The 144,179-nt window shown below is 41.3% G+C and overlaps 2 protein-coding genes and 1 pseudogene across 14 annotated transcripts in view; 2 read left to right on the plus strand and 1 right to left on the minus strand.

Annotated features, from left to right (window-relative positions):
* Positions 1–17,540, plus strand: part of Dgkh (diacylglycerol kinase eta) — a 208,161-nt gene extending 190,621 nt beyond the window's left edge. For 4 of the 8 annotated variants that reach the window (XM_052190878.1, XM_052190880.1, XM_052190879.1 and 1 more), the window contains 3 exons: positions 1–49; positions 1,518–1,648; positions 7,306–17,540. The exon at positions 1–49 is cut by the window's left edge and continues 60 nt beyond it. In XM_052190878.1, the coding sequence (XP_052046838.1) occupies positions 1–49; positions 1,518–1,648; positions 7,306–7,392 (267 nt within the window). In that variant the 3' untranslated portion in view covers positions 7,393–17,540. Of the gene's footprint in view, positions 50–1,517; positions 1,649–7,305 lie in introns of those variants that run through there. The other 4 variants (XM_052190882.1, XM_052190883.1, XM_052190885.1 and 1 more) reach the window with 2 other exon arrangements.
* Positions 17,541–40,838: 23,298 nt separating this feature from the next.
* On the plus strand, positions 40,839–87,980 carry Akap11 (A-kinase anchoring protein 11). Of its 6 annotated transcripts, none has more exons than XM_052190886.1 (12): positions 40,839–40,959; positions 54,785–54,896; positions 59,782–59,898; positions 62,008–62,055; positions 63,754–63,888; positions 65,429–65,693; positions 66,447–70,887; positions 72,971–73,126; positions 77,292–77,378; positions 78,075–78,121; positions 81,320–81,477; positions 84,305–87,980. In XM_052190886.1, the coding sequence occupies exons 2-12, from the start codon at positions 54,837–54,839 to the stop codon at positions 84,443–84,445; spliced, it is 5,655 nt and encodes a 1,884-aa protein (XP_052046846.1). In that variant the 5' UTR covers positions 40,839–40,959; positions 54,785–54,836; the 3' UTR covers positions 84,446–87,980. The 6 variants fall into 6 exon arrangements, with proteins under 6 accessions (XP_052046846.1, XP_052046850.1, XP_052046851.1 ...); XM_052190890.1 differs by having other exon boundaries at positions 77,295–77,378; XM_052190887.1 differs by lacking the exon at positions 40,839–40,959 and adding an exon at positions 41,020–41,363.
* A 36,738-nt stretch (positions 87,981–124,718) lies between these two features.
* LOC127691768 (uncharacterized) lies at positions 124,719–124,842 on the minus strand (annotated as a pseudogene).
* Between the last annotated feature and the right edge of the window lie 19,337 nt (positions 124,843–144,179).

The following is a 144,179-nucleotide window of genomic DNA, read 5'->3' on the forward strand; positions in this document are numbered from 1 at the left end:
AAGTTTAAAAAGGAAAAGGCTCAGAAACAGAAAACAAGTTCACAGCCTGGTAGGTAGGCCCACAGTGCAGGGGGGGAAAATAACCTGCTGAAAAGTCATTGGTGAGGATAGGGGAATACTCTAGAACTAGGTAGTGGTAACACTTCCCAGCATTGTAAATATACTGAATATCATTGAATTGTATACTTTAAAATGATTAAGATGGCGCATTGAACCAAGCAAGTCATGTCAGACTGGAAATGTCGGGTTACTGGCGAGAATCTGTGGTTATAAATGGAAGGCGAAGAGGAGGCCGTCACTAAGTTGTTTCTGTTCTGTCCAGTTGAGTCAATGTGTCCATTCAAAGTGGCCGTCATCTTCTCAACAGCTGCTTCAGACATCAGTGAATAACTTCATGTTCTTCTCAGAGTTAAAAAAAAAAAAAAACCCAGATGGCTTTGATAAGGGGAACATAGACTTTTTTTTTTACTCAGCTTGCTAAATATATGTTTTCACTGAAGCTCCAGATCGCCTTTGTTCCTGTTTTAAGGACACAGTTCTACCCTTTTATAATAAATACCAAAGCGTGTACTACTTACATTCTCAGCAAAGACGAGGTCTTCTGTACCCTGCTGCTTTCCCTAGCCCCATCCCTTAGAGGTTAACTGTACGCTGTCTGTCCTCGTGCCTTGGGAGTTCTATGTCTAGATCTGCCTTTCGTAATGAAATCACTTTACAAATTCTTAGAGGAATTTCTTACATTCTTAGGAGAATTTTATAAATTCTTCTGAGTTAGTCTTGTGTTTTTTTTTTTTATGAACAGTGATACAAAATCTTACATCTACAGGAATAGTTATTAAGGCATGTTTAAAAAACAAACACAGTGGGAAAAAAAAGGTAGGTTTTTGGATGAAAGATTTGAAAGAACAGTCAGTTATTCATACCGAAAAGTAGCGTAATCCCAGATCAGGTTCTGATTTAGCATTTGTAGATTTTTTGTTTGTTTGTTGGTTTTTTTGTTTGTTTGTTTGCTTTTGAGACAGGGTTTCTCTGTGTAACCCTGGCTGTCCTGGAACTCACTCTGTAGACCAGGCTGGCCCTGAACTCAGAAATCCACCTGCCTCTGCCTTCCAAGTGCTGGGATTAAAGGTGTGTGCCACCACTGCCCGGCTGAAGTTAGTTTCTTATGAAACACACCTGCAGTCTTAAGGAAAGACACCGGAGCTCATTCTGATTTTTGCTTCATGGAACCTCGTGGTGCAAAATTAATTGCCCACACATTTGTGTGGTTTTGCTGAGTAGCTGGACTATGGCTGAAGGCGACAGAGGTGAGGGTGCAGGTGGCACCCATCTTTGATTAGTCATAATTGTATCATTTGCAGTCTGTAGCCTGCATGGGGAGGGGCGAGGAGCCCCGTCGAAGCATCCGCGTTCACCGTCCCTTTGCTGGCGCCCCCTGCTGTCTGTCTCGGGTTTTCTGGCTGACCTTTGCTTCGCGCATGTAGACATTAAGGGGGTTTTGCTTTTAACTTTGGTAGTTCAGAATTGGGGCACAGAGGAAGTTGCTGCTTGGCTGGATCTGCTCAATTTGGGAGAGTACAAAGAAATCTTCATCCGTCATGACGTCAGAGGGGCTGAACTTTTGCATCTGGAAAGACGAGATCTTAAGGTATTTTTTATTTTGCGCTTCACTTTGGCTTTTGGCATTTTTTTTCTTGCAATGTAGAATCTTTTTCTCCCGAGAGACCTCTGTCATGTGCTCTCGGCTTGTGTTATGCAACTGTGGGCTCATCTCTCACATTTGTTTGTAGTCTGAAGTCCCTGCGGGCTTCTGCAGTGAGAATGTCAGCAGTGTTTTCCTGTCACGACCACTCTCTGGCTCTCACAGCAGAAGTGCGGCATGCACCTCATAAGTTGCCTCTGAATCCACTGGCATGGCTGTTACTGTCTTCATGTTTTCAAGTGGGTCACACTTCTACCACCTCATTGTGTTGCAGCTGCATGGATGGCAATGACTGTTGTTGGAAAAGACTAAAAATGAATGGAATATAAGGTTAACTAAAAAGTAATGTAAAATACAATATGAGATTATAGATGAAACAGCACTGATAATTTAGAGTCCTCTGATTTTGCTGTGTTTCTAAGCTGTACTTGAAAGATCACATGAATAACTAATAACTAGGCAGTATATTAAAACTTCCTTTCCCATGGCACATTGCTGGTGTCTTATTAGTCTCAAAAGGAAATGCTTTATTTTCTTAGTAAATGGAGCTAAAAATATGCCTAGCTGCTTTCTCTGTCATATGCCAGAGCAGGAAAACCTTCATTGGTGACGAGCAGCAATTCCAGTTTAGTCTTTGTGTACAGACTCAGCAATAGGATAGCGTAAGCGGGATTATTCTGTCCAGAATTTGACGAGATTGATGGGGAACTAGAGAGATGGCTCAGTCACTAAAGCCCCACTGCACAAGCCTGGGAACTCAGGTCAGTCACAGCACTCATGCAAACAGCAGCAGCAGCAGCAGCAGCATGGTAGTGTGCGTCTTAAACCTCAGAACTGGGAGTGAGTAGAGACAGGAGGATTCCCAAGAGTTCTTTGGCCAGCCCATCTAGCCAATGATCTCTAAACTTAATGAGAAACCCTGTCTCAAAACAAGGTCAGGAGCGCTGGAGGAAAACATACATCAGCGTCTGGTTTCTACCAAATATACATGCAGAAAACCATGCCTAGTGGGAGTTTGCTATATTTTCTCACAACATGCTCTACAACTCCACTAAATAACATTGTGACACAATCCTTTTCCAATAGACAATGTTCCAGAATACATAGCTCGTCGGTAACTCTTGTGCTTTTGTCTGTGTAGTTTAGTAGAGATCTTGGCCCAAGTAATGGATAGTGTAAAGTTCATATCTTTATTACAGAGTTGTACAGTGCTTTAGTAGGTCAAAAGGAGACTACTACTAAACGTTGTTAGCTATGATAATAATAAAATAATAGATGGTTTATTCTGTTAGTCCTAACTGATGTAGTTCAGGAAACACAGTGTTAGAGCTTACAAAGCAAAGACGGACTTCAAGACTTGAAATGAACACATACCCATGTGCACACACATGACACATGCCCAGAACTGTGGTACCTCATTATAGCTGGTGTTTGTGCAGCTTCTAATGACCTTGGCAGGTTGCACTACTTATTGAAGAGCCAGTTGCTGGTTAATAGATTTTGCTAGATTCTCTCAGTGTCATCTCTCTGGAGGCTCACATCATACATGTTCTGAACTTGTGTATCTTAAAGTACACATAGATACATACATGTTCATGTAGTGTGAACACATATACAGATATATACTCAACACAGATGTGTATGTATGCATGAACACATATTCAGTGTAGCAAGTATTTGCCATAGACTCAGAAGCCAAATTAGTTAGAGTGACCTGTGGGGGGAGGGGCACGAGGAGGAAGGAGATGGCGGAGGATTACTTTACTGAATGTCCTCATTAGCTTTTCATGGCTTGGTTTTATTTTCTTTGTGTTTTTCATGCCAGTTATATTCTCTCCTTTGACACTAGAAATAAGCGTTGATACTTAACACTTTTGGTTCTGAGATAGGGTCTGGGTGATGGGAAGAGGCCATTTTTACAGAAGGAGCCTCCTGGAGCACAAAACCATAGAACTGGAGAACTGCTTCCCTCTTCCCTGTGTGTGAGCTTCAGAAGCGGCAGACCCATAGACTAGTTCCTACATGCTGGGAAAGGATTACCTACCTACACACAAACACACACACACACACACACACACACACACACGCTTCTCCCACACACATCCTGCCTCAGCTCCTGTTAATGAATATGTCAGGGATTCACAGTCTTCTCTAACCTTGACCTCATTAGTGAACGTTAGGATTCTGTTACCAACTAGCTGCTGATACTTGGGCATCACAAAGGGCATAGATCTTATCGTATCCCAAGAGGGTCTCTCATCTTCTGATTCTCCCCTGCTCTGTTTCCTCACCAGCTCTGCATTTTGCTAAACCATGTCCCTAGCCCTTCAGGTGCTGGAGGCAGAGAAACCCAGAGTCAGCTTTAGAGTCTTCCCCTTCCTGATCCATCTTGCCATTCTAGCCAAACTCCCACATTGTAGACTCTGCTCCATTGTTGCCCTTCAGTTCTTCCCAGGAACTTCCTTCACACTGCACCCCACATCCCACATTTCCTTCACACTGCACCCCGCATCCCACCCTTCCGTGGAAGATCATCTCACTGTTCCTGTCTCTCCAGTCTATAATCCATATTGAACCACTATATGTTGTCATCTTCGACGAACTACATGACTTGTCTACTTAGGGCCTTCCAGAAGCTTCCCCTTCTTATGAGAATGGTGGCACCCATCTCTGTGGAGGCCCGGAGGGCCTGCCTGTTTACTCGCCCTCTTGTCCCTGGCCCCTTACTTGCCCATGGCCCATCCACTCTGCACTCTGCTTCTGACCATGAAGACGTGTGCTCATGACTTACGTCTCACTACCCCTCACCCAGTTAACTCCTTCCCACAGTTCAGCCTAAGCATCTCTTCCTTAGCGTGGGAGATTACTGAACAACCAAAGATAACAACCTGACAGCCTAACTTACCTAAGAGGAACATTTCTACCATGCTTTAGCAGAGGAAGAGGCAGGGCAGTGATCTTTCCCCTGTTGGAATCCAGTAGGAATACTGGAGAAGATGGTAAAGGCATAGTGAGTTCTGCTCTCCCCTACACACACACACACACACACACACACACACACACACATACACACACACTCAGAAAGTTGCATATGGGTGGCTGGAAGGATAACCCAAAATCTACAAAGGAATTGTTGGCAAAATTATGTCTATTCATCCAGAGAAACAAAGTCAGTAATAAGGAATATGATAACTACCATAAGGTCTGGAGAGATGAAGACTGGGCAGGAGTCTAGCTAAGTCAATGATCCCTAGGCTCAGAGAGACCCTGTCTCAAAACTAAGGAGGAAGCAACTTAAAAAGACACTCCATGTTGATCTTTGGCCTCTACATGCATGAATAAATCACATATCTGTCTATATACATACATCCCCAAACATAAACACATACACATCAAAAATAAGTATACAGTGATACAAGTATATGATACCCACTGAAATGAAAGCCCTGTCAAATGTCAAAGCAAATCTTTTATCATAACTAGAAGTCATGAAGATACTGGATTTGGTCAGAGTAAAGAGACTGTCACTACAAACCCAGCATAACTGTGGTACCCTTTAGAAAACATTCCTTTCATTGTACCAAAGCAGTAATTCTGAGAAGAGTATCAAAGGCAAAGTTTGTGTTCTGGAGAAGGCAGTATTTGTATGGCCTAAAATAAGATAGTTAATATCTAAATATATTTTATAAGCAGAGTATTATTGCAAAGTCCACAGAATAAATCTTCTGTTCAAATGGGAAGTCTGAAAAGTAGCATTTATGTTCTTTTTGCAAAAAAAAAAAAAAAAGAAGTTCTGTTTATGTGTATGTCTCTGTAAGTGTATGCTATGTGTCCAGGTGCCCAGGAGGCCCTCAGAAGTCCTAGGGTCCCTGGAGCTGCAGTGACAGGTAGATGTAAGCCGCTGGGAACTGAACTTGTGTCTCTGGCAAAGTGGCAAGCCCTCAGTCACTGAGTCAACTCTCTAGTCCATCAAAACACTCATTTGCATTGTAAATTTATGCAACAGACTTGAAGTTGGGCTTGCCCTTAGGTTTGCTATTTATCACGTATCCAAGAAGTGTGGAAATAGCCTTAGGACTAATGTTGTTTACCTAGATAGCATATGAGAACATTTGTTTTTCTGGGTCAGTTAAGTTTAATAAAACTGTTACCCTAAAATTATCTCAGGCTTGAATTGCACTGGCTATAGAAAAATGGTTTTCTAGAAGGGTTTAGAATGGTTATTACTACTGCTCTGAAGTGCAAGAGGGAGTGAGTGTGTGTGTGTGTGTGTGTGTGTGTGTGTGTGTGTGTGTGTGCTGCGTCCATGTGTGTGATTCAAATCAGTCTCATCCACTTCCCTTATAACTTCAAAAATAAATCCGGGCCTACACTGTAGAACTGGGTGAGCTTTCTTAGGACATTTCCCTTTAGTCATCCTGTAGTTAACTTCTTGGGGGAGTGTCTAGACAGGAGAGAAAAATAAGAGAATCAGAAGCACCGAGGGTTGAGGCCAGCTGGCCTAGGACCTCTGCAAAGTAACTTAAGCAGCAAGAGAGACAGAGCCTCAAACAGTGGGAGGAGAGAACCAGCTCCAAAGTTGGCCTCTGGGCTCCACGTGGTCACCGTGGCATGTGCACGCCCAGCTCACTCGTGTACAGACAGACAGACAAACACACACACTCACACACACACACACACACACATACTACTCAATAAGATAGTCTCATCAAATCAGGACTCATGATGCAAATACAAATAAATTTACAATTTAAATTATAGGCAGTGGGCACTGGTATCTTCCTCTATGATTAAACCTCACTTTTTTTCCTCCCCAAATCCTGGGTCTCATATAGCCCAAGCTGGTCCCAAACTTGCTATGTAGCCAAAGATGACCTTGAAATTGTTATCCCCAACCCCTGACTAATAAATCCTGGGGCTTCAGGCATGTGCTACCATGCCTAGCTAGCCTCAACCTTAAGTTTAATATGCACAAGATTAAATAAAGCTCAAGAACTGGGTGTGGTAGCACATAATTCCAAAGGTTGGGAAGCTGAGGCAGGGGGATCACTAAGTCCAAGAGTAAGCTGGACAAGATAGCAGAGCCTTGTCTACAAAAGGAAAAGAAAGAAAGAAGAATCTGTGTGTGTGTGTGTGTGTGTGTGTGTGTGTGCATGCATGTTTACACAGGATAAAAACCTGTGCCATAAAAGTCCAGTTGTCTTCCATCGGCTGCTCAGATCACAAGAGAGCCAGTCTTTCTTTAAAAAAAGAGAGAGGAAGAAACCATATTAGTTTTGACTCTGGAACACTGTTCCTAGCTGTACATAATTCCTGAAAATATCACATTTAAGAGAGATTTGCATGGGGTATGGTATCATTTTATTGACTGATCATTTTTCTGTATCATGCTATTTTTGTTTTATTAACTTAGTTTTCTAGCTGTCACTTCCAGAGCCGATCAATATGAACTGTTAATAAAACGAAGTAGATGCTAATTATGCAAATTACTAGTTGAAATGCTTATTGGTAAATTTGTCTCTTTTCTCCCTGTCTTCCTATTACTTTTGTTTTTCTTTCTATCTTTCCTTTTTTATTAATTTTTTCTCTTGTTTTTTTTTCAGGACCTGGGGATTCCGAAAGTGGGTCATATGAAGCGAATTCTCCAGGGAATTAAAGAGCTTGAAAGGAACCCCCCCAGCTTGATCTGAGGTGTGACCACACTGGTGCTATTTCTGAGAAGAGAAGTCCTCGCCGCTCAATACAGAGTCCTTGGAAGGCACTGGCTGTTCTTGTGATTTACTGCACAGATAAGCACCTCTGGAGCACCTCTCTCCATTGATATTTTGCTGCGGGTGAAAGTTTTGATTTGAGGTATCAGGAAATAATTTTTGTGCCAAAAAAAGACCATTCCACTAAGCCACATTCTCATTGTGCAAACCTGACATGCTAAAAAAAAAAAATGCTCACAGTAGTGGAAGAAGGAGCAGACATGATTGCCTTGTCTAAAAAGAGGACTTGCTTGCCCATTGTCCATTGTCTTTAGATCTGGGCCTACAGGAGGTTCCTATGTGCACCTGCAGCTGTGTTAACAGAGTGCAGCTGAAACTCCGCAAGCTTCATAGTGAAGGCGTCGGCTCCTCCCTAGAAGCCACTGGTTAGGAGATAAAGATAGGAGTTGTACTTTTTTTTCACTCTAAGTTTCCCAGTATCCACTGGTCAAAAAAATACGGTGAGACCAACCCGTCACACCTGTGGCTGATGCAAATCTGATGCACGATGATCCTTGCCTGAGTTGTCTTTCTTTTTCTTGCATGTCATATATATTATTGTAATATTTCAAATAGCTTTAACGTCTATTATAATGAAATTTAATTTATTACCACCCAACTACCCAAGCACTTTTTGGTTGGTTAAGGGCACTTTTGAGTAAATGTTCCGTACCTAAGACTCTGTGAATGTTCGTCTGTGCCATGATCAACAAATGATATGCATCTTGTGCAAACCAAATCATTTGCCTGTGCCAAACCACGGGTGTGCACATAAGGAGAATTATTGGGCGTTTTCAGAAGCTTACATGTTCTGTTGCCTAATGAAACTTACTCCCACTTTCCAAACCCAAATTCCCACCGTTTGTTCCAATTTTTTTTTCATTTCATTTTAATAACCATTCTGAGTTTCTGCTTGCACTTGTAAGACTTCACATCTAGGAACTTTCCAAGGTCTAGGCTGAGATTCCTACACCGAGTTCTGGGGACTAGCTGAGGTGAGTGTTGACAGGAACTCAGCAATAGGAGGGATTTCATTTTGTTTCTTAAGGGCTTTTTGTATTATTCTCTCACATTTTGATAGTCTATCTGGTAGATATTATTTCCCTTTTTCTAAATCATTATGTGTCAGTGTCTCTCAATAGAATTATCAAGTATTTGAAAGCCAAAGGTGTACATGTTAAAAAAGTAAAAAAAAAAAATTGTTTTCTGGTCATTATATGCCAAAAATTAATTGTAATATCTGAAAGTTCTATATATAAGAGAAGCAAGCAGGGTTGCTGACCCAGTGGAGATGGCTTTGATAGAGTAACATGCTAGGTGCTCAATAGATCCATACATGTGTACACACTTGCCATGTACCTTAACTGCATGTGTGCACTTACTGACATATATTGTCTTGACATATAGTATCCATGGTACTTTCTAGACAATCATTTGCCCAATGCTTAGTTTTCTATTTTTACTTCTAACTTGGATATTCACTAGGAAAAAAATACCCAAATTTAAATACTTTTCCCATGAAAAATCATCCCAGAGCTCTCCCAAGATTATTGTTCAAGAGAAAGGGGTGGGGGTGGGGAGAGGACTCCAGTATATAAAGGGTGTATTAACACGTTACTGAGTTTTCATCTTCTCCCAAATACATCATTGTCAATAGAAAAGACATTCTAATGGCTGCCGCCCTAGGGGTGCACAATGATTGGCTGTTTTTGTTGGTAATCTTTTCAGTTCCTGCTAGCTAACACCTTTTATGAATTCTGTAAAATCCTGACTCATGAAAGCTTTAAGTGGAATGGCTTTGGGATGATGGAAATTCTTTAAGATGACACTTTAGATGAACGATTTTGTCCATTGTGAACATTTCTCTCTCTAATCCATGCCTTGGTGGGTCAGACTCCAGTGAGTTCTGACACTGGCTTACCAGCAGTGTACTTCCCGAGACTCCCTCATCTCTGCTAGTGTCGCCGAGAAGCTCTAATCCTACTTGAGGTGTCAGAATGAGGATCCTTATGAGGATCTAGCCACATCCGGGAGTGCAGAGGGCTGGCTTTGATCAGGTGTGCACCCGGCTATAGCTCTCTGAAGCATCTCATCTGCACCCCCTCCACCCAGGAAGCAAGAGAGCTGAGTGTTCTCCAGGTGACTAGGCAGTTCCCATTCGTGCCCATGCACATCCTTACTGTCTCCTGCTCATGTCTCTCCATCAGCTGCCCCATGACGAATGTGGGGGTGGGGATTAAATACACTTTCAGCTTGCTAGACAGTTGAAATGAATTGGTAGGTTAGACCGTTTGAAGATACTGCTGTAGTTGAGAAGATGGAAACAGTGGACGTCCAGATCAGACCTGTGCTGTCTGGCATTTTAGCCACTGGACATCTGTGGCTGTTAAATTTAAGTTTATTCCTGCTAAAAGTTCTGTTTATCAGTCGCACTACCTACATTTTGAGTGCCCTGTAACCACAAATGCTGAACATTTCGACCATTACAAAAATATTTCATTTGACAGCAGTGAACCAGCATCACTGCTACCCAATCTGTGGCCCATGGGCATCGGCCAGCGTTCATGTTATCTGGAAACTTACAACAGTGCAGGCCGTCGGAGCTGACAAGATGGTTCAGCAGGTCTGGCAACAGCTTTGATACCAGATGCCATATGCAGGTGGAAAGAGAAACACCTACAATCTTGTCCTCTGACCTCCATCTTCCCACCACGGTGTCCTTACCCACATACACACAACAGTAGGTACTCAGAACTTCAGATTCACTCCAGGCCTGCTTCTGGAGTCTTCCTCTTAATGAGATTTCTGGGGCCTCTCCAGCCCTTGGGGACATTAAGCTTCCTGGGTCCCACAATTGGCTTAGGTCGTTCTTGCTCATGACTTAATTCACACTGACCATTCCAGAAGAGCGTGGACTGAGATAAAGATTAGGCCTCCTCCTTCATCTTGCACACTTTCATTTTCTTGTATCAGAAGAGTCTCCTGTGGACTTACTTCATGCTCGAAGGGACACAGCAGCCCAGGCCTGTTAAGTGAGTCCTTAGGTATGCAAAAAAGTGGGGGAAGAACCAGAAAGATTGTTAAGAAAAGTGAGTGTGCCGTTTGAACTCTGAAAGCAGGCATATTTTTGCTTGATTTGGATCTCGTTATCTTATAACATATCTTGATTTTCACATGGTTCAAAAATCCCTTAAATATAGTTGCTTTAAGGTAGTATGTTTTGACCTCCAAATTCAAATTATTCTATACTGAGATTTTTTTTTCCCAGTGATTTATTGTCAGGAATCTGTCCCTTAATTATTTTTATATTTTAATATAAATGACCCAAACATAACTTCCTGGCTTCTTTGATATATAATCTGTCTATTTTTACATGAATTGACAGGCTATTAATTGAAAAAAATGAAAAAAATATACATCACGTCTAACGTCATTTACACGGGCAGGTGAACTAGAGTACCTTGCCAACTTTCATTTCCCAGGACGAATTCTTTAGGGATATCAATTTTAACTTAGCTGTAAAAATCAATCCCTTTTTAAATTCTAACATCTGGAGTCTCTCTTGCCCACCCAACCCCAACCTCAATAGGAACATTCTCTGTCTGTCAGCTATAAGATTATTAGATATGGGGTTTATAATTGCTTAGAAGAGATGTCAGTTTTCAAACCCTATCCAGTACAGGTGGGAATAAAGGAATCAGAAATGAAGCATCCTCAGAGGGACTGCAGACCACTGGGACTGCTTTGCTAGTGGCCTCCTGGTCTCCCTTTCTCTCACTGCCCACCCAAGGGAAGCAAGCCCTTCCTCTCCCTTGTTTCTGCTGTGGCATCCCTCAGGTGACTTCTGTGTCACAGTCTCTGTCCCATAGGTAATGATACCTTAGCAATAGGATTCCTTCACAACGAAGCAACTAGAACCTGTAAAGGGTGGTAATTGTTTTTCTTCTATATATAATAAGCCAAACATTGTTTTTCTTTATATTGTTTTCCAAGTTTTGTTTAGAGATATTTATGTTAGAAGAAAATATATAAAGGATTGTTGATACAGAGAACAGAGAGCTGAAGACAGCTGGACTGTATCTACCGTTTTGTATAGTACTCTCTGTCATTTTCAGGTAAAGAAATTAAACCAAGGCTGCATTAACTCAATAACACTGCTTAAGATAGACTCCACATTACATATTATATACTATAGGTGAGCAGCTTATTTCCATTTATGTAATCTAAGATATAATATTTATATTATTTAATATGCTTCTGTTTCTTTTTGCACTTCCAAGTTTTAGTTGGAAAAGAAAAAAAACCAAACCATGGCCTAAAATTTATTTAAAAATCCACATAAAAATATTTCCTATTAGCTACCCATGCATAAGACTTTGTAAATAGTCTGGACATTTCATATTATCTACATTTCAAGAGTAAATTAATCAAACCCAAGAGAACACAGGGTTACTTATAAAATGCATTAAAATAAAGACATTTCACACTCAACTGATGCTATCAAAGTAGAATAATGCAGTTCAATACATAAGCAAACCAGAAGAAGGGGCTTTTGTGACCCTTCCCTTTGGATGGTAGCATTGTTCACACGGCTCAGCCATTTCCGTGTCTACAGTCTGAGCAGTGACTGTGGAAGCAGCTGAGGCTTTCTCACAGTGCTGGAGGCTGATAGCTCATCCTGTGACAGGCTTGGGGATTATAACACTCACCGTTCTGTGAGTTATATATTATATACTGAAGATGACTAATACATTGGAGTGATATATTTATCTAGAGCTGGTAAATATGAAAATTATTTTCAAACTGTCAAGCTTAAATGAGATTGACTTTTCTTTAGGAGACATAAAAGTCACTTGTATGTTTAACTCTCTATTTGTACAACAGCTTTCTCCTACTGGTGTTGTTAATTTTCATACTAAAGCTTTTCTTACCTTTTTATACCAAAAAAGAATTATCATGTTGGTTATTCAAACTTGCCAAGATGTATTTGAGTTTGCAAGACTTTTGGCAGATAAAAATACTTAATAACAAGCAGATACAAAAGCTTTGTATATTTTGTGGCTTTAGAGGCAAGAACTGTATCTTTCATTTTCTCTCTGCGGGACAGTGCTGATGTGAGCATTGTCCCTTGACAGTATTACTTAGAACGGTTGTATAAATCAGTCCCTTATTTATTATGTTGTGAAATGTACTCTTTATACAGAACACATAGTCAAGCTCCTTTCATTTGTACTGCTGTTGCCTGGAGTGTAATAGCTCTGTTAATGGTTGACTTATATACTTGAAATGCTCATTTCTGTGAAACAGACGCCCAGTGTATTCCTTCTTTAAAAAAAAAAAAAAGAAAAAGAAAAAGAAAAATGAAAAAAAAATTTCTCTCCTGTCTTAGGTAACTGAGTTAGAGTTACCAGTCATAGGAACTTTTCTACAAGATTATTTTTATTTCTAAAAAGGCACAAAGCAGAAAGAAAGGCTAAAATGGGTAATGTGGTCAAGAGCTCCATTAGGAAATATTTTGCCCAGAATATGTTATGTCTTCAATCTGTAAGTTTTTTCCTTGTATTGGGGGATTTTTAATTCTTGAGGTGGGGACGTGTCTGTGATTTCACTAGCCAATGTGGTATTCCGATTAACGTTGAATCTTAAATCCTACCACAAATGTCTTACCTCTAATATCTAACCCTGGCTCCAGAGTCAGCATTGGAAACCCATTTCCTGGCTTTGGGCTACACTGGGAACGGAAGCCATGTGGATAACCTTTGCTTATTACCATCAAGTAGCCAGGAAGTTTAGCTGACTTTTTCATTATTTCCTTTGGATGCATTCTTGACTCAAATGTAAAAGCCTAGACATTTAAAATACAGTTGCCCAACACACCACACAGAATCACTTGTTTTTCAAAAGAGGACCAAAATTCCTACTGAATGTTGCAGAGCAAATAAATCACTTTAATTCCTAAATCCAACTGTTTTCCTTCTGTTTTATAATGTAAACAGCAGGTGAATTGTGAGTCATATAAACCCATTGGGAGATCAAGAATTGATTTGCTTTTAATAACAGACAGCTTTATATTTCCCTGCCATAGATGCATTAATTGAGGATAGAAAAAAAAGTGAGAATGTCTTAGAAACATAGATATTGCAGGAACTTGAGGCAGTTTGGCAAGTCCCAGGAACAAAGAGTTTGAACACGTCTTTCTCTTTGTACTACAGAAGGACTGAACACACATAAAATGTGTAGTGTGGTGAGTGCTGCACCTCAGAAAGCACCCCACTGCTCAAGTCTGAAGTCCTAGCTAGAAGTTAGCTAATTAACTCTCTGGGGAGCCCATTTTACTGCAGAAATTGAAGCCATCGGGGTGGGTGAGCTAACCTCTTATACATTTAGAACAGTTCCTGCCAATGTTTATTCCCAGGGCAGAGCTGTCTGTACTTTCTCAATGAAGAATAGACACAGGCATGGGGGGCTCGGATGGTTCCTTTAAAGGGCGTGGCAAAGGCGACTCAGTCCCTAGGATGAACAGGAGACATGTTCATGAGCTAGCTGAGCCGTGAAGTGTGTTAGCTGTGAGATGTTTCCCTTTGAGACAGTGCTTGTTTTCCCCTCACCTCTTGGATCATTTGGTCACACCTTGTCGCCAGTCCACTGTGTCCTCTATATACTAATATATTGTGGTGTCTTGGGTCCTCAGTTCTAAGGGTTGTCCAACACTGCCAGTTACAAGTAGTCAAATTGCCTTCTACAACAAGAAAGGACAGATATCATCCACACTACCTAAATTTACTGTGTCTTTTCCAGTGACATTTTAATTATAAAGAAAGACATTCCAGTTATGACACGAAAAGGAAATGATCCTATCTGGTTACCCTTGGCATTTCACATGGAAATAAAAGTGGAAGGCAAGTCTCAGTGGCAGAGTGTTTATACTGCAAGTGTGAAAGCCTGGTTTACTCCCAACAGTGCAGTAGTACAAACAACCACAACAAAATGGAAGCGAAGCTGAATGAGTGGGTCATGGGTCTCTTAGTCCGCATATTAGGTTTTCTGTATTCATGTTAAATGGCTAGCTTATTGAGATGAGCATAGCTTTCAGTGAAGGCCCTGACTATTTCCTTAGAGTAACTGCCCCAAGAAGAGACATCACATTCAATCTCCTACTGGCATTCTTACATCCCAGAGTACAGGGACACCAATTTGCCTTGTGTTGTCTTTGCTCAAAGTCATCAAGTAGACTTTCCTGTCCCGTGAATCAGTCTCTAGAACTTTGCCTCAAGAATGGCTGATGGAGCACAGTGCAGGGGAACAAAGGGCAGGTCAGGAAGCCCAGTGCTGCCTGCCCTGCCACCGTTAGCCCTGCTTCTCCCTTCTGTCAGCCTTTCTATCTCAGGAATGCAGAGCAGCTCCAGCATGGGGGGTTATACCTTGGCAGAATGACACGGCACAAGTCAGCTCGTCCAAGAAACAGTGCAAATTCAACCTACTATGAAGCATTGCTGGACGGCCTCCAAATTGTAATGGCTTTGCTTCAGCTGCCTACAGCATGTTTTTTGTAGAGTTTTTGTTGATGGTGGTGGTTGTTTAACCCATCTCAATGATAACTGTCAGGCCAATATTTCACCCACGTCTCATGTATATTCAAAGTTTTTCTGTTAATGTCATATTCCGCTTTACACACACACACACACACACTTCCCACTGAAATTTTTTAATTTTATTTTCATACTGTCGCAAATTACCAAAATACCTTCAAAGTCTTGATCTTGCAAGGACGCATGCCTTTGGTGCAAACAGAATATTATTAGGCAAAAGCAATTGTTTTGTCAAGGAGCCTCATATAATAATCACATTTCTTTACATCAGAAATTTGTCAGATGTGAATTCTTGTTTCTGAAAGTGAGACATAATTTTCACCATTTCTGCCAAAATCTTGCTTGTAAGTCATACACCTGCCCTGCAGACTGCTTTTCTGTTCTATACACTGACTATACCTCTTCATAGACAAATATATATTGATTATGAACTTGGAAAAGAATAAAAAAACAGTTAATAACAGTGAATTTTTTAGACAGTGTTTGCCTAAGAAGGCACAGATGAAATTTGTAAGATTTTGGGCCATTTACTGTTAATGATTATTGTATTACAAATATAGGAAGATCTGTGTCTATCATTACCCTTATAAAACATAGTGACTAAAAATTTGGTATTACCCACAGGCCCCTTTTCCTGTATGACTCTCTGAAGCCATCCTACCATGTCCCCAAGTAATGATAACAGTTATCACAGTGCTAAGTTAAATTACTTGAATGAACACTAGTCAATTAAATGATTAAATGATTAACCAATGCCTCTTCGAGGCGCTTGGTTAACTTTTCCAACTTCTTTGTAACCTTGGCACTCGCTTAGATGCTGAGGATACAGGTAGAATAGTTCAGGACGCTTGTCTGTAGACTTTAAATTTGTTCTCAAATTGACCTTTCAAAAGTCTATTTAAAAATTAGGAGGGCTTTAAAACAAAAGCATCTCTTGGGTTATTTTGGCCATGTCTCCTTCCACACCAAACCCCTCCACAACTAACTGAATCGGCGTCACCACAAAGCAATCCCAGTTTTATTTCCACTACTATTCTATTTTCATGTCAGCCACGGTTCTGGCCATTGCTGATCAAGAGTGCCCCTCACTAACCCCACGCTCTGCTGCTTCTGCTGCTAGAGTGACTGCGCTGAACACAAGTTTGTAGAACAGGAATAAATCTCAGGTTTATTTGGGGAAAGCACAAATTCATGACATTTTTAGCAAATTCCATGAGGCGACAGGAGAGGATGGAGGTCACACAGTGATGCTTTGAAGGAGATCAGAAGGCGCCATTTGAAGTTGGTTGAAGTGGGTTGGTGTTACCTTAGGTATCCTTGATGGAGGCAGGAAGTCATAGCATTTAACAGGGAGCAAGCCCGTTATCTCAGCATTGGTAATATGCGAGTCTATGAATCCCACAAGGCTCTGATAAATAGATGAACCACAGCAAACACTTGTGTTATGATACTGACTTCTGAATATTTATTGACAGGCTATAGGTTTCCTTTATTAAGAATGAAGAAATAAACTGTCTTCATCTTTCCTGCTAGTAAGGTTGGAGGCTTTTACTGGTTTGTATTTTCACATTTCAATAAGCATATTTTGAAATCACTATTTCCCATCATATAAAATATCATATAAAATAAGGAACACAGTTTTGTACCCCTTAGCAAAAGAAAGGTCTCAACTTGATAACTTTTATGCTTAGTTCAACTTTGTAAATGTTCTACAAAAGAAGGGGGCAGGGAGGGCTGGGCGCCGTGCCCTTCTACCCAGCATGTCCATTTTGCTTTTCAATAAAAATAGAACTTATTTCCCACCTGTCACCATCACAGTAAAAACCTAACAGCGTAGTTCCTTCTCTTCCTTATATTGCAAAAGATAGTTTTAATTTAGTTTTGCCATATTTATATAGCTAAGAATTTACTACGTTTTCGTAGTCTGTTTTGAAACTAAATACTTATATCTGAAAGATGCAGATAAAGTCTGCCTATTTCTTACACAGTGGGCTCTGTTTGCTACAGAAAAGAGTGAAACTTTTCCCAGCTTAGCACACTTGCCATTGAAACGGACCTGACAGAGCAGAGGTTCTAACTTTGGCTCTAATTACTTTTAATAATGATAAGACGTGAGTTTTGTTTGTTTACATGCTGTTTACAATGGCATAATTTTTAAAAATCTATATGAGAACTGAGATATTTATTGCATACTATTTTAAAGATGTTTTAATGTGTTTTCACCTTTGGAATATATTGTTACATTTCCTTGTACAGATAATTTGGGTGGCTTTGTTAATGTAGCTAATAATTTTTATGACTACTAAGTGACCAGTTTCGGTGCCTTCTCTCGTGGGATGCATGACTCTGTATTTATTGTAAGGAAGTCACTGATGTGTGTATTTTTGTACTTTGCTGAGAGTAATGGTTGATGTCCATGATGATGAGAGATGTCTTTCCCAAAGGGCACTGCCTCCAGATTGACCTTCTCAAATAAAAAGACTGCATTGGAAGGTGTAAGGTCTGCGCTCTTTCTGGGGGTGGGGGGGGAGTCATTGAGATGGTTGTAAGAAAAATACAAAGTACCTTAAACCACACTCCCCCTCATACACACACATACATACCCTTCTTGAAAACCGACAGTAGTCTAGATGGTCTCAGAGCCAGGATGCTGATACTGATAAAAGTCGAGTTACTCAACAGTTGAGTCATCCACAAGACTCCCCTCATTGCCCATTTATGACTGAAGCTACTTCCCGTTGTGCTTTTAACTGCTTCTCACCTCCAGACACCTGATGATCTGTCTCCACTGCAAAACTTTCATTATTTCAAGAATGTGTAGGAACAGTACATATTTATTAGTGGACAAATTGGAAATGATAATGTCAAATCAAAGGACCAGATAATGTTAGGTCACATTCATTTTTAACAGTTGTCCATATATAAATACAAAATATGCATCCTAACTGTATTTGGAAATAGACAAACCAGAACTTAGACTCCAAAAGAGTAGTCTAGTGTCCCTCTAAAAATAAACCATTCTTAGCCAGTGTTTCTGTGCGTCTATGTGAGGATCCCAAGACGTTGTCTGACTCTGATGAACTTTCAGAGTCGTTACATCAGATCACTTCCAAATGCAAATTGTATTGTCCTACAGACTAATTCAATCTGTGTGTGCAGCTAAGTCTCAGATAATCACCAGACCCAGTTTCTGCTTTCAGAAGCTAATGGCTTCCAAGGCCAGCATTTTAGGATTTTCGCCAGGAATTCTAACTAGTGCTGACGGGAACACTACGAGCCACTCAGATGCCCTAGGATCGTTCCTTGCTCTTGATCTGGTGTTCTGTCACCTGCTTCTGCGATGGGTAAATTCACAAAATCTGACAATATCTGCATGGTGTCATGGCCGCAAGGGTGGGGCCAGACACAAGGATAAGAGGCTATGACAAAAATAAAGCAAAACCCAGTAGCCTCCTAACAGAGTGCAGTGACTTTTAGTTTATGCCATTATGTCTACAGTGAGTGTGCAAAACACCATGAGTTTAGTATTAACCCATTTGAATATCCTTACACCATGGCTTTGATACTTCTTTAGCAATGATATTTTTAATAAAAGAATGGGCATTGGACATTGTCAATGAGAGATGGACACCACAGGTAAAAGCAGCTCTAAGAACTACAGTCCAGTGTTCTTTGCACCCTATACTGCTCCATCCTGATGCAGTTCACTGTCCTACTTAAATCCCTGCTGCCTCATAACATGGTGTCATTGATCGAGGCCGCATGCGAGAGAGATCATGTATCAAGTGTCACATGAGCCCTAACCGTGTAATTTTTGATGGTTTGTTATTTTGATTATTGGTATGAGCAAAAGAAAAATATTTTTGAGCTAGAGAGATGCCTCAGTCGGTAAGGTACATCAATACCTGGGTTTAATCCTCAGAACCTCACATTAAGTCAGGTGTAGGGGTTCTTCCTTGTGATCCAGCACTGGGAGGTAGAGACAGGAGGATCCCTGGGGGTCGGGGGGGCCCCGTCTGGCCAGCCCGTCTAACCTACTTGTGAAGGCATACTTCAAATGAGAGGCCCTGTCTCAAAAAACAAGGTGGGCAGCAGAGGAACAGAACTTACTGTTGACCTTTGACCTCCATATAGACATGCACACATGCATGAGTGTCTGTATTCACATGCACACACACCATACATACAGAAGAATGGAAATGGGGCACATTATAAGTGCTGTTTTGTTGAATGTTAATATTAAGCATAATGTACACATTGCTTATATGTATGGTATATAAATGACTTGGGAGGCGGAGGCCAGAGAGTCACAAATTTGAGGACTGATTTGGCTGCAGAGTGAGTTCAAAACCAGCAAGGGTAGCTAAGACCTTATCTCAAAGAGTAATCTAAAGTGAAAAGATGGATGGGAATATAAGTCAATAGTAGAGTGCTTGCCTAGAATCTACAAAATGAAGGTATACTCCTCAGTTGCATGACAAGAAAAGAATATTAAGAATCTGGGACAAAAGGACGGGGAGGGAGATTCAGCACACCGTGCAGCCACACGAGCAACATTCACAAGAAATCTGAAAGTGAATGTAGTTTGTCTCATAAATTGTTCCTAACTGATTGAAGGGGAGAAGCCAACACCCCTTACTGACAATAAGAATAGTAAGCATTTCAAGGCTGAAATGTATAAAGGCTCGTTACTCCAGAATGACAGATCTTCAACTGACAAAACCCCACTAATATGTAACGCGCTCATTAGCTTAATTATGATTAGATGAATTGTGCAATTCCAACTGGAAATTAAATTGTTAAGGCCTATCTGCTGATTTGAAAGTGATTACAGTGGCTGACAAATGTTCCTAACATTTTTTGGTGGGGGGGGGAGTTCTTGGAGCATTCTTTAATTTTAAAAGTACAAGTTGGCTCTATTATAGCCACGATAGAGATTATGTTGAGACAGGCTTTACATACAGATATCAGTCTATTGAGATAAAATGGATGAAAAAGGCTCAAAGTCAGGTAAAAGCCAAATCCAATATCATTTTTTAATTTTTTATTTCTACTCATATTTATTCTTCAACTTCAAGAGCTTTAATTACAGAGTTTTAAATACTGATTTTATTGCTTTTTCCTTTGTGTGAGAATTAGAAAGGAAACATCAAGGCATCTTCCTCTTTATTCTCCACTACACACAGATACACACACGTGTGGACACAGCACTATATAAATCACACCCCTGCTTTCCCATGGGTAGACTGTGCTGTTCTGAACAACCCAGTGTAAAATAGTATTTATATGGGGTCTTAAACACATAACTAAACATGGAAGTCAAGATAAAGGTGACATCAGGGAAAGGTGTCTGAGACTGCAGCAGCCTCAGAATTAGTTCAGAATTAAGCACTCCATGTTCCTTCTGGCAGAGCTTGCCCACGTTGTGTCTCACAACATCACTTCAGGGTTGGTTTTATACACTCGGTATCCATGCTGCCTGTGAGAATGCCTTCCCACCTCACGGTGCTCATGGGAGCTTCCTGAAACAGCCCAGCTCAAATTCCAGACAAGAGTGTGTTCTGCATTGCAGTGTTTTCACTGTACCTATAGTTCACTAAAAATGGGATTTAACTACAGAAAACAAAGCTTGAACTATTTCCCTACTTCCCACAGCATGTAAGTATGTACTTGGTTTATATTTGGAGTCTATTGTGATAGACTGCTTGATTTTTAAAGTGTTTGAGAGGCTGGAGAGAATGCCCTGCAGTTAGGAACAGTTAGAGGACCCAAGTTATGTTTTCAGAACCCACATGACAGCTCACAACTGCTGGCTCCTCCAGTTCCAGGGGATCTAGTGCCCTCTTCTGGCTGCTACAGGCACTTCATGCATGTGGGGTACACATACACATGCAGGAGCACACAGACATATACAGTAAAATGGGAAAAATAGTTTGGGTTCCTGACTTAACATGTTTTAACATAAATAGTTTGAAGCTGTATGTGATGGCAAATAGCTATAATTCTCTCACTCGAGAGGGAGCAGGAGAGCAGGTCAGGAGTTCAAAGCTAAACTGGACTACATGGCAAGTATGAAGCCAGCCTGGGATACATGATACCTTGTCTCAAAATATCTATTTAAATATAAAAATAAATAATACATATGTAAACAAACAAATTTACTACTAGTGAATGTTTTATTAGAATACCTGTTTTACATATACAAATATATAGGTAAAATTTCCTCTTGCAAAAAGGGATCAGAGGTGGAAAGGGTCTCAGAAGCCTTGATTTAGGATAAAATGCAGTCATTTATAAGCGTGATACTAGATTAATCTTTTGTGGACAATCTGCTCAATATCCATGACAGGATATTTAGCAGATAGGTTATAGTTCGTGAACATAAATGGAGAGCTATTTTCTAGAACACAGGATTCACGCTTACGAATGTTTAGTTATGTGTTTAAGATGCTGTATAAATACTATTTTACACTGGATTGTTCAGAACGGCACAGTCTAACCATGGGATAGAACAGAGTAGGGGTGTGATTTATACAGTGCTGTGTCATACGTGTATATCTGTGTGCAGTGGAGAGTGAAGAGGAGGAGGCCTTGATGTTACCTTTCTGGCTCGGTACAGAAAGGGAAGCAATAAAATCAGTATTTAAAACACGGTAACTAAAGCTCCTGAATTTAAAAATAAATATGAGTGGAAATAAAAGAAGTTTAAAAATGATTAAAGGGGGCTGGTGAGATTGCTCAGTGGTTAAGAGCACTGACTGCTCTTCCAGCGGTCCTGAGTTCAACTCCCAGCAACCACATGGTGGCTCACAACCATCTGTAATGGGATCTGATGCCCTCTTCTTGGGTGTCTGAAGACAGCTAAAGAGTACTTACATGTAATAAATAAATAAATATTTTTAAAAAATGATTAGATTGCTTGCATTTATGAGTGTGAATTATGGACACACACTATCACATCCAGCAAATTTTTATTTTATTGATGAATGAGAATTAAAAAAAAAAAAAAAAGAACTGGGAAAGGGACAGCATGCATTCTAGATATGTAATGTTTGTTCTAAATAAAACACAGCATATGCACTCCCAGGAAGTTAATTCCATCATTTCTCTCAATCGGGCCAGTGAACACTATAGAAATATGTGGGGACACTTTAATTGTTAAATGTCACTGTGTTGCTTTGGACAGTGTCGTGAGGATGGAGTCTAGAAACATTACTCAGCGGCTAAGAGGACCTGAGTTCAGCGCTCAGCACCCACGTGGGATGTTCATGGTAGCCTGTCTCTCCGGCTCCAGGAGTCTGGCACGCTTTCTGTCACTTCACACACGTGGCACTCACACCCAGAGACAGACAGACAGACGTATAATTAAAAACAAAAATAAATCTCTTGTAAAGTAAGAGGACAGATGAATTAGGACTAGGACAAACATGTTCCTTAGCTTCAAAAAAGTTGATGCTTTACAATTAAAGAGCTGGGTGGGCCCGGTGATTCCCTCCCATACTCTCAGCACTTAGCAATGCTGTGAGCTTGAGGCCAGCCTGGGCTGTATTGTGCCTTCCAGGTTAGCCTGGGTTTCATAGGAAAACGTGTTTGTGTTTTTTAAAGTAATGAAAAGACAAAATTATAACTCAAAATATGAATTCATGATAAAGAAAAGACATGTAAAATTCAGAACTTTGGGTCTCTATGTGAGTCTCCATTGATTGCAAATAAAAGCTTCTCCAAGAAAAGTTAAGGAGTCCATTCATCTATGAGTCAGTAGCAATCAGTTCAGGACTATGTCCGTTCACAGAATAACAGTCGAAGGTTTCCCCCTAAAGCCTATGGCCTATCTGGCCCTAGGCTCCTGGTCTGGTAATGGTACGAGGTCTGATTTCATCTTATGGAGTAGAACTTAAGCCAATTAGAAAGTGGTTGGTTATTCTCTGCTGGGGATGGTTGGTGATTACTTTTGTCCTATGACGTTGGGCACGGCACCTTCCAGCACTGTGAAAGCTAGACAGCAGACATGAAGCTCCCCGGGCAGTACCAATACCAGCTCTGTTTCTTTGTGTTCTATAACTCAGATAGGCAGTGTCTTGGACAGCAGGATCTTACCACAATTACCATTTCATCTGTTATCCTATGACATATTGTAGGATCTTGTTTCCCTGTTATAAGGTAAGGTAACTCCATTCTCTCTCTCTCTCTCTCTCTCTCTCTCTCTCTCTCTCTCTCTGTCTCTCTCTGTGTGTGTGTGTGTGTGCATATAAGTGTGTTGAAAAGCCTTTGTTTTCAGTAGATAGTGATTATCTAGCCAAGGCGGTAAGAGTAAGAGACTCCAGAATGCTCAGTCCTAACTGGAGCATGTATACCACACCCACCTCCTTCCCACACTCAAGGATCTTAGTGGACGAGGATACAGAAAGTGTAAGAGCCTCAGGCAGTGGATGTCTCAAAGGAAACAATGTCTTCCGGACACAGCCGAGCAGCTGCACATGTGAACTTACAGCAGTTGTAACAGCATTCATAAGACCTGTGCAGACCAAAGTCAGGCCAAATCCCAACATGCATATGAGCTGGACAAGAGCTAGCCACTAGCTGTGGGGCTGGTGTGATTGTTAGCTGCTGGGAACAGGAAAGACATTTTTTTTCCTAAGCGTATTGAGCCTGGTAAATGAAGCATGGTCCAATGGAAGACCATACATCCAAGACTGTTTGGACAGACAAATTGGTTTTGAAGAAAAAAAAAGACAAAGTTGAGTGGGAATTGGGTTAATCTAGGAAAAGTTTGGGAGATAAATTTGATTTATCTACGAAACTCTCAAAGAACTAATAATTTTAAAACCAAATTGAAAAGTTTTAAAAATAAGATAAGAAAATATATAGCTATATACACACATGTATTTTATATAGTTGAACTCAAGTAGTTTTTTAATCAATCAGATTTAAAATCAATAAATTCTCAATTTACAAGATGCCCACACAATGACTTCAGAGCCAATTCATGGTAATATAAGCAGCCCACCTAGATTAGACAAGTTAATCCAATTATTCTATCCCTATATGATATTATAGCTACCCGAGGCTATTTAAAGCCATGCGGAATCTGAACCGTCCTGTTCATCCTCCATCTTTCTCTTTCTCCTCTTGGTTCACTCCCTGTCTCTGCACTGCCTCTCTTTTCCCTGTCCAGTCACAGGCTTCTTGTATTAATATTTAAATTAATTGGACATGGAAAATTCTGCTACATATCACCCTTTCTGCTCAAATTAAAAAGACAAAAACAAAAAACAAAAGCAAAAAACTTCCCTCACATATAAATGGAGCACAAATATTACCATCCTCTCAAATCTGTTCTCTCAATGTAAATCGCCTAGGTTGGCAGAATTAACTGAAAATATATAGGAAGCCTAACACAGTTTCCAGAACTGAGAAAACCTGTAGAGACAGCTGCCTACCTATGCAGCCCCAGTAAGTCAGGAAGTTGGAGCATCAGTCTTCAGCCTTCTGTCCCAGGATCATCTGACAGGCCTTTGATAAACAGGAATTATTAAGGACTAGCCTATTCTGTCTTGGCAGAACTAAGCTGTCCTAACCTGTAAATTGTCTCCTTTCAAGAACAGTGCAGGTCTTCAGGATCAATTGGCAATTTCTGCCCAGTGGCCACCTGGTCACAATGCACAGCCTCACCTGGGAGTGAGATGCCCAGCTGCTTCTCTGAATCCATGAGTGGGGAGCTGGTAGGAGCAGCTATGTCTCAACAACAAGGGAATTAGTAACATTAAATGTCACATCCTGTAGCTTTCAGACATTTTTGAAAACCAGCTATGTAAAGTAATCTGGGACTGTTCTCCATTAACTACTCTCAACTATTTCTAATTAAAATCATGAAAACACCCTAACAATAAACTCATAGTCATGAATTTGTTATCTGGACCTTAACTCACAGGCTTAATCATCTCTGATCAGTTTATAATAACAGTTATAGAAGGACTGGATTTAAGCCCTGTACTTTTAAAATTTTTGTATCAATAATAGAAATTTATACCAATGAAAACCTTGATTTTGTATCAAAATAAATTCTGTACCAAAATAAGGAATTATGGCTTCAACTTAGTAACAATTAGAAGATTTCTACCAAAAGAGATTATGGCTATACAATCAATTCTAGCTATGTCCTCCCTGTTCAAATTATGACCATTTCTAAATTCCCTAGAAAGGCAACTTTAGAATAACCACCTCTAGCCCCAAAGCCCAGGGAACTGGGATGACGATTCTTCGACTCTTCATAACTTCTTCAAGCTCAATATGGGCATTGAGATATTTTTTGAGGGGGTGGGAAAGGGTAAGGAAAATGGGTGAGTTAGTTGGCCTTAAGAAGGCCACACCAACGATTGATTTAGTCTGATGCCTGTGTCCTGACTGGATCCGGCTGAAAGTCTGAGACATCAGGAGCTCAAGCAGGTCAGGTCAGCATGTCTGACAAGGAGACTCACCAAGGCTGGATATTCTGTAATATACAAATCTCAAAACAAAATTTTAGTATCATCAAGATAATATCTTTGATTCTCTGGAATCTAGTTCTCTGGGGGTCTCCCTCTATCAATTCTGATCCATATTACTCTAGAAGGTGTATAGACACTGTAGTGAGCCACCCTTTGTTCTTCTCTGTTACAAGATGGCGCTGGCCACATGCAGCTCCCTGGTAGTAAATCATTTGAGTACATGCTCAGTGTGATGTATTCCTTATCACACTTACATGCTAATGAAGTACTCACTTAGTCGACCTATGAGGAAACGGCTGGCTATCTCCCTGGGCAGATGGAGCTGAGTAGGCTTTATAAGGTCAGGTTGGGAGAGTCCGGGGCCGCCAAAAGAAGAAATAAGCTTAATTCAAGATTTCCCGAATAAACCATTAAAGGAAGAAACTCCCTGGTGTTGCGTCCTCTTTGCTGGCGAGGGTGGACGGGACAAGACACTAATCACCTTTTCTAAAAATGCAAAGACAAAACCTTTCTCCAAAATCAGCATATCTTTGAGCCAGTAACCAGAAAAACCTTTATATTGATCTCTCTCCCAGAGGAATAATATAACCACAAAATTCAAAAATCACACCCATTTTGAAAATTAAAACAATCCAAAACAAATGAAGTAAACTAAAATACTGCATGTGCCTATTCTTCAGCCTTTTCTATTTTGCCATGCAGGATAATAACCCAGAGTTCCCTTGGAGCCCACGTTAGACCGAATTTGTGTATCCTGTAAGGCGTATTGCAGCAATATATCTTTATACCATCTTTAAAGCAATTAATTCAAACTTTCACTAACATCTATATATAGGAAGCAGGTAATATTTTCTTGTTAAGTTCTCTGCCTAGAGCAGCCATCCTGTTATACCGTCTATCTGTTCAGCTCTCTGCCTGGAGCCACAGACATTTATTTTACTAATACTTGTCATAATATCTATCTGTTGAGCTCTCTACCTGGAGCCACAGACATTATTATTTATTACCTAATCATAGCAGGTAATTATCACTGCTCTCTCTACTTGGAGTTAGTGACAAATCTTCCCTAGCCTAGTTCCAAACTGCAGGTGAAATTCCCTACGTGATTTGGACAAAATCTGTATATAAATCTTTCCTAAAAGCAAATAATCCCAATTTTATAAATTTACAGTACAATCAATGTCTGCCCCGAGAAGCAGGCAGCTCCCATGCTCCTTCTCCTGACCCAGAGCAGCTTGCAGTCCCCACAGCAGGGGACCTTAGAGCTGCCTGCAGTCCCCACAGCAGGGGACCTCAGAGCCTGCTTTGTTTCCAGGTTCCCATGGTTGAGTCCAAGTGACTTGTCTCAGCGCTACCTAGCTACTCAAAAAATAAAACTCTAGCGCTCAGGCTTATAATCTTACATTTTTAGTGGATTCTTGTCCAACACGTTGGTTCGCCGCCTGTTGTGCGAAATATTAAATAAGAATGGCACGTTCCCACGCTATGCCCTGCTACCCTCTGCCTGCTGTCCTGCTGCCTATAGGCTAGCCTCTGTGTGCATGTTTGAATGGGCATGAGTAAGCTGCCCAAAAATGATGTCAGGGACTTTCTTCAATCCCTCTCCCATCTTATTTACTGAGGCCTGGGCTCTCAGCTTAATCCACAGCTTGCTATGGCTAGTCTAGCTAGCCAGCCAGTTTACCCCAGGAATTGCCTTTCTCTGCCTTCAAAGCACTGGAATTACAGACCGGCCATCGTGCCTACATGACATTTGTGGGGTGCTAGAGATTTAGACTCTGTTCCTCATGTTTGTTGGTTGTACAGCAAACGCTTTAACTGCTAAGCCATCTCCCCTTCCCCTCTGATTTCTTAATAGTCACTTAGAGCTAGGAACTTCCCTCTTCAGACCGCTTTCACTGTGACCCAATGGGTTTTAATGTGTTGTATTTGCAGTTCCATTCATTTCTAGGAAGTTGATTTCCTTCTCGATTTCTTCATTGGCTCATTCATGACTCAATAGTGCTGTTTAATGCCCACAAGTTTATAAATATTCTTTAGTTTCTCTTGCTGTTGATTTGTGCTTTTAGTCCATTGTGACCAAATAAAATACAAGGAATTATATTTTACTTTTTCTGTGTTTTATTTTTCCTCAAGATTTGTGTTATATCCTAATGTAGGATATACTTTAGAAAAAGTTCATGGGCTGCTGAGAAAAATGTGTATTTTTCAGTGTTCAGATAGAATGTTCTGTAGATTTCTCTTAAATCTACTTGGCTATGATGCCATTGGGTTGGACTGTCTTTTCCCTGGGCTGTCAGGTAATGACCGTAAGATACTAACATTTCCCACTATTGCTTATGATCGATGAGTTTATGTCTAGGCTAGAGGCACACTATGCTTCTTGAGATTATGGACGGGGCTGGTGCCCTCTGTGTACCCTGTGCTCTTGAACCCACTGGGTGGGGCTGAAGTCTCCCGGGGGATCAGTCCTCTCTGGGATTATGGGCTGAGCTGGAACCTCTGGGTATGCCATGACCAGTGGAGTGAAGGTGGGCACTGGAGCCTCCCAGCTGCCTGTGCTTACCGGGGGATGGGTATGACAGGAGCCTTCTGGGCACAGTGTGCTCACCCCTGGGTTGCAGCTTCCCAGGCATGCAGTCTTTTCTAGGATTCCTGACAGGAATGGAGCCTCTAGGTACTTAGGCAGGGTTCCCATTTGCATTTCACAAGAAGTGTCTGTTTAGTTCACTTGTCCGCTTACTGGTTGGCTCATTCATTCTTTGGATATTTATATTCTTGAATTCTTTATCTGGATATTAATTCTTTGTTGAACTAACAGCTGATAAAAATCTCTCCCACTCTTCGGATTATCTCTTCTGGGTTGTTTCTTTTGCTGTGCAACTTTTTAAATTTGACAACCCATTTGTCATTTCTGTTGTTTCTCTCTTTTTTCCTTTCTTTTCTCTCTCTCTCTCTCTCTCTCTCTCTCTCTCTCTCTTTCTCTCGTGTGTGTGTGTGTGTGTGTGTGTGTGTGTGTGCGCATTTACAGGCACCAAGGATTAAATCTCAAGACTTGTGCATGAAAGGCCAGCACTGTCCTTCAGAGCCACATCCTCACACACCTGTGCCTACACCTTGGAGAGTTCCCCCTCGTGCTTGTCCTAGGACTCTCCAAGTGTCAGGTCTCCTGTCAATGCTTTTTATCCAGTTTTGCAGACAGAGAGGTGGTGATCTTGTTTCATTCTTCTTAGCTTTCCAATGCTGTTTGTTAAAGACACATCTTTTCTGGCCTTTTCATAACATGTGCTTTTGATCCTTTTGTCAAAAGTCAAATTGTCCTGAATTTTTTGAGTGTCTTGAGCCTAGATTCCCTGATGCTCCATTTGGTCTGCATGTTGGGTCACCTCTCATAGTTTGGTCTCATGTTGGTTCAACCTCTCGGGCTTGAAGTGCTTGGCACCTGCTGCATTTGCATGCTATCTTTGGGACGTGGAACCCTGAGCTCCAGCCTGGATTTTCACTTAGTTCTGTTGCCTGAAACCTATCCCAACTTAGTGCAGGGTGCAATAGAGCCCCAGATGAGAGTGACGGAAAAGCTCTCACCACTTGTACGGCTCTCAACACTTGCTAAGCTTCCTGACTTCCTCCTAGCCTGTGTCAGACTGATCATATGAGGCACTCTGGAGAGCCAGGCTCCTAAAATAAAACATTTTATTAGGACACAGCTGTCCCTCAGTGGCTCTTAAATGCCTCAGACCTAGAGATTAAGTCCTTTCGGAAGTGAAACCCTTTGCCTTGAATGATGGGGACAGATGTATCCTTTAAGTTGCATTCAAGAAGGCTTACCTGAAAGCCACTTGCTTAGGGAGACACGGCATCCTTTTGGCTTCAGCGCTGCATTTGATCGACTTGGCCCTTCGGCTCTCTGAAGATTTTGCTTCTGTTGTTCCCTGTGTTGACTTCTTGCTTTGTTTCTGTTTACTCCACCACAGACAGCTCATTCTGACCTAACTTAGCGTTCTTAGCAACTGAACAGCATCAGCATCATACCTGGGGGCGCTGTTTTCTCCAGGGTACCAACATTGAATTCCTTGTCTGCTCTTGACTTGGTTGCCATTTCTCAGGCCAAGACCCCAGAAAGCATATGAAAAGAGTGAATTAGAAGATACTGTGGATCAGCAGAGATACACTTGGACTCCAGCTAATGCTTCAATTCTGTGACAGATCCTTGGGAGTCAGTAATAAAATAAGGCTTGGTTTCTGACTGCATTTAAGTGGCATCGTGATCAAACAGGCTTTGTAGAAGCAAAGCTAATGAGTAAAACAGAAGGTTAACTGGCTAGGGGAATCTATCTCACATGGAGTTCCTGACAAATGGTTTCTTAGAAATTCTTGAGGAGAGTCAAATCCTTGGGAGTAGAAAGTGAAAGTTAAAGAACTGTATAGGAACAAGAAGTTGTGGAAATTTCAGCATTCTGGGTCTCTGGTTGTATTACTTTGCTTTCCGTTGCTGTGATAAAACACAATAACCAATGCAACTTATAGAAGGAAGAGTTATTTGGACTTATTCTTCCCGAGAGATGAGTCCATCAGTGGTTGGAGGCGTGGCAGGAAGCTGAGAGATCACCTGTTTATCAGCATGCACAAAGCAGAAAGACTGAACTGGAAGAGGGCTGGGACTATGTACTCTCAAAGCCCGCCTCCTGTGACACACTTCCTCTAGAATGACCAGTTAAATCTTTCCAAACAGTGCCACCAGCTTTGGCAGTGTTCAAATGCTTGAGCCTGAGCGGGACATTTCTTTTTCCATACAAACCACCACATTGAGTCTTTCTTGTAAGTGCTTGAAAGAGTCCAGATGGCTCACGGAGATGACGTGTCAGCCTCTTGGCATCCTGTTTGGAGGGTATTTGCTGAAGTATGTCTGATTCTGGGGGGTTCCAGATTCTGATATGATAGGAACTGCTTCTTCTTGATGGACATTGTGTGTTCTGAGATAAAAATGGATGACATTTACATACGCGAGTTAGGGAGGGAAGGAAGAGGATTGGTTGCTTATCTCACTGGAAGGAAGAGAGGCACTGACAAGACATCTTTAGGGTTTGGCTGATATTCTCCTGCCTAGCAGATTAGCAGTAGTATCCTAAGGCACTTGGACAGACAAACCAAAACTAGGTTCTTCCTAAGAGTATGTATATCTTTATTCTTTGTATATCTATAGAGTATCTGTATATCTTTCTTCTTCATAATGACACAATTTTGAGAAAGAAAAGAAGAGCTGGCAGTGAATGTCTGTGATTGTAGAGGTCAAAGACAGTGCAAAGTCTCCTTGACCGTAAGTACAGAGACCTCCTTCGGAAATGCAATGAACAATAGCAGACACACCTTGGTCATTAAAGAAGGACCACGTGACTGTTTCTCTGGCCGGAGGGGAAGTGAGCCCTGTGTTACTGGAAAGAGCTACAAAGGTGCTGTGGTAGTTCTTGGAATCAGCTCAGTGATGAATCCATTACAAAAGAGGCTCAGTGAAATGCAATGTACATCATGGGTCAGAGCCTGCTTGGAGATTTTATCAGCAGCCTTCTGTTCTTGTGTATATCTTGTATAACCTAACAGTCATTACTTTAAGATCTGGGATTATTAACTATAAGGCAAAAGTAAAAGCTTAAATTGGCAAAAGTGAACAGATGAGGAGAAGGCGGGATTTGGGACCCTCTTCTATGATGGGTAAGCTGAGAGGAACTTCTCACTAAGTGCAAGCAAAGAATTCATTTGTTAATGTATTATTGCCATGACTGTGAAACAAACTGGGCCAGCTGAGGGTGGTGGTGTACACCTTTAATCTCAGTGCTCAGAAGGTGAAGGCAGGTGAATCTCTGTGAGTTCGATGCCAGCCTGGTACAGAGTGAGTTCCAGGAAAGCCAGAACGACCTAGTGAGACCCTGACTCAACACAAAAGGAAACAAAACCTCAAGATCACCAGTACCAGCTGAGACTGAGTATCACTGAACGTTGTGCCTAATGGAAGAGGACTCAGATCATCCCAGATGGGAGGAGAACACATTCACAGAAATGGCTAGTATCTAAGAGTGTGTGTGGTATTGAAGAATTGAGTGTTGTGCTGGGTGGTGGTAGTGTGCACCTTTAATCCCCACACTTGTGAGGCAGACGCAGGCAGAGCTCTGTGAGTTTGAGGCCAGCTTGGTCTACAGAGTGAATTCCAGGGCAGGTAGGGCTACAAAGAGAAACCCTATCTCAAACAAAAACAACAGCCAAAACAAACAAAAATAATTAAGTATTGTTGCAGAAGAGGGTACTTGTATGTATAATGGTATTAGAACATCTGGATGAGAGGATTTTGTAGCAAAAGGCTGCACAGACTGAGCTGTCAGCTGGGATCAGCTAGAAGTGAATGCACTTCTGAGGACACCGGATTGGAAAAGAGACAATAGTAAAAACCATAATAATAATAATGGTAAATTTGGCAGATTTCAGTTGAGTAGATTCTTAGAATTTAGTTGATGGGGAAGTCTCAGAATCACACAGAGTAAAATGAACAAGAAAAATGAGGGGGTTTGTTGTTACTGTTTTGATTGTTTTTTGTTTGTTTTTGTTATAGAACTTGCCAACTAGTAACAAAGTTTCAAGGGTCTTGAGTTTAGTACTAGAGTTCAAGAGACACCCGAAAAAAGGGGACTTTCCTTTTCCATTTGCAAAAGTTATGTCTTCCAGCTGGACCAAAAAAAAAAAAAAAAAAAAAAAGTGAGACCTTGTTTACCACAGATCTCACTTTTTTCGAGAGTTTAAGAGGTAACTTCAGATCAGCTGCTGGCCATCAACAAAGGAAAGGGAAAATTACATGGTATTTTCCTGTTAGACAAGAGGTCTGTGGGAATCCTGTTACAGCCATGATATTCTGCCATGGGTTTACAGATAACAAGGTCTCTTGGATCTTATTACACTGACTGAGAAGGGCAGCAACCTGCACCGTCAATCACAATGCAAGGACACAGGAAGAACATTAAAATCACCTTAGAAATAAGAACAGAATATGACAAAACAATGTATGGAGAGCTTTAAAATGTGGGCTCTACAAATAATAAGTTTTTTTAAAAAAATACAGATATTAAGAAATATTTTGGCCAATGGGTGGTGTTACATGCCTTTGATCCCAGCACTCAGAAGGCAGAGAAGCAGCAGATAACTGAGTTCAAGGCCAACCTCACCTACAGAGCGAGTTCCAGGACAGCTAGAGCTACACCTGTTATGGAAAAAATATTTTTTATACTTATTTTTTAATAAAAATAACCCATTTCTTGAGGTTTGGTGGCAGATATTTTTGATGTCAGCACTTGGGAAGTGGAGACAGGCAGATCTCTGTGAGTTTGAGGCTAGCCTGGTCTATCCATTCCATTTGAATATAGTTCTAATTATTAGTTTTTACCTTATATTTGAGTAAAAAATGTCTTTTTCTCCTAGAAGAAGTAAAGGGGCTTTGGACATGTCTTGCACAATAGCCATTGAGCCTCAGTTTCTATAATCTGCCCAGATCTTCCATTCTATAGGTTAAACAAAATCAGGTTGAAGTTTTTCCTAATGTGTTTCTTGGTTGCCTCCCCTCGGATACTAATTCACTTGATTAATGTGAGGCATGACTAGTCCAGACTAGTAGGGTCTTTTGTTCTGAGTACCACACTAATATTCATGCAGTTCTTTTTTGATAATTACATCCTTCAGAAGGAGCTTAGACTCACTGTGTCGTGATGCAGGCCAGTGATGGTAGTTACTTTCATGTTCGTAAAGACTGGCTATAGAACCAGATTTCATATATTCCATTGTGGGGAATCGGCCATGTTTATTTAGGATGTTTCCAAAGACTCTAAAACAAGCAGGGAACTAAGAGAGTGTAGAGCCAGATTATAGCTGTCTAGTATAGGTTAATGGCTTAACATCCAAGTAGAACAGAGAATTCCTAAAGTCAGAGTGTCCTCCAAGCTCTGCTGCTCTTGCCCTAGATCTTTATCACAGCGTCTGATGACTGAGGTGCACATACAGCATCTATTTTTTTACACACATGAGCTCTAACTAGAGCTCTCACCTCATGTGGGCATCTCCCTAAACTGTGGAATGACGGTTCTCTTGCTGCCAGGAAAAGTAGAACGAGGGCTGGGAACAGTGGCCCCAGGATCAGCCCACTCTGGGTCTGTTCTTCTGCCTGTTCTTGTGGTGAGAGCACACTAAAACCCCAAACCAACAAGTGCCCTGGCCTATAGCCCTATGGTCTAGGGGAGGTTATCTCCCAACGTGTGCTGTTACATGACGAAGAGGTTCATCATGCAAAAGCAGACGTCATTTCTCTACGTTGATATCCTTAAATGCTCTTGAAACCCTTGGCAACTTTCATGAATTTTTTGAACTTGTCACATCTAAAATTAGCTTTTTATAAGGTTTTGTGCTTCTATATATAGGGGCCATTTAAAGTAAGCAGGATGGTGATAACCAACTTATTAAGTAATTGCATGAATACATTCTTTCAAAAATTCTCAGTTTTGAATTTTAGACAATCACACATTACATTTTCTTAGAAGAAAGTCTACCTGACTGTTATACATTGGAAATTATTGATACCGAAGGTTTTGATGATTAAATCGGAATAATTATTATATTTGAGCATGGTATGTAATAACACTTCAATTTCTTTTGCTAGTCAAGAAGGTCTTAACTTGGAGCAGTGCTTCTGAATTATCCCCTGTGCTGGTTATTAATAACAAGCCGTGGTGGGCAGGACAAAAGACTCAGTGCTTCTGAGTGCTTGCTCTTCTTGAAGAGGACCATAGTTTGGTTCCCAGCACTCACATATTTTGGCTCACAACAATATGATACCACTGCTGGCCTCTGTAGACATCATATGCACACACACACACACACACACACACACACATATATATATATATATATATATATATATATATGCACTATACAAAGCCCCACCAACACATACACAAATGGTAAGCAGAGTAGTCATGGCTTTAGAATCCTTTGAGTATTTAATGACTACTTTCTGTATATTAAAACATTATTAGGTACTATATTCTAATAATGATGCAGTTGTATTTCAACAGGTCAAGAGAATTGCTACAAAGTAATAGGTGTATATGTTATAAACACTATAATAGGCTGTGTTATGATGTATACGCTCTCTGTAATTGTTTGAATGAGAAATTCCCCCGATAGGTTCAGTTATTTGAGCACTTGGTCCTTGGTCCTTGACTGGTGACTCTTATTTGGGGAGGTTATGGATCCTTTAGGAGCTGAAGTATACTGTGTGTGTGTGTGTGTGTGTGTGTGTGTATATATATGCATACTTATATATATGAAGTATATTATATGTAATGTATGTGTATGTATACAGATATACGTAAATATCCTGATGGAAGAAGTATGCTTACGTATGTATGTACACACACACACACACACACACACACAAGGCTTTGAGGGTGTAAACTTCGCTCCACTTCTTGCTGTCTCTTGCTCTGTTTCCTGTATGTGGACGAAATGTGATTGACTTACTGTTCCTGCCGCCATGCCAGGCCCTTCCACCATTAATGAACTCCAGAGATCTGGAACTATTAGCTGAAATAATGCCCTTTGTCCTTAAGTTACTTTTGATATTTTATCACAACAATGGAAAACCAACACTGTTAATACACTCTTAAAACAAAGGTATGGAGTCCAAGGGGATAGCTCAGAGGTAGAGTACAAACCCTAGGTTGGATCCCTACCACTTCAAACAAGGCAAAAATAACTAAGGTTGTAATAACTTCATCACTTCAATTTAGAAAACCCTTAGTATATTGGACTGGTTTATATAATTTGTGTCTTTCTAGTTTCAAAATCTTTAACATTGCATTATTATCAAGTAATAATGCTGTAATAATGCACAGTACAAGAGGGTTTCACTGTTTCCTCCTGAGTTTTCTAATGTTCTACATGAGTCTGTGCTAACGTATTGCCATAAAAAGCAAGCAAACAAAGAAACAAAGCTAAGAACTGAAGGATGTGTCCTAACGCTTGACATGTTTTTTTACAAGTGAACTGACAGCTGGGTCCATCACTCATGCAATATGGCTCAGGGAGGAATCCAGCAACTCGGCCAAGGGGCAAGTCAGGTTTTCAAACAGGAAGCGACATGGAATCTGCTTTGGCTATCAGAGGTTGCTGGTGTAAAGCTCCAAAGCTTCTGGGGAAAGATGATGCCTTCCTTTGTAGTCAGAATGTCATGCAGAGATTAAGTTGGGAGCCAGTTTTGTGTAGTATGCTCAGTTCCACTGACAGGCAGCACTAGACCGAACTAGTTGAATTTTAGCATGCACTATGACATTTGGTGCCAGATGGGAACAAGAACAGATCAATGTTGCTAGGCCATAGTTCTTCTATGTGCCTATCACCCAAGCATCTTGTCTCCACTGGATCATGCCTACGAGTGAAAGCACCGTTTTCATTCTTTTACAAAAGGTTACATTGGAGGAGACACCAGAAACTTGTTTACTAAAATATCCCTGTGGTGCCAGGTCTGGCCTATAATCCCACTTACTCAGGTTGCTGCGGCCTGAGGATCCATGCTCACGGCTTGCCTAGTCTACAGAGTGTTCCAGGCCAGCTTGAGGCCCTGGGCTCAGTCACCAGAGCTATAAACACAAGCAAGAAGTAAACATTTTCTGGGGCCATGAGAAGCTTCCTCTGATGCTTTCACCTTAGAAACAGGCTGTGTTCTGTAGCTTGGCAGCCTGCTGCCTTGGCTCCTTTGTTCCCTGTCCTTTCTTTTCAACCTTGAATTCTTCTTTGCATCAGAACAAGTCTACAGCAGGCCTTGGCCTTGGCTACCCTTAGCCAGCAAGAGTTTAGGTTGTAACTTTTACCCAGACTTTACTGCTAAGAAATATAGATGTGGTTCCTGCTTAGATCCTCCAGTCTAGCAGGAGAGATGGGCATTAGTTAAATATAATCACACAAATGAAAATGTGTATATGTGGGCAAGTGCTTCAGACAAAAGGCAGAGTCCTCACTAAAGGGGACTGTACTTCATGGAGGGAGTTAGGACAAGCCTTTCTGTAGAGATGATGATAGAGTGGACAGGTCCTGGATTCTGGACAGTTGTAGATAAAGTGAAACAGAAAAGATGTGCAGGAAGTGAGAGACCTGGGGACAGCCTGGTCTCTCACTTCTAGCCTCCAACAAGGAGGAACAAAGCTCTGTCCTCCTCAGCCTGCTGTATCTACAAACTGACTAAACTACCAAGTTATGAGAAACCTTTGGAAGGTCCATTCCAGTGAAATGTCATCCAAATCGTACACACTGTGAGTGTAAGGCAAGGTCTGAAGCAGGGTCAAGCCCTGTTTCGAGACTCGGAAAGAGAGAACGGTGTGAGAATAAAGAAATCAAGACAGGCCTTGGGGAGAGGCATAGGCTTTTAAGCTGGTGAATGACGTGGTCAGATGTGAATTGTCTGAGTACAAATACTCCTGCGGGTACACTATACATGCTTAATAGAGCAGGCCAAAAAAAAAAAAAAAAGCCATAGGATCAAGGGAAGCGTGCATAGACTGGAAGTAAGGACTTTGTAAATTAGACAAATTTATGTTCTTTAATTTTACAAAGATTTGATATATATATGTATATGTATATATATATATGTATATGTATATATATATATATATATGTATATGCATATACTTCAGTGCATGCACGTAAGTGTACCAGGTGCATGCAGTGCCCACAGCATTCACAAGGGGGTGTTGGGTCCCCAGGAACTAGAGTTATGGACAGTTGTTAGCTGTCATGTGGGTGATGGGAACCTAATCTAGGTCTTCTGGAAGAGCAGCCAGTGCTCTAACTGTTGAGTCATCTCTCCAACCCCATAAACATATTTTTTAAAATTAAAAATGGGAAGCAACATCTACTACAAAATGTTAAATGTTCAGTACACATTATTACTAGCCCAAAGTGAAAACAACCCACATATCTATCAACTATAAGATGATCAATAAAATATGCTATATGCATAGAATAGAATCATTATGTCATTAAAGAAATGAAATCCTGTTACATGTTATAGCATGGATGGCTCCTGAGAACAATGTGCAAGTGGATAAACTGACAAAAGGTCATATAGTATTTAATTTCATTAATATTAAATACCCAGATTAGGCAAGTTTATAGAAACAAAGATTATTAGTGATTGCTAAGGACTGAGGTGAGATGGGAATTACTGGTTGCTAATTTGTGTTTTTTAAAAATGGGAGGACAAAGTCATTTTGAAAATTAGACTACAATGTTGGTGCATAGTTCTGTGAATATACAAAAAACCATGAAAATACACGGTAAGTAAGTTATATTGGAGTAAAACTATATACACACACATATGTATTTATATATATGCACGAGTGTATGTATGTATATAAAAGATGGATTTGTTTGTTTTGTTTTCAGAGACAGGGTTTCTCTGTGTAGCCCTGGCTGTCCTGGAACTCACTCTGTAGACCAGGCTGGCCTCAAACTCAGAAATCTGCCTGCCTCTGCCTCCAAAATGCTGGGATTACAGGCATGCGCCATCACTGCCCAGCTGTAAAAGATGTTTTGAAAGACTCTTAAGAATTAGGGATAGTATAAGAAGTCTTATATTTCTTTCTTTTTAAGATTTATTTATTTATATAATGTAAGTACATTGTAGCTGTCTTCATACATTCCAGAAGAGAGCGTCAGATCTTCTTACGGATGATTGTGAGGCACCATGTGGTTGTTGGGATTTGAACTCAGGACCTTTGGAAGAGTAGTCTGTGCTCTTAACCACTGAGTCATCTCTCCACTCCCCCTTACATTTCTTTTTCACTTCATATCCATAGCATTCCAAACAGCTAGCACAAGGGACCACAATTACTTCCTTGCTAGAGTAAGTTGAGATGATTTATGATCCTATTAATATGTTTGGATGATAGAGTTGAGTCCACTGTCTAAATTAGCAATACCAAGCAGCTGCTTCTGTTAATCATTATGAGAGCTGCAGATTCCAAAAAGCACTCCACACTAGCCTGTAAAATTGCCTTATTTGAAGGAGTGGGGAATTTTTTTTTTAAAGGCCTTGTTAAAATAATACTTCTGCCACATTTTTTCCTTCTTAAAAAGTAACCTTGAATCTTTTTAAAAGTAAGGTGTTAACTTTCAGATGATGTCTTGCTCTGATCAGGCTCATGGGAATGTTTTGGATGTGACAGATAGGCAGTAGCTCCAGAGGAAGGGACTATGGGCTGAGCAGGTGGTGCTACTTCCGTTTTCACACCCCCAGGCCAGCTCTTCTTAGTAAAGCATTCCTGGTATCTGGCTCAATCAGTTGCAGTCTCTCTCAGTTGGTGTGTGAGGTCCAATTTCACTTGGTTTGTGCAGCCAGCTGACTCTGAGAAAAGTTCATTTCCCTCTCTATCTTCCTCTGCCAGGGCTAGCATGGCAAAACGGAATTCTGTCTTAGCCAGCCTGTGTGGAGACCAAATTGCCTTGTTTTCTGTATGAGGAAGTTGAAACTCAGGATCATAAAGAGCCTTGATTTGCGTATCTCACTAGTTAGTGGAGTGTTTCATATTGGAAGACTTCCTGATATCTTTTGTTTTCAATGAAACACTTTTATTTCAGTCCCCAACCCCTCTTTTCTAATCTTACTCTAATAAATATCTACAAAGAACATTATTTTGTGTTCCATCTTGTTTAGAATTATCTTAAAGATGCTACCTGTGTAGTGACAACGGAGAACAGAAAGCTAAAGGCCAAAGGACTCTCTGGTCATTTGCTTCTCAAGTAGTTTAAAACTTCAAAACGATACAAATCTGCACATTTTAAATAGAAGTCGGCAGCCGGTACTTAGGCTCTGACTGAGTAGATTCTGGAGAATGTCAAGGTCATTGGAACTTGGTTCTTACACATGGCCTCTCACCTGGGCGACTCCTTCCTGCTGCTTTGGCTTCCTTAGAATTCACTCTCTACAGTGAAGAGCTTACTAGTTTTTTAAAAAGCTAATCCTTATTGTTTCCCCCTATAAAAAGAAAGTCTTCAAAGCTTTTCACTGTACTCTAAATTCCTAGTTTTTTTTTTTTAAATCTAGGTTGATAAAGCTGTAAGGGATCTAGCTTCTAGTATCATCCCAGGTTCATTTCTTGTCATTCAAATGTACTAGGTTAGATCCCAATTTTCAGGCTCGTGAATTATCCTGCTTTTTGCTAGCGAAGCTCTTCTCTCCCATTTTTGTAGGGCTGTTATCCAAATCGCTGCTTGAATCTTTCCTCCCACAAGGGCACTGCCCCCAAGTAGTGGCCCAATTGTAGCCGCCAACAGATTATAATTTGCCAGTTAACACCTACAGATATCCCACTCCCACCTCGCCCGATCTCTACAACCTAATCTATTCGTCTTCATCATGGTTCAATAGACAACATGAAATAATGTCTAAAAACGTGTAAGGAAAACAGCCAAAAGCTGTTGAAAAGAACGAATATGTGAATGTACTCTTTCCTGTCCCTCTCTCCTAAGGAGGGCAAAACACATGAGTATATACTTCAAAATGTCTTTCAACATCTCTCTGCCAATTTGAGGGCCGGATGTCCTTGAGGAGACCATGCAACTTGACTGCACTGATCCTGCCGATTTAAACAGGCGTCAAGGCGGCTTGTTATCCAAGGCTAAGCTTCCTGGTGGTCAAAGCCTTATTTTCCAATTTCAATGGCCCTTGGGGTAGGGAAGTGCACTCCCCTTTGGACTGACTCCAGAGGTTCAGACTGGGCTCAAGGCCTGGTGTTTCCTCCCCAGTGGTTTTCCCTGATGATGTTGGGAACCGGGCAGAGCCACTCAGAAGGGTGGGCAGTGCGTGGACCCTTGATCTAGTGGGCGGCCGCTGTGGGAAACCAGCCCCAGGGAGGCGGGGCGGCCCAAGGCGGACAGTCTAACGGTGGCGGATGCCAGCTCCCTAAGCACGGGTGCTCAACCAAGGAAAGGGTTAAGCCGTTCCCAAGGCAACGCACCAGGAAACGCGCAAGACGTCAGCGGAGAGTTCGTAGGTCAGCTTCAGGTTTAAAGCTCCCACGGGCCGAGAGCCACCGGGCCAATGGAGAGGGCACCTCCGCGTCACGTGACGGGCGACCCCGCAGCTTTGCTTTCCAGCGCACGTGGGAATCGTCCCCCGCCCCGCCCCCCCAGTTCCTTTTGCGCGGGCTCAGCCACGGGGTCGTTCTCGCGAGACGTGCCACTGTTCTCGCGAGAGTGAGTGGGCGGCGTGGGGAGGCGGCGGCGGTGGCGTCGCGGGCTGGGGCGGGCGAGGGAGCGCAGCTGCGCCGCGGCTCGCGCCACCGGGCGTTGCGGGCCGTGACGGGAGGGTGACATGCCCGGGAGCTGAGAGGCTGCGCCGCCGGGTGAGCGGGGCAGGGAGCGGGGAGCCGGCGGGCCGGGTCCGGACTGCGGCCGGGCGCCGTGGCCTCGCTGCGTGGGGCGCGGGCGGGAGGACAGTGCACTTTGTCCTCCGCAGTAGCATCCTTCCTGGTCAGCGTCCGAGCTCCGTCCCCGGCGCTGCCCTAACCTCACCTGCCACTGTTTGCATCGCTGTCACGTCGCCCCTGGGCTGGCCGAGCATCCGAATTGCGCTATCAAATAGAAAACGGGCTGGCCAGACCTCAGTGACAGCACAATCTAAACCCGGGGTTTGGCTTGGTGACAGTCCTTTAGCTCTGCTTATGGTCTTAAAAGAAAAAGAAGAAGAAGAAAAAAGAAACCCTGTTAGTTGGAGGTGGCTGAGCTTTAGGCATTAAGGCATTTCACGGTGAGCAACACTGCTGAGACACATCGCTAATGGCCTTGGCGCATTCGGGAGTTAATATTCGCAGTTCTTTTCAGCGTTGTGATTATTCATTTGCTTCTAAAACGCTAGTTTCCTTTGCATTTCCTCACCTTGTTAGCAGTGTTATTTATATTGATACTCAATTTTGTTGTGTACGAAAATATTTAAAAATAAGAATGTCAGGAAAAATGGAGTTTTTTTTTCATGCAAAGATGATTTTGTTTTAATGTCTTCGCATTTGTGTGTGTGTGTGTGTGTGTGTGTGTTTTGGTAAAAGGCAGCCCAGTGCCTGGTATGATTGATGTCATTTTAAATAGTGCCACCTAATCTTTCAAAATGTAGGAGCATTTTTTTTTCAAGGAATAACCTGGTTATTCATAATTGTGTTTTCCAGGCAGAGCTGTGAATCATGGGTTGGCAGTAAATTAAGCAATTAGTTGTGTTGTTAGTAATTGACTTATGAGGGATAAAGGGATAGGAGGGAATTGGGGAAGAAGTGGGTTTATAAGCTGAGCTGCGGCTAACGTAGATAATAACTACAGAACTGCTCAATTGATCTGCTTGGAAAGGAATTGGCAGTATATACTCTGATGTTTCTCATTTGTTGAAGATACTGAAGTTGGAGCCCTAGAACTGTAGTGAGAGATTTGCTAGCCTTCTCAAGCCTCTGAATTCCAGGGCTGTGTCTAGGAAACAGAAGGTTCTCTGGGAGAAAGGATGGTACATTTTATTTTAATTCCAAAGATTTAGTGTCTGGGAAAGGAATTCAGCTAGTTCAGATCATAATGCAGCAGGTTGTCTAAAGGGAAATTTCCAGTTATAAATAGGGGAATTCTACTTCCACTCATTGTGCGTGTGTGTGTGTGTGTGTGTGTGTGTGTGAGAGAGAGAGAGAGAGAGAGAGAGAAAGAGAGAGAGAGAGAGAGAGAGAGAGAGAGAGACTTTGTTGCTAGCCTTCCTAATTTGTGGCAAGGGTTTCAGACTTTCAGGGCAATGGTTGCTTTGCCTTGTGTTTGGAAAGCAATTGAAGTAACTTTGGATGGAGTAATTATGTAAATGTTTTTTCTTCTTTTTCTTTTTGTGAAGTGGCTCCAGTAGTAAAAAAATAAAAAAAAAAAATAAAAAATTAACCATTCAGAATGACTGTTGAGACAGGTTAGAAAACTGAGTTTAGCTTGAGTGGTAGTTTAGGGCACACACATTGGCATTCTGGCCCAGGAAAAATGTGCTTTACCATTTTAAAAACAAATGGGGCAGATCCATATATTTTCACTTTTTCTGTTCCTCCTTACAGAAAGAAATTAATTGAAAATGAGCTTCAGGAGATAAGCATTTAGAATGTAGGATTATTGATTAGACTTGGCAGAAGGAGGCAGCTCGGTGGATTTTGTGTTAGCCTCTGCTCATTTGGTGCTTTTCCTTTGACCTTCCTTAATGGTTTGAGGAATTATTATTATGAGTTATTTGGCTGCCAGAATCAAAAAGCCATTCGAATTAGCTTACTTGGAAAAGGTATTTGTCATATTGTTGGAGTACTGATGGATGCTAAGGTCCAGTTTGTGATTCTAGCTCAGTGGCCTGGAGACGGGAAAGTCTTGGGGTCAAAGTGCATCCAGTTTTCTCCTAGTTCTCTACTATTAGTTGCATTCCCTTTTCAGTCGTTAAATAACTGGCCTTCTCTTGAAACCGATTGGGTTTTTTCTTTGGCTTGCCAGAGTGGTCACATCAGACCCACCTTCACTTTGCATTATGGTTCCTAACAGACTCTTCAACTCTCAGTTCTAAATGTCTATATATCGAGAGAATGTCGTGGTCAGCTTTCCACTTCTTGTCAAGTTGGTTGTATTGTGGAGTAGAAAGATGGGACTAGGAGATGGATGGTGGGGCTAGGAGATGGATGGTGGGGAACCACACATGTGCCTGGTAGCTTTTAGGACTTGAGCTTTTCAGACTGTTTCAGCAAGGTCTTTAAGATGGGGGAGGTCTGTAGTTGGGAGGAGATGATGGGTACCTAGGGTGTACTTTAGTATCTTGGAGTTTGAGTTCTTCCCCCAAGCCCAGCATTCCACTTGGTCTCAGCTACCTAGAGTTGTAACCGGATTCAGTGGTCCCTTTCCAGGACAGGTTATCCTGGGTTTGTTAGTTTGGATAGGCTGCTTAAAACAGTTTATATAATGGGTATAATGATACCATGAGAATTCTAGATTCACATGTGTGAAACCATTTCTTTCTAGCTGGCAAAATGGCAGTTACGGTGTAGAAGTTTGATGTGTACTGCTTTGTTGCTGACTGTGGACTGGGCTTCTGGAGTCTTCAAAGAAGAAATTGTCATTTCTCTTTTCAGTCAATTGCTGATCACACATACTTTGAACCATGTCTTAAAATTTTCTACTACCTGTCCTTTAGATTGCCACATAACTGTGGTTCCCCACTGCTTTCCCTCTCTTCTTTCTACCTGCCTTGAACCATTGATGGTGATTAGTCCTTTAGATTGTTTGTTAATCTCATATTCTCTTCTACTGGCTTTAAATGCTGGATATGTGAATGACTCTTAAAGTAACATTTCCAGGGTTAACATCAAGTACATCTGTGTATTTGTTTACTTTTGAATGCTACCATATTGATGTAAAGCACCATCTTCCAATTACTGCCTCATTGGTGAAGGTTCTGCTTTTCTTCTGCTTCTCCTAAGTTTCAACCTTAACTTCATATTTAACACTCTTCCTTTTTAATCACTCCTTATATATCCTATTAATGAATGGCCTCTGTGCAGGCTAATAAGAGCTCTCCTATGAACGAAGCAACACACCTTGTGCAACAGATTCACTCACATATTTTTGCTCCTGGCAGCCTGGGGCAGAGGCTTACTATAGCTGCGATGCTTTTCAGTAATGTACTGTTAAAGTCAGGGAGTTGCAGGTGTTCCTGATAAAGAGAAATTTGTTCCATGATTCCAAAATCTATGATGATTTTTTTTAGAAGCAATCTTGTAGAGGATAATGCATAATATTAAGAACATAACTGTATGGCCTTGACGGCATGAACACATTGACAATAAGTCTTAGGTTTTAGTTTGTGTATTTTCTTTTTGAAGTTGTGTAGAGGGAATTACAGTTCATACTTAATATCTGTCAACAAGGCCCTGATACTTGAAATACCAATGGCTGGCTGGGCTTAGACATGCTTTAGATGGGAAGCCAAACCTGGAATGCAGTTGAAAAGCCAGTGACATTTTTCTATGGCCGTTGAAGAAAACAAATATGGCTAACTTCAAACAGTTCTTGTCTAAGGACCCGGCTAGTCATTCAGTGATGATGTCACTTGTTAGCACATGTCCCTCAATTTCATTTGCTTGACAATTCCTTCATCTTCCAGTTTGTTCAGTTCAGTAAGTATGGATTGTTTTTAATAAGGCCTTTGAGGAATGTAGAGAGATAAGTAAGACCTGGCCTTGGGTTGTAAGTGAACCCTTGACTGAAAGGCTTTCTGCTGGTGTATCTTAGCCACAGTTACTTAGACACTTCAGGACTGGCAGGTGAATGTTGCTAGTAGTTAAAGCAAGGCATGGGTGTGTCCATTTGATTGTAATGCAAGGCACTGTAGTCTCAAGTGCTAAAGTTAGCTTTGCTCTGCCAGGGACATGAGATGACTTCTGGAGAGTTGATTTCACAGCTGGGTAGGTCTGCTGGCATCCCCCTCTATCCTCTAGATGCCAGCAGACTTACCCAGCTGTGAAATGGACACCCTATAGCAGAACTGATCTAGCCATTAGTGCTGGAAATTTTCATTTCCACTATTTCTTAAGGTGTTAAGAACAAGATGTATCTTGTATATGCAAGAATGGGCTGACTTGCATATACAAGTAAAATATAAAAAGCCAGAAACTATCAGAAAGCAATTGTCTTAGTCATTGTAGAAATGCTCTTTCTTAATATAATTGGCTATTGTTTTGGAAGGCAATTAGGATAGTTGTGGTATTTTTAGATTTAGTAAGTCAAGCAGCAGGTCTGTGCCTGAGGGAGGAACCAGCTTGTGAGTCCTGTCTTGCCATGCTCTTGTCATGCTGTGTGGTGAGGTGAGCCTCAGCCTTGTCTCAGCAGACCCCTCTCCTCCACTGCTCATCATTAGTGTTAATTCTGTTTCCTTTCTCTGGTGATCACTGTAGGTTTTATAGCTGTAGCTCAGCACAGCCTGTTTTCACACAATACCATTTCATAGTGATGCTGCATCTAACGGCTGACTTCCCTCTGCTCACCCACCACATCCTTTGTTCTCTCTATCGTTGCTTTTCTGCTTTTCACTTCAGTGTCTAATCAGTTGCTGTTTTTAACATTATTTTTTTTTTAAAGGAACTACAAACTGAGGAAAGACTCTTATATCACTGTTTTTACCATTTCATCCTTCATTATTTGGTAGGTCCAGGTTCTATCTGGTATTGTTTTTTTTGCCTGAAGAATTTCTTTTCATTGTTAATTTCTTGTGATCAGCTGATGATGAATCCTTACAGGTTTGATTAGTGAGAAGAATTTTATTGTGTCTTCCTCTTTGAAAGGTATTTTTTTATCATGTGTGTCTGTTAACACCTTCCCCTCTTTCCGTTGTTAGAGCTGATGGTCATTGCCCTGCTCAGGCTGCCGAGTGTCAGGCCTGCTGGCCTTCTTACTCTCCTTCCTCATTGCTGGGAAGATGTTCTTTTATTTCTAACAATTGGGTTGTGATTCATATGGGTGGTTTTTAATTTTTTTTTAATATTTATTGGATTTTCTTGGATCTGCCGTTATTTTCATTAAATTTGATACATTCTAGACCAATTCTAAACTGCTTTGTCTTCTTTATTTTGGTTCTGTCCCCCACCTGACCTTTGGGACTCCATGTACATACTTTTTAAAAAGAAATAATGCTTAATAGGTCCTGATGCTGTGGGATTGCCTGTTTTTAAATTCCTGTGTTTGGCTGTGATATTTTCTATTATATTATCTACAGTTTCACGTCAGTATTGAATCTACTGTTAATGCATCTAGCATGTTTTTCATTTTAGAAATGCTTCCCTTATTTTAATGCTTTTATTAATATAGGAATTACAGTGTCACGACAGTTTTGTACATGAATATAATGTATTAATCGTATTCATCCCATTAACTGTTATGTCCTCCCACTGCTGGTGACTCCCTTTGTCTTTCCAACTAGTCTTTCTACTTTGATGGCTTTTTGGTGACCCAGTGAATTTCAGTGGGTTGCCTCCATAATATAGGTGAGGAATCATTCATAGGACTGTAGCCCCTCCCAGTGGCTACAACACCAAAGGGAATCTCTCCCTCTCCCTCGTCAACTGTCTATCCGTGTTGGTGAGGGGGAAGACTTGTGGGGCCCTACTCCATAGCTACTTTTACCTGCCTATAAATCCTCAGGGAGGGATGGAGCCTTGTGAGTCCCTGCTTCTTTGAAACAAATGTTGATGGGCCCAGTCTTATGTGGGTCTTATCTAGGTGTGTACAACTTCTTTGAGTTCAAGAGTACCATGCCAAGCCATGTAGGGAGTGCATACAGCATCATCCATCTCTTCTCTGAATTAGAGGGATAATGTAGGTCTCCTGAGCATTCAGTAGTCGGTTATTCTCATTGGCTGGTTGTTAGTCTGTATTTACCAATGGCCATCATTGATCTGTGGAGCTAAACAGAATATTTAGAAGATAATTTGGTGGGCACATCATTCTGTAAAACTATAGCTGTAGCTTCCTCACTAGGACCTGTGACCCACCAGCTATTAGGGCCTTTGGTCTGCAGTACCAGATGTGAACTCCCTCTTGTTCCAGTTGGAAAGCCTTTGCTTATTCCCATAATTTGCTTTTACTGCATCAGCGGGCAGATCTTGCCTGGCAGGTTAGTAATGTAGTACAGATGAGTAAGCCCGTTTATGAAAATCCACCCCCAACAACCTACATAGCACTTTTCAGCACTATGAGAGCTAACCAGCAGGTAGGAAGCTTCTGTATCAGTTCCATGTGGTATCTTCAGTAGTATGGTCTACAGTAACCACCACAGTGGCAATTACCTGGTTTGTTTTGTTGGCCGTAGAAACTCCATGATTAACAACTCATAAGGAGGTATCCCACACTGGCATTGAATTGCTCACTTAGTGACCTGCGCAGCCACTTCTTCATACTTAGTTTTGTCAAGCATGTATAAGGCATTTTTCATAATCTTTGGTTTTGGTCAACCCTTCACCTCATCTTCTCTCCCATCTCCCTACCCACTCTTCTCAGCGTAATCTGCTCATCTGTTCTTCTTCATTCTCAGAAGTCCTGCTTTAGTCTGGGGTCTTGTGTTTCTTCCTTTATCATGATCATGTTTTCTTCCCTCTTGACTGTATGGAGCACGATGTATTAGTTGATTCGTAGAGGAACATAATTTATTGAATGTGTTTGTGTGTATTAAAGGGAAATTTATTAGTGTCGTTTACAGGATGTGGACTGGCTGGTCCAAAAGTGGCTGCTTCTAAAGAAAACAACCCAAAAGTTCAGTAGTTGTTCAGTCCTTGATGTCCAGTGTCTTGGCTAGTCTTCAGTCTACGCTGGAATCCTGCAGAAGGAGCCTGTAATATCAGCAAAGCAATGCCTCAGCAACAGGATAGATGAACTTGCCAGCAAGAGTGAGCAAGCAGGCAAAAAGCAAAAGCTTCCTCCTTTCAAGTCCTTTTATGTAGGCTGCCACCAGAAGGGTGCCCAGATTTAGGGTGGGTCTACTTCGTAGGTGTGTCAGCTATCTGATTTTCATTGATTCCAGATGAAGTTAAGTTGACAACCAGGATCAGCCATCAAACACTGTAACATTGATTTCATGGTCTCTCTGTGCCCTGTCCTCATCTCTCCATTTTTCTAGTGTATCACTTCTAGGTGTGCAGTTGTTGCCCTTTTCCTCTCCCTGAGGAATGAGGGTCAGATTTCCTCATTTGCATATTGTATGCCGGTCATTGAGTTTTTCCTTATTGCCTCCTCTATGTGCGTTTTCTCAGAGAGCTGGCTGTAGTTGGAATGCACAATTAGATTATTTGTACTCTGTAGAGTTGTTTAGGTCCACGTTGAAGTTTGTTAGTGGTGATGCCTGGATTTCCCAGTGTGGGTGCCTTCTGTGGAGGCTGCATGTTGTCTGATGGGCCAGAGGAGTTTTGCTTTTCCCTACTCTGTTGGTGAGAACATGAAGTATTCCAAGCCCTGCTTGGTCTTCAGGGTTGCTTGGCGTGTGCTATTGCTCGCCTCCCAGCCTCAGAGGCTCAGTTTGTATTTAGCTAACAGTTAAAGGAAGCCTTCCTTCAGACCTCTGGAGCTCTTGCTGCTGTGCGTTCTTCCTTTAATACTCTGTTCTATAACATGAGCCAGCATTGTCTCCAAAACTCACTTGGTTGTGACCTGTGTAGCTGGCAGGCAGTGTTTCCTTTCTGAGGTATCAGTTACACCCTGCATTGCTCTTGTCTGATGTTTGAAAACCAGTGTTTTATGTGTATGTTGTACTGATTTGTTGTAGTGCAATGGAAAGTTAAATTTAACAGTTGGCCAGTTGGTATGTATTGAGATATATTTAGAACATTTATTACATATCTCAAACACAGAATGACAATAAACTTAAAAAGACATTAAATGTAGGCATACCTATTTGAACATTTAAGTATACTTTGTTCTTTAAATAAGATTACTTTTTTTTGAGAGTCTTACCTAGACTGGTCTTGACCTCTGAGTCCTGCTTCAGCCCTGAACTTAACATTACAAATGTGTGCAGTCATTAAGATTGCTTTTTATTTAGTAAGCATTTGAATCCTACCATTTTCAAATACAAATTTAATCTTGAATCACAAAAGAGATGTGTACAACAATGGACCTAAAGAGTAAAGGATAGACCACTGGGAAAGCATAGAGGACATGCTGAGTGTTGGGAAAGGGGCAGGGAAAGATGGGGGTGATTCAAGCCTTCCTCAGAGAGAGCCTTGAAGACGCACACAAAGGGCTTAGATTTTAGACCATGACAGATCAGGAATGGGTCATTTATTAGGTGTTATCATCAGTAAGGATTGAGGGAAAATCATGGTTGACTGTAGAGTTGGTTTGCTGGGTTATAATGAAATAAGAATGGAGAGTATTTAGAGAAGTTCTACTCAGGTTTTAAGCATACTTTTAAATTCACACTTGTTTATTTATTTAGGAGATGGGTTTTTTGTTTGTTTGTTTTCTGTGTAGTTCTAGCTGTCCTAGAACTCCCTCTAGGGGCCAGGGTGGCCTTGAACTCAGAGATCCACCTGCTTCTCTGCCTTCCAGTGCTGGAATTAAAGGTTGTGCTACCACACCTGGCTTAAACATACTTATTTTTATAGTAACTGTACTTGGCTTAGTCTGTTTTGTGTTGCTCTAATAAAATACTTGAGGTGAGTTGTTTTCTAGAAAGAATAGATTTATTTAGCTCACAAAATTAGAGACTGACAGTTCCATGTTGAGCAGTTCTACCTTCTTAGCTCTGGCCAGAGCTTTCTGGCTAAATCCCAACATAGTAGGTCGACCCTGGCCTGAGAGTGTGCTGGGGAAGAGGTTGGATGGTGGGCTGGGGGCTGGAGAGCTGGAGGGAGCTGCTTTGTGACAGCTCCCAGTTCATCTGTGATGGCTGTGCGCCAGGGCCCCAATTCTTTACTGTCCACCATCTCTACCTGCTGGTGTCCAGCTCTCTAGGGAACAGCCCATAGCCAAACCATAGCAAGGATGCTTAACTTCAGTGTCTAGTAGAACATTTAGATAAGAGGCATTGAAACTAAAGCATAGGATTGAATTGAAACTCCAAATTAGGAACTTAATTGTATAGTTCAAACCACAGGTAAAATATCTTTGGAAAACTAAATAGGAAGAAAACCAATGGGGACAAGGAATAAAAACAAAAGTATTAAGGCCTCACAGAGACTTGAAGTGCAAGGATGGGGTTATCCCCATAGGGGTCCCACTTGCTCAGAGGAGAAGGGGAAGAGGGATAGGGGAAGGAATGTGGAGGGGTGACCAGGCAGGGGAGCAATGAGTGGGATGTAAAGTGAATAAAACAAAGAGTAGAATTAATGAAATTGGATCTTGTAAGTGTTTGACTTTAGAAACAATATGATTTTCAAGTTGTTATTTGAGAGCTAGTGCAGAGGGTTGGGTCATGGGATACAGTTACTGTTGGGAAGGTATTTTACACTTGAGTACTGATTAAAAAAGACCAAGTTACAGATGCTATTGACTTCTTTTTAAGCTAGAGATAGGGTAGGAAGGATTGGGAAGTTGTGTTTGTTTTGCATTTTAATCATTAAGGAATTTATTTGCTTCTAGAAAACTACAAGATAACTTTGTCTCCATAAAACCAAAAAAAAAAAAAAAAAAAAAAAGTCAGAGACCTGTCGTCACACCACATGGGGTGAGTGGGCAGAAAATATCCAAAGGCTTGCAGACCACTGAACCATGTGGCAGGGGTGGGTAGAAGACACCAAGTGCCCCACCAGCTGCATGGCTTATCCTCGGTGGGAGCTACTATGGTGTGTTGGACTGAGGGGAAAGAAAGAGGTGGAACTGGAGACTCAGGTGAAGAGGAGTGACCTGATGTGAGGAGCCTGCCCTGACTCCTGAGGCCATGAGGAAGTCCCCACCCCTGCTGCCGCTGAGAGCCATGTCTGGGTCCATGGCTATGAAGCAGTAGGGCTCTGTGTCTATGTATGTGACTCCTTAACACCAAAGGCCATGTGGATGATGGTAGTCTGGGCTGCTTCTTGGGACAAGGTGGAAGTTCAAGGGCTGCAGCACTCTGGAAAGCTGGCCATACCCCTCACCAGCTACAGTATTAGGGAGAGTGGCCCGGGCACCTTGCTTAGCCAGTGCAGTAGAGCTGACTGTGGTGTTGGCAGCAAAGGTGAACTGGCTCCGCCCCTCATCATCTGCGTGGTGATGTAGGGTGTGGGAATGCCTTTCTCTACCCTTCTTGCCAACTGCAGCAGACTGGAGCTGACCCCAGGGTCATAAGAGCTGAAGAGCAGCTCCTGCCCCTCATCAGTTGCAGCACTCTGCACCTCTCCTGAACAGCACGGTTAGAAGTTGACCCAGCCCCTTGTTGTCTATGGCATTGGGTGAGCTAGCCTGGGCAGTGCTGGAGAACACTGGTAGTGTGTATAGGAAAGCTGGTGGGCTGACCAACTCAGCTGTTACCTAAGCCCTGATCGAAGGGCTTACCCCAACATCTACCTTATCTAGGAACTGCTGTGTGGAGTGAAGGGGCTGCACCTACAAATCCAAAGTTGCAGAATCTCCGTGACACAGGGCAACACGATATCTGAGAGAAGTCCTGGTGAGGATCCAGTGTTGATAGTGTAGCAGTGTTGATAGTGTAGCAGAAGCCAGAAGCCTCAAACCAGACCAGTGACCCATTGCAGTGAACATTTGCAAGTAAAGATATGTGGACAAAAGGGTGTACTGTGAGACACACTGCAACACACTGCAGCTTCCACAACGAGATTTTTGTTTGTTTTTTGTTTTGTTTTTGAATATTTATTTTTATGAGTGCTCTATCTGCATGTATACCTGTGTGCCACAAGAGGGCATCAGATCACATTAGAGATAGTTGTGAGCCATCATATGGTGCCTGGGGAATTGAACTCAGGGCCTATGGAAGAGCAGCCAGTGCTCTTAACTGCTGAGCCATCTCTCTAGCCCCATTTTTATATTTTGAGGGGGGAGGTTGTGAGGGCTGAGGGCAGATAGGAAAGGACAGGGAGATGAGTGAGATTGAGTGCATGCTGTGAAACTCATGGAGAATCAATAAAAAGTTTTAAAAAACCCACTACCTGTACCTATTTATAGTGTGTGTATGTGCATATGTATTATATATACATTTATGTATATATACATACACACATACATACAGATTTTACATCTATAAGTATATACACATACAAATTTTACACTGAATGGGATAATACATGCATGCTGGAACTGGCATTATTTTGATAATTTATCATCTTCCCATAAATCAGATGACATTTTGTAACATAAAAAAAGTCCTCATTATCAGTTTCCAGCACTGTCTTGGAACAAGATGTTTCCTAGGCTTGTGCAAACATTTATATATGATGGTATCACTCTGCTGATCTGAAGTCATTTGTAGCATTTTGCAAACCTGCTTCTTCACTTAATGTGTACTATTCAAACTCATCATTTCCCACAGCTGAGTAATATATAATATGTGAATTTATTTAGATCAGTGAGATATTAGATTATTTTTAGGTTTTGTTTCTGGTTCAGTGGCTAGACTCACACTGTATATGTGAGCTACATTTGGCACTGTATTTTGCAAACGCGTGCATACAGGGATGTTTTGCTCTGCCGTTGCAGGATCAGAGGTGAGGTGTGCATATTTGCTCAGTGCCCTGCCGCTCTGCTTTATTCTTTTCTTTTCTTTTTTTCTTTTTTTTGGCTTTTTTTTTTGTTTTTGTTTTTTGGATTTGGTTTTTTTCGAGACAGGATTTCTCTGTATAGTCCTGGCTGTCCCGGAGCTCACTCTGTAGACCAGGCTGGCTTCGAACTCAGAAATCTGCCTGCCTCTGCCTCCCAGAGTGCTGGGATTACAGGCGTGCGCCACCACTGCCCGGCCTCTTTATTCTTTATAGCTGTGTCTCTGATTGTTTTCATGTCTTCTTATAAATTTTGATTTTTTATTCTAGATATGTATGTATGGTTGTTTGTATTAACCCTGATTTTCCTGATGACTATTGCTTTTGTACTGTTCCTCAGGATAGTTACTTTATTGGTAGTGTTTTAATTTTGTTTCTTGCCTGAGCTCTATCCATTCCACTTCTGTTTCCTTTCTGCTTGGCTTGTCTCTTACAACTCTATCTTTTCAATTAAGTTCCCTTTTTATTATAACTGTGATTTCTTGCTTATACTTCTTCTTTATTCATTGAGAATAGGGCGTAAGCAGGCCTTACCTGTGACGCTTGTTACAGCAGTACTCTATGGGAAGATGTATGTTGCTCTTGTGCAATTGTAACCTAGAGTCTTCCCAGATCTACAGTGAAGGAATCATCATCCCTTCATCTTTCCCTTATGTCCTTTACCTGTCTTTGGATTTGCAAAGGTTTTTTCTCTTTCTTTGAGGAGTGCCATGTTATTCCAAACTGATTCTCTTTTACATTGCACAGATAGTCTTTTGGCAGGTGTTTGGCTTAAGTTAAATACAAAGTAACATGGCCCCATGTTTGTCATCAGATGATAATGGACTAAATACCTGAAACTCTAGGCAAGCTCTCAATCCAGTGCTTTCTTTTATAAGAGCTGCTTTGTCTATGGCATCTCTTCACAGCAGCAGGGCAGTGACGAAGATGATGTGTGCTGTGTACTCACACCTCTGTAGTGAAAGTATGAAAATAGAATATAAAAGTAGAACTTTACTAAAATTTAGCCTTTTTAAATTCTGAGGAGAGGACTAGAATGAAGTTGTGCTGAAGACACTTTCTTGGAAACCTCAACTAGGCATGCCTTAAGGAGATGAGCTTTTCTTAAATAATGATTGTTGTTATTTTCTGATTTCTGTTATTTAGAATTCAGTTCTCTACTTTTGGCCTTTACTGTAATCAGATATTTCCCTCCAAGGCTTGGGTCCAATAAGACCACTGTCTTCTCACCGTCCTTAATGTGTGGTACAAGCAGACCTTAGTGAACAGACAGCTTTATACACTGAGATGGAGCAGTTGGCTGGCTGTGTAGTGTTCCAGTCCCCAAAAGTTTTTATGAAAGTATCATTTAAAAGTCAGTATTAATTTGGGAATTTTGTGTGTAAGGTGTATAATTCTACAGATTATTTTCTGAGTTCTACTCATTGGTATGCTCTTAAACTTCCAGATAAGGATTTTGTTTTTGTTCATCTGTCATTTTATAATTTATGTACAAATTTTACATTCTCATTTATATAGTTTTAGAGCCTTCTGTTGAAGGGGTAATAATGCCTGCCCCATTTTGTGTTGCTTCAGGGATAGATGAGTGACTCTGGCTAGGAAAATGAATTCCTTTTGTAAAGTATCCAAATTTATAATTGTTTTCCTAATGATCTTTGCTAAGAGTTTGCAGCTAAGGGGGCAGTATACTTGAATGAAATAGCAAACTGTGATTGTGATACTAAAAATATTTCATAATAACTTGTTTCTCATTAAGGTGCTCATATTCACCTGTTTTTCATCCCCCACCCCCCTCACATACATATCCATGGGTACTAAATAGGCCTTTAGGTCTCAGTGTTTGTGTTCAGATTTTTCTTTAAATGTCTACATTTGAATCAATTATGTAGTGTAAAATGCTTCCTTGAATCACAGAGATGAGTAAATAAGTTGTTTTCTTTTACTCTGTCTCCTTTAGGTGTTTTGTAGATTTACTCTCCAACAGTCTTACATCCTGCAGTAATACAGCTATGGCGGCTTTCCAGCCTCTCAGGAACAGTCATGGCAGGAATAAGGCGTCTGTCCGGAAAGTAAGTCCATTGTATCAGGTTCCTTTCAGTGGAACTTTAAAAAAAGTGGGTTTAGTGTTTTAGAGGTTTTAAATGAATCTTAGTATTTATATAAATTATAACATTGAAATACTATGAAGAGGAACGTGGATGGAAGTAGTGAGTGATGTCAGTCATTACAGTACCTCCTCCCATTTCTTCACACATCCCTTCCACCCATCTCACTGTTAGCACTGCCTTAAAGATGTATAAGAAGTATTAAACACTTGCTTATTCAGCATACGTAACTTGAATGCTCATTAACTGTCAGGACTACCCTAGACAGTGAGCAACTGGTGACCAAATGAAAATGTGCTTTCTATGTGAGTGGTGACTGGATTGAAGTCTTGTACGTGCTTGAAAATTGCTCTACCCACGATCTATGTTCCTGGTCCCCACCCCACACCCTCCTCCTCCTCCTTTTGATATAAGGTACATTAACTAGGCTGGCTTTGAAGTAGCTTTTAATCTCAGAAAGGCCTTGAGCTTGCCACTGCACGTACCTGACCCTCCCAAGTAGCCAGGGTTATAAGCCGGATGCACAGCCTGGGGCATACTTCCTTTAACACTCTTGAATTGGCCCCCAAGGGTCATCTTTTAGTTAGTTGGTTTGGCTTTCATTTTTCTTTTTTCTTCTCTTTTAATAATTCTTCTCTCTTTTGATGCTTATAAAGGGAGAAGATAGTTCATATCTTCTGAAGGATAGGTAAAGGCCTTTTAATTACCAGTTTACGACTTGTCACATCCTGTGGTGGCAAGTACATTATTTACCCTCACCCATTATTATTTATTTGTATCCTATGGACTCACAGGTTTTTACAATTTTGTACTTTACAGTTTTATTTGTAGTGATTTCTGCCTAGAAATACCATTTGCTCTCGTGTGTCATGAGTTTATTTATATTGGTAGTTCAAGTTCATGATTTGTGTGTATATATTCACAAAAATTAATGTGAACACCGCCATTCATTAATGAAAACAAAACTATAAATATCAATGTTTTAAAGTCTACCAAAGTTGGGAAAAAACTCAGAACAGTGAGCAACTCATGCATTTTCTACCTTCTGTTAACATCTTTTTACACCCATTCTCTTCTCTGTTTACACCCCCATTTCCCTTTATAATTCTGTGTGTTAGTGTCATTACCACTCCTTTTTAAAAATTTTTTATTTTCAATATTCTTTGTTTACATTCAAAATGATTTTCTCTTTCCCAGTTCCCCCCTCCCCATAAGTTCCCTAAACCCTCTTCCCTCCTCCCATTCTCCTATCAACCCCCTCCTACTTCTCTGTCCTGGTGCTCCCCTACAATGCTGGAACAAGCATTTTCAGGACCAGGGACCTCTCTTTCCTCCTTTTTGGGAGTCATTTGATATGTGAATTGTGTCTTGGGTATTCAGAGTTTCTGAGCTAATATCTACTTATCAGTGACTGTATTCCAAGTGTGTTCTTTTGTGATTAGGTTACCTCACTTAGGATGATATTTTCTAGATCCAGCCATTTGCCTAGGAATTTCATGAATTCATTGTTTTTAATTGCTGAGTAGTATTCCATTGTGTATACCATATTTTCTGTATCCATTCCTCCATTGAGGGACATCTGGGTTCTTTTCAGCTTCTGGCTATTATAAATACGGCTGCTATGAACATAGTGGAGCATGTGTCCTTATTGCATGCTGGGGAATCCTCTGGGTATATTCCCAGAAGTGGTATTGCAGGGTCTTCCGGAAGTGTTATGCCCAGTTTTTAGAGGAACCACCAGACTGATTTCCAGAGTGGTTGTACCAACTTGCATTGCCACCAGCAGTGGAGGAGTGTTCCTCTTTCTCCACATCCTCGCCAACACCTACTGTCTCCTGAGTTTTTAATCTTAGCCATTCTGACGGGTGTAAGGTAAAATCTCAGGGTTTTGATTTGCATTTCCCTAAAGACTAATGATGTTGAACATTTTTTAAGGTGCTTCTCAGCCATCCAAAGTTCTTCAGGTGAAAATTCTTTGTTTAGCTCTGTACCCCATTTTTTAATAGAGTTATTTGGCTCTCTAGAGTCTAACTTCTAGAGTTCTTTATATATATTGGATATTAGCCCTCTGCCGGATGTAGGATTGGTGAAGATCCTTTCTCAATTTGTTAGTTGCCATTTTGTCCCCTTGACCTTGTTCTTTGCCTTACAGAAACTTTGTAATTTTATGAGGTCCCATTTGTCGATTCTTGATCTTAGAGCATAAGCTATTGGTGTTCTATTCAGAAGACCCTGTGCCCATGTCTTCAAGGGTCTTCCCCAGTTTCTTTTTAATTAGTTTCAGTGTGTCTGGTTTTATGTGTAGGTCCTTGATCCACTTGGAGTTGAGCTTAGTACAAGGAGATAAAAATGGATCAATTCCTATTCTTCTGCAAACTGACCTTCAGTTGAGCCAGCACCATTTGTTGAAAAGGCTATCTTTTTTCCACTGGATGGTTTCAGCTCCTTTGTCAAAGACCAAGTGACCATAGGTGTGTGGGTTCATTTCTGGGTCCTCAATCCTATTCCATTGATCTACTTGCCTGTCACTGTACCAGTACCATGCAGTTTTTAACACTATTGCTCTGTAGTACTGCTAGTGTCATTACCACTCCTAAGAAAACCATTCATTTGTAACTTCATCTGACATGTAATCTGATAAATTCCCTCTAACTTGCCTCAATTTTTTTTTTTTTGTAAACCTTGTAACTTTTTCTTGTTTCTTATCTACAGTCTACTCATGGTTTGTTACATACTGCATTGATTATTCTTTTTTTAAAGATTTATTTAATGTGAGTACACTGTAGCTGTCTTCAGACATACCATAAGAGGACATCTGATCCCATTGTGAGCTACCATGTGGTTGCTGGAAATTGAAGTCAGGACCTCTGGAAGAGCAGTCAGTGCTTTTAACCTCTGAGCCATCTCTCCAGCCCTTGCATTGAGTATTTTGATTCTAGACCATTCCTGTGGTCTAGATTCTAAATTCATGACACCATATCTTTGGAAAAATCTGAGCTAGTTGTCCTGTAGAACATACCATGTTGGTGTCCACTGTACTTGTGTCTATCAGGAGCACCTCAGAGGTTCCCTTGTCTTCATCGCTCTCCTGTCAGGGCAGGAGATAATGTTGTCAGTGTTCTTGAGGATGTGGTCAGGGTTGTAATCATCTGCTGTCGCCAATAGAAATGCAGAATAACTTTGATTAAATGCTTAGTGAGGAAGCTATGTGATGATAATTTGAGAAATGTGAGTAGCCTGTCTGTCAGTAGCTTTTAACTGCAAGATTTAGGATATATTAGTAATTCTTTCCAAATCAATATGTTCAGCCTTACAAAGAGGATTTTCTAAGGGAATCAGTTTGTCCATATTTGTCATCCATCAATCCTAGGTAAAGAGAAGAACACTATGACTGAATACAGGAGTTATGATGCATTACCATTTCTGTTCCTTTTGGTGCCCTGATAGTTCCAGATGTAGTCAGTGGGGATTCCTGAGTAATACAGTGACTAGTCTTTCAACACTTCTCTGCATTTTGGCAGTTAGATGGTATAGCTTCTTTTGTATGTTCTTTTTGTCCAGGATCTAGAACCAGACATTTTTCTGAGGAGCTCTGGTTCTTTTAATTGCTGGTTGGTGTTTAGAAACCACAATCTGGGTATGGGATCTGCTTATTGCTACTTAAGGGTTATCGTTTCTAAGACCCTGCATTAGAAAAGATAGTATATATGTATTTAAAGAAATATGGGCGCATCTTGATAGGTGAGGTTGAAATTTAACATTACATACCTTTTTCTTGAATTCTTTAATATTATCTCTTAGATTACAGATTTGAGTTAGATGAATTTTTTATAGTTAGCAACTGTTTGTTGACTTTATGTAAAATGTGAGGAGATGAAGTGAATGGAATATAATTTTCATGATACAATTCAGTGGGTAGAAAAGATATACATATGAATATTGTAATCACAATATGTTATAATATGGATCAAGTGACCTTAATCTGCAAACGGTGAAGGAGAAAATTAGACTAAGGTTGGGGAAATCATCTTCAGACTCAGTGTGGATAGGGTTCTATAGGGCAAGATTGTGGTGTAAGGCATTCTTCCCATAGGCGAGACGCGTAGGCCACATATCAGAAGAGGAATATTGGAGTTAGTGGAAAGTTAGTGTTGCCTTTCTGCTGACTGTAATATTCATTGTCTCCTCCATGTGCTTGGCATTTTTGACAACTTTCTTTCTCAGACACGGAGTCTCTTACCTTATTTTTGTCCTATAGCTGCTTTAAGACCACCGGGAAGTCTTATTTTTAATTATTTTTTTCTCTGACTCTTAAGGGAAGAATAGTTGATGCTAATGTGCCCTTTTCCCAGCTACACCATTTCACCCAGTATATGAATTGTTTCTGTTCTGCCAGTGACTCGGCAATAATATATGCTGTTTGCTAATTTTAGTGTAAAGCAGTGATTTTTTTAACCTGCTCCCTCTTGCCCTCTTGATTCTCTTTGGGAATCACATCTGTGTTATCTTACATATCCTATATTTACATTATGATTCATAATAGAAGCAAAATTACAGTTATGAAGTAGCAATGAAATAATTTTATGGTTGGGGGTCACTACAACATGAGGAGCGGTATGAGCAGCATTAGGAGGGTTGAGAAGCACTGGTGTAAGAAGGTACGTGTAAGTAAATATGGAGCATGGGTCTGTATGGTCTTCCAGTAACTTGACTTTTCTTTTTAGCTGAATCGAGCTTAACAAATAATATAAAAAATATTAATTGGAGAATGAGTAACTGTAAACCTCAAATATCTGCAAGTTTTCTTACTTGTCTTAGAATTAAATTGTTTTGTTTATTTATTCTACAGAGCTTCAGTGAAGATGTGTTCCAGTCTGTAAAGTCTTTATTACAGAGTGAGAAGGAGCTATGCAGTGTATCAGGAGGAGAGTGTTTAAACCAGGATGAGCATGCCCAGTTAACTGAGGTTTGCCATGCGACTTTCTGAACCCTTTTGCAATTGTGCCCAATGTGTTCCTGATCTTCATGTAACTTCAGGGTCTGTTTTTAAAAGCTGTACATAATACTAATAATTGGAAAGCAGTTGGGTTATTTTGAGGGTATGACTTGTAGGTTGACAATGCCCCAAGGCAGGCCTCATAATGGAGAGTATTTGGGCAACACAAATTGGACCTGATTTTTTTGTTATTATTAATATTATGATGATGATGATGATGATACCATGTTAGGTTGGGTTGGGAGTGAATCTGGGATTAATTGTAGAGGACAAATATCCTCAAAATACATTGTGTAAAATTCTTAAATAATTAATAACAATGTTATTTGAAAAGAATATCTGTTTTAAATAGTAGCTGACATCATTGACCAACTGTTACATTAACCTGTTTGTAAATACACAGGCACTACTGGCCTCTCACTGGGCAGGTAGGCCTTTTCAGAGGCTGCTACTTTAATACCATTTCTTTTATTCTGAAATGAAAAAAAATACACTTATTTCATGTAGTTACTTTTAAAATACTTTTCTAAAATGGGACAAAAATCTCTCCTATCCTTTCAAGTTTCCTTGCTGAACACAAAAGAGAAAATATGATGACCTTGTCCTTGAGGTGCCAAGGGAGCCTGCTCTTTGAGGTGACACATCTGTGTATACACTTTCAGATCTGTTCCCCTTGACCTGAACCCCCTCCCTGGTTTACATCCCTTCTCTTCTGTTAGCCTCTGTTTCTCTAGACCATTTTACTTCTCTTATTTAATGCATACACACATGCTTTTATGTAATTGTGTAAAATCTATCAACTGAATATCTGTTTGAAAAAAAGAAAGAAATTAGTGCCTGTGTTTTAGGGAGGAATGCTATATTGCCTAGAAATATTATGAGAAGACAGGTTTCTTCTGGAGAGCAGTTTACTAGATGCCTAGAGGGCACCTAACACTCCACTGGATTAGTAGTCATAATTAATAAAGTGCCAGGGTAATTTTAGATTCTGGCTAGCTTCTTAGTCATCAGAGAGGAATCAAAGTATATTCAATGTAGTCTTATATTTTAACCATCCAATTTCTCTCCAGTACTTTAATTGCTCTTATTGAAATATTTTGTATTTCTAGACACAACACTTACTTGGTAGATGATTTACTTTTTCCCCCCAAATCAAAGGGCTAGCATGCTGGCAGGACATAAATATAATCTAAAAAATAAATTTTCAGTCTCTGTCCTTTGTAGGCAAATGAGAGTACTGAAAATTTTAAAAAGAAAGTGCATATTGTTTATTTATCCAATGAGTTAGGAACAAGAGCACAGTGGACAGGAGCAGAGGAAAATAAGGCTGTGAGACTTCCAGCTAGTCACTGCTGAATAGTCCAGTGTATTGCCTTTCAATATTATTTTTCATCCATATGTTTTTAAGAATAAGGGAGAGATTATGTGCATAGCACATCGTTTTATAACTTGTCCTTTTTATTTACTATATTTCCTCAAGCCATTAGAGATGCCAAAGATACTTGATTTTTATAACTTTGTATAGGGAGTATTAGATCTGTAAGAATTGAAGGGAATATTGGTAGAATTATGTAGTGAGGAGGGAGCCTGGGGGAATCTACACAGGGAAGGAAGGTCTCTCTAAGAAGGCTGCTGGAACTTACAGGAACTTGCAGAATGAAGAGGAGCCAGGCCTTGAAGTGTCTGAGGAAGAGCTTCACATCAAGGGGACACCACTGCAAGAACCTTAAGCAGTCATTCACAGGGCATGCGCTAGACGTGGAAAGGGGTCTCATGGGTTTGAATGAAATGAGGGCAGGCTGAAGGCATCCATTGACAACCATGGGAAACGGACAAGTGGCATGGCAGTGGACAAGTCCAGTGATGGCGGAAGTAAAAGCGCACGGCAGTGACGATGGGGATGAGGCGCGAGAGGGAACGGTTCATGGTGAGGTTCAAGAGCTACAGTGTGATGGAAACCTTGGTCACTGGGAACAGAGCCTGCCCAGGGTTCAGTGAGGTGCTTACTGCACCTTGTCCACATTCTGACCCTGGAAGTAAATACAGTAAACTAATGGAGATTTTGTTTTTTTAATTCAGGTCACATTTCTGGGCTTTAATGAAGAAACAGATGCTGCTCATATGCAGGTGGGGTCAATTTATTGAATTGGCAAAGGCTTGGGGGGACTACTTAAATTTTGGAGACTAAAAATTTTACTTTAGTGCTCAAATTTTACACTGATCTTAAGGTATCTTTTAAAGCTAAAAGATGCTCTTTGAAGCCAGGCATAGTGGTGCATTCCTTTAATTCTAGTATAAGGAGACAAAGGCAGGCTGAACTTTAGTTCAGGACCAGTGGCTGGTCTGTACAGTGTGTTCCAGTCCAGCCAGGGCTACATAGTCTCTGTCCCTACCCAATATCCCCAAAACAAAGATAATGTTTGAGTGGGGTCTGTACATCTTCAGTTCAGCATTTTTACTAAGGATTCCTTTATTGCTATTTGTAGACAAGGTCTTGTCAGATATCCTTGCTGTGGCCTTAAACTTGTAGAAAGCCTCCACCTCCCAACTGCTACGATAACAACTATGTGCTACCATCACTAGCTTTTGTTGATCATTCTTGCTAAGGAAAACAGATTTAGATTTCACTATTAAAATCATTTATCTGAAATCTTTAAGCCATAGGCCGTTTGATTCTGCTCATTATAGTGCATGTAACATTTGTATATTTTGACGGCTTTCATATTTGATATTAGTAGTAAAGGTTCTTGTATTTCTAGTGAAGTAGACTTAAATATAAAAGATCAGATTTGGAAAAGGGCTCTATTTTTACTTATTTATAAATTTGTGCACAAGTTTATAGCTCATTTCATTTAGGCATTTATAGGGGGACTGATATTTGAGGTTAGGATCAATGAAAGGTTGCCTGACAGTTGCACAAATCACTCCAGATAGTTTTACCTTGTGCTGCTGCTAGAAAACTGGCGATTCTGCATTAGTTCTCTCTGGTGAGTACACTTGCAAACTCTGTAGTCTGTCTTGATTTTCATAGCCAGAAGGAAATAGCCTGGAAAACAGGACCAGAGAGGGCATGCTCTCCAGAACAACATGCAAATATAAAACTGGACTTGCAAGGCTGATGCATGCGTGTAGCTGTGAGTTAGGGTCCAGCTTGGGCTACATAGTTTCAGGCCACCTTCACCTACAGAGAGACATTATTTCAAGAACAAAACAAGCAGCACACCTCCGCTGGCCCTAGGAGCTGTAGACAGGACCACCTGTACAAAACCTCACTCTCTGTGGGGCAAAGACTGGAGGAACCTTGAACTAGAGAAAATACTTCAAAAAAAAAAGGAAAGCCAACAGAAAAAAAGCTAAGAAAGCTAGCATTCCTTTAACCTGCACAAACTCTTTGAAGGATTGCTACAATACCTTTGGAAAAAGTGAACTTATATTTTAAAGAGATAAAACTCAATCTCTGAAGAAGGATGTTCAGTAGCTAAGAATTCTATCTGGAAAATTCCAGAATCAAACCAGAGGGCTTCAGGGTGACAAGTGCTAAAAACATTTAAATGCTGATCATCATGGATGTGTGAGTGTCTTGTTAAGACTGATGAGGTAGTTGAGTAGCAAAAGGCTCGAGAAGCTATAAAGCATTACCAAGTAGCCTTGCTTTATCTGTGAGTTAAAAAATGACTCTGTAGATAAACTGTATGTGAGCTGTTACAAAGCAGACAACTTATTGATTGGTATACTTGATGATTTTGGATATGGACAACATTGGGGAAACCTTGACCATGTTACTCTGTAGTATTGTTCATTACTGTCACTGTGATTTAAAATTAGGATCTAGCTGCAGTTTCACTGGAACTTCCAGATCTTCTGAATTCCCTCCATTTCTGCAGTCTAAGTGAAAACGAAATCATTTGTATGAAGGATACCAGTAAATCGTCTGATGTAAGCAGTTGTCCTCTAAATCAGGTAACTGGTGCATCATTTCTAATCTGCTTTTTCAGGGCAGGTTTTTATTATATTTTCTAAGTGATAGTGATTGAATTTCCTTGTTTTAATTGAGTCCCAAGGAAATGGTATTGATGAAAAGTCTAAACTCACAAAGCATTGCCAGCCTTGAAGTATAAAATAATTTTGATCATGGTTTATAATTTAAATTTCTGCCAGTGAAGTTTTCTCAGTGGTATGCAAACTTTTAGTGAAATATTTCTGTTCAGATTTCTTTGTGTAACTGGAGGGACTGCTCCTGCTTTATGGCCATTCCACATTTGTATGTGTACAAGCTGAATGTCAGAGAAAATGGACTTCCGGTTAACATTCTGATTAAAGATCTTCCATGTAAAATGTTTTCATAAGACAATCTTTAGTTCATCACTAATTATTTTTGATAATGTATCAAAGAAAAAGGCTTTGCATTTTAGGAAGTAAGACATTTATAGTTGTATGAGAAGGTTTACAATTTGGAGGACTTATTTCAGCTATGAAATACTGCTTTGTTCTTTGTGAGGTCCAGTGATTAGAGCTGTGCCTTGTTTCCTGGATTGTGGTGTTCAGTTTTAAACACTTGCTTTATCTGCTGGAACATAAAGGGCAATTAGTTGTTATATTTTGTTTCTTTCTTGTAAAAACAAATCACTTATCAATGCCTGCATTTAAAATGCAGTGTGTATAGGCAAAACTTATGGCTAGTTTTTTTTTTTTTTTTTTTTTTTAAGGAAAGTTGAAAATGATAGTTTTATTGTATATGAGTCGATATATTTTTTGATATATTTTTTATTTGCATTTCAAATGATTTCCCCTTTTCTGGGTCCCCACTCCCCGCAAGTCCCATAAGCCCTCTTCCCTCCCCCTGTTCCTCCATCTACCCCTTCCCACTTCCTTGTTCTGGAATTCCCCTATACTGTTGCATTGAGTCTTTCCAGAACCAGGGGCCACTCCTCCATTCTTTTTGGACATCATTTAATATGTGGGTGGCTAGTGTTCTTAATCAAAGCTGTAACCATGACTGTAGGTGTAAGTTAAAAAATAAGGACAGTTCTTTTGTGGTAGAAGGGAAGGTGACACGTTGAAAGCTATAGGAAAATGGAATAACTAGTAAACTAGATTCTGATTTCTGCCCATACATAATGTAGTGGGTGAGATTGGTAAATATTAAAGAGGACATATTACACACATACAGTAATAGAAAAATAATTGCCCAAGAAACTACAGAGACAATAGGTTCTGTAACATCTAAGTAGTTAGATTAGGGAGAATTTGGATACATGAGAGAAAAAAGATTGGAAAGGAAAAATATTAAAGCGAAATTTATATAAAAATAAGTACATATCTTTAGATAACTTCAGGAAATGAAATACTTAAAATCATTAAAAATTACAGAATGAAGGAACCTTTTGGGATACATGCACTTGCCCCTCTCCACCCCAGGTCTATTTTTAAGCTTCACTTTCAGAAGATGTTTTATATTTAAAATTAAAACTGATTTTTATCATCTTTCATCTCTCCCAAGAGTCATCATTCGGGAATGCTTTGTGTCATGAGAGTGTCACCTACATTACCAGGACTCAGAATTGATTTTATCTTTAGTCTCCTAAGTAAATATGCTGCTGGCATAAGACACACCCTGGACATGCACTTGCGTCAGAAGCACCACCTTGAGACCACTGATGAAGATGATGACGACACAAACCAGTCTGTGTCTTCCATAGAGGATGACTTTGTCACTGCGTTTGAGCAGTTAGAGGAGGACGAGAGTGCAAAGCTGTATAATGATGGTGTGTGCCTTTCAGTAGACTTTCCTGTATGGTGATGGTGTGTGCCTTTCAGTAGACTTCCCTGTATGGTGATGGTGTGTGCCTTTCAGTAGACTTTCCTGTATGGTGATGGTGTGTGCCTTTCAGTAGACTTTCCTGTATGGTGATGGTGTGTGCCTTTCAGTAGACTTTCCTGTATAATGATGGTGTGTGCCTTTCAGTAGACTTCCCTGTATGGTGATGGTGTGTGCCTTTCAGTAGACTTTCCTGTATAATGATGGTGTGTGCCTTTCAGTAGACTTTTCCTATGGATAGATTGAAGTGGGAAGTTAGGTTTTGAAGTTTTAAGGAGACTTAACAATTGAAATGTATTTTGAAATTTGACCTAGTTTAAACATTTTAATAGTTTTTTTATTAAAGGAATTAATTTTCCTGTGATATTTAAGGTCATTGTTATGGTTGTATTGTTCAAGCCTTGATTTCCTCAAAACTTAGTATTTAGCACTTTGCTGTGTTCAGATGTCAGAGCAGTTAGCTGGCAGTCACTAGTAATTTTGCTAACAAATGACAAGGAGCTGAGTTTCCCATAGACATATATCTGAAGGCATAGGGCAGAGTGGGCTTATTTTATTAAAAGGTATACTTGCCAGTGTTCCTGGGGATAAACTTTCTGTTAAATAGAAAACATTAATGATATAAACATTTTGTGTTTAATGTCAGTGTTTTAAAACATTTTTTCTAGAATAATATAAGAATTTTATTCTTTTTCTACAGAAATAAATATTGTTTCACTAAGGAGCCAGTGTGATGCTGCCTCTCAGACTACTTCAGGTCACCATTTAGAAAGTCATGATTTTAAAGTGCTGGTTAGTTACGGATCACCGAGGTCATTGGCTAAGCCCTCATCCTCAGTAAATGTTCTGGGACGCAAAGAAGCTTCTTCTGTTAAAACATCGGTTACAACATCTGTTTCAGAGCCCTGGACCCAAAGGAGTCTCTACAGGTCACCCAGTACCTCAGATAAAGGCAAGGACACACAGGAGACAGTCTTTCCTTCTTCTCCTGTTCACTCCTCAGAGTCTGAGTGCTCAAGCCCAAGCCCTGTGATTTTTTTGGATGAAGAGGGATATCAGAAAAGTTTAAAAGCGAAACTTGAGTTGCCTGAAATCCCTGTGACAAAAGATGACGTAGAGGATTCAGACTCAGAAGTGAGGGAGTTTTTTGATAGCTTTGATCAGTTTGATGAACTAGAGCAAACTTTGGAGATTTGCCCGTTCATGGAAGATCCTGTCATAGAGAAGTCATCACAGAAGATAGGGCACAAATATGAAAAATCTTGTATGAATCCTCAGAAATTCAAGTTTGAGTGCCCAGCTCTTCCAGCTAATGTTAGAAAGCCAACTCCTCGCAAACCTGAGTCTCCGTATGGTCACCTGTGTGATGCTCCAGATTCCCCTCGTCCAGTGATGGCCTCAGAGGACAGTGGCTTGTTTAGCCCTATTCGAACCTCTGCCTTTAGTCCTCCTGGAAGCTGTACTCCTGCTGAATGTTTTTGCCAAACAGATACTAGTGAAAGTAGGATTCATGAAAATTACTGCACTTACGAAGATTATGCAAATAATCTTTCATGTGAAGTACTAGGCTCAGTTCTTCATACTCAACATGCAAACACAATATCAGATATTAATAGTATTAAAAAGGGAGGAACTAATACTGTAACTTTTAAGCATGGAGACTCTGATCAAAAAAGTAAATGTAAAACATCTTCAGTGATTACAGATAGCGTTCAGAAGTTTGCAGCAGATCTTGTGGGGAAAAGTTTTAGCAGTGCGTTTAAAGACTTGCAGAAAGGAGTTTCTTCATGTACCAATGCATTGTGCCACTTAGCTGTCAAATTGACATCATCTGTATTTCATATGGCATTTAATGAACTTAGAAAGCAGTGTGCATTTTCACTAAAAGAACGAGCCATTGGTAGCCTGGCAAGTCTTTTGGTGAGTGAAGCCTTATCAAATGCCTTGAAAGACTTACAGTATGTGAAAAAGCAGATGTTTACAAACACAGTTGCTAGGTTTGCTGCGGACCTTACTGAAGAGCTTGTTTTTGAAGGTATCATGGAAGTGTGTCAGTTTTCATGCCCTCAGACACCTGCATCTTCACAGTGTCAGTCATTTGACTTTGAAGACAAAGTCGTGAAATCGTATGCCAAAGATTTGTCTGAATCTGTAATACAAGAAGCATTCATAGAGCTGTCACAGACTGACATGACCTTTACAACAAAGGCAGCAGTTAATGTTTCTATGGGTAATGTCAAGTACGTGAGTGCAGAAAGTGTAGTGTCACCTACGCAGACCTTCATGATTTCCTCATCCTTTAGCAGTCAAGCACTTATGACAAAACCAGTGCAAGAGCATAAGAAGGAATACACAGTGCAGCAGGCTTTGTTTTGTACCTCAGGAATCGTCACTTCCATACCAGTGCCCTTGGCAGGTAGTGTCCTTCTCCCATACCATATGTCATCTACTTTGTATCAGTCCAAGTCTCCTTCATCTGAGCATAGCAAAGCAAACGGTGGATTTACCCAAGAGCACATTGTCATAGAAAACAGTGAGGAGGAAGTTGATGGTCTCAGAAATACCTGTCTACCTTCAGAACTCAAGCCATGTATCCAGAATGGCTTCAAACCAACCAACGGTGATATCAACATGCAGGGTTCTTCAAAATTAATGAGTGGCCCTGTGATTATTAGCAACTTTTCTGCAGCAATGGTACATACAATAGTAAATGAAACCTTAGAGTCCATAACATCCTTCAAAGCTACAAAAGCTGTTGATACAAATGCAGATTATTTAACTAAAATAAAGGGAAAAGCCTGTTCTCTTTCTCTTTGTGACCAAGCAGCAGCACAACAGAACAAAGCGAGCAGTAAGGACATGTTTGCTGAGCAGTTATCAAAGTCCATTATTAAACAGTCCCTGGGTAAAAGCAAGTCAATGCTTCCAAATATAGATAAAAACCCAGGTAGTAAGGAGCACATGCTTGTTCTTGAAGAAGAATCCCAGTTGACCTTGGCGGAAACTCCCAAATTCCTTGACTTTTCAGATAACTCACCTCACCGGTCACTTTTGTTCGGAAACTGTTGTGTTCCAGACTGCAAAGATTCTGTGGGTGTGGGATCTTCTTTAGAGACACTGTCACCTTGTTCAATGATGACAAGTCAGAAATATGATTTGAAGGAAGTTGCGAAGGACAAAGCAGGGACAAGGCGCATTTTGAATAATACTGCACTTGAGCCCTTGTCTTTTGGACAGGAAAGCTCACTCCGTCACTCACAGACTTTATCATCTGCAGTGCTTACCTGTGTAGATAGTTTGCATGTAGAAGATAAGCAGAAAATCAGAGACAGAAATGTAATACCTGATACTCCCCCATCAACTCCGTTAGTACCATCCCAGACTAGTTCTGAATGGGACATCAAAAAATTAACCAAACAGCTCAAGGGGGAGTTAGCCAAAGAATTTGCACCTGCAACACCACCTTCCACACCTCACAACTCATCTGTTGGTAGTTTGTCTGAGAATGAACAAACTACTATAGAAAAGGAAGAGTTTATGTTGAAGCTCATGCGTTCTCTTTCAGAAGAAGTTGAGAGCAGTGAAGGTGAAGAACATGCAGAAATGGATGTAAAGTCAGAGTTCTCAGGGAAAAAAGGTCAGTTTGCAGAAGCATTAGCTACACACATCATTTCTCTTGCAACTGAAGTGGCAGCCGCCCACTTAGATCATGAAATCACTCAAGAATTAAAGATTAAAAATGCTCACTTAAATGTGCCAAGTCAAAGAAATGTGCTGCCAGCTTTACGGCATGCAGAGGAAAACATATGGACATGCACTTTTGCAAGTGATATGGCGGCTGATGTCATTGCAGAAGCGGAGAAAATTGCAAATGCCAGAAGTTGTATGCTTTTCAGGCATGAGAGGAATATTTGTCATGTTGAAGGTGACCAAGGTAAAGCAGAAGAGAAGCTGCATGTGGAGGATGTTGCACCTCCAAGAGAAGTGGATACATGCGTTCTTTCTTTACCAAGTTGCATGCCAGGTCTGACATACAAGTATCCCAGTTGTGAAAGTGTGACTGATGAATATGCAGGGCATGTTATTCAAGTGTTAAAACAGGAAGGTGGCAATGGTGAGCTAATCGTGGATCAGTATGCCAGTAGACTGGCCTACCGCTCTGTCAAGTCAGGAGTGCAAGAAGCAGCTAAGACAGTAAAGATGAAGTGTGGTTTGAAACTGTTCCCTCTGCACAGCTCTCATGTGAAAACAAACGAGGAACTGTTGGTGTTCCCAAATAAAGAACATCACCAAGAAGCAGATAGACAAAGGAAAAGAAATGGCAGCCATCTTTGCAGATACCAGACATGTGAGAGGACGCAGGATCCATGTAGAAATAAATGTTCTGAACTGCACAGTTTTTCAGCCTCTCTTGCTAGCAGCATAGCAAGAGATGTAAAGAAACAGCTGACAGCACCAAAAGTTGACTTGCCAAAATCCTCAACAGATGGTTGTCTTTTTGAAAAATCTGAATGTGTTGCCCTCAGTGAGAGTGTTACTGGACCGGAATTCTCAAAGTCTTGTCAACCTTTACAAAACCATGGATCTTGCCAGAATACAGGCAATTTAAGCAGATATAGTTGTGGAGAGAATACTCAAGCTGTAGAACAGTATGCTAGAAAAGTAGTGGATGATACTTTAGAGATAAGTTTAGGATCCGCTGTTTTCCATAATTCAGAGACCACAACATCAGCAGATAGGATTACTTACACAGAAAAATTGTCACCACTTATAAATGAAGCTTGCAGATACTGTGACCTTAAGGAATTCCATGGTTGCACCAGAAATTCTGCTCAGCTCTTTTCAAAGCAGAATCTGTGTGGTAGTGCTAAGCCAAGTTCACATTCAAAACTTAGTAGCAGTCGTCAGAAATCAAGAATTTTTCATCTTGATGTACCTCAGATTCATGTTAATCTTGATAAAAGGGCAGTGCTTGCAGAGAAGATAGTTGCTGAAGCTATTGAGAGAGCAGAGAGAGAGCTGAGCAACACGAGTGTGGCAGCTGGTGGTGGAACCGGACAAGATGGCATTAGCTTTGCTGAGAGCCTTACCACAGAAATCATGACAACAGCTATGACAAATGCCGGGCATGCTGTTAGCGGGTAGGTTTCAAATTATCTGTGGAGTCTTGTAACAGAATGGGAAGTTAACTTTGCCCTGTATAATTTAGGTTCTGTTCATAAAAATCTACTTATTTCATACTAACTTAACAAAAATATTTTCTGTTGCATTTGTATGTGGCTTCATATCCTGTGCATGGTTTTCATATGAAAATTTTGTTTCCCAGTTCTTTTTGAGAGTATCTATTCATTTACAGGGCTGGAAGATGAGAGAAAGCACAATAACATCTTGACTAAGATGTTAACTAAGAACTAAGAAGCAGGTAAATAGAATAAAAGAAACTGGTGAATTTTATTCAAGAGTTAGACTGGTATACTTACTACTCTGAGATTAATGTCTGTTTCTGTGGTCGAAACAACTTTCTACACATGGCTTTGGACTGTTTTTATCTTCCTCCTCTATCATAGCAGCTCCAGAAGAGGAAACTAGATGGTCATTCCTAAGTCCTCACTCCAAGGACTCAGCAAATTCTTCAGACTATTGATTTCCTTCCTTAGACCTGGTCAGTAGTGTGCCCTGGGCTCCTCCTTAAGCTTGTGTTATCCAGGCTGGTCTCTGCAGGCTTGCTCTCTGTACTTCTGTTCCTGGGTTTCTTTTAAGCAGTTGTGCCATGCTTCTGTAAGAACTGCAGAGTCCACTATTGTGTATAGTTCTGCCTCACATTTTGTAAAGTTAAAATGATTTAAGGTTGAAGAATGATTGATTCAAATAGATTATTCACTTGGATGTTAACTGAATTGTTTCACTACTGTTCTTTTTCCCATAACTGATTAATGGTAGAATATATAATAGGACATTACAGACCCATAGTGCTCACCAGGGAGCCATACGAATATCAAATAGGAAAGCATGTGATAGTGGAATTTTAGAATAAGAATGGATCTAGACTTTTATTTTCAATTACCACGAGTCCAGTTACCAAGCAGTCATTCCAAACTCTCTTTTAGCCTCCTCCTGTGAATTATTTTCTTAAAAATGTGATAGGTAATGGGAAAAAGTGTTAAATAAAATAAAGTTGTGGTATAAGGTATCTGTGTTTGGCATGCCAAGCCTACCTGAGCTGTTAGATTTTTAACAGCAAAGTGAGAAGTGCCTTAAAAATGGGGAAGGGCAGTTCAGGGCTTATTTTAAGTGTTAGGGATATAAAAGAAAGTGAAACAGGCAAAAACAAAACAAAATAAAAACAAACAAAAACCTTTGTTCTTCAGGAGCTGGGGTCCTGTGCTCCAAGCAGAGGCCTGGGCTGGCATGTGTGCATGGCTGGAGATGACTCTGGCATGGTGGGGACGGGAGGAGCGCGCCCGTTGTGAGGGCCAGCTCACACAAAGCGTGAGGTGTCGACGCCAGTGGAAGGTTTTTTTTTTCATGCTTTTTCTCTTCATGCTTAAGCATCACTGTTTAGAACTGTGTTGAGATAAAAAGATGGAGAATTGGTGTAGTTGCTCTGATTGGTCTTTTTTTTCCCTATGTCATAAAAATATGAATGTCTTTATTTAAAAATATTTTTTAAAGACAGGGTCTTACTATGTAGCCTTGGCTGGCCTAGAATTATATAGATCAGGCTGGTCTTGCACCCCAGAGGTACCTCCCAAATGCTGGAACATCACTTCCTGCTGAGAAATATGTTTATGATTCATGTTCTGAGGAGATTTGTCTAGTTTGAATATAGGCTTGGCTGACAGAGTTAGAATTTCAAACTGCATTTTTTTGTTCTAAAAGCCAGAAGGAGGCTCCTTTAGATTCTAATGAATGTACTATCTTTATAGGGCAGATGTCATGCTTAGGACTTACAGTAAGGTGTACTCCTGCTCAGTGCCCTGTTGAAAGTGTGAAGTGTTTTAAACCAAATGTAGATGCACAAGGGTGTCATCCAGGTAGCAGATGTGGTCCTTACTGGGCTGGTGTTCAGTCTTCGTTATTTACAGATGCAGTGACGTGTTCAGAGATGTTAGTGTGACCAAGGATGTAACTCCTTAGTGTTACCTTTATCATCATATTATCTTTGTCACAACTTGTGATATTTCAATTGCTTTTATAAATTATTACCATGTGATCTTTTCTTAGTTCAAAGGAAACAGAAGCTTTTCAGTCACTGGAGTCATTTGGCAGCCAGCAGATGAATCTCAGTGTTGGGGAGGACAGCACGGGGAGCTGGTCCAACTTAAGTTTCGAGGATGACCATCAAGATGAAAGCAGCAGTTTCCATCATCTCAGTGAAAGGTAACTCTGATGTTATAGTTAATTGTGTGATAAAGGTCTCTTGACTTAAGAAAAGTAAGCAATGGGTTTGTGTTACCTGGAAATTCTCAATTTGGAAATCTGTTTATACGTTCAACATTTTATTATTCACAATGGCTTTTTTGTTGTTTTCTACTTTAATTAAAATAGGGGATGGCTATCTTCTAGTGTAGCCCAGTCTGGTCTTGAAGTTAAGTTTTCTCCTAAGGTTCTAGGATCTTGACTATAGGTGTGTGCATTATACTGTCCTCTCTGGCTTCTAGATAGCTTTGACACGTATTAAATACAGTGAGGGAGCAGAGCTAATGTGCTGTGGATATACTGACAGCTGACCTGAAAAAATATTGCAAAACTGTATTTTATTTATATTAAGCTTTCATGTATGTTCTGGGAGTATAATTTATTACTTTAAAGAGTATACCTTCATTAGAAAGTGAGAAGGACAGTTGGGTGTCTGTAAAAGGCATTACTAGAACCCTGTAGTTGTCTTGATACAAGCTAAAATAAGTAGTATCTTTAGGGACAGGACTTTTGCTAGGAACAAAATAGTGAGCATTTATGTATCTTCTTAGATTGTTTTTTTGTTGTTGTTGTTGTTGTTGTTTGTTGTTGTTTTTGTTTTTTTGAGACAGGGTTTCTCTGTATAGCCCCTGGCTGTCCTGGAAACTCACTCTGTAGACCAGGCTGGCCTCGAACTCAGAAATCCGCCTGCCTCTGCCTCCCAAGTGCTGGGATTAAAGGTGTGCGCCACCACTGCCCGGCAGTATCTTCTTAGATTGAAAATAAAAACATTGTATAGGCTTAGATTTTTTAAAACCTACTTTATTAAGGGTTATTAAATACTTTAACCTCCCTTCTAGCTCACCACCCACCAGAGGTAGCTGAAAGGAAAGGTTACTAGGACAGGATATCAGCGGTTTAGTTCACATGACTCAGCAGCAGTAGCTCCATCCACAAACATCATTCACAAGTCAGCAACGGTCAGCTCAAGTCCCAAGTCCACAGAAGTGGTAAGCCACCCAGAATACCACCAGAAGCTCTTTGACCATTCTCTCTGTGAGGTTATGACAAACGATGATCAGCTAAGATCATGGGCAAGGGGCACCAGTGCTACAGTGTCATTAGCCAAGAACGGCGTCTGCAAAGAGTGAAACCCAGCAAAGAGTGGCAAGGGGAACCAGTGCCACAGCATAGTCCACTGTCTCCTGGTTATACTTAGACCCTTTCCAAACATCACGTGTTCTCGCAAGCATCTGCTCTAGTTAAAACATATACACCCTTTCCCCAGGCAGCTTCCAGAAAAACACCACGTGTCTGTTTTGAGCAAAACATCTTAGTCTGCCTCAGCAGATGCAAAATATATATATTGTCTTTAAAATGGGAACAGTAGAGCAAGGTCACAAATCATGATTTTCCCTATCTGGAATGGAATACTATAATAATGCTTAAGTTTGTTTTTGTTCTTTTGAGAAAAGCAAGCTTCTAAGACTTTAGCAAGAGTGACATTAAACTGGGAAAAGCCAGTGGTCTTGAGAGGGTTTGTAGGAAGCTCAGTAACTAGAGGAGGTTAACTGAGTTGTTGCAACAGGGCTTCTTTTACTGGGCTCTAGTCTTCATTTTGCCTGTAGTGCTTAGCATATTAGTATGGATGACTCAGAAACCAGGCTGACATGACAGCCAAATAACAACAACAAGACCAGATCAGGCTGAGGCCAGCGTGATTATATGAGCAAATGCATTCAGGCTCAGAAATTAATTATGTGAAACCAGGGAGGGAGCTCATCTGGCTTGAGAGTGTTCTGTCAGAAGATGTGTTTCATTCATCTACTGTCAGTATGCACTAGTGAAGTAGTGATGTTGCAGTGATTATAAGATTTAGACAGGAAACAGCTCTTGGGACTCATTCTGCCTGTTGAATACAGGTTTCCAGAGCCTTACCTGCAGAGATTGGCTCAGTAGGCCAGGCAGGGGCCTGAAAATGCACGTACTTGAGAGGCGCCGTTGTGATTGCAGTGTGAGTGTTTGCCCCACATTTCAGAGAGGTAGCTTTACAAAAAATCTTTTGGTGACCTTTGCTGTAGCTACTGTTCTTTTAGGTACAGAGATCTAGGTTGGCAGTATTTTGTATTTTCACTTTAAATAGGAAATTCAGTAAAGAACATTAATTTTAAAAATTAGATTTTAAAAAGGGTTTAGGATGTATATGTAATTGATCACAAAGAGAGCTGGCCTGTGTATGTAAATTTCTTAACTATTTTGAATATTTTAAAAACATTTTTGAAACTATAAGATGCAAGTGTGATGTTTTATGGCCATAACCTTCTAGAGGCTGAGGCAGGAGTATTACAAAGTTCAAGGCTAGCCTGGGCAATTTATCAAGGCCCTGCCTCTACAAATACTGCCCCCAAATAAAGCATTTTAGAGTTAGGAAGTTACAGCTTAGTGGTCGACAGAGCACTTACCTGATGTGAAGGTTTAGGTAGTTCCTAGCACATCATACATACAAAATTATATATGTTGGCTCGAGGTAGGGTAATTGTACTTCCTAGTTTACTTGTGTGGTTCTTGTATAAAATAATGAATAATCCCTTCTAGTTTTGAAAGTGTGCTGTTTAGATGAAATACATAGTCTTAGAGGTAGCCATATTACTTAGAGGTAGGTAGTATTCTATAAATAACTGACTTCAAACCTGAACCACTTTGATAAACAGGAGCAAGAGGGGCTTAGAAAGATTTCTCCTGCATTTTATTTAGTTACTTAGATGTTACTTCTCATGTTCATTTAAATGATGGATTTTTATTAATTAGATTGAAAATTTATTTTTAATAGAATTTGGGTAAGAATTTAAATTTTGTGGTAAATTTCATTCTTTAGAAAAGCATTTTCTTACAGTAGATAGGGCTCATTCTCCCTTTTCTGTTTATAGTTGTCTTTTCTGTGCTACTGTATTTTCTGTGTGTTAGTTTGTCTAATAACAGACTGATGGTAAACCTGGTTGTCTTTATGGTTTTATAACGGAACTATGTTTGTTTTACTATATGTTGAAAAATGGTTTTGTTTTACTATAGTGCATTATAATTTGTGAAAGTTTGATACTGTTAAAGTGAAAATGAATATGTAATTTATTTGGGAATACTTAGAAACTACTTAGAGCTTTTGGTAATTATGACTTTGGTTACCTTGACAATACCTACCGATGCACAAGAGTGAGCTCATGTTAAAGAGGCAAAGTTTAGGTTTGTATCATGATAAGTTATAATTGACTAGTGGAGAGTGGGAAGGAAAGCTGCTTATCACTGCAAACTAATGTGCTTACTAATTGTTTTAATAATTAGGAATGATTAGAATTTTTAAGTTGCATGTTGAAAATTTTAATCTGAAAAGTAGCCTATAATTTTGTTTTTGAATATGGTTGCTTTTTTCCCCCCCAAACAATGCTTGCTGTAGTTGTAGATACAGCTGCCTCCTCCTTCTGGCTAGGTAATATAAGAAGCTAGAACTGTGTGTGGCTTTGGTGACTAGCCAGCCATGCAAATGTATTGCTTAAATAAGCCTTGCTTATTCTAGCTTTCTTCTGAAGAAAATATGTGCTATTTGCCAACTGCTTAGTGTGTGTAATGTCAGAAATAAAGATAATTGGCATATTGACATAATGATCTCTTTGAAATAGGAAGGCAAGGGCTGTTTGAGACAGTTTTCCCTACACCTTACCATTGTTTTGTACTGTTCAGAAATCTCAGAAGACCTCAACTTAGGTCTTTTTCCTTTTTAAATTTTCTCCAAACTGAGGAGTAGGAAAGTATATTGCCTTTATGGTTGTTTTTAATAAGTTACCTGTTAAGGTTTGCTGTGAGATACTAATTTTATCATGCAGTCATTTGTCATCCTAACAGTCTTGTTGTTTTAATCTTAAAAATAAATGTAAGTTTAGAATGATTCCATGTTGTTTGGAGAACAATGAAAAGACTCCCTCATCTCCAGCCCTGCCAGTTACCCTTTATGGACTAGGTGACAGTCTCTCGCTCCTCTGTGTGTGCTCCACTCCACACTCTGTGTGGCAGCTTTAGGACAGAAGCTGTCCCAAGGAAACACAGGTGATCTTCACTATTCATTTTCTAGTTCAGCTCTGTTCTTTTCTCCCTCCAGCAGTAATGGTAACAGCAGTAGCTGGAGCAGTCTTGGTTTAGAAGGAGATTTGTGTGAGGACAATTTATCCTTTCCAACATCAGACAGGTTGGTCCAGTTTAGACATTTAACACTGATGACTCTTTCATCACTAATGCATGATGTCATTATTCTTAAGAGAGCCAATATGTATCAACCTGCTTTTCTCCTGAATTTTGACATGATTCTGCTCAAAATATTTACATCTAATGAAAATTTCAACTAGCTAAAATATGACTGACATCTAATTGCCAAATGTGTGACTGCATGGGTTGCTCTGCTTGCTATTTTCCATTCTACCAATGATTTCATTAAAAAGAGCTTGCTTCCTACAGGATTTCTGTTGTTTTTGTTTTGTTTTGTTTTCCTATGTAGTTTAATTTTATATATAATAAAAGTATAGAAGAATTGTTTTAAAACAATAAATGGCATTAGTAGTAGCAATAGTACTTCATTCATGACATTCTATGATATTCAGATAGTATATTACTTAAAACCAGATTAGAATACTTCACCTGAAGTTGCTTGCATTTAAATGTCATGATAAGGTAGGGCTTCTTCTATAGTCATCATGTGTAATTCAGACTTTAACATGAAATAATGTGAGAAGCAAAGCTTCCTTTTGGATACCATTTTCTTCTTTCTAAATGTCATATGTCATATTGTAACATTTCATTCCTTACTACTCTTCTGAGAAGTGATTTTAATTCATTACTAATTAAGGTCTTTTTTTTTTTTTAACCACTCTTGTTTTTCTTTGAAAAGTGATGGACCAGATGATAGAGATGATGAACAGGAGGACGGTGTCGAAGGTTAGTCACAGTCTCTCTAAGTCTGTTTGTGTAAGTCTCTATGGCTTGTATTTATGCCTCTTACAGAGAAGCTTGTTGGTGTGAAACATCACAAATCATCTCAAAAACAAAAAGTTTGAGGAAGAAGCTTAGGAATCTTTAAAATTTAAGTCTAAAATCTTTCTCATGTTATAAAATCAATTTGTTGTAATTATAGCATATTATTTATTACTCTGTGTATTACTTTCTGTGGCTGTGACAAAATGCTTGCAAAAATGGGAAGGAGTTTCACGCAGGGAGGACATGAAGGTGGGACTGGTGGCTAGAGGAAAAGAGACAGGAAAGCAACAGGAGCGGATGGGCTATGGTCCTCATGGCCTCCCTCTAGTGACCTGCCCCTCTCAGGCCCCTGCAGTAGTGACTTCACAATGTCCCAAACAGTGCCACTTAGCTGGGAATGAGGAGTTCATTGAAACTGAAACTCATAGTTTCCTTCAACTTGTTAACTTATAGAATTGGCATTTTTGTCAAACTAATATGAGCCAAAAAGTAAACATAGAAAGGGACTTTAAATGTCCCTACATCTCTCTTACACTTCTAATTCTGTACTCACACATAGATTTACTTAAAGGGAATAGCTTTCTTTAGTGAAAAGAGTTCTTACTATGCCAACACTAGATACCATTGGCTGCAAAGTTTTGAACATAGTTTGTGATCTTAATTCTTATATTAGAATATCCAAGTGAGCCTAGAGACTTCAGTCATATTGAACCTAAATTTTCATTGTGTTTATATAGTTTTTGAATGTCCTCAGATTTTCCCTTTTTGAAAGTATGAAATGATAATATTTTCTATAAAACAGCATATTTAAAATAAAAATAATATTTAATATTATTTTGAACTAATGAAAAATTGTTATTTTTTTAGAAGTAGGAAAACTGAGGGCCAGAGATAGCCTAGTGTTCTATGTTGGGAGTTCTACCTCGTATCCTCATACCAACAATGTAGGCACACTGAAACACTAGAAAATGTTGAAGAGAATTTTGTGAGATATAACCCCAGTTTCCAGCCAGTTTATCCACACTGTTGTTGTTCATGGAAGTTACATAATCTATCTTAAGTTAAAATCAGATTTAAAAATATTGTTAAATTTTAATATTTTAAATGACATTTATTTGTTTTGTATGTGTGCCTGTGTGTGTGTGAGTATAAACACATGAATGCCACATGTCATGCATCTCCCATGGAGTCAGTTTTCTCTGTCTACCATGTGGGACTTGAGATTTGAACTCAAGTCTTCAAGGTTGGAAGCAAGTGCCTTTACCAGCTGAGCCATCCCACTAATCCAGGTTAAAGATTTATTTTTATTTTATGTCACTGGGTATTTGCCTACCTCTGCGTGCAGTATCCAACAAGGACAAAAGAGGGTATCCAATTCTCCAGGAACTGGAGTTACAGACAGTTAAGAGCTGGTATGTGGATGCTGGGTATCAAATCTGGCTCCCGCAAGAGCAGCCAGTGTCTTAACTAGTAAATCATCTCTCCAGCCCTAGAGTTAGTTATCATCTAGGTAGTGTTTGTTTTATTTTTGTTCATTAATGTGTTGGTCTTTAAAAGGCATATAATTCTAATAACACTCATGAATATGATTATTCCAAAGACTATATATATGTATATATACATATATATAAAGACTGTACATATACATATAAATATACATATATATATGTATGTATGTTGCAGGTTGTTAATAACCTAGTTATTACTTAACTAACTTTGCTGAGGAATGATTAAGAGCAGAGGTACAACTTGATATAAATAAAATAATTCATTTTTTAAAAAGTTTAGTAGCAGGCCTAAAAATGTCTTCTGTTCCTATGTAGAAACCAGGAGGTTAATCATATTCAGATGCATCATTCCTCAGCTCTTGAGATGATGGGCATCTCTCTTGTACAAAGTTGTAGTGAACTTTTGAAGTTTTTTCCCATTAGAAGATAGATTGATTTAAATTGACAGAAAGCCTCAAAATTAGGGATTCCCACAATAACAAATACCTGCTCTTTAAACCTTCCTTCTTTCCTGTTTGTTTATTTATTCATTTATTAAGTTAGGTAGCATCAGCCTTGACCTCTGTTTAAGTTTCCCATCAGGCCAGGTAACCAGCAGACCCTAACCAAGGAAACCCTAGCAGTGTAGAAAAGCATTAACTAACCTAGCTTCTAACCCCAGGAACACTGCAGGGTTTACTAAGGGCCTCAGATACAGTGTTTTGTTCTGTCTTATTTAAGATCCCCTTTAAAACAAATAAACATATTTACTAAGTTAATTTTTTTATGTTTAACATAGAAAGTGATTGATGATTCCGTGGGTTGATTTCAAAGTATATATCATTATACTCTCCTCTTCCTCATCGCCACTCCCACTGGCCCCATTCCCCATTTTCTCTCTGGCTGCTGCTTCTCCCTGCAGACAGTCCTCCCCCTCTCATGTCACCTTACTCTTCTCTCAGCCGTCTTCCTTCTCTTTCATGACCCACACAAACTGTAAGTACATATACACATATAATTTTAAATATAGATTCTGCATAGGAAAGAAAACATACACCTACTTTTAATTGAGACTTACTGGCACAAAGAGCAAAAATGTTAAATTCCTGAGTATAACATGGATCAAAATTTTTCCATTATGAATAGAAGGCTAACAAATTCTAAAAATGATTAGTAGTGGTCTAGAGTGCCTTACATACTACAACAGAAAAAGGTCCATCAGCAACAAAGAAATGCACCAACATTTCCTTATTAGTACATGCTGGCTCAAGGACTGGCGGCATGCCCTAGATACTTCTTGTACTCAGTTATCTTTGAGTGTGAGTATTAAACACAACACCGGTTCACAGGGCATTGGTTCCATCATCCAGCTAGGACATCGCCTTTGTATTAAAAACAGCATTCTCAGTAACGAGAAAGTAAAATTGAGAGCAGTTCCTCTTTGTATCATACTTAAATTCACTCCAAATAGTATTTTACATTTGGATAATGTAAAAATTAAGATTTACATAATAGATCAAAATTATTCCTTTGTTTTAGCATTATTTTGTTCTTAAATGCTTTATTTGACATTGTGGTAAAGTTAAGGAAAGCAGTCACTGTACTCCTAAATCAAGACTGGAGTTTTGAAAGTTGATTGGATAAAGTTTATATTGTTTAAATTTACTACTAGATTTGCAGCAAAATGGAAAGACACTGCTAATTATGAACATTGACATGGAACCCGGAGCCGTAGACCCTCAACTAAGGCTTATTCTTCAGTGGCTCATTGCCTCCGAGGCTGAAGTTGCAGAACTTTATTTTCAGGACTCTGCGAAGGAGTTCATATTAGTAAGTACCTCCCTTCTAGAGTGGTGGTGAGGAAACAGTAACACCACAGAATAATCTTAACTACTTTGTTGGTTTAGCACAATGCTTGTTGATTGCAGAATATTACTATGTAGGAGTCTTACAATTGGGTTTTTGTCACTTTCCAGTAGGTTTAACCTTGGGCAGATGGGTTAGTGAATATCTCAGTTCCCTTAGTTGCATGTGGGATTTGAGTCATATAGAATTTACCTTCAGATTTTCAAAAGTTAATTATAATACTGTAAAGAGCAAGGACTTGACCTAGCATCCTAATCCTAGAAGTTAGGTGTCAGTAATAAACAGCTTATAAAATTTTAAGAAAAGATCCAGCTATTCTATTTTCTGATTCATAATTGTACCTAGTTAATTAGGTCTTTCTCATCTTTATGTGAATAGAAGGCTGATATAATGATAAACCAATATAAGATCAGATACTTCTCTTTAGTATGTACCAAGCATGCTATTAGTAGGGATTTTCAGTTTTTAGTTTTAAGAGTGTTCTTCCCTAGTTTTCCATATGAAAAATTATAACCTTACTATAGTATAAAACTGTCATAGATTAATCATAAAAGGACGGGAAAGGGTAACCCAAGATACTCTGTTTTCTAGTTCAAAATTTATGACAGGATTGTTGGAAGATGTCTGTGACAGATGTGAATACTCTGACATGGAGTTTATCAGCTTGGGACTTTGGTTTGAAGGAGGAGAAATACTCAAGAAATGTGGCCAGGGGAATTGTTAGAACTTGGGCTTAAGATAGACCTTGGCTACATGGGGTTGACAGTAGAGGTTAGAGGAGGAGGCCTTGCCCTCGTGTAAGCTGGCCCAGGGGTCTGTGCCCGGCTCAGTCAGGTGCAGTGCGCAGCTGTGGATGGCAGGTTTTATCATGTTTATGGCTCATTTAAAATGGTGACTCTCAGGAGACCACATCTCCCTAGGACGCCACAAAACTGCTAGGACTATAGGAAACAGTTGAGACAAGTGCAGCTTCTCTTTGGTGGCAAAAAGAGTAATAGAAACACTGTTTTTCTGGATCATACATTAAAATTCAACATTTTCATTATTAAATAGAACAAACAGTATCAGCATGAGGATAAATAGAAGATGACATACAATTATATTTCAAAAAAGATATAAATATATTAGGTAACAAAAGGGAAACTAGATTAATGACTTGTATTGAAAGACATTGTCAACAAAGCGAGAAGACAGTTCACATATGAGACGAAATGTTTATAATTTTGTATTTATAAAGTTCTTAGCCCTAGCACATACAAAGAACTCCTTCATTTTAAAAATAAAAAGGCACACAATCCAATTTTAAAATGGACTTAGAGTTATTATTACGTATCTTTGGAAAATAAAAATATGAGTGTTCAATTCTACTAGCCATTAGGAAAATGCAAATCAAAATCACTTCACACTTGACCACCAGCAGGGTGAGTGTCCAGGGGGTGACAGCAAGTGTCAGAGGACAGGGCTCTTCATTCTTCAGAAAGTTCTTAGTGGGAACCCAAAATGGTGAAGCTGTGGTGGGAAACATCTGACAGTTCCCCAAAATGCCATGGACACCATTACCGTGTCACTAAGCATTTCACTGCTTGGTGTGCACTCGGGGGACACAACAACCTCCTTAGAAATGTCTATGACAACATTACTTATTGTAGATAAGTGTAAGGCTCAGTGTAGGTCTGTATTTCCATCACACCAGAAGCAGAGGCAGGAGGATTACTGTATATTTGAGGCCACCCTGGTCTAAATTAAGCAAGTTCTGGTCATAATAAGACCCTGTCTTGAACAAACCAGAACAGAACAGTGAGAAGTCTCCATCTGTCTTATTGCTAATGAATGGGTAAGGAGGGTTGTTGGTTGGTAGAAAATTGTAAGGCACTGAGCTAAATTTACTACAGGATACCTATGCTAAACCCAAGACCACGCACAGAGTTGACAGTTCCATTTCTATGAAATACCCCAAAATAGGCAAAGCTATGAGGCCCCAAGTGCATGAGTGCTTTCCTGGAAGGTGCTATGGAGGATAGAGAGAGACTTCTGATACAGAGGGCCTTCCTCTGGTGTGAGGAGAGAGCATCTAGTAGTGACTGGTACTTGTCTTCAGTTCAGTGATATACTTAAACCCATGGCATGTGAATTATATCTCTTTAAAGAAAAGAACATTTCCAGTAAAATAGTTTTTCAGAATTTATTTTACATGCCTTTTAAAACTTAATTCTTACATAGTTGAGTAAACAGAAAAGTGAATAAGGCCACATTCTGTTTTTCAGTGATAGAGTTTGCTTAGACCCCGCTTACCCTTATGCTTGCTTTTTTGTTGAAACATTCCATTTCTTAACTTAGAAAGCCACGTGTCTGTTGAGGCCAACGTGTTTTCCAGATTATAAACCACACTATATGCTGTGGAAAGAAAATTCACATCCTTTTATTAACCTTGAAGTTGTCATTGTTATTTTGTTTCTAATTGAAGGTGTGGCAGATATTAGGTAAAGAATTTTCCTGTAGACAGTTACTCTGTGTTCCCCTGCAGACTGTCTACTGCCAAGGTTTGGGTTCTGTTTGTAGCAATCCTGAAGTGTCATTAGGTGGAGATGTGTTTCTAAAGGTCAAGAAAGAAAAATGTTTAATTTGGGCAAAGGGCTGGTGGTTGAGGGGAGATCTCAGAACTGGGAGAGAATATTTCATGGTAAACAGCAGGATTCCCAGTTTTGTCTGAAGATAAAAACAAAAATCTTTGTTACTTCAAATGGTTTTCTGTTAATGTGTATTAATGTTTCTATTAATTTTTCTTTCTTAGCTTTCAAAGCAGTTACAAGAGAAAGGATGGAAAGTGGGAGATGTCCTGCAGGCTGTGCTTAAATACTACGAAGTGGTGGAAAAAACCTCAAGGGAGGAAAGATGCAAGTCGCTGTTTGATTGGCTTTTAGAAAATGCCTAGAACAGACTCCAGACCAGTGTATTTTATTGTGTGTTTTAGGAAGTAAAGAAACTGATGATTTACATGTAGGATAAAGTTCAAACACAGAATATTAACATTTTAATTGAATTGAGGGGAAAGTAAGAAGCTTTCAAAGTGCTTTCTGTCATTACCTTGTATATAGTTCATACTTTTGTAATCTTTGCCAAGACATTCTCTTTACTTACTCTTCTGTGCGTGTGTATGTGTTACGACCCTGAGGTAATATTCTGCGAAGGATGATCTAACCCCGCCCTAGGCTGGGGCATCATCTGACCGCGTTTATTTGGATCCATATAGTGCTGCTGCTGCTGCTGCTGCTGCTGCTGCTGCTGCTGCTGCTGCTGCTGCTGCTCCTGCTGCAAACAGGGCTGAGGCGGCTGGCCCGGCCCACGCCATCACTTGGTTCCTTTGAAAACAAGTGGCGTCTAATAAGTCATCTGACATCAAGAAAGAAAACTGAGGCTGATAGTTTGTTGTTTATTTATTTCTGATAAGTTTGTATTCTTTATGTACTGTTCTTTAAAATTAGTTTTATTTCCCTAGTTCAGCTGTTGGTACTTGTAGATTTCCCCAGACCTTTAGTTTCTTAGCAGACTCATTAGTGATTTAGGTTTTTGTGAACACCATAAATGAATTCTCCTCGCCTTCCATCAAGTGATGTAACTTGCTAATACTGCCAATTGTTCTGAAATGAGAAGGAGAAAGGGGGGAGGTGTTGAGAAAAAACGTGTGTGCAAGAATAAACTTTAACCTTTCCCACTAGTTTATTCTGTTGCTTTAGACTTTTCTTAGTTAGAAACCCACTATTAACATTAAATAAAACATCTAAATATTGTGCAGTAAGAATTTTGTCTTTTTGATTTATTCTACAAATGAAACTTCAGGATGTAAAATTTTTGAGATTTTTTTAAATTAATGTAAAAATGCACTTAGAGGAGCCTAATAATGATTTTTAGTGTTGGATTTTTGAAGAAGAAGAAAAAGAAGAAGAAGAAGAAAAAAAACCCTAACTTCGCCAAGAATAATTTCTTTTAGCTCAGTAGTTCTCAACCTTTCTAACACTGCGACCCTTTAATACAGTTCCTCATTTTGTGGTAACCCCCAACCATAAAATTATTTTGTTGACGTTTCCTAACTGTAATTTTGCTACTATTATGACTTATAAATATTGGTGTTTTCTGATGGTCTGATGGAAGTCATTTAACCCCCAAAGAGGTTGCAACCCACAGGTTGAGAACTGCCATTTCAGCACAAAAGTACCTCTCCCTCATTAAAATGTTATCTGGACTATTTTGTAAAGTTCCCTCTCATGATCTTTTTTGGCCTCTACATTCCCTACTGTGTTTTTAGAGACTGCAGGTTGCTCTGCGTGAGATGACCAGGCTATGTCTCTGTGTCTGAGATATGTGCTGATGGGAGGGTCTGCCTAACTGATTCTGGAATCTAAAGCAAGTTGAATTGCGTGGGGCTGCTGGTGATTTTTCTCCATTACATTTTCTTTTTCCCCATGCTCTGACTTTTTTAGAAGCTATAGTGAATATAAGACAGAGCACCTCCCAGGGGACTTAGATTAATTTGAATTAGTAATTATGGTGGAGAAGTCATTTTTATAGAGATGTCACCTTTGCTTTGACTCCAGAAACAATTTAAGTATTTTGAAACTACATTATAAACTCTAGTTTTTCTCAATTGAACATAGAGACACAGTGTCTGCCTTAAACAAACATTTTTAAAAGTTTCTTCAAGTATTTTTCAGAGCGGGGAAATGCAGGGAACAGCACCCATGTGCACTCTCCTGCACTTGTCCGAGGAACCAGCACACTGCACATATGTAATTTGCATGATATGTATTGCTTAGATTAACAGTAAAACTGACTTCTAAATTTCTTTGAGGTGCAAAGGACAATGTTGGTTTTCTAAAATCGAAAGAACCCAGGTGTGTTTCTGCTGCTGGTATAGTTACCTGAGGCAAGCTTTAACTCGTGCCCTGCTTCCTTTGCATTCTGGTGAAGCCACGCTGCGGTCACTCAGTGCTCTTCATTCAGTGCTACAGTGACAGAAGTGGACCTCACATTGCGTCGGCTCTGTGCAGGGACACGGAGGACAGGAGCATTGGGCGCTGCTGTGGGCCGGGCACACGGGAAGGGAGGCTGGCTGCAGTGAAACACTTTGTCTTTGGAGCATCTCTGTCGAGGTGCTCCATCTTATTACACATTTCTTGACATATTTGTATTGGAATGTTGTTTACTGTCATATGCATTTCGCTCCTAACAAAATACATTTTACTCAAAACTGTTAAAAAGTTGTGATGTGCAGTGATCTGATTCCTGATTCACCAGTTTTAAGGTCTTCTGTGATCCACAGACAGAGGTCTGCCAGAAAACCAACAAACCAGACCAAACCAAACCCCTGGAAGAAATGGCGATGGGGATGAGCTAGCTCCTTATGGGGTAAAGCTAACAGTATAACAGCCTTCAGAGAACACATGTAGTACTTTCAGAAATGCTTCATTTACCCCTAAAGTTATTTAATGTGAATTAATTCAGTTCACACTACTGTAGTTCTGCTTAGCAAAGGAGTTATATTGCTGGTAGGAAGCTATATATTGAGTGCACTGTGTAGAAAGTAAAGAGTTGACCCATTTGGCAGCTGGCGGCTCCAACAGTGGCGGCGCCTGTTTTCCACCGTCCTCCGGAGCCTCGTGGCTACCTGTTGTTCCACTCTAGTGTTTCTCCACAGCTGCTTTCAGTAGCTTCTAGTCAGTGTATTAGTTTGTAATTTTTCAAAGAAATCTTTACACAGAGTTTAAATATGGGTCCACACACGGGTAGGGAAAATGCTCTCTTTTAAAATCGTGTCTGCCTGTCAGCAGCACATGAAAACTGTGGGAGCATCTGTGGGAACTGGAAGGGGTACATTCAAGTCAAGTGCTTTTTGCTCTTCAGCACAAGTCCTGTAAGCACCCCTTGTTTACTGTGTGCCTGCTCTGTACACACAGGCGCAGTGCTGGTCACTCCTGCCTCTATTTATTTATTTTGACCATCTGTACATTCCTTTCCTATAGTTAGAACTGCAGTCCTGCAGGTTCCTATTTCAATCTGTTGTATGGTTTGGATACTATTTAACGCCAGATGTATATGTTGCTGGGTTTGCTGCCGTCAGCTACTTGTGCTGTGTACCAAGTAATCTGCATTCTTGTTCACTTAGTGAATGCTGAGTAGGAGCAACTTTGAGTAATTGTGGCTATTATTTGGGTTTGCTCACTTAGTGCACTGAGGTCTTACATTGTGTAATAGTAACTCCTCCTTTTGCTCTTGACTAATTTAATGTTCATTTATCAAACTCCAAACTCCAAGATGCACTAAAGTTTTGTTTAGCGGTGGCTTAAAAAATGTTTCAGAAATGACTTTTGTAATAATTTGCAGTTAATTGTTCTTTTGTCTTAACTCTTGTTCAGGCCTGTGATCTTTCCTCTCCCAGCCAAGAATTATTCAATAAATTTAAGAAATGTCAAGCCGTGGTTTTCATTCTGTAGCATCCTGTTCCTTCTGGGCTGAAATAAAACAAAGGCATTCAAGGCTGCTGTGTTGGACTAGTCATAAAAGGAGCTGTGCTTATATTATGGATTTTGAGGACAAGAGAAATTAGGAATATTTTTAGTTGAATACTACATTCTATTTCAGAGATGCCTTTAATGGGTAATGTGAGAGGCCTAAAAGCTAGGCTGTCACTTTGCATTTAACGCAAGTTGAAGGCCATTGCCTCAACACATGCACATGATTCTGAAATTCTTCCCATCTGGCTTCAGCATTCCTTGGTAATAGACAGCCATCATACCCCTGACACAGCCGGTAAATGTGGAAGCTAGCTCCTAGTTGTAGGTGTTAGCAAACATGTTAACATTAGTAGCTAGGCCCTACAATTACATCAATTTGCAACAGGAAAATGGAGAAAAAAGTATTGATAGATGTGAAGGTGTGGGTTAAATTTATAGTGAGATTTTACTAGTAGAATTTAAAAGCTTTTTTTTATTTTTAGAAATATTGGGTATAGAGAAAAAAAATGAGCTGAAAGTACAGTTGTTGATTCACCTCCACCTCACACTCGAACATCACTGCCACATCTCAGAGTGAAGCTTACTGCCTCCTATGAGCCTGCACGCTGCTGCAGGTTGGGGCCCAGGAGTTCTGTTAAGGTTCACTCTTAGTGTTCTACATCTTGTGATTTTGAACATGCATGTAATGCATCGTTGGATCATACAAGTACAATTTTGCCTAGTGAGCATTTAATACCCAGAAGCTAGAAAAGAGCTCATTAGTGCTTCAAAATGTTTGGGAATAATGGCAGACATATAAGCCTCGGGTGTTAAACACATTGCTCGTAATTGTGTATACAGAAGACAAACACACTAAGGAAGATTCCAAGAAGAGAATGGGCCCAGAAAATAAGACATGTAGCAAACTGTTTTTGAGTGATTTAAGTCGGGGGACCACCTTCTGGGTCTTCTTTTACTAATCTGAATGGAGGATGAGGCGGGCTTGAAGTGTCCTCACAGTTCTCTTGAGTGTGAATGAGATTGTGAATGCAAGGATGAGTACTGCATGGTGTCCTGTGCTGTGAGAAGGGGAAAGGGACGATCTTAAAAGCACTTATGACATTGTGCAAGCAATGAAGAACGCAGGGGGCATCTCTTCCTCATTCTTTGCAATTTTGCAATTGTCACACACTGATTTTTACTCCTGTTCTATAGGCTGAGGATAAAAATATGCAGATTGGGATGAGTGACACAGAAACATTTGAGAGGGAATTCAAGGCTGGAAGACGTGAGTTCAGTTTCAGGACTGATGTCAAGGTGTATGGAGAGGACTTATTCACAAACTTGTTCTCATACACAAGTATGTACACACACACACAATTTTAAAAATAATACAAATTTGAATTTTAAAAAATACTAAAAAAGGACATAAGCCCCAAGTTTGAATTTTTTTTTGGCTCTTCCCTCTGTACCCATCCCCCCTTTAAATAAACACTGGAATGGATTTCTTTTGCAGTATGTGGTTAGGACTGGACTGGAAACAAAACAAAGAAACAAATACAAAAACTCCACATTTTTAAGTTGGAGCATACATGCCACAGCATTCCTGTTGAAATCAGAGGGCAGGTGACCAGACATGGCAGCATACCTGTGCCCACTGACACACCTGCTGGACCAAGACTGGACTTGGTTTGCAGAGGTCTACTGATAACATTTAGCTGGATATAAGATCTTTTAAGGTAAGTACTAACAAGGAGATGCTGCATTAAAATTATGCTTTGAATTGTCAGTTTTACTAATTTGAATGCACTGGCTGGATTATTAGTGGCAACAATGTCGTAGTAGTAGTAGTAGTAGAAGTAGTAGTAGTAGTAGTAGTATGCTATTACTAGTAATAGTAATAGTCAAAATAATAATAATTTGGTAGGAGATGGATGATGGTTGGTTGCCCTTGTCCCAGGATAGGTTCTCACTGATTTTGGAAAGTCACACACTCTGTGTCTTGTTCCTGTGCATTGAGGTGGTACATGGTTTTGTTCTGAGGCAGGAACTCCCATGGGTAACCCAGGATAGTCTTCTAGCTAGACTTTTTTTCCCGTAGTTCCTGAGTCTTGGAGAAGGAAGGGTCATTTGTGAGTTCCAGGCCAGCCTGGGCTACATAGCAAGATCCCATCTTGAGCCCAAATAATTTAAGTTTAGGAAAGAGACTATATTTACAGAAGAGTTAGGGGCAGGCAGAAAAAAAAGTACCCCACAAGATTCTGTTCAATTTTAGTAGTGAATAAAGGCAGAGCAAAACCTACCCCAGAGTTCATAAGCTAGCTCCCATGTAAGTCTGTAGCCTCACTTGACCCTAAGTGGGTGGTCTAGAATGTTCAAAGCAAGGAGTTGCTTTAACATGTTTCTGTCAAGTCTCCATGCTTGTCAGAGACAAAGCAAAGCAAAGCACTTGAGTCATTTTCAAGTCCACACCATAAAAGACAGGAAAATGAGAAGGAAATCTTAGGGTTTGGTTTTTGTTTTGTTTTGTTTTTAAGAAAAAGAATTGTAAAACTGTGAGTGAAAGTGGCAGGACAGAAAGTTGAACAGTTTCTCCAACTGTTCAAGCAGTTCAGTCTGGCATTAGGATCTAAGGTAGCTGTGTTTGATATCTTTAAGACAGGACCTGAGTGGCGTGGTGTACACTTTCAATCCCAGCACTTGAGGCAGAAACAGGTGGGTCTCTGAGTCTGAGGCCAGAGCTTGGTCTACAGAACAAGTTCCAGTACAGCCAGGGCTGCACACAGAAACCCTCTCAAACAACAACAGCACCAGAGGAAGAGCTGCTGCTTCACATCTACCAAGTTGCCTAGAATAACAAGCTAGGTAATATTGAGGATTGCCAAGGCTATGAAGAAACTGAGGCCTGTAGACCCTGCTGCTGTGGACAGGAATTCAAAATAATGTGACTGCTTTGTGCTGGAGAGATGGCTCATGATTAAGAGCGCTGACTGCTCTTCCAAAGGTCCTGAGTTCAAATCCCAGCAACCACATGGTGGCTCACAACCCCACCCGTGATGAGATCTGATGCTGTCTTCTGGAGTGTCTGGAGTGTCTGCTACAGTATATTCACATATAATAAATACATCTTTAAAAAATTCTTTGGCAGTTCAAGTTCCACGTAGAATGCCATGTATTGGAGCAACTTTCTCCAACTGTGAACCAGTCGAATGTGCAGATTGTGGTTTATTTCTATAATATTGTTTAAGCTTTAAAAAATGAAGTAGAGATATGTGCTATGTTATGACTGAGCGTCAAAATCTATGTTAATTATGAGAAGCCAGACACAGGGAAAGAAAACATACATATATGTTCACACATATGTGTTCATATGCCTCATACATGTATGTGTTCATTTATGTATATGTATATATATAAAATTTTAGCAAATACACACACACACACACACACACACACATAATTTCAGCAGATTGCAGACTTAGGTTAGTGTTTGCTGGGAGCCTGGGGAAGAAGGCAGAAGGCAATGGGGAGTGACTGTTTACTGCTGCAGGGTTTTATTAGGTATGATGAAATAGTTCTGGAATTGGATCTGATGATGTTATCCAATTCTTTGAATATACTAAAATCCATTGAATTGAGTACTTTATAACAATTTTATCATATAGTTAATGCCCCAAAAAGTGTATATGGAACAAGGGAAAATAGTTTTTAAACAAAAGAATCTTTTAAAATGTAAAATCACTTGAAAATGTAAAAGGTAAAATCATTGAGACTGAGCATTTGTGGCTGCCAGCAGAGTAGATATAGCTGTCAGAGAGAATTAGTAAATCGGAAATAATTACACAGAATAGTTTTCAGTAATGGGGTGGATATATAAAAACAAGTGATGTAAGTTTGTTAAGGGAAAAGGGCCAAATTTGTGTAGTTGGTTCAGAAAAAGGAAAAAATGTCCTGAACAATGAAAAAGATTGGTGCAAAAAATTCCAGGAACAACCATACATAGACTTAACATAAAAAAAAAATCTCAAAACGTATATTTTCTAGGAATGCATACATGCATGTGCTTCTACTTTACTGGACTATTGAATAAGGAGGCTAAGATGTCTAAGGTAATTAGTAAAAGAATAGAGGTTGTATTACAAGAATAGAGGTTTTATCAGTAGAGGGAAATATCTGAAGTACAAGGGAGAAAAGAATCCAGCTGTGCCGATGTACAGCCTCAAGAGTTAGGCTGCTGAGAACGGGAGGCTGTGGGTGCCAGTCCTGAGTCAGTCACCTGTATCAACTCCCCACGGCCTGCAACTGAGTGCGAGCCGGAAGAGTAAGTCAGAGGTCGAAGTACGGGCTCTGAAATTCTGTCTTCTGTATATGGTGCGGTCATTGCATGACCACTACACTCATAGCAGCTGTGGTTGCTTTCACATGACCAAGACAATCCCAGCATGGACTAGGCAAGGGGGGCTCTTGAGCAGTATTTGCCCATATTCATATAGTTCATGGATGGGGTCAGTAGAATTATGAAAAAGAAAAAAAAATCAAGAGGACCTGAAGGTAGGAGGGGCAGTGTTGAGGAACTGAAGGAGTGGGAGGGATGCTCGGGGTGTAGATGTTCAAGATACTTTCTGTGTTTATGTATGGAATTGTCAAGGAGTTACTAAAAAATAAGAATTTAAAGAAATTACATACCCCACAAAAATAAAGATGGTGGATCTCAAATTCCTGGTTCCTTGCAGTTGTTCCTAGGAGTCTTCCTCAATAAGCTTCCTTCACAGCGTCTGAGGTTTTTCAGGAAAATCCAGTTTATGAAAGAGTGAGTATTAGTCAAACCACTTTGGAAGATAATTTGGGAATCACTTGTTTAAGTTGGACTTGTATATGCACTGTGATACACAGTATTGTTACATATAAACTCCAAAGAAAAGCAGTGTGTGTGTGTTTGTGTTATATAAAAACAATATGTAGTAGAATTGTGCTCAACAAGAAAGCAGGATATTTATCAACAGACTAAAGTTGATACACAGTTGTTCCTCTCCTTGTACTAGTTGAGAGTTCTGCATTGGAGAACCAACAGGGGATCTAAGATACTTGCAGAAAAGTGGCAATTGCAGCTAACATGCAGAATTCTCTGTTCCTAAACAGTTGAGTATAATACCCTTTAAATAATTACTGTTGAGTAATTATTTAAAGGGTATTATAAGCAATCTAGAAGAGATTTAAAGTGTATAGGAGGACACACATAGGTTATATGCAAATGTGACATATAAAAGGATTTACACATTTTATGATGCTGGTGTCCTCAGGGAAGCCTAGATCCAATCACAGATGTGGAGGGATGACTGAATTCATCTAATGGAACGTCAAATAGAAATGCTATATGCATCAGTCTGGAATCACTGTAAAAAATTAGCAAAAACATCACAGAAAGGTATAAAGAACATAAAAGAATCAAACCAGGCAAAACCAAACATGATGGTAAATAGGGAGAGACACACATAACATGATAGTCTTGTGTGTGTATACATACATGACTATCAAGTTATGTGATTATACATATGACTATCAAAAGTCATGTGTATATATATATATATATATATATATATATATATATATATATATATATATATATATATAAAACCAGGCAGTGGTGGTGGTGCACGCCTTTAATCCCAGCACTTGGGAGGCAAAGGCAGGTGGATTTCTGAGTTCGAGGCCAGCCTGGTCTACAGAGTGAGTTCCAGGACAGCCAGGGGCTACAAAGAAAAACCCTGTCTTGAAAAACCAAAAAAAAGGGGGGGCATATATATATATATACGTGTATATATATATATATACACACATATATATATATATGTGTGTGTATATATATATATATATGAGAGCTGTATTGGTGTATTCCTATATGAATGCTGGAGAAGATTAATACAGAATCCAGGGTAACTGTAACTTCCTATATTGGTGAGAAAAGGGAGGGATATATAGCACCGGTGTCTAAGGCAGTGGTAATGAACTATGAAGGGTGTGTCCCTGGATAATTCTTTTCAAATTATATTTAAAAAGCTATATGTTTGAAATGTGTTTGTGTTCATTTTTGCAGCCTACACAATGTATTTTGATCACACCCCAACCACATTCCTCTCCATAACTTCTCCTGGATCCACCTGCCACCTTTTATTTCCTCTGCCAGCTTAAAAAACAAAACAAAATTACAACCCATCAGATCCAATTCGTGCTGTTCATAAATGCATGTGTATAAGGACATCCAGTGCTGTGTGGTCAATCCACCAAGGACCTTCTCCTTAAAGAATGTGTGCTTTTTCTCAGAGCCACCATCTCTCGTGAGCCCCTGCTCCTTCTGTGCTGGAATGGTCACTGGCTTTTCTTTTAAAGCCAGCTACAGCTCCCGAGAGTTTGTAAATCCAGTGGTCCTGCCATGGCTAGAAGACTCTCACCCTGGCGGGTGGCTCTTAGGGTTTTCCTATGCCCTCTTCACTATATTCCCTGAGCATTGGGAATAGAAAGTGTCACAATAGATGACCAGAGACATTTTTCACAATTTGACCACTTCTGAGTTTTTGTCCACTACAGCAGTTAAAACGTTTCTCTGATGAGGCCCAAGAGCTGCACTATCTGTGGGTGCCATAGGGTGTCTGTTACTGTGATGAAGCAGCATGATCAAAAGCAAGCTGAGGAAGAAACGGTTTATTTGCCTTATTGCTTCCACATCACTCACTGTTCGTCACTGCAGGAAGTCAGGACAGGAACTCAAACAGGCCAGGGACCTGGAGGCCGGAGCTGATGAAGGACTGTGAAGGAATGCTGCTTGCTGGTTTGATCCCCATGGCTTGCTGGAACCCAGGATCACCAGCCCAGGGATGGCCCGGTCCACAGTGAGCTGCCTCCCCCGCTCCCCATCAATCACTAATTAAGAAAATGCCCTACAGGCTTGCCTACAGCCGATCTTATACAAGTGTCTTTAAAATTGAGATTGCTTCCTCTCAGGTCACTTTAGTTTGTGTCAAGTTGATATAAAAGTAGCCAGCACAGGTAGGACTGACAGAGGCTTTCATCGAGAGGAAAGCTGTCTTTGTCAGCGACGAGAAGGCAAAGTTGCACCCGGGCCACTGTGGTCTTGGTAAATGAGTAGCCGTACTGACTGATGGCCAAGGCTAGCTTGTGAGACTCAGAACTGAGAGGTTGGAACTCTGGGTAGCCAGCCACAGTGGTATTTTGGCTGTCTGCTCTCAACAGTGGTTCCCAACTGCCTCCAGCCAGGCTGGCCTGGTCTCAGAGCTGACAGGGCTGGATGGTTGCTGTGTGGACACACTGCCTTCCCACAAATCCCCTGAAGCGTGTCCTTCATGGTTCACTCAAGGCGGTACTTGTGACCAACTCGGGAGCACATAGTGTTTCGGGGTAATAAGAGGGAGCTTTTAGAGCAGGGCAAATGCTAACTGTGCTCCAGAAGCTGCAGTGTTCCCGTGTGCCTCAGGGTGGTACAGCAGCACAGCCAAAGGCTTACAATACACCCTCACTAGAGCGAGTCTCCCGCAGGCAGGCTGCTTCCTAATTTAGCCTGTATTTTCGGGTCCTCTCTTGCTGGCGTATTTCCAACCCCAGTCACAATCGGAGCGTTTTCTTCTTAAATTACTAACAGAAAACCCCTGTCGGCCCAAGTTCGGCTTCAATTTTAGGGTAGAGCTGCTGCTTTGGTTACAAAACCTTACCTGAACAGCGCCACCCGGTGTGGGTCGGGCGTACTGCAGAGGGGGAAGTCGGAGCTGCCCTGTGCATGGTCAGGTCAGGTGAGCTCAGATACAACGCAGCACCCTGCATGCTGCACCCCAGCGTCTGTCCTCTCTGAAGAGGGTTCACGGGCTACAGTGCCTTCTCTAACAGGTTTTGGTTTTATGTCTTTGCTGTTGAAAGGAGCCAAAACCATGGTCCAGGTGATAGTTTTCATTCTCGGTGGCAATAACAATGCACGGAAAGGCAGAGCTCTGTCGGACGAACCTGTAAATTGCCTCCTAGCTTTTACATCCTTACAGGAGTTATGCTCTGGCCTCTACAATATTGACCTTTTTTTTTTTTTAATTACACTTCATTTTGGTTCTTGCTTCATCATTTCGTTGGATCAGTGGCTTTGTTCTGTGAAACACGATCCATTCTTCATGTGCTTCCAATGCGATAAAAGGATTCAATGTAAATCCATAATAAAAGGATCCCCTGACTATTGCCTTCTGTCCGAATTCATCTTACCGTGTGCTCCTAAATGTGTTACAGGACTGATACATGCTGGGATCTAGAAGATATTTTGACGGGTTAGTAGCATGCAGGAGGGGAAAATGTATACTCGGGATATGGTTAAAATTTCATGAAAGTGATTATTACTTAAAGCAGGGAGCTTTGCTCTTCCTGGCCAAGCTGAAGTAAATAGGACAGTACCTATCCACGCAGCCCCGGGGTCTCCCCCAGTTCAATTCTTGATTTTATCGCTTATATTTTTATTATTTTATTACATTAAAAAATTGTATGTGTGCAAGTATGTGGAAGTCAAAGGGCAACTTACAATAATTGTTTCTTCTCCCGTATGGGACCCCGGGGATTGAACCCAGGTCCCCAGACTTGGTGTCAAATACCTTTACCCACAGAGCCGTCTCATCAGCTATCTCTCTTTATACTGCAAATAAGTTAAAACAGAACATTATTTGTAGTTGGCAAAATAATGTTTGCCTCTAATATGCCCAAATATATAACCCTGGAATCTTTGAATCTGCTACCTTATGTGGTAAAGAAAGATTGATTGTTTGTTTATTTTTGGTTTTTTTGAGATAGGATTTTTCTGTGTAGTCCCGGCTGATCTGGAACTCATTTTATAGACCAGGATGGTCTCAAAGCCAGCGGCTCTGCTGCCGGAGTGCTGGGATGAAAGGTATGCACTACCATACCCCGCCTTCATTTATTTGTTTTTCTTGAGAGGGAGCACCATGTAGCCCAGGCTGACCTCCAGCTGGCGCTAGATGAGCGTGGTCTGGACTTCCGCTCCTTCTGCTCTCACATGCAGTGGAGTTAAGGGCCCTGAGATGGGGCGTTTAACCTGAACTATCTATGGGAGTTCAACAGATCTGCTTAAATTGGGAGAGGTTTAACCAGCTCTTCTGGCCTTTGCAACGTGTGATTGCAGAGCCAGGGGTGGAGAGGAACGTGATACATACCTAGCCATGAAGGCGGAGGAAGGCATTGAGTAACTAGAGCAGCGGCCATGGGTAACTGGAGCAAGGGATTCTGGGAGTGGCGGGAGAGGGAGCTCTCCCTTGTCCCCCCCACCCCCGAGAACACAGCAAGACCTGTTAGATTTCTGACCCCCAAAACTGCGAAAGAACAAGAGCTGCTTACTAAGGAGCCAAGGTGAGGTGATTTATTAGGATAGATGATTCAGTAGGGTAGCCGTTAGCCATGTGTGTGATTGCTGACCGCCCAAAATGTGACCAGTCCAAACCGAGAAGCGCTGTAAATATAAAACGTAGATAGACTCCAAAGCTTTAGTGTGAAGAAAGTTAAAAAAGGAAGGAAAGAAAAAGAACCTCTTTAATAATTTATTCATATTGAAATAGCACTATTTGGAATTGGTTGTTTAGATGAAATAAAACACATTTATTTATTTCATTAAAAAACACATGTAAAATACGACTGCCGAAACTTTCAAGGGCAGCTGTGACTTGCATTCCTGGCCTACACGTTACTTCTATTGGGCAGAGGCAGGTCTCCTGCGTTCTCTTGTCCTGGAGCGTAGGAGAAGTCTTTATGCCCTCACCAGAGAGCAGCATGTCCAGCCGTGCCTAGAAGTTATTAACAGAGCATGCATTATCAGTGTTGCTGATCCTAGAAAGTCCTTTGACAGGTCAAATGCTGGCAATTTCATTTGGACACAGCTGTCCCCGAAGGATCTAGAAACCGTAGTCTAATAAAACATGGGTTGCAGCAACGGAGTTTTTCCCTTTGGACCAGCATTTGTGGTTCCATCTTTCCCCTCAAGGATGGGGTCATTTACCATTTCCAGAAAAGAAAAAAAAATGTCAAAAAGAAAAAGTAGAAGGCAGCTTGTTTAGTTATGGTCCAAATATCAGTCGACATCCACGAACAGCCTCTATTTTACGCCTGTGACAGTCTCTCAGCAGGTGCAAAGAGGAATGTCTCAAGCTCAGAATTAGGAGACTGACTTCGTCTCTAAAATTTGATTCTCTGATTTGCTCCATGATCAATTTCGCATCCTCTAATCCTATTATCACAGCTGCTAATGTTTACATTTATTGAGGCTGAGAGCCATGCTGGTTAATTAGTTATAGTTAATGATTTTCTATCTAGAAATATTTTTAAATACCAGAAATACCTTGCTTCAGTAATGAGTTATCCTTGCACAGAGTTTGAGAATATTATTAGTTGATCCCTGACCAGCCTGTCATGGATGTGAGAAATCTCTGGTGGTTCTATGGGTCTTCTAGGTCCAAAATACACTATTTGAAATATACCCACTGAAGTAATATACAGCTAAAGGTTGCTTTCTTCCCCTTCCTGTATGAGGTCATTGCTTAACTCAGATGAACTTTGTGCCATTGACATTGGGAAGCACAGTGTATTGCATTGCCATGTGAGTCTGCTTTGAGGTATTGTGGACGGAAATATCCTGGTTACTGGGTTGGGATGATTCATGGAGTGGAACAGTCTGGAACCAAACTTTATCTTGTCTTCATCTTTATTTTCTTTGCCATATGGAAACTTATCATTTGAGGTCGGCAATATGGATCTTGGCTGAATTTCTTCAATAATTTTTTTTTCTGTTTCTTCACCTCAGACCAAAAATATCCAAACAGACTGCTTTCCAATTGCAAACCTGTTCACGGCCCCTCTAAAAGGCTACTAACCTCCTAGAAATTACAGTAAGTGCTCTCTGGTGTTGGTTTGGTTGCAAAGTTGTTCGTTGGGTGTTACAATGTAAACCCAGAAGCAAGAGAATTAGGAATAAAAACACTGCCAATGAATACGGATACAGCGTGTATACACACACACACACACACACATGCGCGTGCATGTACACACACACACACACACACACACACACACACATACACCACAGGCTGAGCTCATTAATTTAGTTCCCAGGAAGGCTGGGGCACTGTATTGGCGGACCAATGAGAAGATGCTGGTGGCCTAATTATTTTTTAATTAAATTGCTTTATTTTTGTTTTTGAGATACTATCTCACTCTGTAGTCTAGACTTCCTCAGAACGGTCTTGAGCTCAGGGCAGTCCTCCCTCTTCGTGCTGAGATTACATGCTGAGGTTAAAGGCGTGAGCCACCACAGGCTAGTGATAGTCTAGGTTTGGAAGACACAATGTCTCTGTGTTTACAGCTTGTGTTCAAAGTGCGACCTTTGGCAGACAGCAGGGCTAGAGTGCGGGTTTGAAGGGGATGTCCTTCATAGTCTCAAGCATTTAAATACTTGGTCTCTAGTTGGTGGAGCTGTTTGGTTGAATTTTGGAGGTGTGGCCTTGCAGGAGGAAGTGCGTCACTGGGGGTGGGTCTCGAGGTCTCAGAGCCTCAAGTCCTTCTCGGTACTCACTGGTGCTTCCCGCTTGTGGTTCCAGAAGTGGCTTCTCACTCAGCTTGATGCCCCCGCTCCCAGGCCTGCCTGCTACTCTTCCTCCCTGTATAACGGTGATGGATTCTTATCCCTCTGGGCCCATAAGCCCAAATGAACTCTTCCATAGACTGGTTTGTTCGTGGTGTTTTATCAAATGCAGCAGAAAAGCCATTAATGCGGCGAGTTTGGTTAAACACACGCGTGTGCGCACCCTCATCCCCGCCAGTATGTAAGCTCGGATATATGCGTGTCATAGAGTGCATGTGGCAGTCAGGGGACGACGTTGTGGAGTCTCTTCTCTCCTTCTGCTTTTAAATCGGTTTGAAGGATTGAACTCGGGTCATCAGGTTTGTGCAGCGAGCGCCGTATCCTCCAAACCATCGCATCAGCCCTGTGAACAGTTGCATACTTGTGCTGGTTAGTTTTATGTCAGCTTGACACAAGGTAGAGTCATCAGAGAGGAGGGAGCCTCAATTGGGAAATGGCCTCCGTAAGATCCACATGTAAGGCATTTTCTTAACCAGTAAGCAATGGCAGGCACGATGGTCTCAGAGGGATAAGAATCCATCACCGTCATGCAGGGAGGAAGAGGAGCAGGCAGGCCTGGGAGCTGGAGCATCAAGCTGAGTGAGGAGCGATGGAAGGGGGGAGCGATGCCACTGGTGGTCCTGCGTTCTTTAAGAAAATCGTCTGAGTGAGGCACGGGGAGCAAGCCAGTGGGCAGCACCCCTTCATGGCCTCTGCATCAGCTCCTGCCTTCAGGTTCCTGCCCTGTGTGGGTTCCTGTCCTCACTGCTTTTGCTAATGAACCTGTTATGTGGAACTGCGAGTGAAATAAACCCTTTCCTCCCCAGGCTGCTTTGGTCATGGTTTTTCATCACAATAGTTACCCTACAACAATCTTCTTCAAGTAAACTCCTTTACTTCCATTTACTTTACAAGACTGACATTTACTATCGAAGACCATCTCTTTAGATCAAATTATATTCTAATTGATCAGATATAAAATAAATATCTTAAGGCTTTTAGGAATGCCATCTGACCAAGTACGTCTGTACTCAGTGGAATCAAACGTTGAAGACGTGCGTGCGGCCTCCCCTCTGCCGTTCCTTTTCTGGCAAATGAACGAATAGCTTTTGTCCTTGTAACGGGGTGTTCCATTTGAAGGCTACCGGGAAGCAAGGCCATTTAATCTCTTCTGGACTTTTCTTGGCGAGCTTGCAGAGTTGGGCTAAGTTAGGGCGTGGTCCACAGGGCACTCTGCAGCCATCATCGCTGTTCAGAGTTCATTCTCTGATGGTGTGATGCATCCTAGGGATTGTTGAAACAGAAGGAAATGTGGCCTGTGAGGAATAGCCATGGGACCATACAGCCGTGTTTTCAGAGTGACTCTGTGTAGAGAATATTTATTGCCCAAGGAAGGAAAAGGAAGCCAGCTTTGTCTTTGGGGCTCCTGGCACGCCAAGGTGGAGAGAAGTAGGCAAACTTCTCATTGGCCAGTTTCTTCTCCAGTTGAGCCAGTGGTAGCCTTTTAAAAGAGTATGCATGCCACCCACAGTGGGGCCCTTGCTTAGCTCTTCCCCCTCAGGATTGTTGAGTCCCATACAAAGCCTCTAGCGGTGGGACTATGGGAATCTCCATTTACTTCAGAGCCCTTTTCATTTCAGAGACACTTGAGGTTTGCAGAGAAGTTGCAAAGAGAACATGGAGCATTCCCATATACACCCACATGCGGTTTTCTTCACTAGCATGCTAAGGTATGTGTGGTTCTGCATTGCGTTTGTGTGGCTATGAAACACGTTTATGGAGGAAAGATTTATTTCAGCCCATGACTTCGGGAGATTTTACTCAGTGGACCTCTCGCACCAGCCCTCAGCTTCATTTTTAACCCATACATAAAACCACAAGCCTTGTCTATAATAACAAGGCACTGTGGGGTGTCTCAATATATGGATGTATTGTGCAAAATTTTAATCAGTGTATTTATATCTGCATCCTCAAACATCTATCTTTTTTTTATGGTGAAAACTTTAAAATCCTTCAAAAGCCTTTTTTTTTTTTTTTGAGACATAGTACCATTATCTGACGATACTGCACCACGCTACAGCCCGGCACAGATTCTCACTCCCATATCCTTGGTGAAGTTTAACTTCAGATGCTAGCAATCACTGTTTAATTTCAAATTTGGGAACTTATTATAGGTTCCACACAGGAGTGAGATCATGTGCTATTTGGCTTTCCGTATCTGGCTTACTTCTTTTGACAGTGGTGGTCTACGGTTCCATGCTTGTCAGAGTAAATGACAGGCTTTCAATCTTTTTATTTATTTATTTTTTTTTTTTGGTTTATGCTACTCTTTTGTGTGTATGTGACCTTCATTTTCCTTATTCATCCATCACTGGATGGCAGTTTAGGCTGTCTGCATATCTCAGCTCTTGCTGATGGCACTGCATAGACTCAAAAGTATAGGCGTCTCTTCAACATGCAGATTTCTTGTGCTTGGGGTATGTATGCTGTAGTGAAATTCCTGAATCATAGTTTTCTATTAACTGACTGATTGATTGAGGAGTTTCCATACTGCTTCCAACAACGCCCATGGACTTACTTCCCGCCAGCACTGTGGAAAGCAGTCTGCAGCCTCTGCAGCCTCTGGCATGGCATCTCATTGTGGGTTTTGTTTATGTCTTCCTGATGATTCACGAGATTAAACATGCTGTCATAACCATTGTAGCCATTTTGTATGTTTTCTTTCTGAAAAATGTCTAGTGAAGACTTACCCATTTAAAAACCAGTTTAATGTTTGTGTGGTAATTGAGCTTTTTTTGAATTCCTTATGTGTTGTTGATATGTCAGCTGTAGTTTGTAAAATTTTAGCTCATTGTGCGTGCTGTGTGCCGTCTTTTCACTCTGGTGATTGTTTCCCTCCAAACTGGTTTCCAGTTTGGCATACTGGTGTATTGCTGTGTCTACTCTCCATGCTTTAAGGCAGTGGTTTGCAACCTTCCTAACCTGCGACCCTTTAATACAGTTTCTCATGTTGTGGGTGACCCCCAACAATAAAGTTATTTCATCTCTATTTCATAACTGTAATTTTGCTTCTGTTATGAATCATGATGTAAATATTTGTGTTTTTGAAAGGTTTTAAGTGACCCCTGAAATAGGGTCCTTTGATCCCCAAAGGGGTCATGATCCACAGGTTGAGAAACACCTGCTTTAAGGGGTCTTCTTCCTCCTCCTCCTCTTCCTCCTCCTCTTCTCCTTCTCCTCCTCCTCTTCTTTTTTCTCCTCCTCCTCCTTTTTCTTCTTCTTCCTCATCTTTATTATTGTTACTACTACTACTACTACTACTACTACTACTACTACTATTTTGGTTTTTGAGACAGAGTCTCTCTGTATTGTCCAGGCAGTCTTGGAACTTGCTTTATAAACTAGGCTGGCCTCAAACTTAGAGACCCAGATGCTTCAGCCTCCCAAGTTCTAGGACTGAAAGTGCGTGCCACCTTCATTTGACTTATATTTCCAGGTCACAATCTACCCTTGAGGGAATTTAGGCCAGGAATCTGGAGGCAGGAACCCTGGGAGAATACTTCTCACTCTATAGCTTAATTTCTGACTTTATACACCTCAGAACCACAGTGACCTGGGCCATCCAATAGCAATTGATTATCAATACATTCCAAAGCATACATGCCTACAAATCAATCTGATTGAAGCAATTCCTTAGCAGAAACTTTCCTTTCACGTGGCTCTAGGCTGTGTCAAGATGAGAATTAAAACTAGCCAATATAGTTAGTCTTATCTACCAAGGGTGTTCAAGTCTAATCAGGTCATTATGAGGTTCAATAGATCTATTATATCACATGGTGACTAGCCAGCAATTCAACACTCAATTAAAAAAAATGGGATCTAATGCATATGTTAATTAGCTGACTTAGGCATTCCACATATGTACATATTTTAAAACATCATGTTTCATACCAAAGATATATATGATTTTTATCAGTTAAAAACTTAAATTTGTGTGTGTGTGTGTGTGTGTGTGTGTGTGTGCATGCCATGGAGCACATGTGGAGATCAGAGGACAGCTTCATGTACTGGGCTCTCTCCCACCTTTATGTAGTTTCTGGGGACTGAACTCAGGTTCTCAGGCTGGCACAGGAAGTGTTTTACCAGATGAACAATTTTTCAGACCCCAAGTACTGTGTTTAAAATATCATTGTAAGAAGAGAGGGAATGTGGACTCACAGGAATCATCAAGGAATGGTTTTCTAGGCACCCAGGGCTGTGCTCACAGATAGATATCACTGAAGTAGCAGTAGATAGTGGTGGTTATTCTGTGCTAATCCAGCCCCTTTCAGAGCAGACACTGGATCATAGCTGTTCCCCAGGCCTTTCGAGTGACTTCTTTCATCTACAGAGAAAAGACTTGGGTATAGAAAGGTGTCGGTTAGCTGTGGATTGGCCATTATTCAGCAAGGACTAGATAGATAAGGGGGAAGGCGAGCTTGTAGGACTGCCTAGGTTATAACATGAGACTCGTGTCTGCATTGGGTGTTGAGTGTGTCTATGTCTGTGTCTTTGTGCCCACAAAGATTTGTACATAGATGTATACGTCTTCTGTCTACCTGCCACCTACTCATAATTAAATTAGATTGGCCATTGAGACAATAACACATGCATGCTAAAGTAACTTTTATTCTCCTGAGGTAACTGTCACTGTGAGGTGTACGGCCTGCATTTGCTATCCTAGGCCTAGTCCTGGAAGCTTCTAACTTTCGTACAATCTAGTATAGGCGGCCTAGAATGTTCTGAGCCTCTGAGACTTGCTGCTGAATACGCTCACTTTAGTTCTTTTGGAGCTCCGGCTGGCAGATTAACTCGGTTGCTCTGGCTCAAACTCCTCTTCCAGCTGACTGATTCAAACTTGGCTTCTTCTCCCACTTTCTCCCGAATTGCTCTGCTTGGCCTCATGCTAACTTTGGCAATCTGTTCTAATCTTCTGCTTCCTTCTCGTTCTCTGGCTCGTTCTGTCTTCACCTGTGTCTAGCTTGTTCTCTCTTCAACCTATCTCTGTAAAACTGTCCTGGTAAAACTGCTGCTGCCTCTTTCCTCTTTCTCTCCACATTGCCCTCTTTTAGGTAGCCTCTCTTTTCTCTGTGTTCTCATGAGAGTTGGGAAGATCCTGTTCTGTCAAATCTTTCTCTGATTCATCACTTTTTCTACCACTCAATTCGACATCGCTTTCAAACATGGATGCTTCCTTCTACAAATTAACTTTATCTTCATTGTTTGGGATTGATGTGTGTGTACTAAGGATATGTCTGTATTGCAGCCAGAGGGATTAAAGGTGTGTGCCAACTGAGTCACATCACAATAAGAAAAAGGTCCCCCCCCCCAGTAAATAACACAATCTCAGGGTTCACAGTGTGACCAAATATCCTGCAACACATGCATGCTGTGTGGACAGTGACTCATGAAGGCACACTCGGAAGCCATTTTGAACACATATTGATCACTTTAGATGGTACTGAAAATGCACCCACACCCACCATGGGAAGGCAAGAGTTGTTGCTCATCTTGGTTCTTCCTTGGTCCTCCCATGCTTGCCTTGGCTCCTCTGCCTTAGCGCGACAGCTGCCCACTCTTCAGAATGCATCTGGCGGTGCTCCCACCAAGCGCACAACACTTTGCTTTTCAGACATTCTTAAAGCACTGAGCGGCTGCCCTTGTGGCCCAGTCTCAGCTGCTGGTTGTGCCAGGGGAGACTCCCAGGTTAGGTGGTTGGTGTGATTAGTCTTTCTCTTCTCCACCCCTGTTCTTCCAGCTTCTCCTACTCCTCCAGAGGAAATGTAGGAACTTCCTACGTGTCAACAGCGGCTAACCTCCAGTATTCCGGAAGTGTGGGTCCTCTTAGCTTGGTGGTCGGAATTATTATTTTTGTCAGGAGCTAGGGTGCTGAAGTGACTCATTGGGCTTTTCCACAGCTGCCAATGGGCTTGAATTTAAGGCAGAGATTCATAAGAAATGTGATTTTTGTCTTTTTTTTTTTCCATTTGAGGCAAGAGCACAGATGGGTTGTACTTTTAATTTTCTTGTTGCCACCTGGGAAGGATTTGTCATTTTGTTCCTGAAGGGAAAAGAGCCACATCTGACATAATCTGTGTTGAAAACTCCCTGGACTCTGCTAGAGCAATTCTGGCAATTCGTGTGATTATCTGTCTGTATGGAATCTTCATGAGAAAGCTGTGGTTTCCACAGAAGTGATTTCCCCCTCTATATTCATAAAGCTTCTAAAGGTGTAGAATGATAACTGGACTGGAAGCCTTGCTGGGTAAATAAAAAAAAGCAACCAAACTTTGAGGGAGCTTCAGTAAAATGGAGGGAGATCTTTGCTGCTCTGAACTTGAACAGAGCACTAGGCGGAGCCAGCAGCCCAACCTCCAGGATTAGTTCAGACCCTGGAGCTGCACCCTCTCCTGCCTCTTCTGGGTGTGGCCTCACTACTCAGCTTACATTTTCCTTTGCCAGGTCCTCTGCAGGCCTGCCCCACTGCTCCCCCACTGAGGAGGTACTTTCCTGTCCCTTTCCCAAGGGGCTCTAGGCTCCTGGCCAACCAGCTCTGACCTTGTAGTTACCTTTATTCCCTTCCTCTGGGAGGCTCATCGTGATTGGACCATAACCCCTCTCCCATTTCTTCTACCCCAAATCACAGAGGACTCATGGGATGCGCCTTCACAGCCTGCAGGCTTTATTCTCCAGGAACGTCTGGCTCACACATTCACACATGACCAGGCTCTAGAGCCTCCTTGCAGTGGCTGTAAACACCTAAGTGTTGGCCAGCCCTTTCCCAGAGGATTTCTGCTCCTTGAAGGTTAGTTCCAGTGGCCACAGGATGGGGTGGGGACTCCTTCCAGGTCCCTTAAGGGATCCATTTGGATGTGACAAGCTTGCCAGCCTTCCCAGAGTCTCTCTCTGCTCTTTTCCCACATCCCCCTTCTCTCTCTGTCCTTCCAGGTCCTATCTATCCCGCAAGAACAATTCTTATCTAAGGACAGACACACTTTGTTGAGTTCAGATCCTTAATGTGCTTCAAAGCCATGACCCCCCAAACTAATCCCCAGACTTGCTCCCCACCCAAGCCCTACAAAACATTACAAAACACAACCCCTACTCTTGCTAATAACAAATGTTAAATGCCGATGGCATGGTTAGTTATCTTCCCTACTGACTTAGAATTTTACTGCTGTGAATAGACACCATGACCAAGGCAACTCTTATAAAGATGGCATTTAATTGGGGCTGACTTACAGCTCAGAGGTTCAGTCCATTATCATCAAGGTGGGAGCACAGCAACATCCAGGCAGGCATGGTGTAGGAGGAGCTGAGAGCTCTACATCTTCATCTGAAGGCTGCTAGCAGAATTCTGGCTTCTAGGCAGCTAGGATGCAGATCTTAAAGCCCACACTCACAGTGACACAGTGACTCCAACAAAGCCACATCTGCTACAGTAGTACCACTTCCTGGGTCAAGCATACATAACCTACCACAGCAATCTAAACACACACAGTGTGTATATGAAGGGTGAGGCCGTAGACAAACTCACCTTTTGCTATTACCAGTTTTCCTGGAGCTCGAGATGCCTAGTCTGTCTAGTGGGGAGGCTCATAGCATGCCACAGGCCTCACCATGGCAGAAAATACCTGCTCTCATCAGCCTATTTTCATAAACAACATATCCCTTCGGCAGCAGCCAGCTGTTTGTGTGAGGATTGTGTGCTTCTGTCTCACACCTTGACATTGGCGAAGACCACCAACTCTGCAAGCTCAGCGAGGTTTCTCATATTAACAACCCAAGTCCACCCAGCCAGCCTGCTCACACCAGCAACCCAAGTCCACCCAGCCAGCCTGCTCACACCAGCAACCCAAGTCCGCCCAGCCAGCCTGCTCACACCAGCAACCCAAGTCCGCCCAGCCAGCCTGCTCACACCAGCAACCCAAGTCCGCCCAGCCAGCCTGCTCACACCAGCAACCCAAGTCCGCCCAGCCAGCCTGCTCACACCAGCAACCCAAGTCCGCCCAGCCAGCCTGCTCACACCAGCAACCCAAGTCCGCCCAGCCAGCCTGCTCACACCAGAAACCCAAGTCCGCCCAGCCAGCCTGCTCACACCAGCAACCCAAGCCCACCCAGCCAGCCTGCTCACACCAGCAACCCAAGTCCGCCCAGCCAGCCTGCTCACACCAGCAACCCAAGCCAGCCTGCTCACACCAACGGTCTAAGGCGAGTCAGGCTGCTCATATGCACGGTCTCCATCCACCCCAGGCTCGCTCCACGGTGACTTATGTGCACTGTCGCGTTCCTTCTAACAGGTTGTTAGACGACCATTGAGATACAGTGAGTGCCACACAGGGCAAGGGTGGTGATCTAAATAATAAAAACATTGCTCTTCCTCTTCTCAGACACACACTGCAAGGGAGATGATGCTTCTTCCTCTTCCTCCTCCCCTTCAAGTAAAAATCACTTTATTATAAAGAATAAAAAACATCATATAGCAATATTAACATAGTCACGAAATGAGCTCAGTGAACTTTCACACTTTCAGAACAGCCATTCTGAAGCCCTAGACTGTTGTTTTGGAGTCTACATTTTTACCATCAATTATATTTGATGCACATATCCAACACACACACACACACACATTCACAAACACATACACTCTCATACATTCACACACGCACACTCTCACACACATCCATACACACATCCATCCATACACATATACACACATTCTCATACATTCACATTACATACACACGCTCTCACACACAAATACACATATACAATCAATCAATGACCAAGTTAAAGCTGAAAACCAGCTGTATCTTCTTCTGTGGCTCATGATTCCTATGTCTGCACATCCTATCTTTTTCAGCTCACATTTACCATTTTTTGTATTCTTACTACATGCTCTATGTCCTACTGTGCCCTCACTTACATTTGTGCACACACACACACACACACACACACTCAGTTGGCTGTGCCTTTGTTACTTTTCTATTGCTGTGAAGAGACACCATGACCCAGGCAAGTTATAAAGAAAGCATTTGACTGGGAGCTTACTTACAGTTTCAGAGGGCTCTCCCAGTAGCTCTCCCACGACTGTCACAGTGTGGAGCATGAGAGCAGGCAGGCACGGTCCTGGAGCAATAGCTCTGAAGTTATATTTAACCCACAACCATGAGGCAGAGAGTGAGACTGGGCTTGCCATGGGCTTTTAAAACACCAAAGCCCACCTCAGTGACACACCTCAGTGACACACCTCAGTGACACACCTCCTTCAGCAAGACCACACCTCCTAATCCTTCCCCCAGACAGTTCTGTCAACTAGGGAACAGTTAAACATATGAGTCTATGGGGGGCATTTCTTAGTCAAACCACCACAGGCTGTGATCTGCATATGAGGGAGAATATATGATTTTTTATCTCCTGAGGTTGTATGAACCCCATTTAATATTATATATTCTAAGTCCAATGATTTTCCTGTAATTTCTGTGATTTCATTTTTCTTTAGAGCTGAGTTTTATATAGATACTGAGCTTTAATTATCCATTCATTTGTTGATGAACAACTAGACCACCTCCATTTTGTTGCTATGGTGAGTTATAAACAGATAATAAACAAACAGCCAGATAACAGAGATACCTTCATAATCTACATCTCTTTTGCACTTTTTGGTTTTCAGTGAGAGATCATTAAAGATAGCTCTGGAGGAGAGGGAAAGATGAGCCTTGATTTAGATGAACTGGAAAGTTCTGGGAGGTAGAATCTGGTCAGGCTTTGAAAGACATCCGTGGCTAACGCTACAGGGACATGCTACTGGGAGAGCACAGTGGACATAACAGGGTCGGGGTGAGGCATGGCATGTCTGTCCTTGGAGATCTCATGGACCCATGGGGTTGATGTGGGAGAAGCTTTTCAGAGTAGAGAAGCATTTTTTCCTAGTTATTCCTGGGTTAACCATGTGAGAGTACATTGAAGGCATGGGGAAAGGTCTCAGGGGTTAAGAGCACTTGCTGATCTTCCAGAGGACCTTAGTTCAGACCCCAGAAGCCATGTGTGGCAGTTCACAATGACCTGGAACTCCAGCTGCAGAGGGTCTCATGCCCTTCTCTGGCCTCTGTGTATACCTAAATACACATGCCAGTTAGTCATACACAATAAAATTGTTTTTTCCTGAAAAGAGTACACTATAAACACCAACATACCCAGCACCAGTCCTTACCTGTATAGCCATTACTCACCACCATATGATGCTTACAGTTTGAGGCAGAGGATATGGAAAAAAAATGTGGTCTAGCATCCTATTATCTGCGTGTATCTTTCCCCTTCCAAATTGAGTAACTTCCTTCGTCCATGGAGTCTAGTTAGAGTTTGTAAGTAACTTTATGCCTTTATTTTTGTTTAAGTACTTAAGAATGCAGACTTGGGTCAATCATCATGTTGAGGTCTTGGCTCTGCTGTTTCCCAGAGTTCTCTTAGGCATATGATGTAACTACTGTGTTACTTTTATCAGCAGAATGAACATGATAGTTGCCAACCTTGCAGAGTGACTGCAGGTGTTAAATGGGATTGCACATCTACAAACTTCTTAGCATGGAGTAGATTAAACAGTGTGCTGGCTGATTCTATGTCAAGTTGACAAAAGCTGGAGTCACTGGATGGGATGGGGCCTCGCTTGAGAAAATACCTCTATAGGATCAGGTTGTGGCAAGTGCATTTTCTTAATTAGTGATTGATGGGGGAGGGCCCAGCCTGCTGAGGGTAGGGCCATCTCTGGTCTTGGGTTCTATAAGAAAGCAGACTGAATTAAGCCATGAGGAGAAAGCCAGGAAGCAGCACTTATGCATGGCCCCTGCATTAGCCTCCAGGTTCCTATCCTGTTTGAGTTCTTATCTTGACTTCCCTCAGTGATGAACAGTAATGCAGAGGCATAAGCCTAATACTTGCTGTCCTCCTCAGGTTGCTTTGGTCTTGGTGTCTTATCACAGCAATAGTAACCCTAACTAAGACGGACAATAAATATCTAATATTGCTGTTTTGCTTTCTATAAACTAGAGGAACTAAAATTCATTCCTAGTGACTTTGAAAGTAATGTGTATATATAGTAAAGCAGCAGTGAGAAGCACGAGTCTCTGTTGGTTTCCCAGGGTGGACAATAAATGATCCTCCTACCCTACCCAATGCCTGCCAGCCTGAGGCTGTCACTCTGATGCTTCTTGTATATTGTTCCAGAAGCAAATGCTGTTTGTAAAACATGTGCAAGGCTATGACTTCCTGCCCGTGTATCTGCGGTGCGCATGGGTGCAGGTGTGTGTGCATGTGCACTTACCTGTGCATATGGATTCATATTGTAATATATCTTAGTGATCGTTCCATATTTGTAGTATGGGTCTATATCAACCTTTTAAAAAGCAGCACAGTAGGTATATTAAACCTATCCCTTGCCACGGGCCTCCTGCCTGGGGCATATGAACAGAGTTGCAAAAAATCCTTCCTTTCTTTTCTTTTTGAACAGGGTCTCCGTATGGCTAGCCTGGCACTTACCATGTAGAACAGGCTGGCCTGGAACTCATAGAGATCCACTTGCCTCTGTTGCCTTCGCATGCTGGGATTAAAGGTGTGTGCCATAGGAGGTTCATCTGCCAGACCTCCCGGCGTGGGGCCTGTGTCCTACCTGGAGACCAGCACAGGGAGAGAATCCCCGCCTGCTGGCTGGGGCAGAAGAGCTTCACTGGGTACTGCATCACCCCAGCTTTAGATCTCTGGGGGTGCAAACCGCCAGCAGTCTACCTGTGCTCAGGAACTGAGCACATAGGATGTTCATCTGCCAGACCTCCGGGCGTGGGGCCTGTGTCCTGCCTGGAGACCAGCACGGGGAGAGAATCCCTGCGGCCATAATTGCTGCCTGCTGGAGCAGAAGAGCTTCACTAGGTACTGTATCACCCTGAGCTTTAGATCTCTGGGGGTGCAAGCCACCAGAGGTCTGCCTGCACACAGGACCTGAGCACACAGGTGGTTCATCTCCCAGCTGGTAGGGTCCTAGGGCCTGTATTCTTTGCAGAGAACAGCAGAGGGAGCTACTCCCGTGGCCATCTTTGTGGCCTGCCAGGACAGAAAAACATCACTAGGTACTGTATTATCCTGAGCTTAAGATCTCTGGGGGTGCAAATCTCCAGGGTTCTGCCTGCGCTCAGGATCTGAGAACATAGGTGGTTTATCTGCAAGCTGGTCAGTTGTGGGGCCTGTATCCTATATGAGAATCAACAGAGGGAGTGACCCCCCCCCCCACTCACCATCTTTGCCCCATAACAGAGCAGTCTGAGAACACCTGGTTCACCTTGACAACCCAAGTATAACATTCCTGAGGCAAGACTGAGCAGGGCTCCAAAGGCACAAAAGAGGAAGGCAGCATATCAGTAATCTGTGCCAGAGGAAACCCAGTCATCCAGTATCTTGGAAATAGCCCTAAAGGTCCACAATAGGTTGTGGCACCAGCCAGTGACAATAAGACCATTTAACACCAGTGAGAACTAGATGGCTAAAGGTAAGTGTAGGAACATTGCTAACAGAAACCAAGGCATTATGGCAGCCTCTGAACCCATTTCTCCAACAATAGCAAGTCCTGGATACCCCAACACACCAGAGTTGGATTTAAAAGCACTGGTAAGGATGCTGTTAGAGGAACACATGAAGGACATAAATAAATCTCTTAAAGAAATTCAGGAGAAAAATGATCAAAAGCTAGAAGCCCTTACAAGGGAAACACAAAAATCACTTAAAGAACTTCAGGACAATATGGGTCAGAAGTTTGTAGCCAATAAGGAGGAAATGCAAAATTCACTTAAAAAAATACAGGAGAAGTTTGATCAACAGGCATAAGTCATGAAAGAGGAAACACAAAAATCTCTCAAAGTATTAGAGGAAAACACAAACAAGCAAATGACAGAACTGAGCAAAAACTTCCAGGATCTGAAAACATAAGTAGAAACAACTAAGAAAGCACAAAGGGAGACATCTTTGGAGATAGAAAACCTTGGGAAGAAATCAGGGACCATAGATGCAAATATCAACAACAGAATACAAGAGATAGAAGAAAGAATCTCAGATGCCGAAGATACCATAGAAACCATGGACTCAACAGTCAAAGAAAATGCAAAATGCAAAAATCTTGTAACTCAAAACATCCAGGAAATCCAGGACACAATGAGAAAGCCAAATCTAAGGATTATAGGCATTGATGAGAGTGAAGATTTACAACTTAAAGGGCCAGCAAATATCGTCAACAAAATTATGGAAGAAAACTTCCCTAACCTAAAGAGAGAGATGCCCATGAATATACAAGAAGCCTACAGAACTCCAAACAGACTGGACCAGAACAGAACTACCTCCCGTCACATAATAATCAAAACCCCAAATGTACTAAACAAAGAGAGAATACTTAGGGCAGTAAGAGAAAAAGTGCAAGTAACATATAAAGGAAGACCTATCAGAATTACACCAGACTTCTCACCAGAGACCATGAAAGCGAGAAGATCCTGGGCAGAGCTCATGCAGACTCTAAGAGAACACAAATGCCAGCCAAGACTACTATACCCAGCGAAACTCTCAATCACTATAGATGGAGAAACCAAGATATTCCATGACAAAACCAAATTTACATAATATCTTTCCACAAACCCAGCCCTACAAAGGATAATAGGGGGGAAACACCATTACAACGAGGGAAACTATACCCTGGAAAAAGCAGGATATTAAGCTTCTTTCATCAAACCCAAAAGAAGATAATCACACTAGTATAAAATTAACATCAAAAATGATGGGAAGCAATAACCACTACTCCTTAATATCTCTTAACATCAATGGATTCAATTCCCCAATAAAAAGACACAGACTAACAGACTGGTTATGTAAACAGGACCCTACATTTTGCTGCATACAGGAAACACACCTCAGTGTCAAAGACAAAAACTACCTTAGAGTAAAAGGCTGGAAGACAATTCTACAAGCAAATGGTCTCAGGAAACAAGCAAGAGTTGCCATTCTAATATCAGATAAAATTGACTTTCAACCTAATGTCATCAAAAGAGACATGGAAGGTCATTTCTTGCTGGTCAAAGGAAAAATCCAACAAGAAGAACTCTCAATCCTGAACATCTATGCTCTAAATACAAGAGCGCCCTCATTCATAAAAGAAACTTTATTAAAGATCAAAGCACACATTGCACCTAACACAATAATTGTGGGTGACTTCAACACTCCACTCTCATCAATGGATTGATCAGGAAAACAGAAACTAAACAGGGAGACAGTGAACCTAATTGAAGCTTTGGACCAATTGGATTTAACAGATATATATAGAACTTTTCATCCCAAAGCAAAAGATTATACCTTTTTCTCAGCACCTCATGGTACCTTCTCCAAAATTGATCATATAGTTGGTCACAAGACAGACCTCAACAAATATAAGAAGACTGAAATAATCCCATGCCTCCTATCAGATCACTATGGAGTAAAAGTGGTATTTAATAACAATAAAAACAACAGAAAGCCCACATATACATGGAAACTGAACAATACTCTACTCAATGATATCTTGGTAAAGGAAGAAATAAAGAAATCAGAGATTTTTTAGAATTTAACGAAATTGAAGGCACAACATACACAAATCTATGGGACACAATGAAAGCCGTGCTAAGAAGAAAATTCATAGCTTTGAGTGCCTCCAAAAAGAAATTGGAGAGAGCATACACTAGAAGATTAACGGAACAACTGAAAGCCCTGGAACAAAAAGAAGCTAATTCACCCAGGAGGAGGAGAAGACAGGAAATCATCAAACTCAGAGCTGAAATCAATCAAGTAGAAACCAAGAGAACCATACAAAGAATCAACAAAACCAGGAGCTGGTTCTTTGAAAAAATCAACAAGATAGATAAACCCTTAGCCAGACTAACCAAAGGGCACAGAGAAAGTATCCAAATTAACAAAATTAGAAATGAAATGGGAGATATTGCAACAGAAACTGAGGAAATTCAAAAAATCATCGGATCCTACTACAAAAGCCTGTACTCAACACAACTGGAGAATCTGGAGGAAATGGATAATTTCTTAGAGAGATACCAAATGCCAAAATTAAACCAGGATCAAATAGATCATCTAAACAGACCCATAACCATAGAAGGGGGTCATAGAAAGTCTTCCAACCAAAAAAAGCACAGGACCAGATGGTTTCAGTGCAGAATTCTATCAGACCTTCAACGAAGAGTTAACACCAATACTCTTCAAACTATTCCACCAAATAGAAACAGAAGGGACACTACCCAACTCCTTCTACGAAGCCACAATTACGCTGATACCAAAAGCACACAAAGATCCAACTAAGAAAGAGAATTTCAGGCCAATTTCCCTTATGAATATAAATGCAAAATTACTCAATAAAATTCTTGCCCACCGAATCCAAGAACATATCAAAACGGCCATCCACCAGGATCAAGTAGGCTTCATCCCAGGGATGCAGGGATGGGTTTAGTATAAGGAAATCCACCAATGCAATCCACTACATAAACAAACTCAAAGAAAAAAAACCACATGATCATTTCATTAGATGCTGAAAAGGCATTTGACAAAATTCAGCATCCTTTCATGCTAAAAGTCTTGGAAAGGACAGGAATTCAAGGCCCATATCTAAACATAGTAAAAGCAATATACAGCAAACCGGTAGCCAACATCAAACTAAATGGAAAGAAACTTGAAGCAATCCCACTAAAATCAGGGTCTAGACAAGGCTGCCCCCTCTCTCCATATCTTTTTAATATAGTTCTTGAAGTCCTAGCTAGAGCAATTAGACAACATAAGGAGGTCAAAGGGATACAAATTGGAAAGGAAGAAGTCAAACTATCACTATTTGCAGATGATATGCTAGTATACTTAAGTGACCCTAAAAACTCTACTAGAGAACTCCTACAGCTGATAAACAACTTCAGCAAAGTGGCTGGCTACAAAATCAATGCAAGCAAATCAGTAGCCTTTATATACTCAAAGGATAAGCAGACTGAGAAAGAAATTAGGGAAATGACACCCTTCACAATAGCCACAAACAGCATAAAGTATCTTGGGGTGACTCTAACCAAACAAGTCAAAGACCTATATGACAAGAACTTCAGATTTCTGAAGAAGGAAATTGAAGAAGATCTCAGAAAATGGAAAAATCTTCCATGCTTGTGGATTGGCAGGATTAATATATTTAAAATGGCCATATTGCCAAAGGCAATCTACAGATTCAATGCAATCCCCATCAAAATCGAAACCCAGTTCTTCATAGAGCTAGAAAGAGCAATGCTCAAATTCATCTGGAATAACAAAAAACCCAGGATAGCTAAAACTATTCTCAACAGTAAAAGAACTTCAGGTGGATTCAGCATCCCAGACCTCAAACTTTACTACAGAGCAATAGTGATAAAAACTGCATGGTATTGGTACAATGTTAGGCAAGCCGATCAATGGAATAGGATTGAAGACCCAGAAATGAACCCACACACCTATGGTCACTTGATCTTCGACAAAGGAGCTGAAAGCATCCAGTGGAAAAAAGATAGTCTTTTCAACAAATGGTGCTAGTTCAATTGGAGGTCAGCATGCAGAGGAATGCAAATCGATCCATTCTTATCTCCTTGTACTAAGCTCAACTCCAAATGGATCAAGGACCTCCACATAAAACCTGACACACTGAAACTAATAGAAAAGAAACTGGGGAAGACCCTTGAGGACATGGGCACAGGGGAAAAGTTCCTGAACAGAACACCAATAGCTTATGCTCTAAGATCAAGAATTGACAAATGGGACCTCATAAAACTACAAAGTTTCTGTAAGGCAAAGGACACTGTCAAAAGGACAAAACGTCAACCAAAAGATTGGGAAAGGATCTTCATCAACCCTAAATCTGACAGAGGGCTAATATCTAATATATACAGAGAACTCAAGATGGTAGAACCTAGAGAACCAAATAACCCCATTAAAAATTGGGGTACCGAACTAAACAAGGATTTTTCACATGAAGAACTTCGGAGGGCTGAGAAACACCTTAAGAAATGTTCAACATCATTAATCATTAGGGAAATGCAAATCAAAACAACCCTGAGATTTCACCTTACACCAGTCATAATGGCTAAGGTCAAAAACTCAGGAGACAGCAGGTGCTGGCGAGGATGTGGAGAAAGAGGAACACTCCTCCATTGCTGGTGGGATTGTAAGATGATGCAACCACTTTGGAAATCAGTCTGGTGGTTCCTAAGAAAACTGGACATGGCACTTCCGGAGGACCCTGCTATACCACTCCTGGGCATATACCCAGAGGATTGCCCAGCATGTAATAAGGATACATGCTCCACTATGTTTATAGCAGCCCTATTTGTAGTAGCCAGAAGCTGGAAACAACCCAGGTGTCCCTCAACAGAGGAATGGAACAAAAAATGTGGTATATTTACACAATGGAGTACTATTCAGCCATTAGAAACAATGAATTCATGAAATTTGTAGACAAATGAATGGAGCTAGAGAACATCATACTAAGTGAGGTAACCCAGTCTCAAAAGATCAGTCATGGTATGCACTCACTGATAAGTGGATAATAACCTAGAAGCTTGGAATATCCAAGAAATAATCCATATATTAAATGATGTCCAAAAAGTACAGAGGAGTGGCCCCTGGTTCTGGAAAGACTCAATGCAACAGTATAGGGGAATACCAGAACAGGGAAGTGGGAAGGAGTTGATGGAGGAACAGGGAGAGGGAAGAGGGCTTATGGGACTTGTGGGGAGTGGGGACCCAGAAAATGGGAAATCATTTGAAATGTAAATAAAGAATACATCAAATAATAAAAAAAAAAGGTGTGTGCCACCACACCTGGCCTTGCAATAATCATTTCAATACATTTGCATTTAGTGGGTGCTGCTGTATTTGAAATTATGCAGTGCATGCATCTGTGCCTTTACATAGTGCCTTGTATTCATTCTTCACTAATGCTTTGCAAGGTGGATAACTGAGGGGTCTGATGCAAAGTGTTGTATTCAACTTCCAGATGGTGTAGAGAAACTAGAAGTCACTCACACCGGAATGGCAAGGCGATGTTTTTAGTAAAGAAAATGTCCTTGATGGAAGTGGCACATTATATTTAAAATGCTTATTTGGAAGAAAAACAATTGTTATGTTAAGCACAGAAAGCAGGACAGGGGTTTAATCTACTACTTCTGTTTCTGTGGCTCTGCATGTTTTAAAACTAACCCATGAGTTAAAAAAAAAAAAGGCAAGGGCAGTCATGTATGTGTATGAGGTGACTATTTACAAATTTTCTATATTTCAGGTTTTATGGAGTGAACGTGTTCAAAGCTGAAAGTAGAAAAGACACTGAATTATGGACAGGGATGAAGGACTGATTATGGATGAAGGACTGATTATAGAGGAAGATTATGGGTGATTTTCAGAAATGGGAATCTGGGCTAGAGAAATGATGGCTCAGCTGTTAAAGGTGACTGCTGTGATCCCGAAGGGCCCACATTCATTTCCCAGCACTAACGTGGCTCAGAACCATCTGAGACTCCAGCTCAGGGCATCCAAAGCCCCCTCTGACTTCTGAGAATAGTCCTCCACCCTCACCCCACAGCAAACATTCCCAGATACATACACACACACATAAACAATTCCTCATAAATCAAAGGAATTCTTAGGAAGAAAAGGGGAAGAGAAAGAAAAGGACAGATAAGAAAACACAGTAGTTCAGTCTATAGCTAGACCCCTCGGGAACTGTGATCAACCCCGTGAATGAATAATGTCTATATCCCATGGCCATATCAACAGATAGTGAGAGCTAACAATCTTGCATCATTGGAAGAAAGATATAGCAAAGACAGTAGACTAGCCCCAGAGAGCCAGAGGGAAAGTGTGTATTATGTCTTACAATCAACTTTATCAATGTCATTTTTGAAGTGTTGTCAAATCAGCTGCTATGTGGAAAATGTCCTGGTATAGACAAGGCCATTGCTTAACAATGTTGGACACATGAGGCATCTACTGTATTTGTTTCCTTAAAAATCTGCTGTTACTTTTTTTTAAAAATTCTATCTTAAACACATCTGTTTGCTTATTACTTACTTAGTATCTTTGATTACACTGTCCTTTCCTTGCGCAAACTGTTTAGGAAAATGTCACCATAAAATATTGATAGTCAGCAAGGCAAGACTTTGAAAGATAACCCTCAAGTTTAATTCCAGTCCAAAGAATTCAAGGGGCTTTCCAAATTAATTTATTTGGATTCCTCTTGGAATTTGTAGTTCTGAAAGGGCCTTGTAGAAACTTACAAGTTTTTTTTTTCTGCCCCTTTAGAGTTTACAAAAAACCCACTTTAGTTTCACTTTCAGGAAACAGATTTCTTAAATATAATCAGAGATTTTTTTTTTAAAGTGTCCCCAGTTAGTGTGTGGTATGTGACCTCACAGAGATAATTTTAGGAGTTAGCCTCTAAGGATATTACTTAATAATCAGATTGGGATGTGGGTACATGAATACTCTCTGTTGTCCTGTGAGCAGGTTTTTGAAGCTGATACATCACTTAATATATTGCTTATATTGTGAATTTATTCTAGTCAATATTCTTGAAAATGGGACTTGGATTTCAACTGTTTTGCTGATGTTTTTGAGAAAGGGTGTCATGTAGACCCGAGTGGCCTTGCTGTGTAGCCCAGGATCGCTTTGAATTCCTGACGGCCATTCTGCTCATCCTCCCAGCTGCTGTGGTGACATGTATATCACATGTGTGTACATGACGCCTGGCTCGGTGTGTTTTTAATGTGGAGATTTTATCACAGTCCCCAGGGTTAACGGAGGCTTTCCCCTACCTTACCATTTCCCCTCATCTCTCTAAAACCACGTGTACAAATGACTCAGGGAAGGAGACCTCTGCACCTTTCACAGAGATGGGCTGGCTCCGTTCTGACAACCCCCAGGTGAGTGTCTCCAGTCTTCGGTCCTTATGGACACTTCATGACAGTTAGCAACTGGAAAGTCTTGGATCCAGGGCTCGTGTTTTCCCTATGACAACACACCTTCTCCCACAACTCAACATCTATAGATGGATCCATCAATGTTTAATGAGTATATAACACACTCATTAAACATATAACAGTGTTTATTAGGTGTATGGATGCTGCATATGTGGATGTTTTATACTTCATTCCTGTTACAGCTTTTATCACTACTTAGCTTTGCTGATGAGTGCTTCTTCCTTGAAATACACTTTTCTTTGGATTTCATGACATCTCTCTCTCTCTCTCTCTCTCTCTCTCTCTGTGTGTGTGTGTGTGTGTAGCTATTCTTTTTCTATCTCTTTTTGCTGATTTTTATTAGTCATTAACTTGGGTGTTTCTTAAAGCTGCACCACTCTCCCCCCCATTTCCTCCTGATGCACCACCACCTGCACACTTCGGTGGCAACCTCCACTCTGATAATCCCCCAAACCACATCTTTGAGCTTCAGACCATGCCACCTGCTAGACCTCTCCAATTCAATATCCCCAGGGTATCAGTTAATCAGGTAAAAGCAAACACATGCAGCCCACCCTTTCCACAGTGTTCCATCCTGGCTTCCTTATGATTCCCTGAAAGTCCCATCGGTTATACAAACCAGAGGACTAGCAGTAGTCCCCCGTGCTCTCTCTGCTCTCCTCCAGATGCAACCCATCTGCAACTGTTGCCAGCACTGCAGCTAATCAGTTTCTACATCTGCCTCCTCTGATTTCTACCTCACAGTCCAAGCCACAGCCAGCGCTCGATGGCTGCTCCCACAGCCTCGGTTAGTTCTTCCTCGCCATGCTGTCCTCTTCCCTTGCTCTGTTTCAAATCACTAACAGAACAATCTTTCAAAAAGCAGGAAGGCAGTCCTCTTCTCTGGGACAATGGCTTTACACCGCTCTTAGAGATCTTTCCGGTGTCTTATCCCTGACATTCAGAAATGGGTCCTCTGAACAGAGACTCTGGTGTTGGTTATCACAAGCTGATCAGTGAATTCCTGATAAAGAGACTTGGTGAACACAGTCTCTTTCCAGAGGTCGGGGGTCAGGTAGCTGTAGGTCTTGGAGATGTCATCAAAGGTGGTTTTAGCAAAGTGACCCAGGGTGGCAGTGCAGCCCCTGGCTGATATGTAGCAGTCATCAATGCCCGCATCAGCGGCAATGCCAGTGCTTCTGGGGGCACCATGACAGAGCCGCAGCGGCCTTTCTCCTCACAGGCCCGATGGGAAGCTTGGCCAAGATGACGGCCCCTCCCCCTCAGATGGCAGTGGCTACCTCCTTGGAGCACTTGATACCTAGACCATCGTGACCATTATAGTCCCCAATAGCGACAAAGGCCTTGAATCTGGTGGGCTTGTCAGTCCGAGTCTGCCTCTGCCCTGGCACATCCTCAGATCATCCTTTAGGGATCCGCCCAGTGAAAAGTCAGTGTCTCTGATCCTTAACCAATCAGCCAGCTTGGTGACGGGGATCCTCTCTTTGTCTTCAGCTTTACCTCCACTAGCCCGCGGCCTCTACCAGGACCGTGCCACCTGTTGCTCAGTGCGCTGTCCTCCGGCCCTCCTGCTGCGTCAGTGTCATCGGACATTTGGGATTTTTCTGAAGAGGAAAGGAGGAGGAGGAGGAGGAGGAGGAGGAGGAGGAGGAGGAGGAGGAGGAGGAGGAGGACTACGACGACAACGATGACGACTATGACGACAACTACCACCTGCCTCTGCTCCCCAAGTGCTAGGATTAAAGGCATGTGCCACCACTGCCCTACTTTCTAAGACCCTTGAAAATGGTTCCAAAGAAACGGGCTCCAGCCCAGCAGTAGCCTCCTTCTTGGTCCATTTCTCCGTCTCCCCTCCCCCATTCCTAGGGCGGACTCTGAAGGCGGGCGGCCTGTGATCTATGATCTCGTTGTTCCTCTGCGGTGTCCTGTTGGCGACGGTTTAGAAGACATTAAAACAGAGACCCAAGACAGATTTTCCTGTCTGATTTATTACCTTCTGCATCTTCAGAGCCTAGCAATACTTAGCTCAAATAGAGTGACTTAAAAAAAAACAAAACAAAACAGCGACAAAAAAACAAAACAAAACAAAACAAAAACCCAAACAAACAAACCAAAACCAAAACCCCCAAAGCAAACCAGAACAAAACTTAGACTGAATGAGCGATTGGGTGTCGGCGGCATTTCTTTGGCACCTGCTGTGTTAAGTACAGTACACAACATAACAGAAGGTGTTGGGGTGGCTCTCTCTCCCCTTTACAGAAAGCACAGATTTTTGGCCAATAGTGACATCTTAACTAGATAGCAGCAAGTGCAGCCGACTCTGTGCAGGATTTCATCCAGAGGTAGGAACCTGAAAGGCTGCCCACACGCACGAGTCTACATTCCAATCCTCTCTTTTAAATTTATTACAAGCCCCACAGTCTGAAATTCAGTTCAATTTTTTAAAATTTGCAATATTTAGTTCAAAGAACTTCAGTGCTCTAAAAGATTCTCACATTATCTGATTCAGATTATTTTGATGCTATAAATTTATAAAAATCAAATGTTGGGTTACAGAGTCCTTTGAATGCTCCAGTGCTGATTCTATGCGACATAAGAAGCTTTTCATTTCTTTTTTTCTTTTTCTTTTTCTTTTTTTTTTTTTGCATAGGAAGTACATGATTGAAAAAATGATTTAATTACACATCTGGGGGGAAAAACATAGCGCCACATTTTGTGTGATTATTCACGGAGCAAACCCAGCTTCCTCGAGAAAGCCACGGAAATTGTGAATAAAATTACCATCAGAGTTTTGCGATGGTGGTTTTCTGGATGTCACCAAGTCATTCCACAGGGAGAGATCAGCCACAGTTCCCTCCCCTGGAGCTGTGGTCCACATGGCACCAGACCGGAAGCATGAGTCTGGAATCACGTGACACTCACTCACCTGTCTGAATTGTTTATGGTAATCCTCGGGAATGTGAAGGCTGAGCAGCGTGTGCATGCAAGCTCAGATTCCTCAGGTCAGCCCCACAGCAGCAGCTGCAGCTGCGGCAGGCCCTCTGCAGTAGGCACAGCAGACACCGGCTCCAGTTGGTCTCAGGGCTGGGAGCACAGGGCCACGTGTCAGTCTCTAAGGTCCTGACCCCTGACTCCAGGGAGGGCCGTGCACCTAGGCTTAACACCAAAGTTAGGTGCTGTGCTGATTGTTTTGCTCTTGTCTGGTTACAGAGTCATTATTAGCAAGAAGGGAGCTCTGATGTCAGCGTGGTCTTTGTGGATTTCCTAAGTCAGTGTTTATGAAAGAGATGTTATTAATGGCGTGGCATCCGGTTCAGTTGGATTATACAGTAGTGATTTTCTTTTCATTTCCATCGCTCTGGCAATTTGATATGCTCTCTTAAGCGCGACTGGGAACATTACTGTGGATGAAGGTGAAAGAAGGTGGTGGCTTTTCTGCCTTTCTATCAACAGGGCATGCGTGCCATAGCATCGTGCCTCCAGCCAGCTTGGAGAACCTTATTATTTCCAGAGTCTGTCCCGGAACCGCAAAGCTGTGGCTTAAATGTCTCTGGTCCTTCTTTGGGGCTCAGTGTCTGGAGTCAATGTTTGTGGTTCTGAGCTGTGTGGGGCTCTGGAGAGACCTGCTCAGGAACGCAAAGTCTCCTGTTGGCTTCGATTTCCCATCTGTAAAGCAGAGATCTGAGAACAGATCAGATCGTACGTGCCATACAGGGCCGCGGAGTACCCGTGAGCTCTTAGGTCTTTGAAGGCGGCTGCTGCAAACCTGAGAGATAAAAGCTTCCGGAGATGAGACGATGGTCAACGATTCTCCCCTCCCCTTCCCTCCTCTCCCTTCCCTCCAAGCCTGTTGGTTTTAAGACTTGAGTAGCTGAAGGAGAGGTGCTAGAATGTAATGTAACATCTCCTGCCTCCATCAAAGTCGGGAGAGAGGAAAGGAGAAAGGTAAGGAAGGAGGAGGTCTCCAGGGAAAGGGGGGGAAGTGCTGGGATGATCTAAGAGCTAAGAGGAAGGAGGCTCCCAGTGGGATGAACTGCCCTGTCTGTAAGACGCATCAGGCTCCTTCCAGCCTTTTCAGGCCTGGCTCCCCCCAGCCAAAGCTGGGCTACCTCCTCTTTATTTGGGCTTAGTGAAGATCATCTCTCTGGTATAGGGCTGGTGGTGAGTTAGACTTCCTGGTCCTTGACAATCACCCCGCCCCAGCAAATGCTGTTCTTCTCCATTCGTTGTATCTTCTGCTGAGCTCTATAAGAACCAAAGGCTCTACCCGTCTTCACACTGCTCATTGTGAGTCCCAGACATGGAGCACAGAACCATCCTATAGGAAAGACTGAGAGCATAAGAAAAGGTTCCCATGCTGAGCCCAAGTGGATGTCTGTGCTCAAGTATTGCAAAGCCCTTTTCTTTAAACAAAAACTGGATTTTTTATTGGTTCCTTGTGAATGTCACATCATGCACCCCAATCCCACTCACCTCCCCCACTCCTCATACTCACCCTCCATCCTTGCAACCTGTCTCCCCCACAGTGAAATAAATCTCATTGTGGGAGCTGTAGGGCATGACAGTGTATCCCACACCATACCCTTTTGTCCACACTTTGCTTACAAATGTTCTTTTCAATGAGTCATTGGTCTGGTATAAGGCAGCTGGCTTCTGCTACTCTATTGATATTAGCACCTGGCTGGGACTCCTCTCAAAATCCTGTTGTTACCTTGTGTCATGGCAATCCCATATATTTTGATCTATAGGACAGGCCCCGTCATGTACTCCGGTAGTACATTGATGGGGTAGATGTTGAGGTTGGCCATGGATCTAGGCCTGAGAGCTATCTGAGATGGCCAGCCTGCCTGTTCGCCTACTCTCATGCCCTCAGGCTAGTCTGCCAGGAACAATACACCTCTGTCCCCACAGAGCTAGCTCTATCCTTCTGCCCAGGCAAGGTTCAGGGCCTGCTCTCCTGAGTGTGGCCAGTGAGGAAGAACATCATTCAGATGTTCATAGGTCAGAACACTGAATATAGCCTTTCTCCTCTCTGCCACCTACTGGCACACACGTGACACAGCAGCCACACTAGCAAGTCCAGGGCGGGTGCAAGGTCCTACTAGGACAGCTGTGCCACTGGGACAGAGTTGGACATAACCCTTAAGTGTTAAGAGCCCTCATCTGATTTATACTTTATTTACTGCATATCCTATTCATCTCATGTCTGTGTCAGGCAAATGTCAGTACCATAAGTATTTCTGTAGGCAGAGGTACAGTCTTATCCATATTTAAAAGTTCCATTCACAGTTCTTAGCAGCCTCTCTCCTGTAGAAGACTCTGAACAGAATGGGTTTCAAATCTTCATGAACCTAATAATGTAAAGCAGTAATGGCTCATCTCCCTGCATGTCCACATTCAAATTACCAGAACTTGTGAGTGTGATCTTTGTATGCAAAAGACGAGGAGTTATCCTGGATGGTCAGGTGGGTCTGCTCTGATCACAGGAGTATTTTTAATCTGGGAGACAGGATCAAGACAGAAGATGATGGACAATGGAAACAGAGGCTGGAGGAATGTTCTGTGCGGCAGAGGTGAGGGCAACATTCCGAAGGACACAGGCAGCTACTGAAAGTTGAAGAAGGAAGTTGGAACCATTCCTGGAGCTTTCAGAAGAACCAGTCCACCTAACACATCAGCTTTCTAACCAAAAGCTGTCTACAATTGATAACTACCTGAAAAGGAGAAATTAGTTTTGTTCTAAAAAGTCACACTAAGCATACAAACCACACTAGATAGCAGACCTCATGCCCAGTAGTGCATGGGGATCACAAAATGAACTCAATGGTACTTTTGGAGGCTTGTGTTGTTTTTTTTGTCTCATAATGTTTTGTCTGGGTATCATTCATTCATTTATTCATTCATTCACTTATTTTACTTTGAAGATGTTTTGCTCAGACAGTATCCAATGGATCTCAGGGTTCTGAGATCTTTTCTACAGTCTTACCTGGGCCTCCCCCTTTGGTTTCTCTAGAGTAAGTTTTCCTTTCTGTACTGTCAAGGCATGCCAGTGTCGACTATTTTTAGAGTCTGAGCTGTTATCCAGGGAGAAAGTGATCTAGACATCCACCCGTTTTCTCAGCTATTCCTTGCACATTGTGGAGCCTCCTCTTTGCTGTGGTTTGGGTGCCATGCTCAAGGATAGGACTGCTGCCAGGGTGCAGCCTGCTTAGCTGGAGCGGTAGAGAGGTGGGTGCATGTGGCCAGCATTCTAGTACTGAGACTGGGAGTGAGGTGGGGGAGCTGTTGGCATGTAGCAAGAGCTCTCCAAAGGAGCTCTGATGGTGCATTAAATGGGCCTCCACGGAGGTGAGCTTGGAGAGAAGGAGCAGGAAGACCAGAAGTAAATGCTAATCTACATTTGGGTAAAAGTTGATGGCTGTTTAAAGGGAAGAGAAAAGCAGAAAACACTCAAGGGAGAGGAGCAAGGCTTGGAATTGGGGTTCAGGTGGTCCCATGAGTGAATAGGAACTTATTCCATGAGCACCAGGGAACAACTGATGACAAGGCTTTTCACTTTGCATCTCTGTGTTATGTCTAGATGCTCCCTTCAGCCGGGCACGATGACACGTGTCTTTAATCCCAGCACTTGGGAGTCAGAAGCAGGTGGATCGCTATGAATTCAAGGTCAGGCTGACCTGCAAAGCAAATTGCAGCCAGCCAGAACTATACAGTTCGATGCTGTCTCAAAAAAATTTCTTGGGTGTGGAAAGAAAGGCTAGTTGCAGTTTGAAGGACGTGCCCATCCACACACTATGGCAAAATGCTGTCCACTGAAGGCTTTGGTTTTTGCTGTTTTGTGTGCTACAGTTAAGTGTCTGAGTAAATATAGTCATTGAGATGAAGTCTAGAGTCTAGGATGGCCTCCTTCTTTCTATGCAGTCAAGGATAACTTTGAATTTATGGTGATCCTTTCTTTACATCTCATGTGCTGGGATTAAAAATGGGTGCCATCATGACTAGTTTATGCATTGTGGAGACTTAGGCCAGGGCTTTGTGGACGATAAGGAATCACGCTACCACCTGAGCTGCAGCTCCAGCCCAATAATACTGCACGACCCTTAAGAAGGGTCTTGACCACACTAAGCTAGCAGTGTTCCACCACTGACCTAAATCACTACTGCTCTTGGGTTTTTTTTTTTTTTTTTTTTTTTTTAAAGATTCATTGAGGCAGGTTTCTGTAGGAGATGGTCTGTTCCCCAATTGGTTCTTGATACATCAAAAAAGATGCTAGTGGCTAATTGCTGGGCAGCATAGGCAGGTCTTCCAGGTCCCAAGTAAGCTAGCAGATGCAGGGGAGAGGGAAGGAGTTTTCGCTATGTGTGTCAAAGGGACAAAAGGTGACCAGCCATGTAAGATCTCAGGAGACACGGCTATGGGCTGATTCTCTAGGCAGGGATAGGGTGTTGAGCTGGGACTAAAGGTAACTGAGCAACTAAAGCTATGGCAGGCTGAGAGGTGATGAGCTAAGAGTATTGGGAAGGGCACGCTAGCATCAGTAGATTGGAGGCACTCAGCAATTGAGCCAATAAGGCAAGTTGAAGTTGAGCAACTTGTGTGTCTGTGTCTTTCATCCATGGATCCAATATTCTCTGGGCAGGGGCTGGTAGCACAGTCTGTTCCCTGAGCTTAGGAAGGGTAGCAAAAGCTACAGGAAACAGGTTTCACTATGTTGACTAAGTTAGCCTTAAACTTACTCTGAAGCCCAGATAGGGCTTGACATTTCCATTCTCCTGCCTCTACTTGGGATTGCAAGCCCACCCCACTAGGCCTGACTTTTATAATGAATCCTTTCAATTAGTATACACAACAAGGGATTTATTGTGACACCGTGTTGAGTGTGCATGCTTGCTCTTCAGTCATGTCAGAATGAGTCACCTTCTCTTGTCCCTGATGCCTGTTGGTTTCCTTGTTTCACCCAGCAGTCTTTCTGCCGTCATGCTTAAGCTTAGATTTTATATATTCATTTAAATACAGATTCCCCACATGACAGTAAGCACAACGTATCTGACTTTTCTTCACTATCACCACCTCATGTTTCCCTTCTCCCATCAGTTTAGATCCTCTCCCCTTTCTACTCTCAATACACACACACACACACACACACACACACACACCATATATACACACATATCTTTTAAATCTAGATCGCACATGTGAGAGAAAATGTGAAACTCTGTCCCTCCAAATCAAACATTCTTATTGTAAATAACTCATCAATTACCTTGACAACCAGGTGAAAACTCTGAGCACCCAAATGTTCACAGCAGCTTCATTCATTGTCATTAAAAACTGGAAGAAACCCAGGTGTGTTTTAATAGTGGACCAAGCCACAAATATCACACAATGGAATATTACTTAGTTTTAAATAAAGGGACTTGAGCTAAGCTTTCCTGACATACCAGAAGGAAATTTAACTGCTAAGTGCTTATTGCTTGGCCACTGAAACCAGTATCAAAAGGTACACAGTGTTTGGCTCTAAACACTCTGACATTTTGGAAAAGGCAGAAGGTTAGTGAATGCCTGAAGTTTGGAGGGCAAAGGTAAATAAGTTGAGAGAAACAAAGGATTTTAGAGCTGTAAAATTGATGAATCTAAAAAACTATACGACACAAAAATGGAATATGAATATAAACACGAGCTTTGGTAAATAAAATAGATCTAATGCTGAGTCTATAATTAAAGGAATGTATCACAATAATGCAAAAAGTTAGTAACAGAAGAAAAAAATGAAAACAAAAACTCAAAAACATATCTTCACAAGCTGATGGGGTATATGAGAACAGAACTCTATGCTAATTGCTTATTATTTTTATATATAGCTAGAACATTTTTAATGGAATCTGTTAATGACTAAATGTTGTTTTTGACAGATGAAAGAAGGTGCAGGAGACAGAGGATGCTATGCTGAATGCCAGCCAGGCCAGCAGAGCTCTGGATGGGATCTGGGCCAACTTCAGAACCTCCATATAGGGGTGGAGAGGTGGCTCAGCTGCCAAGGTCACTTGCTCTTGCAGGGATCTGAAGTTTGGTTCCCAGCACCTGCATCTCATGGCTCACAGTCTCCTGTAATTGCAACCTTTGGAAATATGCTCTCTCTTCTGGCCTCTGAAGGCCTGGCACACAGTTGCGCATGCACACAGAGAAACATTCATCAAAGCACGCCCTATATAGAGCTCTTGCTGTTTATTTTCTCACCGCATTTCTGTCTTTACAGTCAGAATGCTGAAGGTCTTAATATTAGTAGACTATAATTCCTTTACTGTACAAAATATCTAAAAATACTTACTGTACTGTGTATATTTTGCGACAGGAGGGAGAATGCTGCTGTTCTAAGAAGCAGATTGGAAGGTGTGACTTGCTGTTGGTCTCTGCATCTCTTCCTAACCCTGGGCTTATCAGTCAGCCCATGCTAGGCACAAAATCACACTTGATAAAAGGCTCTGTTTTAGTCAGTGTTCTATGGCTGTGAAGAGACACTGTAAGCACCACAGTAACTCTCTTAAAGAAAAATGTTTAACTGGGGCTGGCTTACAGTTTCAGAGGTTTAGTCCATTATTGTCATGGTGGGCAGCATGGTGGCACACAGCAGACATGAGAGTTCTGTATCTGGATTGGCAGACAGCAGGATGAGAGAGAGAAACTCTGGGCCTGGCTTGAGAATTTGGAATACTAAAGCCCATTCCCAGTAACATACTTCCTCCAACAAGGCCGTACCTCTGAAATCCCTGTCAAGTATCACCTCTTCCCAATGACCAAGCATTTAAATCTATGAGCTTATGGGGGGCCATTCCTCTTCAAACCCACTCAGCTTCTAAAACCCAAAGTGGCTCAGAAATTGAGTTCTTGCCTCCCTTTTTGATTTAGAGCTTGCTGAAGTCAGCCCATTCATCTTACCAACCAGAAGTCAGAGGCCATTCAGAGAAAGAAAGTTGGGAATTGCTTTTGCTTTTAAGGACAAAGTGGAATTGGTAATAGAATTTCCAATAACCTATTATTGGAAAATAATAGGTTATTTTACTCTGGAATCTAACAATAGCTGCTGTGGCCAGTTGTGAACCACTGGTAGCCCTGATAAGGCTTGAACCAGAAATGACCTGTCATCAAGGGATGCTAACCACATGGATTTATACGTGAGACAAGTCCTTTGCGTGGCTATTGAAGTCCAGGAACTGCAAGAAACCTGAGTCCCTCAGTTAAGAAGAGTGTGGTGGTTCTCAGTTTTCTCCGTGGGGCCCTGACACCTGCTCACTTGGATCTCCAGGTTAGACCACACTTCATAGCTGATTCCTTTCCTTTGAAAGACTCCAGGTTAGACCACTCTTCATAGCAATTCCTTTCCTACAGCTGACTGTGTTCTTCCTAACCAAGCACGGGCATTGTAATGTGTCACTATCCGCTATGATTTTGATGACCTATCTGTCATTACCTCTTCACAACTCGTTAAGCATGTTTTACAAGCAGATATTTACATTTTGGATGAATCAACATAGGCCTTTGATGGAAAGCCCTTTCGTGATTATTTGAGTCGTGAGCCAGCTGGTGGCTTCCTTTCAGCCGCTGCGCCCTCCCCTGTAAAGTGACACATTTCTTAGAAGGAATGACTGACAGACAGGCTCTGTGGTTCAGACTTAAATATTGGGCAGACATATTCTCAAAAATGAAAGACCTGAGAGTGACCCTTCAAGGGAAACAAACGACGGTGTTTATGGTGGGTGATATGAATTGCGCCTTTTTGTGAGAGTTTGAATTTTGGAAAGTTTGCCTCAGCCTTCATGAGCCTGGCAGCTTTGCAATGCTTCGTGGCTTTGCTGGCAGGAGCCACAGTGATGGGAATAGCTGTAGTCTTTTGACATTGTATAATGGAAGTGTCAGCACTTCAAAGATTTGCTGGGACTGACCAAAAAGCATGGTGCATGGTGTTACAAAATTCAAATTGTACAAAAGACTGATGGGCTTTGATGTAATGGTTTTAGATGCTTTGTTGCCAAGCACTGAGACCATCAATTGTTGAGGTTTGGCCATCTCAAACATTATTAAGATCTGCCTGCCTTTTCTGTTACATGCCTTTATGAGGTGGAATTTTCTTTGGGTAATTCAACCAAAGTGCATTTGTTTTTTTGTTTTGTTTTGTTTTGGTTTTTCGAGACAGGGTTTTTCTGTATAGTCCTGGCTGTCCTGGAACTCACTCTGTAGACCAGGCTGGCCTCAACTCAGAAATCTGCCTGCCTCTGCCTCCCAAGTGCTGGGATTAAAGGTGTGCACCACTGCTGCCCAGCAAAGTGCATTTGTTAATGAATTTAATACACATGTTGATTGGAGAGTCCATCTCTTTCTCTTCTACTTAACCAGATTTAAGAAGGATCATAAAACAGAAAGCAATGTCATTTTTTCCACTGGTTCTCTTGTTTTGATAAATACATTTTTCAAAGTTGTCTTAGTCAGGGTTTCTATTCTTACACAAACATCATGACCAAGAAGCAAGTTAGGGAGGAAAGAGTTTATTCAGCTTACACTTCCAAATTGCTATTAATCACCAAAGGGAGTCAGGACTGGAACTCAACAAGTCAGGAGCCGATGCAGAGACCATGGAGGGATGTTTCTTACTTGCTTGCTTCCTCTCTGCCTTGCTCAGCTTGTTTTCTTATACAACCCAAGACTACCAGCTCAGGGATGGCACCACTCACAATGGGCCCTCCCCCCTTGATCACTAATTGAGAAAATGCCTTGCAGCTGGATCTCATGGAGGCATTTCCTCAACTGAAGCTCCTTTCTCTGTGATAACTCCAGATTGAGTCAAGTTGACACACAAAACTAGCCATTACAATTGACCTCTTGTCAACTTGACACACAAACACATCACTATTAAGTCTCAACCCTTACTTTCTTATCCCCAAGATCTAAATAAGTTTAAAAGTCCCACAGTCTTTGCAAATTCTTACATATTAAAATTTCAATCCCTTTAAAATATCCAATCGTTTAAAATTCAGTCTTTTAAAAATTCAGTTTCTTAGCTGTGGGCTCCACTAAAATACCTTTTTACTTCAAGAGGGCAAAGTATCAGGGCACAGTCACAATCAAAACCAAAATCAAACTCCAACCGTCCAGTGTCTGGGATCCACTCACAATCTTCTAGGCTCCTCCAAGGGCTCGCGTCACTTCTCCAGCTCTGCCCTTTGAGGCACACACCTTGTCTTCTAGGCTCCAGCTGACTGTACTCCACTGCTGCTGCTGAGTGGTGGTCATCTCATGGTACTGACATCTCCAAAACACTGCTGTCTTCTGCTGCAACTAGGCTTCATCAATAGCCTCTTATAGGCTCTCTTCATGGGGCCAAGTCTCAATTCCTTTGCATGACCCCTTTAGTACCAGGTCATTAGTTGCCACTGAGTCCGCACCTTTTCCAATGGCCTTCCATAGCCTCTCACAGTGCTGAGCCTCAGCTGCTCTTCATGACTCCTTCATGCCTTCAAAACCAGTACCACCTGGGTGACTCTTACACATTACCAAGTCCAGCCACAGCACATGGTACAACCTTGGCCATCTCTGGAACAATGTATCTGTGTGCTCTCAGAAGACACTTCCCAGAAGATCCCTCAGTGATGCTGGTCACCACTAATTTCTTAGCTCCAGCTAACCAGCATCAATAGTCCCAATAACACAAAGGTTTGCTTTATTGGTTCTGGTATCTTGTTAATCACAGCTGATTCTTCAGCCTAGCTAACCAAAACCACAGAATCTTCACAATCAAAACATGGCCCTGATAAGAGTCTTTAGCTTTCCTCTGAAATTTCACAAGCCAGGCGTCCATTGTCTGCACTGTTCTCAACATTATCTTCCAAGTTCCTATACAACATCCCACAGAACTCTTAACACTGAATGGATCTTCTAGCCCAAAGTTCCAAAGTCTTTCCACAGTTCTCCTCAAAACATGGTCAGGTTGTCACAGGAATATCCCAATGTGCTGGTAACAATTTGTCTTAGTCAGTATTTCTATTCCTGCACAAAATGTCATGACCAAGATGCAAATCAGTAAGTAACATCCCTCCATGGCCTCTTTATCAACTCCTGCTTCCTGACCTGCTTCAGTTCCAGTCTTGACTTCCTTTGGTGAACAGCAATTTGGAAATGTAAGCTGAATAAACCCTTTCCTCCCCAACTTGCTTCTTTGTCATGATGTTTTGTGCAGGAATACAAACCCTGCTAAGACAAAAACCCTCTTTGGGAGGATGGAAGGCACTAGTTCAATGGCATAAATATGTTAGGGCATAATTTAGCAGTAGTCAGAGCCATCAGAAGCTAATTGGTGAGTGCTGGGCTCAGTGAGAAACATTGTTTTAAACAAGCAAGCAATAAAATTAAGGCAGATTCTTTGGTTCTCTGGAGTCAAACTCTTGAGTTCTTTGTATATATTGAATATTAGCCCTCTATTGGATGTAGAATTGCTAAAGATCTTTTCCCAATTTGTTGGTTGCTGTTTTGTCTTATTGACAGTGTCCTTTGCCTTACAGAAGCTTTGTGATTTTATGAGGTCCCATTTGTCAATTTTTGATCTTAGAGTATAAGCTATTAGTGTTCTGTTTAGGAAATTTCCCCTGTGCCCATGTGCTTGAGGCTCTTCCTCACTTTCTTTTCTATTAGTTTCAGTATGTCTGGTTTTATGTGGAGGTCTTTGATCCACTTGGACTTGAGCTTTGTACAAGGAGATAATAATGGATCGATTTGATTTGCATTCTGCATGCTAACTGCCAGTTGAACTAGCAACATTTGTTAAAAAGGCTGTCTTTTTCCCACTGGATGGTTTTAGCTTCTTTGTCAAAGATCAAGTGACCATAGGTGTGTGGGTCTTCATTTCTGGGTCTTCAGTTCTATTCCGTTGATCTACCTGCCTGTCACTGTACCAGTACTGTGCAGTTTTTAATCACTATTGCTCTGTAGTACAGCTTGAGTTCAGGGATGGTGATTCCTCCAGAAGTTCTTTTATTGTTGAGAATATTTTTTCACTATCCTGGGTTTTTTGTTATTCCAGATGAATTTGCAAATTGCTCTAACTCTATGAAGAATTGAGTTGGAATTTTGATGGGGATTGCATTGAATCTGTAGATTGCTTTTTGAACGATGGTCATTTTTACTATATTAATCCTGCCAATCCATGAACATGGGAGATCTTTCCAGTTTCTGAGGTCTTCTTCAATTTCTTTCTTCAGAGACTTGAGGTTCTTGTGATACAGATCTTTCACTTCTTTGGTTAGAAACATACCAAGATACTTTATATTGTTTGTGACTATTGTGAAGGGTGTCTTTTCCTTAATTTCTTTCTCAGTTTGTTATCCTTTGAGTATAGGAAAGATACTGATTTGTCTGAGTTAATTTTATATTTGGCCACTTTGCTGAAGTTGTTTATCAGATGTAGGAGTTCTCTGGTGGAGTTTTTAGGGTCACTTAAGTATACTATCATATCATCTGAAAATAATGATATTTTGACTTCTTTCCAATTTGTATCCCTTTGACCTCCTTTTGTTGTCTAATTTGCCCTAGCTAGGATTTCAAGTACTATATTGAATAGATAAGGAGAGAGAGGGCAGCCTTATCTAGTCTGAGATTTAGTGGAATTGCTTCAAGTTGGCTATGTTTAGGTATGGGCATTGAATTCCTGATCTTTTTAAGAGTTTAAACATAAAGGGATGCTGAATTTTGTCAAATTCTTTTTCAGCATCTAATGAAATGACCATGTGGTTTTTGTCTTTCCTATTGAAAAATGGGGTACAGAGCTAAACAAAGAATTCTCAACTGAGGAATATCAAATAGCTGAGAAGCACCTAAAGAAATGTTCAACATTCTTAGTCATCAGGGAAATGCAAATCAAAACAACCCTGAGATTTCACCTCACACCAGTCAGAATGGATAAGATCAAAAACTCAGGAGACAGCAGGTGCTGGTGAGGATGTGGAGAAAGAGGAACACTCCTCTACTGCTGGTGGGATTGCAAGCTGTTACAACCACTCTGGAAATCAGATTGGTGGTTCCTCAGTAAATTGGATGTAGTACTACCGGATGACCCAGCTATACCACTCCTGGGCATATACCCAGAAGATTCTTCAACATGTAATAAGCATATATGCTCCATTATGTTCATAGCAGCCTTATTTATTAATAGCCAGAAGCTGGAAAGAACCCAGATGTCCCTCAACCGAGGAATGAATATAGAAAATGTGGTACATTTACACAATGGAATACTATTACTAAGCTATTAAAAACAATGAATTCATGAAATTCTTAGGCGAATGGATGGAACTAGAAAATATCATCTTGTGTGAGGTAACCCAATCACAAAAGAACACACATGGTATGCACTCACTGATAAGTAGATATTAGCCCAGAATCTTAGAATACCCAAGATACAATTCACAGACCAAGTGAAGCTCAAGAAGAAAGAATACAGTATGGATACTCTGATCCTTCTTAGAAGGGGGAACAAAATACCCATGGGAGGAGATACAGAGACAAAGTGTGGAGCAGAGCAGAAGGAAAGACCATCCAGAGACTGTCCCACCTGGGATTCATCCTAAATTCTGTCACCAAACCAGACCCTATTGTGGATGCCAACAAGTGCTTGCTGACAGGAGCCAGATATAGCTGTTTTATGAGAGGCTCTGACAAATACAGAGGTGGATGCTCTCAGCCAATCATTGGACTAAGCACAAGGTCCCCAATGGAGGAGCTAGAGAAAGGACCTAAGGAGCTGAAGGAGCTTGCAGTCCCATAGGAGGAACAACAATATGAACCACCCAGTTACCCCAGAGTTCCCAGGGATTAAACCACCAACCAAAGAGTACACATGAAGGGACCCATGGTTCCAGATGCATATGCAGCAGAGCATGGCCTTATTGAACATCAAAGGGAGGAGAGACCCTTGGTTCTGAGAAGGCTCGGTGCCCCAGTATAGGGGAATACCAGGATAGGGAAGCGGGAATGGGTGTTTTGGTGAGCAGGGGGAGGGGGAATGGGATAAGGGGTTTTCGGAGGGGAAACCAGGAAAAGGGATAACATTTGAAATGTAAATAAAGAAAAATATCTAATATAAAAAGAAATGAAAAAATAAGGTGGAAAAGAGACAGAGGAAGGTGTTTGACATTGACCTCTGACCTCTGGCTTTCACATGCACACACACTCCTATAAATTACTGTTGCACACCAACAACAGGGGAGGTACTGTTCCAAGTGCTAGAAGGGCTTTAACGATACACAGAATGCCTTCTAATAGCTCATAGTTCACGCTTGCTTCTTTTGATTTATTTTTCAATTCAAGTACTTGAAGTTGTAGGTGTCAAACTGCTTTCTGTATTGCTATAACAAAGTACCTGAGACTGGACATTTCTAAAGAACAGAAATTTGTTTCTTGCTGTCACAGAGGTTGGCAAGTTTCAGCTGGAGAACCTTTGTTCTCTAAGGACACAAATGCCTTTCCCTCATAGAATCAAAGAAAGAGAAGCTCTTTTCTATCATCTAATTCCACCCATGAGAAAAGAGTCCTCATGACTAACTTACCCCAAGAAGGTCCTGTTTCCTAATACTACCAAGTTGGCAATACTGGATTTTAAAAGTGCTATATTCACACCAAATCAGAAGGGTATTCATATATTTATCTACTTTAGACGAATTAGGGAGGATTTGAATTAAAGCACACTTGTTGATTGGGACACATTTTATTTTTGTACCTAGAGTCATCATCTATTCCATTTAGATAGTGTGTTATGAGAGATAATAGATGCTCCATGTGACAGAATGGGTGACCACCCCGTGGGACATCTTTGAATTAGAATATTACATTACTGCTAGGTGTGTTGGTATATATACTGACGAGTTTTAAATAAACTTGACACAAGCTAGAGTCATCAGAGAAGAAGGAGCTTCAATAGAGAAAATGCCTCCACATGCTCAGGCTGTAGACAAGCCTGTAAGGCCTTTTCTAAATTTGTGATCAGTGTGGGAAAGCCCAGCCCACTGTGGGTGGAGCTAGTAGTCCTGGGTTCCTCTGTAAGAAAGCAGTCTGAGCAAACTATGGGGGAGCAAGCCAGTAAGCAGCATCCCTCCATAGCCTCTGCATCAGCTCCTGCCATTAGGATTCTGTCTTTTTTGAGTTCCTGTCCTGATTTCCTCCAGGGATGAATAGTGTTGTGGAAGTGTAAGCCAAATAAACTCTTCTTTTTCCCCAAGTTATGTTAGTCATGGTGAGTGTTTATCACAGCAATAGAAACTGAACTGAGGTGAGTACTTAGGGTCCATATTATTTGGTCTTGTTTTGTATGGCATGCTAAGTTAAAACTCATTGTGTTGACCAGGTATGCTTCAAACTCACGATATCCTTACCTGGCTACCTGAGTGCTGGGATCCCAGGTGTGTACACTGTATCTGGCTCAGGAGACACATTTTTTTTAAAAAGCAACTTAAGGGGCTGCATATGGCAAGATGAAGCTTATGGTGGTGCTAATGAAGGTCTTACTTTGTAAAGCACCTTGCAAAGGTACTATGGTTTGAATCTCAGCTTCACTGTGCTTAGTTCATGGCCTGGCATCAAAGATGCATTTGTAATCTCTTAGATATTCCCACTTAGCCAGAAACACTGGTGAAAATAACACTTAGCTGCACTTACCTTGCAATATTTTTGTGAAAATTATAAGACTGGGTCAAAATATTTCGCATGCTGTGCAATAAATGATAGAATTAAAGGGATTATATCTACCATCATTATTGTTAGATGCTATCAGTGTATATATTAAGTGATTGTTATGGTATGCTTATAGAACAGATATGCTGTTACCGATTTCAAATGATCAGAGCAGCAGTTGATGGAATATTTTATGTTTAGAAAATGCCGATGCCTAAGAGCATTAACTGCTATAATCCATTGTAATAATGTGTTGTATGGATGGCTTAGCAGGCACAGATGTCCTTGGTTTCCTCATGGTTCATTTTTCATGGCTCCTTTAGAAGTTTCCTCTGCCAATAGTGAGTCAGGCTTTCAGCAAATACCAAAAGCCACCTAGTGGACTGACATTCCACAGAACATTGCTTTTGCATTTTCATAATTGTGGGACATTGTCCTAGTTAGGGTTTCTATTGCTGTGATGAAACCATGACCAAAGTGACTTGGGGAAAAAAAGACAAGTATTTGGCTTACACTTCCACATCACTGTTCATCATTGAAGGTAGACAGGAAGTCAAACGGAGTAGAGTCCTGGAGGCAAGAGCTGATCCCAAGACTATGGAAGGGTGCTGCTTACTGGCTTGCTCCCCTGTGGCTTGCTCAGCCTGCCTTCTTATAGAACCCAGGATTGCTTGTCCAGAGTATCTCCACCTGCAATATGGGGGGCCCTCCTCGATTGCTCACTAAATGCCCTATAGACTTGCCTACAGCCTGGTCTTTTGGAGACATTTTATCAATTAAGGCTCAGATTCTGGTTTGTATCATGTTGACATAAAACTAGCCAGCACAGCACATGAAGATCATATCCAAGTCATAGTATATAGCATGGGAGATATGTTTCATACCAACACATTAATTCCAAACAGACACCCTGTAAATGCTTTGGGCTGAAGGGTACTTATACCACTGGTTTCATTTAATAATTGCTGGAGTCATCAAGAATAAATGTTGGATTGTGCCAAAAAGAAGTAACAATGACAGAGTTTAGCAGTAGTGTCTACAACAGAAAATATCATGCTTCTAATTGACCTATATCTTAAAAAGAAAAAAGGAGAAATGAGTGGTAGAAATGAACAGCGGGGGACATTGTCCCACTAAACATTTGTTCTGTTGACTATGTGTAAAGGTATTCTATCCTTAATTGTTAACAGATCCTGGGAAGGAATCTGGTTCCCAGGTCTTGTAAAGATTTTGATGTGGGGGAGTAATATGCTAATTGTGTTCATTTTTCTTCTTATGCTTTCAAGTGGAGACTCCAGGTTCTAGTTGGACCCCTAGGTCAGGTATATGATCGAATTCTGTACCGTGTGACATGAGCTGCAGCTTCTTATTTACAGATTTTCAAAAGCAAGGGGAGTCTCTGTAGTCCCTTTACCTCTCCTATCAGGTGGAATAAAGATGGGTATTGTAGATGAATGCAATGCTCTTGGGAGTGCTGGGAACATATAGAAGGATATACTTGGAAAAGTAAATGTGGCTTTATGTAAGTCAGAAAGAAAAAGGAAGGGAGGAAGAGGAGAAGCTAACAGAAGTCATCATCACTGCGGTTCTGGGTCACTAGAGGTTTTTGTTCTGATTGGATCGCAACCCTGGTCTGCTAAGGGGAGTATGTTTCACTTTAGAGTGAGAGATTACATTTTGGGAGTAGTAACTGTGTAATAGCAAATAGCTGGGTCTTAATTACTATAGGTCTTTTAAGTTTTCATATTTTTAACTTTCATTGGGTGAAGGGTTTTTGCAACACAGAGTGTACTGAAAGGGAAGGAAACAGACTATGGCTTCTTTAACATTGTTTCCCAAGATAGCCGATGAAATCCAATTTCACATTATAGGGCTTTTAGTACTCTCCATGGTCTCAGCAGGAGAGCTTCTTTTTATTTATTTCTATTTTTAAAATTAATTATCTTTTATGTGGAGCTTAGATGCCTGTGCTGGGCCTAGAAATACAGTCCAGTGATTAGGAGCACTTGCTGATCTTTGGGAGGACCGAAGTTTGGTTCCCAAGACCCAAACCAGCTACCAGGTAGCTCTCAACTGCTCATAACTTCAGCTCTGGAAGATGTGATGCCCCCTCTGGCCTGTAGAGGTACTTTTACCCACAGCAAAGATGCACACACATGAATAAATAACTTAGAAATATTTTAAAAATGCGTCTGTGCTGCAACCAATTAAAACCTAGTACCAGAACAGTAAACTATTGTCAGCAATAAACAATCTTGCTGTGCTTTTCCAGATATATAGGGAGTGTATGGGAAATTGGTCCTGGGCATGAGGAATTTAGCACATCACAGAAAAATGGTATAGATGGTAATATAAGCCTTGGTGATGAGAATCACGGGTGTTTTGCACTGGACATGGTGGTTGACGGCCACTAAGAACACCTTCTTGAAAGAGATGCCGCCTTTTCATCTGTCAGTTCTTCAAGATGCATCGAACCATGGTGGTAGGGAATGGGGAAGCTGTGGGGACCCCTAGGAAACTCCCCCTGACATATTTAGTCTGTGGCCTGTGGGTCCCAGTCAGTCATATGGGAAGGAGTTTTGCATCTGTCGGCCAGCGCAGCCTGAGGGAGAGGGAGCAGGTGTGAGGCACAACCCCAGACTTCCCGTTCAGGTCCAAATGCAGGCTGGTTTGTGTGTGTGTGTGTGTGTTCGGTCTTACTACTCTGCTTGGTGTATCTGGGATGGTAAATAGTGCAGTGATTAATTCAGAAACTGCAAATGGAAAGAGGTTTGCCTCTGAGCTTTACATCAAAATGAAAGGTTGAGTTCTCATTTGCTCACAGAGGGGAATATAAAGGAATCCTCTGGGCCTCTGCCTGGGTAGATTCTATTTATCATCCTCTACCATAACGTGTACACAGATAAATATATTGCTGGGACTTCCGGTAGTGCCACTGCGGTTTTAACCATTATTGTTTTCCCCAGAAACATCAGACAAAATTACTCTTTTCCATTCATGTATTCACTTTACATCCAGACCAAGCCCCTCTCCCCTCTTCTCCCAGTCCACACCCACCCCCACCCTGGGTACCAACCCATGCTGGCTCACCAAAAAGATGCAGTACTAAGTGCATCCTCTGAGGCCAGACAAGGCAGCCTAGCTAGGGTAAAGGGATCCAAAGGCAGGCCACTGAGTCTGAGTCAGAGACACCCCTTGCTCCAGTTGTTGGGGGACCCACATGAAGAAAAACTGCACATCTGCTATGTCTGTAGCAGGAATGGTGGTTCCACCTCTGTGTAAACACTGGGCGCAGGAGGGAGTCATGTAGCCACAAAGGCATCTCCTGCAGGAGGACCTAATGGAGGACTGCCTGAGAGACCAAAGATTCTTGGCACAGGCCATGCCAGCCAATCGGGAACTGATGTTTAGAAGAGACGCTTTCTTGGGACCAATGGGGCACGGGTGGAGGGTATTAAAGGAGTTGCAGCAGTGGTCAGGTGCGCTTGCTGTGGTGTTTCCCGCCTGCTCCTGGAGTCTGTCATTGACTCTGTGCCATCTCACCTCCAACCCCTAAGGGCAGGTAGGGTCAGGCAGCTAGTCCAGGACACGGGCAGCAGAGTCCAGTCCATGCATACTCTTTGGTTGGCAGCTGAGTCTCTGTGAGCCTCCATGGGCTCAGGTTAGTCGGCTCTTTGGTCTTCTTGTGGTATCCTTGACCTCTCCAGCTCCCTCAATCCTCCCCACCCCACCCCCAACCTTCCACAAGACCCCCTGAGCCTGATGTTTGGCTGTGGGTCTCTGCATTTGTCCATCAGCTTCTGGGTGGAGCCTCTCAGATGACTGTTGTGCTAGGCTCCTGTCTGCAAGCATAGCAGAGTATCATTGATAGTGTTAGGGGTTAGCTCTCTCCCAATGAAGTCGGTCTCAAGTTGAGCTGGTCATTATTTGACCATTCCCTCAATCTCTGATCCATCTTTATCCCTGTACATCTTTGTAGGCAGGGCAAGTTTTGGGTTGAAGGTTTTGTGAGGGGGTTGGTGCCCCCCTCTCTCCATTGGAAGTCCTGCCTGAGATGGCAATTTCAGGCTCCATATCCCCTAATGCTAGGGGTCTTAGCAAGGATCACCCCTATATCCTCCCAGCAGCCTCCCCCACCCAAGGTCTCTTGCTTGTCCCAGAGATGTGCCACCCCACCAACTTCCCTTCTTTCTCCCATCCCTCTTACCCAACCCCTGCTCTCCCCATACCTGATATCCATCCATGTTTCCCTCTCTACCCCCTCTTCTGCCCAGTTCCTCTTTCCATCAGCTTCAGATATTTATCTTTTCCTCCTTCTGAGTGAGATTAAAACATCCTCCTCCCTTGGGTCTTCCTTGTTACTTAGCTACTTTGGGTCTGTGGACTGCAGCATGGTTATCCTGTACTTTATGGTTAATAGCTACCTACCTATAAGTGAGTACATACCACATGTGTCTTTCTGCATCTGGGTTAACTTACTTAGGATGATATTTTCTAGTGCTATCCATTTGCTTGCGAAATTCATGATGTCATCGTTTTTAATAGCTGAGTAGTGTTCCATTGTGTAAATGTGCCACATTTTCTTCATCCATTCTTCTGTTGAGAGACATCTGGGTTGTTTGCAAATAAAGCTGCTATGAACTTAGTGGAGCAAGTGTCCTTGTGGGATGGTGGAACATCTTTTGGGTATGTACACAGGAGTGCTATATATAGCTGGGTCTTGAAGTAGAACTTTTCCCAATTTTCTGAGAAACCACCCAACTGATTTCCAAAGCGGTTGTACAAAATTACTTCTTCTTCTTTTTTTTACTTTTTAAATTTTTTATTGCTTATTTTATTTATTTACATTTCAAATGTTACCTCCCTTCCAAGCTTCCCCTCTGAAAACCCTCATCACTCTCAAGTCCATGGCATTTATTCTGTGTTTTGCTTGCTGAGAATCCCTCTCACACCGTCACACATCTTCCAGTGCCTGTCTTCAGGGGCTCCTTATACCCACTTAATTTTGTAAATTCCTCAGTGCCTTTCCCAGAAGAAACGTGAAATAGACGAGAAGCCAAGTGTGGTGCCACATGCTTGTGATCACCATACTCTGGAACCTGAGGCAAGAGGACAGTAATTTCAAGGCCAGCATGAACTATAGAGCAAGACTCGGTAAGTTAAAAAAAAAAAAAAAAGAAATAGAAGTGAAATAGATACAAAGAATTTTCAACTTACTTCTAAATACTTAAGTTTTCTTAGACTTATATTTTCATAAATTATTGCTAAAATAACCCTATTAAAAATGGGGTACAGAGTTAAACAAAGAATTTTCACCTGAAGAACTTCGGATGGTTCTTAAAAAATGCTCAACTTCATTAGTCATTAGGGAAATGCAAATCAAAATAACCCTGAGATTTCACCTTACACCAGTTAGAATGGCTAAGATTAAAAATTCGGGAGACAGCAGGTGTTGGCGAGGATGTGGAGAAAGAGGAACACTCCTCCACTGCTGGTGGGGTTGCAAATTGGTACAACCACTCTGGAAATCAGTCTGGTGGTTCCTCAGAAAACTGGGCATCTCACTTCCGGAAGATCCTGCTATACCACTCCTGGGCATATACCCAGAGGATTCCCCAGCATGTAATAAGGATACATGTTCTACTATGTTCATAGCAGCCCTATTTATAATTGCCAGAAGCTGGAAAGAACTCAAGTATCCCTCAACAGAAGAATGGATGCAAAAAATGTGGCATATATACACAATGGAGTACTATTCAGCCATTAGAAACAATGAATTCATGAAATTCTTAGGCAAATGCATGGAGCTGGAGAACATCATACTAAGTGAGGTAACCCAGTCTCAAATGATAAATCATGGTATGCACTCACTAATAAGTGGATATTACCCTAGAAACTAGAATACCCAAAACATAATCCACACATCAGATTTGACAAAATTACTTCGTAAGACAGGAAGTTGGTAAATGCAGGACTAATCCAGATGCCTTGGTTTTGGGTATGGTGGTGGTTCCTGATATGGATCCAGGATCACATCTTTCCAGCCTTTTCCTTTCCCCTTTGTGCCTATGGTAGACGTCCCAGAGCCACCAGCCTATACAAGACCGTATCAGGCTGGATCCAGTAGATCTACAGCATGGGACTCAGTACTTCAGAGATTTGCAGCAATGGGAGGAAAGCTATACAATCAGCGTCCTCATTTTAACATTCTGTATAGGAGACCTTATCATCCCTTGATGGACTCTGGAAGGCAGGCCTAAAATTCTGAGATAGTTTTGCAAAAGGAAAGTGTTTAGTGAGTTAGAAGGCCCCAGAGTCTGGTTATGTCTATTCTCAGCACCGCGGTGCCAGGCCAGCTCCAAAGGGGAGATTGCTGTTTAGGGTGGCAGCTCTTAGCCACTCCTCTCTTTCCTGGTGTTGTTAAGAAGCATGCTAATTGGTGACAATTTCACTGGTGGGTTTTGTGATGTGGGGATGTGTCTACTAAGATATGACACCAAACCATAAATTCACTTAAAATAGTCCATCCTAAAGAGGGTTATAACTCCTTGATTTTACCAGAAGGTAAAATCTTGGGACTAGAGGCCTGGCTGCTAGCTTAGCAGAAACCACAGTCCTGACATTTTTAGCCTTTTCTTTGGAATTGTCTCAATCCAGAAACTATTCTTACAACAGACAAATTTGACAAAATAACCTCACCAGATCAAATGCAAAGGCATGCCAGAT

The sequence above is a fragment of the Apodemus sylvaticus genome, chromosome 8, assembly GCF_947179515.1.
Source record: "Apodemus sylvaticus chromosome 8, mApoSyl1.1, whole genome shotgun sequence".
Classification (NCBI taxonomy): Eukaryota; Metazoa; Chordata; class Mammalia; order Rodentia; family Muridae; genus Apodemus; species Apodemus sylvaticus.

Excerpts from the sequence above, each read along its gene's own strand:
- Akap11 (XM_052190886.1), top strand. The coding sequence starts at position 54,837 with ATGGCGGCTTTCCAGCCTCTCAGGAACAGTCATGGCAGGAATAAGGCG. Across the intron at positions 77,379-78,074 it reads TCCTTTCCAACATCAGACAG|TGATGGACCAGATGATAGAG; the intron begins GTTGGTCCAGTT and ends TTCTTTGAAAAG. Across the intron at positions 81,478-84,304 it reads CTGCGAAGGAGTTCATATTA|CTTTCAAAGCAGTTACAAGA; the intron begins GTAAGTACCTCC and ends TTTCTTTCTTAG.